This window comes from Centroberyx affinis, unplaced genomic scaffold (assembly GCF_046629955.1).
Source record: "Centroberyx affinis isolate AG114_WGS23_722 - 3 ecotype Tasmania unplaced genomic scaffold, CSIRO-AGI_Caff_v1 ptg001948l_1, whole genome shotgun sequence".
In the NCBI taxonomy this organism is placed as follows: domain Eukaryota; kingdom Metazoa; phylum Chordata; class Actinopteri; order Beryciformes; family Berycidae; genus Centroberyx; species Centroberyx affinis.
In genome coordinates, this window is record NW_027280305.1 from 187,189 (window position 1) to 299,443 (window position 112,255).

General features: G+C 41.9%; 7 protein-coding genes and 2 non-coding genes across 18 annotated transcripts; 3 read left to right on the top strand and 6 right to left on the bottom strand.

Annotated features, from left to right (window-relative positions):
- Positions 1-3,386: 3,386 nt before the first annotated feature.
- On the bottom strand, positions 3,387-7,023 carry rpl37 (ribosomal protein L37). The gene is made up of 4 exons (XM_071530604.1): positions 6,979-7,023; positions 6,037-6,172; positions 5,690-5,774; positions 3,387-3,496 (listed from the first exon to the last, which is right to left on the bottom strand). The coding sequence occupies exons 1-4, from the start codon at positions 6,979-6,981 to the stop codon at positions 3,427-3,429; spliced, it is 294 nt and encodes a 97-aa protein (XP_071386705.1). The 5' UTR covers positions 6,982-7,023; the 3' UTR covers positions 3,387-3,426.
- Positions 4,089-4,166, bottom strand: LOC139653695 (small nucleolar RNA SNORD72). Its single transcript, XR_011696005.1, has one exon. It is a non-coding gene; the product is annotated as a small nucleolar RNA SNORD72 (small nucleolar RNA).
- On the bottom strand, positions 6,248-6,327 carry LOC139653696 (small nucleolar RNA SNORD72). Its single transcript, XR_011696006.1, has one exon. It is a non-coding gene; the product is annotated as a small nucleolar RNA SNORD72 (small nucleolar RNA).
- Positions 7,024-12,151: 5,128 nt separating the features above from the next.
- Positions 12,152-25,533, top strand: st8sia5 (ST8 alpha-N-acetyl-neuraminide alpha-2,8-sialyltransferase 5). 4 transcript variants are annotated; one of them, XM_071530610.1, is made up of 9 exons: positions 12,152-12,297; positions 17,239-17,346; positions 17,707-17,802; positions 21,492-21,584; positions 23,480-23,566; positions 24,267-24,411; positions 24,587-24,699; positions 24,824-24,916; positions 25,071-25,533. In XM_071530610.1, exons 1-9 carry the CDS (start codon positions 12,152-12,154, stop codon positions 25,531-25,533), a joined length of 1,344 nt encoding a protein of 447 aa, XP_071386711.1. The 4 variants fall into 4 exon arrangements, with proteins under 4 accessions (XP_071386711.1, XP_071386713.1, XP_071386712.1 ...); XM_071530611.1 differs by lacking the exon at positions 17,707-17,802 and having other exon boundaries at positions 12,167-12,297; XM_071530612.1 differs by lacking the exons at positions 17,239-17,346; positions 17,707-17,802.
- Positions 25,534-30,797: 5,264 nt separating this feature from the next.
- loxhd1a (lipoxygenase homology PLAT domains 1a) lies at positions 30,798-60,794 on the top strand. Its single transcript, XM_071530614.1, has 41 exons — positions 30,798-31,527; positions 35,535-35,649; positions 37,586-37,666; positions 38,979-39,163; positions 39,934-40,032; positions 40,177-40,325; positions 40,421-40,544; positions 40,706-40,956; positions 41,039-41,174; positions 41,546-41,706; positions 41,841-41,927; positions 42,250-42,385; positions 42,739-42,893; positions 43,001-43,161; positions 43,997-44,073; positions 44,192-44,388; positions 44,502-44,694; positions 44,893-45,053; positions 45,182-45,515; positions 45,708-45,859; positions 45,965-46,098; positions 46,975-47,123; positions 47,371-47,475; positions 47,559-47,687; positions 47,824-47,988; positions 48,111-48,292; positions 48,615-48,731; positions 49,081-49,243; positions 49,575-49,729; positions 49,903-50,112; positions 50,403-50,535; positions 50,700-50,908; positions 51,048-51,233; positions 52,235-52,362; positions 52,546-52,663; positions 54,704-54,881; positions 57,642-57,827; positions 58,494-58,664; positions 59,239-59,377; positions 59,682-59,837; positions 60,001-60,794. The coding sequence occupies exons 1-41, from the start codon at positions 30,798-30,800 to the stop codon at positions 60,479-60,481; spliced, it is 7,278 nt and encodes a 2,425-aa protein (XP_071386715.1). The 3' UTR covers positions 60,482-60,794.
- Positions 60,795-65,061: 4,267 nt separating this feature from the next.
- ark2ca (arkadia (RNF111) C-terminal like ring finger ubiquitin ligase 2Ca) lies at positions 65,062-74,230 on the bottom strand. Of its 3 annotated transcripts, XM_071530624.1 has the most exons (9): positions 74,095-74,164; positions 67,590-67,691; positions 67,418-67,520; positions 67,130-67,255; positions 66,869-66,998; positions 66,629-66,733; positions 66,415-66,510; positions 66,133-66,233; positions 65,062-65,179 (listed from the first exon to the last, which is right to left on the bottom strand). In XM_071530624.1, the coding sequence occupies exons 1-9, from the start codon at positions 74,153-74,155 to the stop codon at positions 65,062-65,064; spliced, it is 942 nt and encodes a 313-aa protein (XP_071386725.1). In that variant the 5' UTR covers positions 74,156-74,164. The 3 variants fall into 3 exon arrangements, with proteins under 3 accessions (XP_071386725.1, XP_071386723.1, XP_071386724.1); XM_071530622.1 differs by having other exon boundaries at positions 67,391-67,691; positions 74,095-74,230; XM_071530623.1 differs by having other exon boundaries at positions 67,130-67,273; positions 67,391-67,691; positions 74,095-74,204.
- A 2,543-nt stretch (positions 74,231-76,773) lies between these two features.
- Positions 76,774-88,026, bottom strand: ark2n (arkadia (rnf111) N-terminal like PKA signaling regulator 2n). Of its 4 annotated transcripts, XM_071530615.1 has the most exons (5): positions 87,841-88,026; positions 85,648-86,553; positions 80,103-80,273; positions 79,525-79,636; positions 76,774-79,306 (listed from the first exon to the last, which is right to left on the bottom strand). In XM_071530615.1, the coding sequence occupies exons 2-5, from the start codon at positions 86,486-86,488 to the stop codon at positions 79,117-79,119; spliced, it is 1,314 nt and encodes a 437-aa protein (XP_071386716.1). In that variant the 5' UTR covers positions 86,489-86,553; positions 87,841-88,026; the 3' UTR covers positions 76,774-79,116. The 4 variants fall into 4 exon arrangements, with proteins under 4 accessions (XP_071386716.1, XP_071386718.1, XP_071386719.1 ...); XM_071530617.1 differs by lacking the exon at positions 80,103-80,273; XM_071530618.1 differs by lacking the exons at positions 79,525-79,636; positions 80,103-80,273 and having other exon boundaries at positions 79,147-79,306.
- A 1,239-nt stretch (positions 88,027-89,265) lies between these two features.
- Positions 89,266-96,146, top strand: atp5fa1 (ATP synthase F1 subunit alpha). 2 transcript variants are annotated; one of them, XM_071530597.1, is made up of 11 exons: positions 89,266-89,400; positions 91,029-91,104; positions 91,269-91,438; positions 91,956-92,129; positions 92,281-92,447; positions 93,478-93,778; positions 94,373-94,597; positions 94,682-94,789; positions 94,889-95,033; positions 95,255-95,405; positions 95,917-96,146. In XM_071530597.1, the coding sequence occupies exons 1-11, from the start codon at positions 89,341-89,343 to the stop codon at positions 95,993-95,995; spliced, it is 1,656 nt and encodes a 551-aa protein (XP_071386698.1). In that variant the 5' UTR covers positions 89,266-89,340; the 3' UTR covers positions 95,996-96,146. The 2 variants fall into 2 exon arrangements, with proteins under 2 accessions (XP_071386698.1, XP_071386700.1); XM_071530599.1 differs by having other exon boundaries at positions 91,956-92,063.
- A 5,432-nt stretch (positions 96,147-101,578) lies between these two features.
- Positions 101,579-104,152, bottom strand: LOC139653682 (betaine--homocysteine S-methyltransferase 1-like). Its single transcript, XM_071530607.1, has 8 exons — positions 104,129-104,152; positions 103,735-103,867; positions 103,485-103,597; positions 102,929-103,120; positions 102,697-102,844; positions 102,240-102,422; positions 101,861-102,089; positions 101,579-101,759 (listed from the first exon to the last, which is right to left on the bottom strand). Exons 1-8 carry the CDS (start codon positions 104,150-104,152, stop codon positions 101,579-101,581), a joined length of 1,203 nt encoding a protein of 400 aa, XP_071386708.1.
- Positions 104,153-112,255: the final 8,103 nt, after the last annotated feature.

Here is a 112,255-nt window from a genome sequence, read left to right on the forward strand (position 1 = left end):
TCTTGTTTTTTTTCTTTTGAAATAGCTTTCAGCCTATCTGCCTGCCTCATGATTAATCAAATGAAACCAACCGTAAAAGGGAAAACCATCCTCTGGTTGAACTGTTCGCCGTTGAGATACACGTACAGAGCGTGTCAAAGTGCCAAGAGGGGGTGGTAACATAGACAATCTATTACTCAGGAGCATGAATGAGCACTCAAGGCATGAATCAAGAGAATGAACTGAGACATTTCCTGTAATCATGGCACTCTAAAACAAATTGTTTATGGCCTGATATGGCCAAATTGTGAGGTACCGTTTAAGAAAAGTGGTTGAAGATACAGTTTTAAAACTGGTTCCAGATAAGGAAGGAGTTTCATTCTGTACTATAGACAATTATAAGATTCTGCAGTTGACTGTTTTTGCTGATAGTAGATTGTTTTTGTGATAATATTGTTTATTCTGATACCAACTAATACTAACTTTCAACCTCACACCTGTTTGTCTCCACTGGTAGTGACATCACACACCACAATGGATGTTGTGGATTGTTGTCAAAAGCTAATAAAGTAAAAGAAGATTGATACAGAGTTGTATTGTGCGGGCTTTACCTTCATTCACACCACTCTGCATATGCAGCCTGTGATGCAGGTTGCGAGGCATCATTTTGTTTTAAGGGCCTCACAAGCCAAAAAGGTTGAGAACCGGCAACACAGGCCCGTCTGGACATGTCAGGACTGTCAGGGCGGTTGCTTGGCCGATCTTCCAACTGTACATCCTGGTTCTAATGGTGACTGAAGAATATGAAACCCACTGAAGCTACTGAATATGACAGCAGCACTAGCTGTGGTCACAAGGCCGGAGTAGAGGAGGTCTGTCAGGACTGGATGGATGGATGGGGAAATGTCTGGCCATGGGGTTTAGGAAGGCCAGAAGTGCTTCTGAAATCTACAAGACCGAGAAGGCCAAGAGGTACGATGAGTTGCAATTGGTTGTTTTTCTGACTATAGAACCTTTTTCTTTTGTACACACTTGCAGGTTTTAAAACAGTTTAGTTTAGGGGTTTTCATAATTTTGCATTGACTAATGTTTCCTCTAGAGTCTTTTAGTTATGGTGGCCCGCAGATCATTAAGAGCACTACTAGAGCAAATAGGGGAAAATATCTGACTTGATATATTCTTTAGTTATTTCTCCGTAAAACATAAACAAGTGTTGGGTCAATATTGTCAATACAATTTGAGTTTTCATCCCAGTGATATATATCCAAATAAGGCAGATTTTCCATGCAAATATGCACTATGAACAAAACTGGAGCCAAAAAATGGATGGATGTCAAGTCAAAATCAATACATAACTGCTGATGCTACAAAAAATAGTAAAGCACTGGACAACTACACACTTACTTTATACTTCTGAAAACCGCAGAATGTTCACATGGAACTCACAATGTTCCCATGGAAATTGCTTCCATAGCAACATTATAAACAAGGTGGGAAACAAACACATTTGGTGGAAGTAGGGCTGCAAAAACACTTCAAAATGTTAAAAACTGCAGTGTGTGCAAGGAGAAAAATCATTCAAATCAAGTGCAGTTGTTATGCTACAGAGTTAGGCTATATTTTACTTCTATATGACTAAAGAAATAAAAGGTGGAATAAAGCTAATAAAGAAATGATTGAATTTTTCCATTAAGACACTTTTTCCCACCAAAGTGAGACCTGTTGTTCTGGTATTTTGGCGTTCCAGAGGAAACCCTGGCCCAACACCAAGGGACATGTTGAGAAACAGCTGTGAAACCCTTCAAGCAGGTTCATCTGTGACTCAAGCTCACTCTCCCTCTGGAAAGAAAAGATTCAGACTTTAGCCTACTTAAATATGCTGAATATGCTGCGCTTGAAATCAATATAGGCAAAGCCGAAGAACTTTAACTTGGTTTAAACCAATCCCGGATTTTACCAATCATTGGGCACCCTGTAGTCAGTTATTTTATATATCTGGGAACTTACATAGACAGCCACCTAAATTTTACAGATAACACAGATTATATTTGTAAAAGAGCTATGCAAAGATTATATCTACTCAGGAAGCTAAATGACTTTGGGGTGAGCAAAAATATCTTAGAAATGGTGCACAAGAACCTGGTGGAAAGCATCTTATCTTTTAATATGGTCATGTGGTATGGAAACCTGAATGTAAAAAATAAAGGGAAACTGTCAAGAGTAAACATGGCTAGTAAAATCATTGGGAAGACACAGGTGTAACTAAGCAACAAATATGTATTATAACACTAAGAACAAAGCTCTTGACATTAAAAGTGATCCTTTCCACCCTTTGAGCTCCTGCCCTCAGGGAGGCGCTATAGGCAACCATGATCTACCAAAAATGTGTATAGAAAATTGTTTGTGCCAAGTGCAATTAAAATATTAAATGCATAGTTAATAAGCTTTTTTCAGTTATGTTTTCTTATGTTTCTATGTTTTTGTGTTTTCTACAATTGTCTTGTTTGTAAATCCATGTTGATTGTGATGAAGCCAAAGACAAATTTCCACATTGTGGACAATAAAGTAAAGTTTCTAACTAACAGAAAAACTGATCACAGCATTTATTGACAGTGGGACAGGTGATGGAAGATCAAAGTTAAACCAGAAGGAGAACACATGGCTTTGAAAGACATTGTGGGCAAAATATACTCTTTCAAGTCTGTGAAAAAGCATGACTGCTGCATTCCCTACACCTTTTGGAACAAGAAGTTTTCTGAAACATTTGGGTTTTTCCTGAACCAGTGGCTGCATGTTTTAAAGACCCAGACATCCAGGCTAAAGCCTTCCACACTCATTGAAGTTTGAGTCATTCAGTAGCAAAAACTGATGACTGAAAACGTTGAGAAGGACAGGGCTCAATAAAATAGTATGTCCTACAAATTTTTGAGTAATGACTTTACCCTTGTCTCTACCACCCCCCCTTGGAAGATAGTAGAAATGAAGGGTGCACCCCAAATTCTTGCTGAGCTGTGACGTCAATATGCATCTGCACTGCAATTCTATGTAATTCTTCAAGAGTGTATAGGCACTTAAATGGAAACAAATGCATTGTTTTATGGTTCTATTTCAGTTTGTCTCTTTAGTTTTTTTTTTTATATTAAAACTTGTTTTGCATACCAGAGTTTACCAAGGACGGTGTATAGGTTTAATGGCATTAAGATTTCCTGCATGAAGCATTAATGATCAGCTTCGAGAATCCCTGCATAGGCGAAATGCCTTCAGTGGAAAGGTAAAATGCCCTGTGTACATAAAGTCAAGCAAGATTATCATTATCACTGTCCACGTGTGCCATCACTTCTGCTGGAAAAATAATCAGGCCAGTTTTGGCCAGACAACAATGCTTAAAAAACAGACAGGAGAGAAACTCAGTTTAACAGCACATTTATTTAACCAAAAGTGTGTGTCTTAAGATGAGCTGGAGGCGGCCACTGCAGCACGTCTGGGTTTGGGGGTAGTACCTTCCCGGAAACCATTCCTGGAGAATAAAAAAGAGACAGGAAACATGTGTTGAACAGGATGACAGTGGCAGCTCCAAGTTTTATTGTTACAATTTAAATGTTTGTGGCATTTCTTTAGATATCACGAAATTGACAGTGTCAGGCAAGTCAGATATGGTATAGGATGATGGGACAGGACACATGACAAAAGGTCATGTGCATATTCAACCCATACGGTAGAAATATATTGGGCATCTGAACTCAAGGATTCTCAAACATTTCCATGTCATGAATCCCAAACAGGCACATCAGCCCATCGACCCCCATTGGTGAGATTGTCCCAGGCACCGCCATAGGGGCAGATTTTTGTTGATTTAGTAATGAAATGTTTAACAGTCTACACTGTACAATGTTGTGAGTGAAACCTATGGTATGATTTCAATATTAACCTGTATATCTCCCAATTAAGATGATTTCTAGGGGTTTAAATTATAGCAAAATTTAAGTATTCTTCATTTTGCTGGGGACCCCTGGAAGGCTCTCAAGGATCCCTGGGGTTACCAAACCCCACTTCAACAACTCAAGGAAACACCAGAGTGTCCCATACCATTTTCATGTTACGGATAACGCAGCTTACCTCAGTGAAAAGACTGATATCACAGTGATCTCATTTGTTCAGACATTTTATTTCAACATCACTGGTAAGCAGCATTAACAGTTCTCATGGTGGGATCACTGACAGGTTCACATTAGGGATGTTACCGAATATCATTCCCCGCAAATCACAAATGTGTTTATATGATGATTTGTTCAATATTCTTCAGAATACTTTACAGTATGGCTCTTGACTTGCAAACAAGCACCAGGTGTCTGATGGAGCACACCTTGCACCTCCAGCGAAATGCGGGTGGTGCGATCAGATCCTTCTGGCAGAGCGCTGCAGTGTGCGTGAATCAAGGCAAGCGACTGTTCATACTTTCAAAACACAACGGACAGTGAGCTACATAAAAAGGCGACAATGGGGTAAACATCAGCTTGTTGGAATCAGTGCCATTTTTGGGCTACAAGACACTTGGAATTAGCTGCACAAACTGTTCAGAGAAATCTGATTGTCATCTTATGCTGTTTTTGAACTTTGAACCCAGTTAACTTCAACCGTTTGGGTGTTTGGTGGCCGTACAAACAGTTTCAACTGCCATGCTGGTGGATAGACTACAGAACAGTCATTATGGGGCAAACTGTTCCTTTAAGAATAGCCAACATTAGCTCAGATATTGAACTTACTTGGGTTTATTCAGTTCTACTAGCTTAAAATAGTTCAAAAAGAGGAATTATATTTTGGTGTATAACATTTTTCACCATTCTAAAATTTTTCATGGCTAAATTACATATCTACATTATTTGTTTTTGATAAATCATTGTAAAGGGAAAAACTGCTCATGTCTCCCAACGGTAATTACAAGTACAATGTAGAATGATTTTTTGCGGGCTCCGATATCTCTTGGCATCACAAATTGCAGAAGTGTGTCAACACAACACATTTCATCTAAACACAATTTTGTCAGTTGAACACGGACAAACTTGCCATGAAGTAACACTGAACTGAAGCAGATAGCAACAAGGCTGCACTGCAGAAAGAGCATGCAACTAACGCCAACTCAATCTCGGAACCCGTCGTCTATCCGTCTGACGACGGTTAGACTCTGGGGGCGACGGACAATATTTCGGGGTTTCGGGTGTAGCCAGCGGACATCTGGGCTAAGACTTCCTCTTCCATGCACTGGCCATTGTTTACAGTCCGATTAGCAACTTGAGACGCGAGAATGGAGTTGAGAGACGACGTCTCATATGCAGATATCTGTTTATAGAGATTAGCCGAAATGTCGTCTGGACCCAACAAAGAAACAATCCGGCCGTAGTCGTCGTCTCTCAACTCCATTCTCGCGTCTCAAGTTGCTAATCGGACTAAACAATGACCGGCGCACGGAAGAGGAAGTCTTGGCCCGCATATCCGCTGGCTACACTGGAAACCCCGAAATATTGGCCGTCGCCCCCAGAGTCTAATCGTCGTCAGACGGACAGACGATGGGTTCCGAGATTGACGCCAACTAGAACCACTTCTTGACTTCTGACTTGCAGTGCATACCCCATAACTCCACTTTTATATCCACATTCAGTCTCCAAATCAAACAGCCACTGATCATGTGAAGGAAATCTACTGAAAAGCCCACCTGAACCTGCGGTAGACGACCCTCAGGTGTCTCAGACGGCCGGTCCCAGTGGTGTTCCTCCTCTTGGCCTTAGCGCTCCAGTTGTCTACAAAACAAATAAACATCCGTGAATCAAAACAGGGCATTCAAATGGTTTTCGTCACATCCGCATCTCAAAGGACAAACTACAGACAGCACTATAACAGACTGTAGTACATCAATGAGGCTTTTAAGAGTTAAAACACACTTCACTTCTTCTGCATCTTGCCACATTGGCCCTTTCATCTCAGTGTCAACACATTTCCTGATAGGTTTGGAATACAAAAAGGAGGTCAGTCACAGCACCAGGACACTATTAGGTGACTTACACTTTCTCTTGCGCTTCTCAGGGTAGCCACACTTTCCACAGCTGGACTTCTGCAGGTGGTAGGCCTTGGATCCACAACGACGGCACAGGGTGTGCGTCTTGTTACGCCGCTTACCAAAGGATGATGTTCCCTTCGTCTGAAATGCAGAGACAAGAGGTCAGGGACAATTCATGCAGCTCACCATGAACTATGAATACAGTTAGGGTGCAAAGTCTTGTCTCAGTAACAAAGTAAGAATCACAGAAAATCATTTGTTCAGACATTTGTATTTGAGAACATCATTGACAAGACTCGAGAGGTAGCTATCACTACGTAGTGCATCATGCTCTGCTAAAGTGAAGGATGCAACTCCTGGTCATGACGGATTTGCTATGCAACTGAATCACAGTAAGACAAAACCTAAATCTGCGATACTGCAAAAGCAACAGAGGGTTGGGAGCTGGTTCTCATTTGCTCTCTGAAGTAACAAGAAATAGTGGCACCTTTCAGCTAACTACTTGACTTCCATGCTAACTACTTGCTCGCCATGTAGCCTTACCTAGGAAGCACATAACAGTGATGCTAACGAGAACTAGCTAACCGGTTGTGTTATCAATTTTTGCTGAACAACGTAGCGATTAACCCAGCCATTTTAACCGAAAATAGATGGCTGCTGCCGGTAAAAGAGTAGCTCGGTTTGTTTTCCTTCGGTAGCTTGTGAATGAAAACCTTTCTACTCATTGCTAACGCTACACAGACCCAGTACTGTATGGCTAGCAATATACGCGTTGGATGGATGCATTAGTGATGGTGTTTATAATCAAAATTATGTTTAATCTCAAAAATACTTAAACCAAACGATAACCACGTCTGACAAACAGCAAAATATGAACAATCCATGTCAAATACACGGCCCATTAAATAGATGTTTAGTGATTTGGTTCTGCCAGCGGTTCTCCTTACCATTTTCGCCCGGTGGCTGAGGGAAAAGAGGACGGAAGCGGGGTTTGTGTTGCGCTAAATGACGTCCGTACCTGTGTAACAAAGAAATGTGACCCCCGTCTTAAGGAAACGTTTATTAAGCGATATAAAGACAATAGGAATGTAAAATAATATAAAAACCAGGAGAATGGGGGGCATATGAATTTAATGATTTCTTGTTTATATTTTTATATTTCTTATTTAAAGATAAAGAAATTAGAATCTCGGTTCAACAGCACACACACAGTGGTGTTTAATAGATTCAGTTTAGAGTTAATTTTGACCTGAATATAGCCTAATTGTAATATCTTTTCCCCCCTTAATGACATTAAATGTATCCACAAATTTCCCATATTTATTTTAAATATGGGAAAACTGATCCATACATAGCCTACACATAAGGATGTGCCTACACACCGCATTCCACATGTTGCTTTTTGGTATGGGATAAACCTGTGATTTTGCTCAAAACTGGACTAAAGTAAACTAAAGGAAACTAAATGTGCATACAATTCTCACAGGATAGTCCTGTAGTGCATTTATTGGTGTAGCAAAGTTTTCCAAGCTACTCACTTCTGTCCCCTCAGTAACCATTTTTTGTAAACCTTAATTAAAGTTCAGTGCAAACACAACTCACTCACAAATGAAAATTTTTTTTTTCTTAAACCTTCTGTTTAAATGCAAAGGTTTCATTTTTATTCTATATACATCTGGCCAATAAAGTAACATGAGCTCGAGTGAAAAAGTACAGATTTTTTTTTGAGTTTCCCCATCATTAGGGCACAAGATCCATAAAAAAATAAATAAAAAACCCTCACGCCTATAAAGTACAGAGGCATCACATGGGACACAACAGCCGCAGACAAGTCTCCCACTGCCAAACAGTTTTCCACTCCAGGTAACGCATTGACTCGTCCAATGGCTCAGCACAGAGGCTCAGCAGCCACTTAGACATTCATGGGCCTTGAAAAAAGTCTCTCCCTGTCCTAGAGGGGGCGATATGGTCAAAAAACTCCTCCAGAGAAGAGAGGCTTACTGCATCTTTGCCCTGAACAGCAGAGAACCACATGGCTGAAAGAAGACATTGGACCTTAGCTGCTGCTTCCTCTGATATTTTTTATGCATTATTGATGATGATGCTGCAGTAGCTTTATGATGAACACTTTCAGGGGACCATTAGATGATGATAATAATAATAATAATACTTTATTTATAGAGCACTTTCCTACAAAAGGTTTACAAAGTGCTTTACAGACCAGCATAAAATCAAACAAGATGATACAGTGGCAATAAAACAACAGGAAATAAAAGTAATGAGAACTGTAAGAACAATAACGAGGAAAACAGTAAGAGATTAATTATCTATCCCTCCCCGTTACTGTGGAATGTCTAATGTATTGATATTTATTTAATCTCTAATATTAAACAAATGTAGTGTCTATATGCATTTTTATTTTGTATACAGTTTGCTGAGGTTGAATACTTGTGGGATTTTGTCATTGTAATTTAGTTAATTGAATTATGTATGCTAATTAGGCAATGATATGACATTTGCTACTCATACATCTGACTTGGGGCCGTATCCACAAACATTCTGAGAATCCTCTCAGAGAGTCTTATCTTAGCCTAAAACCTCCTAGCAAGGAGTTCTAGCTTAGGCGTGATTTAGGAAAGTTCTCAGAGCGACTCTGAGCAAGGAATGGACAAGAACTTTTGTCTTAGTGAGGAGGTGTGGTCGACCCCGTTGCTAGGTGTGATGCTCTCTTTCGGACGCTGTCATTGGTTGATCAAGAAAAATCAACATGCCTCTTTTTGTCATCCAGAATGAACACAAGGAATCACACAAGATAAAACACAATTAACTCGATATTAACGTGTGGTTTGCTTATACTATCAAAAATAAAATTAAAATAGAGCTCATTGGACAAAATCTTTGAAAACCATACGAACGGTACTTTTTAATGCTTGTACGGTCCTCACAGGTTGAAGCATTCTGCCTTTATTTGGGTGAATGCAGTAATGTAATTTGATGTTAAGATTTGGTGAAAATGGCTCAAGACTCAGTAGTATTAGTATAATTTATAGACTATATTGGCAAGCCTATATGAATAGGATTTTTGAACATGAGTATCAGATGATGCAGACGTGTGTCCCATCAGTGACCAGACACTACAGAGAAAACTTGTTCTATCCATAGCTGCTGTTTTGTTGGCGCACGGTACGACCGTCCAGTGGGAATTAAACAGGTTGCGTCACAGGCTGTGAAGGAGCTGTGATTGTTTGTGTGATTGTTCTACTATGTGGTTGCATAAACCTAAATTATCACTGCTGCACTGTTTACCTGTTGCTAAATATCTTAACATTGTGATGACTTTATAACAATAGCATTAATGCGTCTTTTCTGTGTCTTTCAGCCATTTCCTCCTCTCCTTAGGAACTCCTAAGCTCCTAAAAGTCCTCCTCTCTACTCTTAACAGTTTTCCACCTTAGGAGCTCTCTTAAGGGCTAAGATGCTTTGTGAATAGCTTTTATCTTTACTAGTCTTAAGTCTTACTCTCAGAGTTTTCTTAGAATTTCACCACTAGGGCCAACTCTTAGTACTAGGAAGCTTTGTGGATACGGCCCCTGACCTCTTGTGCCTTATATGAGCCTGATAGAGCTGTATGGGAAACGTGTGTAGCTCATGACGGTCTTCAGTAAAGATCCTTTTTTATATTTTCACTTTAGCTTTGATGACCTCCTTGCAGTCTCCAGCAGCTCTTGACCAATAATATACTCTGTGCACAAAGCCTTATCTATTTTTACCTCTGTAATACAGTCATGAGCTTCACCAAGCTGGTATTGATGGCAGGGCTGCTATTCTGAAACCACTTGTATCCAAGGCCAACGCACAAAGACACATAAACTGGTGTAAGGAGCAGAAAGCCTGGATCCTTCAGCAGTGGAAAAAGTAACACAGTCTGATAAGCTGTCTTTCACTCTTTTATTATACTCTATACATAGTCACAGGAAGGCCACACTAAAGTTTAAAAAAATCATTAATTCCCTCAGTAGTAAAAACTATGGACAATAAGACTCACTGATCTTTGCAACACTAATAACTGCACATGAGCTTGTTTTGACAGTATCTGGTGTTGTGACTGTGTCTGATTTTATTATCTGTCTCCTGTGTTGATTGAATGTTCTTTTTCACTGTTTTTATTGATTGATCAGCCTGTGTCAGCGATTATCATAAACAGGAGTTAGCAGTAGATCTCCTGCCAACAGCTCTAATTTTTTGTCTAAAGGCTTAATTTCAGCTTATTGTTTTTGTTTTTTTTACCTCGTCTCCTACCACTGCTTCTGTTATAGCCCTTTCTCTTGCCTCCAAGCATTTTAAAAACTTTATTTATACAGGGAAGGGTTCTGCTGAACATGCACGCTCTTTTTCAGCATCACCCGGCCTTGTGTTCACACATTTACTCACCGTTGGTGAAGGTGGGCAAAGCCATAGAGATAAAACAGAGATAATAAATCTTTTAATTTCCTTTTAATCTTATATATTTTTGTACTTTGTCTTGTTTCATGCGTACAAATGTGCTCTTTTTATGTTTATGATTTACAATTTCACAGTTTTTCATGTAGAATTCTGTACTGTTTTTAGTACACCTTACTGCAAGCATGAATTAATAAAGTCAAAGTCATCTCTATGGGCAAAGCATTATTCATCATTCAGTCACAGTGCAATATTCAAGACAAATGCAAATACTTACAGTGCAATACTTGAATTCTGTATTTGATTCTGATCTTATCTTTTTCTTCTACTCTTGTTTTTTCACTATTGTTCTTTCACTATGGGCTGTGGCACTTACCAATATCTGTAGCTGCTGGCAGAGAGACATACTGGCGGTCACAGAGGATCATGGGTAATAGTGCTCTGTGAGAAATGTGCCCTGCTGTGTAATGTTGAGCCAAGCTGCTTTGCGCCAGAAAATGCTTCTATTCATTCTTGGCTGTTTTAATGTATCTGCTCTGTAGAATAGAGCCTTGCTACTGAGCAATCCTCCACCCGCTTCCATGGTGTGGATCTGCCCGTTCTCACCTGAGCTCACTCCTAATGATTCCCTACTCTATATAATCCATCTGTCTCCTTTGTTCAGATGCACACCTATGGTTGTGTGTGACTTAAATGAGTGTATTCCTTTCTTATATATTGCTGCAGTTTAATGGTTATTTGTAGGTTCATGTAGCTTGAATGTGATTGGATGCTTAACCAGAGTATGTTTACTGTCACTTGAAATTATGCAACAGTGAAAATGTAATATTCGATAATCTGACAGAAGGCCAGAGGCCACTTCGCCCAATTTAGCGCCTGGCTCTCTACACAACCTTCCCCAACCGGAGGGGGAGAGTGGGACACTTAGACGGATGAATGTGTTTCATGACTTCATGACGCAGGTGTGTCCTTGGGCAGGACGCCGTGACCTTGGGTTTTGGCTGAGTGTTGAGCATCTTTACTGAAACGCGGCGCGCGCCCCTGGCTGCCAGGCTGAGACAAGCGCATCATCAGCACCACGGCGCCTCCTCCTTTTGCAGTTCAGTCACGCACCACCGTGCTCAGATTTGAGATGAAGCATGAAGGATAGCCTATATATTTTTTTCCCTACCGCACATAGCTCATATCAATTATTTAAAAATAGCCTATAGCGCTTCACATTGATGCCTTTGCAAGAACTAATTTAACATTTCGTCTTTTATTCTAGACATATGGAGCGCTTAAATCTGGATAATATCTGCAGTGCCTGCCTTCGACCGAGCGACTGCACCTCGTCCAGACGAGTAGCGCAGGATTTCCGATAGATATCAATAATTTCCTACGGGACATTTCACGATTTACAAGCCATCTGCTTGCAAAATATATGAAGGTAGACTATTTCTATTAGACAGTATTGAACATAGGCCTAATGATCTTTCTAGACTACAATTGAGATCACAATTGATGATAGGCTAAATAGCAATGCTTTTCAATCAAGACCAATGATGCTGTGGACACAGAGCTGTACAATAGCCTAGAAGTGATGGACAATGTCCTCTCCAGCGGTTACAAGAAACCTGCGGTCCTGGTCCTGAATGCAGCGGAGAGTGAGTCCTAACCTGGGGCTACCGGGACCCGTGGATGCTGCGCCGAAGGATGGGATACTCCGACCCATCGTCGGGTAAAGATTTACTCGGCAATAGGTCTCTTTGTTTCATATTTATTTGCGCATTTGGACTGGTCACACTATTGCAGCAGATTCTCTATGGAAAAAACTACATTAAGAGGTAAGTGTTGATTAATTTTGTGTTCCAGCAATAGACAATCAAAGTGCAGGCCTTATTGTTTATAGCAGATTACAGTGCCATACACTGTAAGGATAATATTCCGCCTTTAAAAGCATGCCTTAATAGCCGTTTTGTAGTAGGATTACTACTTAGATTTGATCACAATAATGTAAATATCACAGTTGTTCAGTATAAATGAGGGAGGAGTAGTCTGGATGTTTTACAGCCTTTTGGTTGGGGCGCACTGTATGGGGAAAACAAGCTTTAATGGCTGAAAAGAACAATAGCAATTAACCATCCATTTTTTTTCCCAGTGGCATATAAACAATTTTCATTAGATTTGTTTTCGATATTTTCTGAAAATGAAGCATCACATTCATGCCATACACAGTGCTCGAGCTGTGTATGGTAATGTTTTCCCTTTCTTTTTAAAGATCTTTATTTGATTTTCCGTTTCAGCCTTCTTGACTGGTCATAGCCTACATCTTACAAAGGGTATCAGATTATCATAACACAGCAGAAGTCTATTAGAGCTGATGATTATACCAAACATCTTATCAGCAACATATTAAAGATGATGTGTATTTCTTATTGGTCCCTGATAAATATAGCCTAACATTTTACCAGGCTGCACACAAAGCCACTGCAGAGCCATGTTTTGTAATACCTCTGCAACACTAGGTAGGCATCAGCAATTTTATCTCTCTGATAAGGGCTCTTGAGTTGAACCCTGTACAACACTACTGCATTCAACTAAACCTATTTATGAGACCTCTTTTTTTACCAAATGGCCTACGAACCTTTTTCATTATCACATTCTGAGACAAAATTCATTGTGAGACGAGCAGATGCTGAGAAGCTGGGATGTTTGATCTATAGGTGGTTTAAAAAGAAAAAAAGAAAAAAATCTCACTCCAAAAAGGAATAATCAGAAAACTTGATCCCCACCTCCAGATATGTTTTTTTTTTTTACAGATAGCGCATTATGGCTTTGCTTCACGGCAAACATACATGTGCTGCAAACTAACTGCTCCCCACAGCTCCCCCTCCCCTGCCACCCCGCTGGGCCGGTCTAACGATATACTGTGTGCATTCATGGCATCCTGGCCTCTCTGGGGAGATGCATGAATTCAGCCCCAAGACGCACCTCTGCCTGCGCCCTTACTCCTAGCACTCCACCTAGGAGAGAGGGGAACGAGCTACACAACAGAAACCAGTGGGCTCAGCGGCAGCCATTTTGCTACAATCTGTCTGCACACACACCTCAGTGCGAGTGAGAAGGAGCGAGAGAGAGAGAGAGGAATGAGAAAGCTTGAGAGTAAAAGTGATAGAGAAAGACGGTGTGTGCGTGTGCGTATGTCTGTGCGTGTGTGTGTGTGTGTGTATCCGTGTGTGTGTGTGACAGAGAGGGAGAGAGAATGACCAAGCCTTTTAAAATGATGTCACTTTATGATACCTCCCCATAAACAGAAGTCGTAGTCCATGGGTGCAGCCACACCCAGCCAACGTGTGCTTCCCCTGCCAAACACTGTTGAACACGCAGGCAGGGGGATTTAGCACATCCTCTTACGTTTCAGGGTATCACAGCCAAACCATCTCTGCTGATGACCAGAAGTCAAGTGGGCTAGAGAGGCAGTAGAGGAGACATTTTGGGGCGAGCAGTGCTCAGGACGATGGGTTTTGGGAACAGACGTTGGGCGTAACAATTCAGACGTTTCATGAATCTTACATGAACTTGAATTGCCCTGGGTGATTTGTGTGTTCAGTGTTTCCAAGACGACAGCGGAGGTTGACTTTCCCTCCTCTAGATCAGTGATTCTCAACCTTTTTCATATCAATGACCCCAATTTAGATGAAATTTTGTATCTCTGACCCAAATCTACGAATATTTTTATTGTCAGATGTGATTTTATCCAGAATTCCATCACTATCTGCATTGTAGGTAGAGCGATAACAGTGAAACTATGATCAAAACGGTCATTCTTCTACATTGTCCAATTGTGTTAACGTCTTGTAAATGAAATAATGGTGAAGTTTAACAATTCATCAATTTGCTGGGGACCCCCTGGAACCCTCTCAAGGACCCCTGGTGGTCCCTGGGCCACCACATTGAGAACCACTGCTCTAGATGGATGAGGATGCACGGGACAGTTTGACATGTAGGCCCACATGCACATTACAGTCGAACAATGTCATGAGTATTGTTGTGTTTGATTTAATGTGGTCCTGAATTTCCACGGGGTGTTTAGCGTTACATGCGTATGACAGTAACAGTGATCCCTCAGGGTAAAGATGTAGGCAGCAGAGATTATAGGGCCGTAAAATGGCGGGGAGATTATTAAATAATACACAGCGAGTGACCCACTTTTGTAGATGGAGGCACATTAACTTCCTTCAACTCCACTTGACATGAAAAGGGTGATTTCTAAAAATACCCTCCGCTGGCACAAGTGGCAGCGAGGGCTCCTGGGGGGGGAACGAGAAACCCAGCAGACATAGGCTGAACTAAATCATCCAAAATTAATGGATTTGGAATTTGGGAAACTGTGGGCCAGATGTGCATGTGACTCTGATGAAGGAATGAGCCCTTCTTGACGTCTTATCTGTGTGGGTTGTACCTCCCCAATTCTGTGTAGCTGTCTGTGCTTTTATCAGTTTTTTTTTTACAATCTGGTTAAATAATGTAAATCATACTGATGACAGATTGTACATAAACATGTTGATTTTCAAAGGTACATAGAGCCCATTGTCAATAATTTATGAGTCAAAGAATTTATACCAGATACTGTATATGAGTGATTCCCTGCAGATCTGTTAATCTAGAGTAAACAAGATCGAGATATGAGGAACTTGGTTAAATCAGTCTTTAGAAATAATGTGCCTGGCCACAATGTTTGGTTGAATTTTCTCTTTGGATAAGCACTTAAGGAACCCTTACTGGTTGCGATAATTACCCCGGGACATTAATGGACATCTCAGTCAATATCTGTTCTACCCTCAAAGCCCTGATAGCAGAATCCAATTGGAAACGTCCATGATGTTCTCTGTAGTTGAATTAATGTTGCTCCAGGGCAGCATTAGAGAACATTACGTACTGCAGAGCAGCTTTGTGCTTGTTGTTTGTCTGATCTAATGGGTAGATCATGGTTTGAATTATGGCCACAACTGAGCAATGAATGGGCTCCAAACATTGGGTTTCAAGACACTGCATTAATCTTTGAGTCCGAGCTAATCACACCCTTATTAGTGTATCAGTCAACTCTCCAGAGATGAAACAGAGGTTCTTTGATGGCCAAAATATGGGAAAATATCAGTAGTGTGTGACTTCTGTGTGGTAGAGATAATTTGGAAAAGTTAGAGGACTGGACTCACTGATCAACCCATTACATTTCAGATGGAAATCAAGCCTCAGTATACATAGTGTTTTGGTGATGATTAGGATCAGCGTATCAGTCACGTAATTATGCAGCTTTGGTTAGCTTTACATTTTATATAACAGACAGCTGTCCTCTTCTCGGGTACATGTCCTGATCCAAAGGCCTGAAGTCCGTGTCTGACTTTAGTCTATTCTGCTCTGCAGCGTGGCCAGGGGCAGAGTGTTATTGAGATGCTGAAGTGGCTCTCAGAGAAGCCAAATGGGCCTGCAGATCAGTATTGACATCCGTCCCTTAGAGATGTGGGCTCTATCACATAATGTGCTTAGAAAGGTACAATCTCTCCAGCAGCACCGCTCTCTGCTGCATTTAGCACACCCACAGTGCACTCATGTGGAAATGACTCACACAGGGATATTTGCATAAAATGTCAATAATAACGCTTATGCTATATTTACACATTTTGAGTGAAGGTGTTGCTACATGTTAACGCTCATGATCAAACTCAGCCTTGACTCCACACATATTACACAAATACAGATATTAGGAAAGCTGTTATTATTATTATTTAATTAAAATAGAAAAGGTGTTGGAGTCTGCTCAGCACCTCTGAACGGTGAGCTATATGCCACTGATGTCTCTAAAACATTAAGTATGCACACTATTTGTGTGGTTCAGAGTGCCGAACCAATTAGATGTCTATGTATGGAACGTGAATAGTGTTTCCACAAATTGTGATCTAATGACTCTAAATTCAAATTCAGGACTAAATTCAGGATTAAACAGTATGAGACCCTGATATTGGCAGTTTAACCTTAGTTCGGCCCTTCATCTCACTTGAGGAGGTCAACCCAAAGCGGGGCTTATTTATGTTACTGTGCACATGCTCAGAACGCACGTGTTCCCCACCACATCTCCTCGGAGTTGGCTGGTATATTATGCAGAAGGCATTTAATGGCCTCCTCTCGCTTTGAGGACTATGAGCCACCTGCACCAGATGGCCTCTTTTGATAAATTCACTTTGTTCTCCAACTGCATTTAATCTCCTTTAATCTTATTTACGAACACAAATATTTGGATGAAACATGTTCTAAATCAACAGTTTTTATGGTATTATCCACACCTACCAAATGTGTAGACATCACTTAGAAGTAATTTGACATTCACAGTAAATTTAAACATTGGCACCGATTATTGTCCCCCCTTAACTCATTGTGATTTTAATATAGTGCATTATAATTCTGACATTCCTGCAGGCCTATACTGCAGAGTGTTAATGTGTCTGTCAGACTCGGGGCAGTGGCAACAGCCCAGCAGAACATAAATAACCATTCTAACCATGGTGTCATTACCTAAAAGTCATTCTAACCATGTTTGGTGTCATATTTTGACTGTTTTTCTTGAGCCAAAAGCTGATCCCCCTTGATGTATATGTGTATGTGTGTGTGTGTGTGTGTGTGCGCACACGTGAGTTTTGTGAGTGGATGAATGGGTTTGGTTGTACGTGTTTGACGTTTGCACAATAAGGACAATAAATCCCAAATAAACTGACTCATTTTCTTACTAGTGCGCAACAGTTTAGCCGACTCAAAGGGGACGAGACAGGAAATTGGACCGGTCCCGTTAATTTCTCGGATGACGGATCTCTGAAGCCTGCCAGAAATGGGAAGAAAAGGTACCTGTCCAGCGTGACTGACTGCACAACACCTCTGAGAAAAGAGAGTGAGAGAGAGAGAGAGAGAGAGAGAGAGAGAGAGAGATAGAATGAAAGAGAACACAAGTTTCAAATCCATCATAGTGATGATGACCCAGCCTTGCATGTGTGTGGACTGGGCCGCTGATGCGCCCACCTCAGTCTCCTCAGATGTTGTAGAAGTAGAGAAAGAGAACAGAAAGCGCAGCACATTTAGTCTTTTTTTTCTACTTGTTTTGAAATCTGCAGGATGGTCATTTAAGCAAGTTAGCAGGGGTGATAATGTCACAGGACTATACGTCACACATTTAACTCTAACTTAACCTGTCTGCATGTTGACAGATGTTTCCGTCAGAATTTTCAGCCAGATTCACAGAGCTCCGTAATAGTCACACCCTGCCTAGCCGATATTAAGAAGAAAAAAAAACGCTCTCACAGGTAGGCCAGTTTGAAGGCATTTTAAGTACTTTCACAGAAACCCAAGAATGCCTCTTTCTTTTCCATTAGTCTGAAAGGGATAAACTCTCATGTATTTTTTCAGTGGTGGTTGCACTTCAGATTTGCTCTTGCATGTTGTCTGATCCCCTCCACCTTGCCCCCTCGACCGCTGACCCCATCCCCCTCTTGAGAAGCTGGTTGAACCACGTTCTCCTGTTGATGTACTGGCTTCTCCTCGTACCTCTGTGTCCCATCCAGCACCCATCTCCAAATGCCTTGTCCTCCTCAACCTGTGTCTCATGTGTTCTGCACAGCTCTGTGTGTATGCCATGTACATAGTGTGGACACTTCTCTCTGCTTCCCCTATCTCCCCTTCTCACATCTGCATTGTCTCTCTCCGCGACCTGGACTACCCTTTTTCCACTTTACTTTCCTTGTTACGAGGTTTCCCCAAAGCTCCAAGGTCCCAGTGCCTGAAGAGTAGATGTCAGTCGCTGTGGTAAAATGCTGGCTCCAAGTATATCAGCCTAATTTACATGGATTGGCCTTGAACCAGCATGGTATGGTTTACCACTGAGATGATATTCTCTAGAACTGAACAGAGAACACTTGCAAAAGTTTCATCATCTTAGCTAAAACAAGCGCCATAGACCTAAGTCAAAGTATAAAGTTTCTTTCAAATTAATGTAGGACACATGCCGCTCTAACCGTCCTCTCAGTAAAAACTCAGAAATACACTGCATCATCAGGTGGATGTAGACAACCAGTTTCATTGTTCCTTACTTGTATGATTTCATACCAGCATCTTGTTCCTTTAATGCATCTCTCTGTCATATTGTTCATGGTGTTCTTTTATTATTATTATTATTTCATCTCACCTCATTTTTACTGCCACAGCCACAGGCAATATGTTGCAATATTATCCATTTTCCAAAATACCCACCTTCATCCTATCTCTCTGATATGACAAACCAACATTCATTCACCCACATGAACACTGTGATGGCTGCCACTTTGGCATTAAACTCAAGTCAACAGCATAATAAACAGGTCAAATGAGAAAACATATACATTTTGATCTTTCCCAGGAGCACATCATCCTCAGATATACATTACAAATGGATATATAGTGAAGATATAATAATGATTAGATATTGATGATTTCCATACATTCAGATATTACATTCTATGCATGGTGGCCAAAGATAGTTCATAGTTTTTAATTATTTAGTAACCACCCAAAGGTGAGAGAGTAGACACTGGCTCCTTGAAGGCGCCACAGAGAGGGCAGCTTCCACCAAAGCTGCTGAATGGATCAATATCTTTATGTAATACAAGCTTATTTAAATGCAGCTAGAGGGAGATTAGACTCCCACTCCTGTGGCCCTCGGCCCAACCCTGAAAGGAAGACTATAGATTTGGGCTAAAGAGAGCAACGCTCTGGGGATGAGGGTTTTTCACAATAAGACAAAATAATTGGGAAGATATGAAAACATAGGGATGTAAAACATTACATTTCTAACAACTGAAGTGCCTATTTATTGCCTTATGTCTATGTAACAAAGATGTGTATTGAAACAATGTTGTATTTGCATGTTACTTGATAACATTTGAGCGGTGGTTTTGTAGTTACATATTTTAGACAATAGAGTTGTTTTGGTCATTATTCAAATGGAACTGCAAAAACCAAAAGCCAGCAAATTGTATTATAATGTGACTGCAGATGTAATTAAATGTAATAATGTGAAGTGTCTGCTTGGAGTGTTGGAGGCATGCAGAGGATGGGAGGATCTCCCGCTCGGTGCTTTTGATTTCTCTGCCTCTGATCCTAAAATTTCTTACTGTGTGGGGACACAGTTTACCCTCCATCTCGTCTTTTGAAAGTCTTTTGCTTTCACTTGACACGGCACCTTTCGGCGGCCATTTTGCAGTAGTGATTTTACCACAGTCATTTTATGTCACTCCAAGTAAGCATTTGGTTTAATTCAGCAGGGGAAACAAAATGGTGCAAATAAACACAACAATTTGATCTCTGTTCAGAATCTGCTCAGAATCCATTTACACTGCTCGAGGTCGACAGCATGCACTAACCAAAATACACTGAATTTTAATGTACTGATGGATCAGAGCACCTCATTATCTCACTGAACAAAAACAGGTAACATACACCATCTGCTCCTGGAAATGTTTTAGCAAAGTGCAGTGGTGAAAATTTGATTATTAGTCTCGCAGAAAGTGATTTTTTGCAAGTTGTTTTTTTTGTAAATTTGTTGTAGCATAATGAGAAATCCCTTGCTACTGCCCAAAATTACTATAGTATGGTGCAAATATAGAAACAGAGAATGTTAGGCTGACTGTTTCGGTCTTCTCCCCCTTCACCCTCCATTCTAACTACCCCCACCCAAAACACACACACACATACACACACACACACAGAGAGTTGAGGGTTTTTTTTTTAATCCAAATTGCAACCTGATTGCATGTAAATACAATGTTGTACTGTAATAAATGAAGCATCACTACACAGATAAATGGCAACTTATGGGCACCTTAATTTAAAGTTTCCACCAAATAAAACTCTTTCCTGTCATATTAAAATGTTGAATTTGTCTTCAAAGCTTTCTCCGCAGAAGCCATTGTGTCAGATCCACCACAACACAGTCACACCACCATACTAAACACATGATTTTTGTGTGCTTTTGGTTAATGTTGCCATTTCAGTATGACGATTTATTGGGTTGTTTTCTGTCTAATCTAATATATAGATTTCCAACCTCATATTCTTTAGCTCTATTTCAAGAATAGTTAAATGAAATTTGGTTAAATTGTTCAGTTCCAAAAGTGAGAATGATGATTGCCTCTACATTATGATTATATGTGTGCATGAGCATGTGTGTACGTGTGAGTGTGCATGTTATATAGATCCCAACAAAATGTCCAGAAATCAGCTGTCCAGTCAAATTGTCATGTCATCGTAGCCAGCACAACTGTCATGTAATTTCTATGTAGTATATATCTGTCAATATTCCCAAAACCTAATAATTTTACTGCCTTACACACAAAAACACATACTCTCTTACTCATAACCACCAGACTGCACACCACAATAGTCATCAAATTCACCTTATCCATAAGAGAGGAACCATTTTAACAAATTATGCACTATACCTCTTTTTCCCTTTCAGACTGTTTTTTTTGTTTCTGTTGTTGTAAATTAATATTTTTTCATCACAGAATGCCAGTGTTAATCGTGTGAGTTCTCATCCTAACTCAAAATAAGTTAAAGTGTGAGATGTTTTTTTATTTATTTATTTTGTATTTTTTTTTTTAGATTTACAGTCTTCAGTGTAAAGTGTGTCACATTGGTTTAGACTAAGATGCAATAGAAGCTGGTGCAAGTGTCCAGCATACAGTATGTTACTGTCTCACTACCTTCTCTTGACCTACGGCAAGTTGCATCACTTCCGTCATTGTCATCCCACAATGCCAGATTGATATTCCAAGTGTTTCATAAAGTTAAGCCATAGACGTTTTTTTTTGTAAAGCTAAAATATTGTCCCTTTTTGTGTCTTCCCAACTCACTGTTTTATATTGCATTTTATCTAGTTAGTGTATATAGTTAGACTTTTGTTCTGTTGCCCAGTGTGTGGGCAAGTCTAGCAAGAGGATGACTGTGTGTATCCCTCCAGGTATCTGGACACATATGATGGAGCCTATGACTACAACTCCACTGCATGCAAGGAGCTCAGGCAGGAGATTATGGATGTCAAAGTCCTGACAATGTGAGTGTTCACAAGCCAAGAGCGACAACGCTATGCTTCTGTTCTATAGGATATAGCCTTCGCCACTGGTGGACAACCTCATTTAGTATGAGATCTAGTTCTTCTTGGAGTGAAGTGATCTACAAGCACCTGTCAGGCAGGCCGAAAGAAAATTCACAACCTGATTAATGCAAGTATGGAATAAGTAAGAATTTTATACTCCTAATAAAGTAAAAATTTGGGATGTTTGAGGAGATAAACGTACAAATTGGCAATAGAATCTAAATAGTCATAAGAAGAATAATATATTAGCAGTTGGACCTTCAAAAGAATGATGACAGCATTCCCTTACCATTTTGTTGCTTTTGGGTGAAATCATCGTATCTCCAGCATGTAAAATATCCTCGGTTTTAGCTTGATGAAGATGTTTGATGACAGTTTTTGAGTTTATATAATGAGTTTTGAAAGGGTTTCATAAATTGTACAATTTCTCAACCCATAGAAGAGCATGTAAGTGAAAACGTAAAAATTGCCTAAACAGGTTATGAGGTTTTCACATGACAACAGCGATTTTCTGAGAGCGTTGATATATCAATATATATCAATATATCACTGACAGCTTACAAAATATGCTGAAAAGTGAACACTGGCTATTCAGTTTTGAAATTAATATTAAGCATGACAGTTTCTAATTTATGAAGTCTACATTTAGCTGACCTAAACAAAAGAGATGCATTTTTTCAGTTTGAAAATACTGATGATAGCAAACAATTTTCTGAACTAAGGTTCTGCTCACAACCATTTGTATCGTAATCACAAGTTATATCATATCTTGAGCCTGTTTGTCTGTCAAATCTTGCTTTACATCGTAAACTGTCGAGTTTGTGCACAAATTGTCCATCGCCCTGATAAGTAAGTAAATTAATGCAACCCTCAACGCTTTTTTGGCTTCATTCCCACGGTTCATGTGTGCCATAATCTGAGACCAGCCTGCAAAAAATGGAAGAGCTGCTGAACAAAATTTGGCAAGGATTCATCTGAATTGAGCTTGTAACCCTGCATGGATAAGTCCGATTGGATGACTGGTGAACTTGATGAATAAGTTTGATCCCCCAGTTTTCATTTGAAATCATCAAGTGGTGGAGCAGCAGACATACTGCGACTGGCTAATAGATAGCAAACAACAAGTTGCCCACACCAGACCTACATAATAAACAACTAGACTAGACACTCAGTAGAGCGCATACTGCCGCTACGCTATGCAATTGTCAATACATGCCAGTTCCAGAACTGAAAGTTGTTGCTCCCATCTCTTAGTCTCAGATGTAACACTGTGACCATTTGAGCAGCATCCTTCCTCTTGTACTTTAAGAATGTGAACATGGTTCATTTTATGAATGTGAACATTGTCTAGTGACCTTTTGTGCATGTTCCTCAGGCTGCCGGGCCTCATTATTGCACACATTGTAGGCTGTGGCCGAGAGGCCATGTGCCAGTCTGAGTGTGGCAGAGAACAACTGCTGTCGCTCTGCCAGCCAGTCAACGTAATCATGCAACCCTGCTGCTGCCTCCCAGAGCCAATCACGTCTTCCAATCATCTGAAGGAAATGTCAGTTCAAGGGCAGCTATTTAGAGATGTGCTAGAGAACACCATCTTCTTTGTATTTACGAGATCGCTACAGTCTGTACCCAGATACTCCTAGATCCAGCGGCACCCGAAGCTGTCAATTGGCATATTATGAGAAGTGGCATATTCAAATACAGTACCAGAGTCTTCAGAGTTTCCTTTTCGTCCCTCCGTCTGCCTTTTTAAGCCATTTATGATGTTCCTTTAATTTACTGCCCCTGCAGAGAGATGTTTAATCCTAAATACATCGTCCTTCCAGCCGCATTTCACAAATCTCTCTGTCTGCCAGGGTGAAAACCTCAGAGCTGTTTGAGAGATGGAGAAACCTGCAAGTGTGTAAGTGGGAGCAGAACAAAGTGGAGACCAACAACTTCAAGTAAGCACCACTCAGCAGCAAATAGTCTTCATATGTTAAATAGTATATCCGAAGGAATGAACCTGTCTAGATTAGTTGGATCTCACACATGACTACATGACACCCCATGATTTGCACAACAAATTGCACATAAACTGTCTCTGCTTCTGACGTACATTAGCCAATGGCTGCTCTAAAAACCCACCTACCAGAACTTCAGTTAGCGTCGCCTTCCAAACACCTGCTCCTTGGTGGCTCAAACTTTTATTTAGTGTCCTTGGCCTTAGTATGATGTCTACGGCACCATAAAAGTACCAATAAATTCTTCCGTTTTCACTAAACTCACTAATTTTTGGGGAGCTGGGAGCTACAGCTAATGCTACCACGCTGATGACGCCGACCCTTCAGAGTAAAGGTTCCTCGGCAATATACCAAAACCTGTGAGGTTAAACAGAATGTTTTAGACAAAGTATAAACTTTTCTGTCATCCAGAAGTCACTTCTTAACCCGCAAAGTTTTGTGCGCACCCCTTCTCTCTCACAGGTTTTTTTTTTTTTAGAGGAGCCTTTATTCTGAAGGTTCGGCATCATTAGCGTGTTAGCATTAGCTGTAGCTCCCAGCTCCCAAAAGCTGGGTTTTTACATATGGGTTTTTGTCTGGGTGCTGGAATGTGGATTTTGTTGTCGTCTAACTCTCCCCTCTCTTTGGTATCCTCCAATAGGATGTCTCTGTCTCGGTGCTGTAACGCTCCCTCCTTTCTGTTCACCACCAAGAGGAACACGCCTGCAGGAACCAAGCTGAGGTATGAGGTGGACACCAGTGGCATCCTTCCCATCACCACCGAGGTCTTCAAAATGTTCCCAGATGTGAGTTCATACCACCTGTTTGCGAATAAAGCATATTCATAAGTATGTGTTTGCTGTGTTCCAGTATAGTGAATCATCATGTTACTGAACCCTGTGATGGATCTAATTTGATTTCAAGACCCCTGTTCCCTGTTATGCTGTCTGTCTGACTTTAACCTGTGTCTGTTTCATCCAGGATATGCCGTATGCCAAATCACAGTACAAGAAATGTGCTGTTATTGGAAATGGCGGCATCATCAAGAACAGCAAATGTGGAAAGGAGATTGACTCAGCAGATTTTGTGTTTAGGTATATAGGATTAAATCCTTAATTTAATGCCTGGTTTGAAATTTGTCTAATATCAAATTGCAAAGAAGCTAAATCAAATATGTTTGAATCCCTTTAATAGTGGATATTTCTTTTTTTTCCACAGATGCAACATACCACCCATCAATGAGAAGTACTCAGCTGATGTTGGCACTAAAACAGATCTAGTGACGATAAATCCAAGCATTATTACTGAGAGGTACCATGAATCTGGTTCTGGAGTGTGAAATCAGACTGACTCTATCTGTCTCTCTCTTTCTCTCTCTATCTGTGTCTTTCTCTCTCTCCTTTGCTCCCTCTCTCTCTCTCCTTTGGTCTCTGTCGTCTCATGTTTCACTTCCACTGCACCCCAGGTTTCAGAAGCTGGAGAAGTGGCGGCGCCCGTTCTACGAGGTCCTCCAGAACTACGAGAACTCCTCCGTGGTTCTCCCCGCCTTCTACAACACCCGCAACACCGACGTCTCTTTCCGCGTCAAGTACATGCTGGACGACTTCGACTCCCAGAGAGGCGTGTTTTTCTTCCACCCGCAGTACCTGCTCAACGTGCAGCGCTTCTGGGCGGTGCAGGGCGTGCGGGCCAAGCGGCTCAGCAGCGGCCTGATGCTCGTGACGGCGGCCATGGAGATGTGCGAGGAGGTCCACCTCTATGGCTTCTGGGCGTTTCCCATGAACCCCTCCGGCATCTTCATCACCCACCATTACTATGACAATGTCAAGCCGCGGCCAGGCTTCCACGCCATGCCCCACGAAATCTTCAACTTCCTGCACATGCACACGCGCGGCATCATCAACGTTCACACCGGGCAGTGCAGCTGATCACCCACCGCCCGCCCGAGATCTTCTTCTTCTGCTATAATGTGTTGTGGAAGCTCAACATTTTACCCTTTAGTTTTCATCCGTTTTTTAAGGTGCGTTTTATCTGATGGACAGCGAATGAGATGGCTCAGTATTGAAATAGAGAGATGGCCTTTGGAGCGTACTCTACTGTGCTCTCTGTAGTTCCATTACACGTTTTAAGGTTGCTTGCTTTAATGCCAACAATATGATTTCTCTACTCGATGTGTACCTTAACTTGCTCACTTAGCAAATCCAACGACTGTGACTGTCTCTGACTCTCTGACCGTAGGATGCTTGTTTTTAATGTGAAAAGTGGTCTTCCTAGTGATGTCGTTTCCGTGACGTTTTCTAGTGGCTCAGTGGTACTGCTGTACAGAGGTGTTGTTTTCTACTCAACGTCGCACAAGTATTTACGCTGAAGCAGGGCCACTGTGGGTGTCCCTCGTACTCTCTCTCTCTCTCTGAGGTTTCTTTGTGCTCCCTCATTCTCCCGCTCTTTCTCTCAGACACTCTGTGGGCGTGGCAGCTTTTAATGTTTGTGTAACAAAAAAAAAACAAAAAAAAAAGCCTGAACCTTGATATTGAGCTAATCCAAAAAAATACAAAGATAAAAAAAAAAAAAAAATAGGATGAAACTTCTAATTGCGTAGCTTTATGAATCTATTTCCTATTCACCAAATTCACTGGGTGAATATTTTAAAATACTGCTACTCTCTTCAAATGGCCTTTTTTTTCCCAATGGCCTACTTTCTTCCCATTTGACTGAAGCACTGGAAAAATCCCTCTGATATTTCTGGTGCAAAATGGTGGGAGTGTTTTTTCGGCTTGTCACAGTTTTTGGACAAAAGCCAGATATGCTATTTTATAATGACGCCACCACAGCAAAACGTCCAAGGCCATCCGATTAGTCAAGAATCACAGAGCACTGTTGAGCAACCCAGCCTCTCGCTGTCATTCATGTCTTAAGCCATGCTGCCTTATGAGATATCAAACCCTCTTTCGGATATGCAATTCACCCATGTGTATTGCTTATCTAAAGTACATCAATGTCAAACTAATTCTTATACTGTCTCCTGAATCAAGGGACATTTGAGACTCTCCAAGATACAGGAATCCATGCGCAGTTCTCTTCTTATATTCTACTGGAATTATTAAAGTCCTGTTCCCTGTAAGATAGAACTCCATTCATAACCATGTAATGCTGTGCATGACTTTACTCTATACTTGGCTTTGTGTGTGCCTGCTTCAATGATCACTGAAATATGTTTACACGTAAGCCTCTACTGAAGCTCACAGTGCTTTTGGAGATATACACGAACCTTATCACGAGAAAACGAATGGGATTTGTTAGAAGTGAATTGTATAATATTGGATGCCGTTTTCATTGACGATGGATGAAAGGATGAAAGTGGTTGTTGCCCCTTTGTGAAATGATATGATACTTTTACTACTACTACTGCATTACATTATGTCATCTCCCCCTTTGAAATGTGAATATTCAGTTTGTATGCTTGATATCATTGTGCATTTGAGCATTGGAAACTTCTATGGTTGTTTTGTTTAATCTCAATTTTGTTCTATTCATGATCTGCCATTCACTTGTCCATTAAATCATTTATAGTTAAAGGGCATCACTGCTAAGGTTTTAAAGGATCCTTTCTTTTGTCATACAGACTCTGTGTGTGTGTATATATGCACAAGAGATATGAGTTCAATAACTACGAGCACACCAAAAAAAACTTTGGTTTGAATTTTAGAACCACTAAATTGTTTTATAGACAACACAACTGAATTAAGAATGGAACAGCAAGGGAATTGGTCTGTGTACTGAATAGCCGGTAATGTATAACACAGTGCTTCTTAACTGATTCTGGATCTTACTTTATACTGGTATTGTGTTTGTAAATAAACTTGTTTGAATTTTCTCACTTGTCTTGCATGGTCATATCGGGTTTTCTTTATAAACTCTGTGTGCGTGTGTGTGTGTGTGTGTGTGTGGGGGTGGGTGGGGTAATACTAACAATAGGACTGACCAAATCAACCTATTGGCCACAAATGAGAGCTGGTATCACTGTGCCACCTGGGTGACAATGAGCAGTATTGTGAATGTAGTCCTATAATCTGGTGTGTAGTAGCTGAACATCACTTGTTGCTTGCGTTGCGGGGAGCGACAGACACGTGGTGCTGAATTAACCATCTCCCTTCAGACCAGTTGACCTCTGGTTTGTCCGCTCCAATTAGCTCCTTAAGCAAAGGTGCTGTCAAGACCTCAATTATTAAACAGTGGCCGGTGTCAGTGTCCTCTCACTGACTGACTCACCGAGGGACGGCTGGGTCCGCTTTATATCAGATCATACTGAGTTATGTTACACCATAACTGACGCCGCTCGGGAGTTGGTGTTCATCTGATCTTCATCTATCTCAAGTACAAGTAAATAAAAAAATCTATTAGCAAATTAGAAGATAAAAGTAACATTAGTGAAGCAATGAAAGCTCTGTGATGAGAGCTGTGGGCTATATGGGCTATATGCTGTAGCATATGAAACGCTTAGGACTACATCAGAAACAAGACTAATTCACTCTGACCAGATGTAGCTTATAATGGTCAGATCACTTTGACCAAATCTGATTCAGAATGTTAATCACATTCCATCGCCATAGCCACTTCTCCCTATAGGCTGAATAGGCAAATGCCTAGGGCCTCACGCATCCTTTAATGTATTTTTTCTACTTTAGAAAACAAAATGTGTTACTGTTATTATTGGATACATTACATGCCAGTGATCACAAAACCAATCAAAAGCACTGATTCAGGGAAGCCCTCCCCCACCCCCAGCAAATGATGGATCTTATTAGTTACCCATGAAAGTCTTCCTTTTAAGCTCATGTCCACACAACTGGCCACATTCACCTTTGTATTTGTTACATTTTATTTTGATATTCATGTGCTGTATCTTATAACAGGTAAAAAACATACAATGCTTTAAACACTACATTTTACTCAGTCTTTATTGCTTGATGGTGGGTAGGATTTGTCTTAAAAGGGGGCTTCCACAGAAAATTTTGCCTAGGGCCTCCAGCAGTTCAGAGCTGGCCCTGTCTATCGCTATTCTTTCATTTCAACAGTCGCCCAAGCCAGCTGAAGCTGAGCTTTCATTGAATGATGTTCTTATGGTTTTTGAAAGAGTGGAGGTGTATGTAAAGATGGCAGAACGGGGCTGACTCACCGAATCTCTGAAGGTCACATCACTTGGACACAACTATCAACAAAGAGGTCAACTGGAAAGTATGATTGTCTCAAGACACAACAAGTTCATCGCAGATGATCTGGATATGAGTATCTTACACAAGACATATTTATAGAATAGATCTATGCAAATTAATTGTGCAGTTTTTCATTACTTTATTACAGAAATGTTATAAAAAACAACAACAACAATGTAGCATTTTGTCTGTTGTGATGGGGCACATGGTGATTCCCCAGTTCACTGGGTCAAATGAGGTTTGACTATCGGCTGTCATTCATGGATTGGGTAATCTGATGTTGATAGATATGTTACCATCAGTATGACCAAACTCTGCCCTTCTCCAATCCCCCTTCCCCTTGACTGCCTTACGCCTACATTATCAGGTATCAGGTGGCAGCAATAAGGCTAATGGGATGATTTGGCTCATACACAGGTGCAGATGTGTATGCCAGGGTTATGGAACTGCAACAACATTTTGCATAGCAGCATCTGTACTATTATAGAAAAACAGCATTGTTATAGACAAACAAGAATTATTCTGTTATATACAGTTGCTTTTACTATTTGTCATTTTGATATGATAGACTGTGAATCAGTCCAGTGTGATTGTGACGCAGACAAGACTATGCAGGGCCAAAGCATGCTGAACTCAATATGATTCTTATCCATTTACCTTTGTCTTCAGCTTTGTATTGTATTGCATTTCCCATCAAAGCAAAGCAATACACCAGAACAATTTTCTTATGTTAATCAATTTATCCATAAAATTAAAATATTTATTATTCTTTTTCTGATACAAAGATGAAAAGAAACCGTCCTGCATATTATTCACTGTTTGGCACTTAAACCATTCTTACATTTGAATTGTCTGCATGAAATGATGATGAAGATGAGAAGAAATTAAAGCTTTCACTTGAGACAAAAGCGGGGGTCACCAATAAAAGAGAGATGTGGTTAGAGGGCTACAAGTATTAATATGTGAAGAAAAAGAAGAAAACAGAGGAAAAATGGCCTGTGACTGTCATTTCCCTGAAAGTAAAGAATTACTATATTTCTATTTATATTTCCTCTTCATAGCTAGCTACTTTGAAAATCTAGCTACTTTCTTGATAAAATGAATCTGATTAAGATTTAATTCATTTTTGGCTGATAAAAGTTTCACTAAAAAGCTTCAGGCAAAGTAGGCTGTATGGACAACTGGGCTCTCACCAGTCTCCCATTTAAGGTCTTTCTGTTTTTCAGGACCAATAACGTCTACCAAGACTGAGCGCAGCTAAATATTGATGCAGTTACTCCTCCAGACAATAACGCAGTCTAAATAACCCTTTAAGTGGACTTTGAAGTGGACTGACAGCAGCTGAGAAGAAAATAAATCATAGCCGGATGGATGTTCAATACACAGTGTAAATCTTAAGATTTACACCCTGGTAGCCATGTTCCCTTCACTCTGAATTAGCAAATGTGGTTTATACACATTTACCATATACTTTGTTATGTTGTAAATCAGCATTAATAAGGAGGGAGTGCAAGGGAGAGTTTGCGTGTTGCGTCTGTCTGTCTGTCTGTCTGTCTGTCCGTCTGTCTGTGTGTGCGTGTGTGTGCAGGTAAAAGCGAGACGCCCCCGGCCCGTAAAGCGATCCTGACACCATGAATAATGGAGAGTGCCGTGGCAGAGAGGATAAGTTCTCTGTGCAAGGCTCCTTTTTCACAGGGCTTTCTCCCCGGGTCACGTGAGCGCCGAGGTGACAGTAATTTTTCATGAGTAGAGTGTGTCAGTTGTATGGCCATACTGCCCAGGTAGCAGAGATCCAGGTAGCCATAGCTCCCCGTGGCCCAAGCCTCTCTGCCCGCACCCGCACGCCCCACACCACCCTTGCTGAACCCCGGGGTCCCAGCACCTCCCTGCAGCCAAGGGTCAAATGAATTGTCTTACAGCTTTAGAAACTCAAGGCAGCACTTGCGAAACTAAAGGCCAGGGAAGTGGATGAATAAAAGATGCCCCCGAAACAGAAAAAATCCACAGCTTCTGAGGAAACCGAAGAGGTTGATGACGAAGTGGAGGAAACGGAGCCAAAGTCGAAGGAGAAGAGCAACGGTGTCGCCAACGGGGACACCGCAAACCGAGGGAAGAGTCGGAAGAAACACAAGACCGCGGAGACCTCTGACGAGCAGGAGTCACCAGAGAAAGAGAAGAAGAGAAAAGGGGGTGAAAAGGTAAAAGAGAAAAAAAAGAAAAAGAAGCCTGAGGATGATGCTGAAGGTAGTGTTGTGATTGAAAACGAGGATGAGGGGGATGAGCAGAACAATAATGACACCACAACCAGTTCCAAGAGGAAGAAATCAGAGAAACTCAAAGAAGGAGAAGTGACCGAGGGAGCAAAGGAGGACAAGAAGAAAAAGAAGAAGAAATCCTCCTCAGACGATCCAGAGGCGGACGAGGAGGAGATGGGGTCCAAGGATAAGAAGTCTAAAGATGGGGGGAAAAAGAAGAAGAAATCTCAGGATGACGATGAGGAGCCCATAATGGAGGAGGAGGAGGACTCAAAGAAAAAGAAGAAGAAGAAGCCGAAGAAGGGATCCGCAGACAGCGATGAAGATAAAAAGAAAAAGGGGAAGAAATCCAAAAATAAACAGGTGGACTACGCTGAGATCTACCACAATCAGCTGCTGAACTACCACACAGACTCGTCCGACGAATACGAGGATGAGTACCACAAAAAGAAAGGTAAGACCGTAGCTCCGTATAGCGCAGACCCAGCAGTCCAGCAGAGAAGCCTCACATGCTGCACTTCAGGTAAGTCCTGACTGTATGTCATGTGTGCAGCTGTCGGAGCACGACCGTACACACCGGTCAAATCTCGAAAACAGGTCCCCGCCCGTCCTCTTCGCCCCTGAGCAGCAGCACCCTGCGGGCCGCCTGCATGGGGAATCCCTCTGTGATTGTTCTTGGGTGAAAGCTCGGTTATGTTCCACATGGATGGAGCCGAACAGAGGCCGAGGGGCAGACGGGTGCTGGGTGCCGTCCCAGAGGCCGGGAGCAGCACCGGGGCCAGAGGCAGGGCGGGGAGCCAGAGGAGCTTTCTGTGAACAGATTAGACCAGTGGTTTCTCAACCTGGGTGTCGGGACCCCGCCAGGGGGTTGGAAGATCATTTTAGGGGGTCGCGAGATGATTTATGGTATAGGAAGGAAACATGTCATGTCAGTTTTTTCTTAAATGTATGCTTTATTTTTTATTGTGAAATACAGAATAATTTTCAACCTGAAAAGGGGAAATCATTCTTTGGTTTAACTGTTCACCACCCTGCATATGCAGCCAGTGATGGGAGTTGAGAGTAGGCATCAGTTTGTTTTAAGGGGTCAAGAGCCAAAAATATTGAGGACCAGAGTCGAATCGAATCGAATCGAATCGAATCGTATCGTATCGTATCGTATCGTATCGTATCGTAACGTATCGTATCGTATCGTATCGTATCGTATCGTATCGCATCGCATCGCATCGCATCGTATCGTATCGCATCGTATTGTATCGTATCGACTTAAATCGACTTGAATAGAATAGAATAGACCAGACAAGCCCAAAACTGAACTGAATTGAATCGACTCGAATCAAACTGAATTCAATCAAATCGAATAGACCAGACCAGACCAGACCTTAATCAAATCGCATCGAAATGAAATGAACCGAAACGAAACGAAACGAAACGAAACGAAACGAAACGAAACGAAACGAATCAAATCAAATCAAAACGATTCAAAGTTTTAGCTGGTAATAAAATTCTTTGTTCATGATTACAGGTGTTCTGCATTAGACATTAAATTTACTGTTGTATACTGTCGATTAAATAGTCTTTGGAAGGTGCAGGAGTCAGCTGAATTCACAGGTGTTTGAAACAAGTTGACACACCACACCACTTACACAGGTCTGGACTTAACATCTTCTATTCTTAATGTATTTATTCCCCCATCATGTTGAGAGAAAAAGTGCTGACGGTGTGACAAAGTTGAGCATCCTGTGAAAACATTTCAGTCTTATTTAGATCTTCCTCAGTGACACTTTTTCTGTCAACATTGAGGACTACTACACAAGACTATAGTAGCGATAACAATATCAATATAGTAGCAAAGCAGTAACTTAGTTGATGTAGTATTTTTAGTATTAGTATTTTTAGTATTTTTAGTTCCTGATCATTATGCTGATTGGGTAAGCGACAGTGAGTATCATCGTTTAGCAGTGGTGGATAGGTGTCGTGGTCTCAGTTTCCTCACTGGCTCTCCTGGACTAGCTGGCAGGCAGGCTGCACTGTGCTCCAGTCTGCTTGGCTCACTGAAACTGCTCTCCAGAAGTCTCTATCTGACCGAGGAGTTTATCAAGGCTTAGTTTTACCAGGCCGCTGTCTCTCTGATTTTATCAGGTGTCTCTCTTTCTCTTTAATCAGGTTTTAATAGCTGCGCTTACTGTTAATTAGGTCTCCATGTCTCTGTCGGATCTGGTTTTCTCAAATTGCTCTTTATCAGCTCTCTGCCTCTCCTTTCCTACTCTGCCCTCGATGTCTCATGGCCATCCGTCTGTGTCCTGTCTCTGTTTGTACTCTTATTGTGCTTGTGCATGTCCTCCTATCACTAACAATTGTGATACTTATCCTCTTCTCCCTTCCTCTCTGTAACCAAGGGTTTCTTTATGAAGTTATGGCTTATATAAACTCATCCCATCCACCCTGAAGTCTTCTCTCCTTAACATTAACCCAGAGCAACCACACAACCACACAGGTGAGGGGTTTACCATAACCCCTTTGAATGGGTTAGATTGCCTACAGTAACACAGCAGGACTATACAGTTACCTCTGGTACAAGGTACTGATTCACAGGCAATAGCCAATAGCTGGCTAAGCTGCTGCTGAAGATTTAATGTTGTAACTGTATCCCAAAGGTAGAAAGAGGGTTGAAACATTTTGCTTTTTAGGGTTTGAGATTTGCAAATAATGTGATGGGTCATTTCCAGCCCATTGGACTCATGACAACAAAAGTTTAGAATGACTGTTTGACAGTAAACAGATCACATTACACATGTCAAACCACCACCAGTAATCGACAGTTAAAAGGTTCTAAAAGCTGGACCAGTTGGGAGCCACATCAAACTAAAAACCAAACACAGGACCACAGACAGAAAGATAAAAGACAAGTTTATTGATCGCTTAAAATGATCAGTCTCGGTTCTACTGGTTGGACTGCGACTGGCAGCGGCACGACCTTCAGTCACCAGGGGCCTGTCCGGCTCTACGGAGATGACATAAGAGACAGATTAAAACAGGCCCAGGTAAGGTGACGCAAGCTAAAAAACAGCTAAGAACTTTTCCTCTGTCTCCTCTGTCTGGCTTGGGGCTTTGATGCTCCAGGGGGCTCTGCTCAGTCACGTCCCAATCCGTTTTGGGACAGGAGGTATCACAGTCCACGTTTTAGGCAGGTCCGTCTTCCACTAGGCTGCTGGTCACAATATACTCTAGAGGTAGTAGGTGGGGGGTACCATGCCATTGTTCTGATGGCCCGTTACTCCGAAACTCCAATAGTCCAAAAACTCCATGCCTGGCTCCATCCACAACCGTGGCTTCTGACAGCCTTGACCATAAACTTGCTCTAACCCTAACCTCAGTGACCCCATGCCTCAACCCAACCACCTCCGCGATGTCAGACAAATGGTCTTTCGGTCCAATATGGGACATTTTTTGGACTATTGGGGTTTTGGAATAATGGGCTGTCGGAACAATGGGCAGTCCCCACTTGGGGAGAGGTCACAAGCACAGCAGTTTACTTTCCTTCTTTGTACTCCAGTTGTCCATATACTTCCTCTGGAGTCCTTTCTTTGCAGCACAGCAGTACATTGTCTTCTGGTCCCATGGCTCTCTCCCCAGTCAGCTCTAAAACACAGCTTATATACGCCCTCACACTAATTACCGCTAACAGTTAACATAAGAATCCACTTCTGCCCAGACTCTGTCCATTTCATGACATACACACTACTCTTAAATATAACACTTAGGCGAGATGAAGTAATGAATACCCCAGTGAAAGTGAAAGTACAGAAAAAATCTTTGAAACACAGCATTACTATACATCTGCACATTTCATAGTATCAACAGTCAATTCAGGCCACATCCGCCCGTCGACGGTGAGCTGAAACATGTCCACCCCGCTCTCCCTATCCGCTACACAAACACACAACTTGATACAAGCAAAGACAGATGTTACAGACTGCTGAGTTTTCATCCCGTTCCTCTTCCTGTCAGTTTGGTGGCTGTCGGACAAAGAGACACAAATACAGTTCTGAAATGTGAGAGAGGCTTGGCTGGCAATGACAGCAGGCATGGATTCACTGCAGATTCGCCGCATTGAATTCCCTGGCAACCGTGTATGGAAGGAAACATAATGCTCCCTAATTGCACTGTTGCCAGCACAATGTTTTTAGATTATTGAACACTGTCTGTGAATGTTACCTTGTCTATGTCTTTTTGTTCTTTTTTTTTTTTTTGTTAAATTAGAACTAAGATCTAACTGCCTGTTAGATTTTGTAGACTCTTTTCCCTCTCTGTTCTCATGATGGGATCGTAAATTGCACAGTTGTGATAATTATTACATCATGGACAAAATGGCACACATTTCATCTCTCTTCCTCTTTGTCTATTTCATTCATTCATTGTCTGTCTCTCTCTCTGTCTGCCCGTCGTTATCTCTCTCAGTGTATGAGGTGGTAACTGTCACTGGTGATGTCAAGGGAGCGGGTACAGATGCCAATGTGTTTGTTACCCTATTTGGAGACTTTGGCGTCACTCCCAAGGTGCATCTGGCCAGCAAGTGAGTTTAAAAGCTTCTTTGTTCATAACACTAAATTATCAAATTATTTAATGTATATGTTGTCTTAAAGACTTACACTAATTGTGATTAGGCCCTGCCTGTAAAGGAATGAGGGTTCAATGACTGTTTTGACTGATTGTTTTTGTACTTGTACTTATGACACTAGGCTGCATGTATTGGATGAACCAGCACTGCAGTGCTGTAGCTGTAAGCCAATCAGATTTAATTCTGTATGAGTTAATATATTTTGGAAAGGTAGCAGGTTCTAGGAAATAACAACAGTCTCTCAATGTCAGCTATTAACTGCTAACCTTTTCTATTCCTCTCCAATCCTTCAGCACAGAAAAGAGGTATTTTCTAATCAATCTGCTAAAGGATGGTTATGATTCTGTCCTTGTGTTGGGTTGTATTGTGCGTATGACACTGTATGAGAGAGTATTCCTGCTAAACAGAGCCAGTTTAATGGCGTGATGTCCTCAGAAATGCAGCCTGTGAATCAACAAGAAATCAAACTGCCAGCTAATCATCTCTTCAATCTGTCACAACTGCTGCCTGGCCTGAAATATAAAAATAAATAAAACTTTTGTCAGAGAAGAAGAACATCTTCATGGCAGAGGCACGGTTGTGGTGCAGGAATCTCTTCTCTATACAGTTGTGTAAAGTATTGGACACAGAATATCTGGAGTAAGGAGGAACTATGTGACATGGCCGGTCTTCTTTTCCATTCAAGGCAAATGAAAGAAGACCACGATGTCATTTCTGTTCAAATGATCAAATGACCCTAAGGGGATCTTATCAGGGGAGTAAGCAGGCTCCCCTTATCTCTGCACACATTGATTGGCAGATAGGGTTACCTGTGCAGTGTATAGAGTATACCACCTTATTGTAACCCACACTAGATCATGTCACCCATACCTTGTGGTGGTCATCCCCTTCAGACAGCATCAACATGCCATGTATTCAGTATACATGCTGCGTGACAGTAACGTTATGCAATTTATGAAATACAGTATATGGATGTTGATGTGTCACATTAATACATTGTGTAGCAACAGTGTCAGTGAGGAGGAGTTTCACCTTACTCCGATATATATTAGGTCCTGCCTGTATTGTGAAATGATCAGTGAAAACATGATACAGGTAAGAGAGGGTTGCTATGGCTCCCAGCATATTTGCCAGACTGAGTAATCAGGGCAGATTAAAAATGCAACTCTTTGGAAATCCGATGTAATTAAGGCACATTCAAATTGCATGAATTCCAAAGTTTGCATGGGGTTTGGTTTTTCTCTTGACAGACGTCTGCTCATCATTTTCTTACAGGTTATTTTAGATGCAGACAGAGAATGAGGGGCATGTATTCGTGTGTTGGACAGTATTCAAATTTTTATCAATGCACCTTGCACCTTAATTATGTGTGCTTCCTTGGCGATGGCAGTGGCCATTATTGCGGGCAGGGGAGGATAGAGATGGAGATGTGGGTCAGAGACAAAGGCAGGTATTCTCTATTGATGGAAAAGAGGGTGTCTGATTCACTATGGTTGGCAGAGGAGGTCTGCCGTCCGTACAGACCCAGTCCATCTCTGTGAGGGGTAGAAGAACATGAGGAGGAGGAGGGAGTATTGAGGTGGCCTAGCCCCAGAAGGCGTCTGGTTTCAAATTATACCTCTGCCGTGAGACCACCAGGATACCCTAAGCCGGATCAGTCAGGAGATGTAATTTACTGTTCCAGACTTGAGTTCCTGTTCTGTTTGTTGTCTCTGTCTCTGCACTGGATCTCTTTACTGCTCGTTATCTTCTTCCTTCCTCTCTCTATCTCTCTCACTCTCTCTTTCTGTCTCTCTCTCTCTCTCTCTCCCTCTCTCACATACACACACAGACACACACAACTCATATTTCTTCCTAATTCTCACATTTTCCATGTCTCCTCAAATTACAGAAGCCGAACAGCATTTGAGAAGAATAAGACTGATGTTTTCCGTATCAAAACACACAACGTGGGACCCATAAGGAAGCTGAGGTAAGCTGATAAGAGAAAATTTTAAAGTGCTTTTGTGATCCCAAGTACCATAAATATTATCTTATAAATAAACATTAAAAACATTTGCGCTGTTCTGTACAGTTTATATCTCTTTAAATGCCCCATTAGTGTCTTAGTCTACTGTTCATGGCACTGCGGCAGCAAACTGAACTCTGGCTGCAGATGCAAAAGATGCTGAGGCTCAAAGGTCACTGACAACTTCCTTATGCTTCACAGTCTACTATACGCTACACTATAGCCTAACATTGGCTTACAGATGGGATCAGATACCAACTCTTCCACTTATTTTCCAGCTGTGCTGGCCAGTGAAGGATTTCATCAAGTGATAGGAAGTTAAGCCCCATCTATTGCTGGGAGTTATTGAAAGTGAAATGAGGCAGCAGGATAAGGCGATATTTTAATTAGAGAATTAGTTAGAGATGGCAAAAAGTAGAGCTAAGGGTTAGAAAAACAAGAACAAGTATGAAAATACAAGCATTTGTGTTGCATATTTTATGTTATTTTCCAGAATGTTCAACAATATTGTTGTAGACAAAATGTATTTTCAAGGGACTGTGGATCCATAATATTCCATAAGGCCCGGATCTACTAAACGTTTGCAGGGTTGCTAAGGCTTTTCTCTCTTCAAAATGAAGATTCAGATCTACTAATCAGGTGCACAAGTAATTTCCACCCCTAAAATATGGAGAGTTAATCCCTCAGTGCATTTCAGACTAACCCAGAAAGCGCTATTTGAGTGCAATATGTAGCTTTTAGAGAGAGCATATCTTAACTTTTCAACCCACAGTAAATTACCCTGTTGCTGCCTGCTGTGCAACGTTGCACTGCACAGCTAAGCTTTTTAAGATTCATATTAAATTTAACAATAAACAGGACAACATGTCCACACATGGATATTTAAATAGAAATGTTGCCCATTTTCCGTTACAGTAGACCAGTCGAACTTCCACCTCATGCCATGTTTCAAGTGCAATCCAACACCCAGACTGCACAGAAATTGGGCTGACTTCAATTGAAAGCATTGGTACATCAGCCGCATAATTGGAGAAAGTTGTCTTCATTACTCTTTGTGTTATTCTATGCCCTTGTTATTGCTCTTACTGACTGTATTGCTGATATGTCTGAACCGTAATGCTTGATCCTTGTTTCATCTATGTTATTTGTAGCGGTATTTACCACTGCAGAAATTAACTTAAACTCAAAAGTGTTATGGATACAGGTGATGTGACAAGCCCATTTACTATGGCCTGCAGTATGAATTCATATTACACCATGACCTTTGACTCCCCAGGATCGAGCACGACAACACGGGGATGAACGCCAGCTGGTTCTTGGACAGGGTGGTAGTGACCGACATGAACCGGCCCCACCTGCGCTTCTATTTTGCCTGCAACAACTGGCTGAGTCGGGAGGAGGCTGACAACCTGTTTGTCAGGGACCTGCTGGGCAGCCTGAACCCCATGGACGTCCCAAAACGTGGGTGACCCCAGGACATAAACACAACACAAACTGACATAATGGAAAAAGGATAAAGCAAAATACTTATTGTAACATTCCAGATGCCTGTTTACCCACAACAGTCTGTGTCAGAGCATATTTTCAGAAAAAATTATGACCATAATAGGTTTTGAATATTTGTCTTGCACGTGACACACAGAAAGAGCTCATCCACAATATAGAGTTGCATAATACAGATACTCCAACTGTTGATGTTTGAACTGAGTTGGATAGGAGTGTAATCTGGTAAGCCAGGGCCTTGTGGTGTCCTCGCTGCCATATGATCTGACTTCTCAGTATCTGCAGTCAATCAAGCATGACAGGGCGGATAAAGACATGTCGCTGTGCTCACTGACTCTTCTCATGTTGGTGCCTCTGCTCTGTCCGTTCACGACTGAAGGAGTGGTCAGAGCTGTCTGGTTACATCAACACAGACGCAACACACACACACACACACACACATAAACACACACACACACACACACACACACACACACACTGTTATGAATATTTAACCTGGAAAGCAGCTCAACGCGGATTAGAAGGAAACCTGTCTAAAGACAGTAGAAGGGTCTGTCTGCTAATGATCACATAGTAGCTACTAATAATTCCATAACTTGTTCAGGCAGCAAATTGGTGAAAAGATAACTGTTCACAGTACTGTTTACTGTTAACATTCCTGCCATGCTGCTTATGTAAATCACTGTGCCCTTGATTCTCATATCCTGTTTATCCTTTGTGTTTTGCAGTGAATAAATACATAGTGAGTGTGTTCACTTCTGACATGAAGGGCAGTGGGACCGATGCTGACGTCTTCCTTAATATCTTTGGAGAGAATGGTGACACAGGTGACAACTTAGCTGTAATGTTTAGCCAATATTAAGCCACGACTTTTAGTCTATTCATGGATAATGACTGTAGCTACTGTATGCCCTCACTGTGATTTCAACATGTTTGACTCCTATACCACAATGCTTTGGATATGATGAAAGGAGAGAGACGATTGGACAGTGACAAAGACAACTTTGAGCGTGGGACAGAGGACAAGTTTACGATAGAAGCTCCGAACCTGGGAAGGCTGAGGAAAATCACCATTGGCCACAACAACAGAGGTTCATCAGCTGGGTGGAATCTAGATAAGGTACACTACACACGTGCTCACACATGCTTTACACACACACACACATACACATACACACATACACTTACGGTGCTGCATGTTATGTCCCTGTCCAGGTGGTAATCGATGACATGGGGAATAAGGAGGTGTATGAGTTCCCAGTCCATCGCTGGTTTGCGATGGATGAGGATGATGGCAAAATACAGAGAGATGTGTTGGTGGGATCGGTGCAACCTATGGGTGAGCACATTCACCAATAAGACAAATCATTGACATATTGCCTCAACATACAGAATCATTTAATTTATATATACAGACCCACAGGCAAGGTTTATATTTCATTCCATCTTAATTTAGTAAAAGATGAGTGATTTATCATCGATGTTTCTGCATCTCCATAGGAATTGTGTACAACGTCCAAGTGATGACTGGAGATGTGAGGGGCGCCGGCACCAACTCTAAGATCCACATCGTGATGCACGGCACCAAGGGCTTGAAAAACAGCGGCAAAGTCTTCATGGAGGGTGGTGCGTTCGAGCGCGGCCTCATCGACATCTTCAACGTGGAGATCTGTGAGCTGATCAGCCCTCTCAGCCGGGTCACGATTGGGCACGACAACGGGGCCGTCGGCGCCGGATGGTACTGTGAAAAGGTACCACCCGTCTGTTCTAGGTTATATAGGTCTCCTTCTGAAAGTGACATTCTTTACGTTAAGCACACATTTTCCTTCCCAGGTGACAGTGTATTGCCCATTCACGGGCATCGAGCAGACGTTTCCGTGCGGGAAGTGGTTGGATGAGGATGAGGGGGACGGGCTGATCGAGCGGGAGCTGTACGAGATGGTCTCTCTCAGGCAGAGGAAACAGAAGAGTGGGTGGCCTCATTCTGCTCACACATCTTTACTCAACCAGCTACAGAAAATCACACACATGAACAGGAAAATAATTTAAGTTGCGTTATATTGAAATATATTGGTATCTATAGTATAGCAATGCAGGCTGGCTGCAAGTTAACAGAAGAGAATGAAAGAGAATGAATGAAAGTCAATGAAAGACAATGAAAATTTTAAAAAAAGAATAATCTAAAACCAATTTCACCACACAAATAAATCTGAAGAGTAATAAAGATTAGAACTATTAGAATGTAAAAACTGAGAACACACAACATTTATAAGACCTATGAAACAGAAACAAAGAGCCAAATGGCTAAATATCAAATCCGCCCCTTCTCCTTCACCCCAGAATACCCGTGGTCTCTGTGGATCTGGACGTCCGATGTGAAGGGGGCAGGAACAGATGCCCAGGTGTTCCTGCAGATCTATGGGGAGAATGGCAAGTCTGATGAGATGAGACTGGAGAACAACTCAGACAGTTTTGAACAGGGTCAGCTTGACAAATTTATGGTAAGCTCCTGTCTTCGGTCGTTTAGCTTTCACACTTATATAACTCACGGTAAATAATACTTTCTATTTGTACATGCTGAGAAATCTTTTTTCCAAGTGTCTGTTGTCATTTTGCATTTTGGGATTCACTGCAGATTGAAATGCCAGACATAGGGAAACTGCTGAAACTGCGTATCTGGCACGAGAAGAGACATCCATTCGCTGGCTGGCATTTAGCGAGGGTGAGACCCATTGCTCTGTTTGATCTGTCAATGTAAGCCTTTAATTCTGTTGTGGTATACAGTTCATCCCTCTGATCACTTCAGACGCTGAATTAGAATTTAATCTTACATCTGATCTAAAAAAAATATGGGTGTCAGGTTGCAATGGTAAGAAATGGTTTCAAAGACAAATGTCAAGCCTTTCCTTAGTGGTCAACTACCAAAGAAGCCTAAGCGTTTCCCCATACCTTGGGTGTGGCCTTTAATATGGTCCTGAGAATGGGCCTGAGTGGAGATTTTCAAGAAATGTTTGATGATGCTTGATGGCTGTGACGTTCTCCAGGTAACTTTGCTGAAGACCCTGACAATGGAGAAGTATTCCTTCGAATGCGGCCGTTGGCTGGACATCAACGAAGACGACAATGAGATCGCCAGAGAGCTGCCAGCTACTGGAGCGCTCATCGACGAGCCGCTGCCCTGTAAGACACATGCATGCCTGGACATAGACACACACACACACACATATTAACACATAAAACACACATACATGATTGCAAACAAACACATACAAAGTGTAAACACAGCTAAACACACCGAGACAGACACATGCAAAGGCAGTTTGCACTATGGGTCCTATATATAAATGAATTAGTATATAGGACCCACAGTCATTGACATGCAAACTACATGCTAAGAGTCAATGTTGTCAGCTGCCTTGACGATGATCAGGATCTTGACTCATGTCATGGTCCTGTTGATGAGTCATGAGTGAATCTAGGTGCTGTAATTTGTTATGTAATACAATGTGATTCTCTGCTCTCATTCATCTCAGTGATAAAGTACCGTGTCACCATCTGTACCGGCAACGTCAGCGGCAGCGGCACAGACGCCAGCGTCTTCCTCAATATCATCGGTGACCTCGGTGACACAGGAGAGCGACTCATGTTCATGAGCAAAAACAACGTCAACAAATTTGAAAAGGGCAATGTGAGTGCCTTATTGACAAAAAGAACATACGTATAGTAATGACATGAGGCAATAGAAATAAATGTTGTTTTGGGGAATGGGCTAACTCTTCCTTTCTGTTCCTTCAGCATGACGAGTTCCTCATTGAGTCCGTGACCCTGGGCCAGGTGCACAGGGTCCGTGTGGGTCATGACGGCCGAGGCGGAGGCTGTGGTTGGTTCCTAGACAAGGTGATGGTCAGGGAAGAGGGACAACCAGAGACTCTAGCCATTGAGTTCCCCTGCTACAGGCAAGGCAATATTACATTAATCATAAATGAAACAAAACAGTCACTATGCCACTTACAGTATAAATGACTTTTAAAGGACTAAATAATCATGTAACCAGATGTAGGAAATGCAATCTAGACTAGTTGGTTTTATTTATCTATACAATCTAGTCGTTATGTATACATGCCACAAATATCACAAATGTTATACATGTTTAATGCTGTGTAATGCAAAAAATGAAAAAATAATTAGTGACTTCTCTGTAGTCTGTAGCTCACCAAAACTCCAACCAATTGGACTAAATTTCACCAACAGCCGTAGAGGCTCCTGAGTAAGTTGACCACGCACAGTGTCACTAGTTCTCCAGTGGCCTGTGTTTAAGTAGTTAGGCAGCTGATGGACCAGCTTCCCATTACAAATAGGGACTAAATGCACAGCAGTCAGCCAGCTCTCTCTTCTCCAGTAACTGGGGCTAAACCACAAGGCTGAGGTGCCAGGTTACCTCTGGAAGGACGCTCTTCCTGCCTCTGCTGTGCTTCTGTTTAAAGGGAGGTTTGCTAACTTCCTATAAAAAAACAAAAAACAGTATTCAATGTCACATATAGACACCAGCATATGTTTATCCTTTTACTTTTGCTACCGCAACAACCTAATTTCCCCACAGGGATCAATAAAGTTTTGTCTTATCTTATTTTCATATATCTTTTATTGGCTAGTTGTAGGAGGAGTGTTCTTATCCTATGGTAATATTGGAAAACTTACTTCTACGTCTTTTGGAGGGATTCGTAAATTTTATATGCAGGTGATTGATTTAAAAGGTATTCATGTAACTATGTTGTATGTGTCTTTCTGTAGGTGGTTGGACCGTAATGAGGATGATGGACAGATTGTCCGTGAGTTAGTTCCAGCTGGAGATGGCCTGCGTCTCTTTAGTGAGTGTACAGAGAATGACGTAAAGGAAAAATAGATTAAGTACACAAAAGGAAGGCAACATATCTTTTTAATACTTTTATACGTTCATGTCGTTCATGTAATTTCACTCCTCTTCAGACGTCAACTACCACATTGCAGTCAAGACGGGCAGTATCAATGGGGCCAGCTCCGACTCCAAGGTGTTCGTCAAGCTGTATGGGGAGAAGGGCGACACTAACAAGGTGCTGCTGGTCGTCTCAGACAATGACCTCAGGAACTACTTTGAGACGGGACGCACCGACATCTTTACCATGGAAACCTTTGACATTGGACAGGCATGTTCTTTATAAACACGCACAGTTCAGATCATGATCTTTTTTCAATGGTTAAGACATTCATTCATGATTTCTGATTCTATTTTATCCATTTCTTGTATCCATGCTTGCAGATCAACCGTCTCCTGATTGGTCACACCAACGAGGGCCTGCGTGCTGGATGGTTCCTGGACAGCGTGCAGATCTCTGTGCCGGTTCACGGGAAGCAGTACATGTTCCCAAGCCACCGCTGGCTCTGTAAAGACGAGGCGGATGGGAAAGTGGAGGTGGAGATCTATCCCAGTGAGACCTTGGACATCGAACAATGTAAATAACAACAGCATTATAATTACATTCAGAGTTCGACACATTAAATACAGTAACCCTACACAACACAGTATCACCAAATGAACCCATCCTTTGTTGTCCAGTAAGTGACCATGGCATCCTGACGATGATTGTTCTTCTCCCCATAATCTTTTCTTCTTCTCCTCCCTCTTTCCTCTCCTCCTCCCTCTTTCACAGTGATCAACTATGAAGTAACAGTGGTCACTGGGGACTTGCGTGCAGGTGGCACCAATGCCAACGTCTTCTGTCAGATCTATGGAGAGGAGGGGAAAACCGAAGTTCTCGTTCTCAAGAGTCGCTCCAACAATTTTGAACGTGGAACCACTGAGATCTTCAAGGTCCGTCTTACATGTCAAAGTATTACGTCAATCTATGTGAATTAAGATTTATTGAATTTGATTGATTGATAGATAATTCCTGTGAAGAGATTGACAAGTGACCACTACTGTCTCATATACAAACCCAGATTGAAGCCCTGGATGTTGGCAAGATCTTCAAGATACGAATCTGCCATGACGGAAAGGGTATTGGAGACGGCTGGTTTCTGGAGACAGTGGAAATCAAGCGGCTGACCATGGCGATGGTGCAGGTTGAGGTGAAGAAGGAGGACACCAAGAAAGACAAGAAGAAGGATAAAAAAAAGAAGAAGAAGGAAGAAGAGGAGGAGGTGGAGTTCATTGAGGAGCTGCAGGAGGTGGTGGAGCCTACCGTGTTCCCTTGTAACCGCTGGCTGGCCCGGGACGAGGAGGACGGGGAGATTGTGGTCGAGCTGCTGCCTGACGACGCCGAAGACCTGGAGAGTGAGTATAGCACGGTCACCCCTGAATATAGTGACACACTGTTATTTGTTAGCAAAGGATTGATGTTAACATTAAGAACGAATTTTGAATTGGAGAAGTGGAGTAACTGCAAATGCCATGATGTGCAGGATGAAAAGCTCACTAATGTTACGCAGTGTGGATGAGAACTGTCTGACTGCGGTTGCCTTACAGTGAACTGGTACGAGGTTCATGTGTTCACTGGCAGCATGTGGGGGGCGGGGACTGATTCCAATGTTTACATCAACATCTACGGGGAGATCGGTGACACAGGGGAGCGGCGGCTCAGGAAGTCCAACAACCTGAACAAATTTGAGAAAGACCAGGTGAGCTCACTGCGGATAAGCTAATGAGGTTCTCATGGACCACTAACCTAAGACCTTTCACATTGCTTGACCTTTCTGTTCCTGGTTTGTTCCTGTGTGGCTCAGGAGGATGTTTTCAACATCACAGCCGTGGACCTGGGGACTCTGAAGAAGCTCAGGATCCGACATGACAACAGCCAGGGCAACGCTGCCTGGTTTTTGGACCGGGTGGAGATTGTAGACAACAAAGATGACACAACGTAAGTCAGATGGTGTTGTTAGAGAGGATACAGTGATCCATCAATGCTTCAATTTAGAATATATTACTATCTTCAAACAAACATATTCTATGAATAATAATAATCATCAATATCATTATTATCATCATCATCATGATCAATTGATGGATGAATGAATGAATGAATGAATCAATCAATCAATCAATCAGTCCATCAATCAATTCCTAGATAAGAAATTATTCATACACTGCTGTGTCATTTTAGACATACAATTAATGCCACAGATGGCAGGAAAAGGTGACGACATCCTCTTACATAACAGACAGAAGCTCTGCACATAAAATGTCAGTAGAGCTCCACGTTGTGGTGTGAAACGGTACACAGGAATATTTTGGTCAAGGCCAACAGCCTCTGGCTCTGTCCTCAGAGACTGCAGATTAGTCTAAAGATAGATGGCCGGTTTCTGATACTATTGTTGGACACGGGGACATTGGACAATACTATATGTAGACCATATATATATATATATATACCATAGACTATATGTAGACCATATATTTATCTATCTATCTATATCTTTATCTATATCTATCTATCTATCTATCTATCTATCTATCTATCTACCTATCTATCTATCTATCTATCTATCTCTCTCTCTCTCTCTCTATATATATATAATTATATATATATATAATATGTATATATAATATTATATTGTATTGTATTATATTGTATATATATTATATATGTATATATGTATATATCTATATCTATATCTATATTTATATATATATAGAGAGAGAGAGAGAGAGATAGATTTATATATATACATATACATATACATATACATATACATATATATATATATATGTTTCTAATATATTAATGTTATTTTAGGTACTACTTCCCTTGTAAACGCTGGCTGGCTATTGATGAGGATGATGGACAGATTGCCAGGGAGCTGGTTCCAGTAGACGAGGCCTTCATGAAGAAGGGGGATGATGATGAGGAAGACTCTGAAGCCACACTCGGTCTGGAGCAGAAAGGTGGGAAGAGCACCATGGCTGCCCTGTGTATTATTATTTACTTTGTCTCATTGTCTGACACATTTTGCGATTTTTCTACTCATTCCACGATATCAAGAAAAGTGGAAGATAAAGCTTGACCCATTGAACCTCTGAAAAGGATATGTGGCTATTTTTAAAATTAATTAATGAGTAACGGCAATGCTTAATCCCAAGTTTGCGCATTGATTAATTCAGTGAATTTCATTCTGATTTGTTCTCATGACAGCCATGTCAACAACATACACAATGAGGATAAAAACCGGTGACAAGAAATATGCTGGAACGGATGCCAATGTGTTTACCATCCTGTATGGCACCAAGGATGACACAGGTAATACTTGAAACACTCATATTACATTTGAGTCTATGTGTTTTCAAATGATTAATCATTCTGTCACGCATGCATCTATACAGGCATAATAAACATGAAGGCTTCAAAGAGTCATAAGAATAAGTTTGAGCGGGGGATGATCGATGAGTTCATTGTGGAAGCCGTGGATATCGGACCACTGAAGAAGTTGCGTATTGGACACGACAACTATGGTACAGTAAGACAGATTCACTGTCTACTATAGTGAACGATACATAAGGACTCATAATACATCTACACACACGAACACACACACACACACTCACACTCACGAATACACTAACACAGTTTGTGTCAATGTTTCAGGAGGAGGGTCGGCAGGCTGGTTCCTTGACTGGGTGGAGATTGATGCTCAATCTCTAGGCCAAAAATTGCGCTTCCCCTGCGGTCGCTGGCTGGATAAAGGGGAGGATGACGGGGCCATTGTCAGGGATCTGTTCCCCAATGCTCTTCAGACAGAGTTTTACACACCATGTAAAGCACTGCTGACAAATCCCTTCCAGTTGTGAAGCATATTATATAAAGCGTTCTATGTACACATATTTACAATTTGAAGCACATAAAGGCTTGTGTTTTTTTTTGTTTTTATGTTGTAGTTGTGCCTTACGAAATTAAAACCTTTACAAGCGATGTGTTTGGAGCGGGAACAGACGCAGATGTCTTCATTGTCCTGTACGGGCGAGATGCAGTCTGCACCCAGCAGAAGTCTCTGTGTGTCAACAAGAGGGAGAGGAGGATGTACTTCGAGAGAGGAGCCGAGGACATGTTTATTGTTGAGGTACAGTAAGAATAGTGTAGTGTGAAATGATGATTAGGTTAGGGGGGAACTATAATAACCTATATACACAAACACACAAACCTATAACCTGGTAAAATCATTATTAAATAAATCATTGTTGTTACCACATCACTTAACCTTGGCTTTGATTTCCTTTCATTTGTGATAGAAACCTCATCTGTTGACATTCCAACTGCAATATACCTGTTGTAATAGAGCGAGCTTTAATATTTTCATTTGAAGTTAATATTGTTTCATATTGTTTCATTATTATAATATTATTCAAATAATATGTCATAATGTTTTTTTGTTTTCTGTGCAGCTGGAGGATGTGGGGGATGTGGTGGAGAAGATCCGTATCGGCCATGACAACCGCGGGGTCAATCCAGGCTGGCACCTGGACAGAGTGGAGATCAGACGTCTGCTCAGGAAGGGAAAGGTACTGTGTGTGTGTGTGTGTGTGTGTGTGTGTGTGTGTGTGTGTGTGTGTGGGGGGGGGGGGGGGGGGGGGGGGGGGAGTTTGGTTGCACCATCACACACACCTCAGAAAACCCACAAAGACTGAAAAGAAGAAAAGCCTGTTGTTGCATGTTATTAGTGATGATATCAAATCAACACTATTTTTGGTCAGTAGGTGGAGATGTTCTCTTCATAGATAGATAAAGATACTCTAGGGCTGTGATGATTTCATTGTTTGAACACACACACACACACACACACACACATTCTGTCATTGGTTTCTTATTTCCCTGTGACTTGGTTTGTTATTTCCCTGTGACTCTCTCTAGGGGTCAGAGACCATTATCTTCCCATGTGAGCGCTGGCTCGCCAAGTCGGAGGATGACGGGGAAACGGTGAGAGAGCTGGTGCCCTCTGACATCATCACTGAGAAACTGGCGCGGGACGGCAGCCTGAAGGTCACGGAGATTGAGGTGGAGGACGCGCTGGAGAGTATGTCCACATGCACAGACATGGAAATACACACAGTATACATGCAGCTGCATTCATACACACATACACGCATGAGACACCCATACATATTAGCAGGAGTTGTCTCCCTGTCATTTGATGTGTTTTGTCCGCCTTTCTGAGCATCTGTTTGGAAACTAGAGATAATTTTCCCTTCAAGCCATCAGTATCCCTGAATGAGTGTCTGTCATGACAGTGGCATCACAGAGTGAAGCAAAATTGCTCTCTTTTCAGTTTATTTTGTACCAATTGCTGTGAATTGCCTCAAACTGATTCAGTGTTTACTTGTCTGTGACCATCTTCCCCACTACAGCTCACACATACAAAGTGTCAGTGATAACAGGTGATGTGTATGGGGCGGGCACCGATGCCAACGTGTTCCTCACCATCTATGGAGACCTGGGAGACACCGGAGAGAGGAAACTCAGCAAGTCAGAGACCAACAGCAACAAGTTTGAACGCGGATCTGTAAGAAAACACAAACATTTGCAGATATTGTCACCATTGAGTATCTGTAATTTTTCCCATGGAGTGTAGATTAAGATATCATCCAGACACATTGGGTTATTTATAAACTGTCCGAATTGTTATGAAACATAATATATATAATTATGCTGATGTTATTTGCTTTTTCTCCTCAGGTGGATAAGTTCACAATAGAGGCAGTCGACCTCGGACAGGTTTTCAAGATAAAAATTCGCCATGATAACAGCATGGTGAGTGCTGATTGGTACCTGGACCAGGTGGAGGTGGTTGATGAGGATACGGAAGAGGTCTTCCTCTTTCTATGTGAACGCTGGCTCTCCAGGAAGAGGGAGGACCGGCGCATTGTGAGAGTCTTCTATGTCAAGGTATGGAAAAAATCTCTGTTTGTGTGTGTGTGTGTATGCTATATGGTAAATATTAAAAGCAGAACAATGCCACAATCAAAGGACACATTGCGTTGGAGTTAAATGCAATTACAGAGCATAATGTTTCATTATATACATGGCAGCCAGAGAAATATAATGGAAGGAATATCATCCACAGTCCTCTATTCAAACACATAGACTTTGTTTGTCGTTGTATGAGTAATGCAAAATAATTTTTTGTTTAAGATCTCACCACGTGTGTTTGTGTTTGTGTCTGTGTCTTCATTCAGGGTTATGAGGGGGTGAGAGAGAGTCTAAACAGTAAGAAGAAGAACTCAGCCCTGACCGTGAAGAGTGTTGACAGTAACATGAACAAAAAGAGCAAGAAGAAGAAGGAGGAGGACATTGTTGAAGAGCTCCCCAGTAAGAAAACACAGAGAATAGTATCAGTATAGTGTGTCTGACATATATTCATCACTGGCCCTGTAATTGTGTGTTTCATTGCTATTCCTATTCTCCTATAACACAGACATCTTTACATAACCACATACCTATGAATAAGTGAGTGCTGTGCCCTCCCTGTGCAGTCATACCGTATCACATCACCATCTCTACTGGACTGGAGCGGGATGCTAGTACCACCAGCAGGGCTTATGTGATCATTATCGGGGCGACTCACACCCAGACAGAGAGGCTGTGGCTGGACCTTCCTGACGGGAGGAGGTGCTTTGAGGCTGGCTCTCTGGAGAGCTTGGAGTCCAACGGTTCAGATGTGGGGGAGATCAAAAAGGTGGAGGTGAGCGAGGGAAGCTTTCAGGGAATCGCGCACTCTCATGCAGCCGCACTAGTGCACACACACACAAATGTACACACACGCATGTACGCACGAATACACCCACCTAGCTGGCAGTGATTGTTTCTCTCCCTCCCTGCAGCTCGGCCACGATGGAGCCACTCCTGAAAGTTGCTGGCTGGTTGATGAGCTGTCTGTTGCTGTGCCAACCAAAGGGGTCAAATATATTTTCGCTTGCAAGTGCTGGCTGGCCAAAGATCGTGGAGATGGGCTGACTGCTAGAGTATTCAACGTGTTGGATGCAGAGGGCATTTCCATCTCCCAGAAGGTGTGTAAATGTGACCAAAAAGACAGTCATAGCCATACAGCACAGAACATAACTTACTGTGGGCTAGTACAGTGATTCTCAACCTTTTTCATATCAAGGACCCCTAATTTAGTGCGCATTGGGGCCACAGACTCCCATTTGATGAGATTTTGTCTCTTGGACCCAAATCTGAGAATATTTTTTATTGTCAGATATGATTTTGTCCAGAATTCCAGGACTATCTGTATTGTACTATGCTCAAAACAGTCATTCTTCTACATTCTCTAATTGTGTTAACTTCTTGTAAATGAAATACTGGTGAAGTTTAACACTTCATCAATTTGCTGGGGACCCCCTGGAACTCCTCAAGGACCCCTGGTGGTCCCCGGATCCCACATTGAGAATCACTGGTCTAGTACTACTAGTACCATACAGCAGGGATTATGGGTCATTTTCAGTCAAAATGAAATGAACAATGACTTTTTTAGCTAATTATCCACGTCATAATGTACAGCTATTTAGCAATACATGCCAAAAAATGTACTACATTTTGATTTTCTTGTATTTTTGTATCAAAACCGATTACTTTAAAACAATGCACTTCTAATGGTTACTTCATCCAAAATTCCATCCAATAATACCATCACAGATTTTTTAAGAATGCCTCCTCCGCCCCTCCCATCACATACATCATAAACTCTCCATAACGAGTACTACTCTCCCATCAATGGACCACTTTTGAATGATCCCGCTTCTCGCCCCTCCCCTGTTTCAAAATAGATTATTTCAAAATGTCATTTCAATATAACTTTAATTATGCTTACTGCATCACTGTCATCCTCAAAATCACAAAAAAAGATATTACTGCACTACTTACTGTCATTGTTTATTAGTTGCAAGATAAATATATACCCTTATCCTTTGATGTTTTGGAGATCATATTGATTCTGGAAGATGCAGATGGCCACGCAAAGCAAATATAGTGAGTAAACTGAGCAAGATGTCTCCTCCTTTGATGACAGATCATTTATGAGCTGACGGTGGTGACGGGTGACGTGCAGAACGCAGGGACAGACACACAGATCTCCATGTCTGTGTTCGGGGCCAACGGCAGCACAGAGGAGATTCTGCTGCAAAAGAACGAGGACAGGTAGCTGACTGTGGACACTCACACATTCACATTCACCTGATCTCTCTCTCTCTCTCTCTCTGTTTTTGCTGCTATGGCCTCACCCAGTCACATTATATACCGTTTTTGACAGTTAAAATATGAAATAAAGTGTCGATCAGCTTCAATAACCCTTTCATTATGCTACTGTGTGTCCGTCTGCAGGTTTGAGCGAGGTCAGGAAGACACTTTCAGCCTGGAGATCGATGACATCGCCCCACTGAGGAAGATGAGGCTCCGCATCGATGGCTCCGGCAGCCGACCTGACTGGTTTCTCGATAAGGTCAGCTCAGTCATCAAGGCACTGTCGAACTGGCTCAATATTACATACAACTATCGGGTCACCTTAACCAGCCATGTTCAACATGCATGGGGGAATTGGTACTGCCAATGAGATCTTTCACCAGTTTTAGTCATTCAGAACGGACTGGTTTTCCTTTATTCTTGTCAAGGGCTTATTGGGTATGAAGTGGAAACATCAGATCCCATCAATAAAACTTGAAACCAGGAACATAAAAAGTAGAACAGTAATTGTTAGCTACTTCTACAATCAATAGTACAAAGCAGCCACAGTCTTGTGTGTGTATCCTGGGCCTGTGTGCTGCAGGTCACAGGATCATTCAATCTATTATATCACACAGACAGACACACACACACTCACACACTCATCTATCCCTGCCTGCAGGAGCATGGTCAGTGCATGATTCACCCACACACCCACCCATCCACCCACACATAAACACACACACGCACAGACACACACACACATGCACACACACACACACACACACACACACACACACACACAAGGCTCCACAGTAGGGCCCAGAGTTCCTGGAGTGAGCATATTGACCCATTTTAGTCACCACAGTGTTGGTGCTGACATCACACACACACACACACACACACACACACACACAGGCACAGGCACTGGCTCAGTAATGAGCTGCAGCACTGTGAGTTCCCTGCACTCCTCAGCAGAGCACAGAGAAACATCACTATCCCTTTGCCATGCAACACCACACGCTGCTTAACATTGTATTTTCTTCTAAATAACATTATATATTTGGTATGTATTGGTGCGTCACCACTTAATAACATTCAGGCTTACCCAGCCTCATACATCATATCACACATCATATAATCAACTAAATGAATTCAAGTTGATCATTTCTCATTGTGTTACGGTAGTTTTTATCTTTTCTGTTGACCCTGGGAGGACAACATGACTACTAGCCTCCAAATTTAGCCTGATGTCTCGGGCCAAACGCTTTGATGAAATGCAACATGTTTCCTATGCAAATGTCTTCTCTGGTGAAGGCACCGAGCCTGCAGAGTAGCCGAGCAGTCAGGAGCGATACCGAGCGCTGTCTGTCTGCGCCTGGAACTCGGCGACTGCGAACATGTCCTTGACTTGACCCTGCACAGAGCCGTGTGTGTGCAGCATCACAAACAGATGTGCTCCCTTTATGGATTGCTGGGTCTGTGTATTCAAATGGACACAGCAGCGGACTGGGCGACCCGCCAGCATAGTAATCTGCCCAAATAAATATGCAGAGTGGGGAGCTAATACCGTTATGGCTGCCCGAGCCAAGTCTTTGTCTGTATAATAATGAAATGCCACCCATGACAAGCGATCAGACAGCTTGGGAGAGGCAGGGGCTTGTGTGCGTAATACATACGTGTGACACAGTATGCACAATACTCATTTACATACTCAGAGGTGATATTTGCTTGATTTTCCACATAACACCAGAATAAATACTTAAACATGCCTATTGAAAGACGTCTTTGTGTCATATGGATTGCAGTAATATGGCTTTCACAGGTTTCCTCTTGTCTGGAATGGATTCATGTCTATTCCATATAAGCTATCATGATTTTATTCTTTGGTTAGTGTCAAGGCTTTCAAGCAAACCATTTAAGCCATATAAAGATGCCTAAAGATGGACTTGTTTCCAATGTGCTTTATCCACAATATTTCATATACAGGTTGTCACTCACTGGTTACAATATATCATAATAATAGTAACTATAGGTATTGAGTGCAATTTTGAAAAAAGAGATATATTCCATCCTGAATCTATATCCCTTTACCAAAGGATGCATTTATAGACTTGTATTATTAAAAAAAAGTCAGAGGGTAAGGAAGCATGCATATTCTCATTACAGTTTGCCAGATATTTCTACACAGTTTTATTTAACAGTGAATCTTGGTGGATTGACTTAGACGGGTGATAATAAAAAATCAATATTAGAATTTTCAATGACATTTAGGGTGAAGTTTAATAGTGTGTTTGAAGCGCTAACTGTGTGCAACCAGGTGATCATGCGTAACCTGACCACAGAGGAGGTGTCAGTGTTCACCTATGAGGAGTGGCTGTCCAGGACACGCGGACCCAAGAGGACCATGATCTGTGAAATGGCTGCTGTGGTGGACGAGGAAGAGATGGTGGAGCTCACCACCTACATCATCCAGGTCAAGACCAGTGATGCTGCAGGTTGGTCAGACTGCATGCAGGCTGCTAACAGCAAGCTGTTAGCCCAAGATGCCCGACCCAAGATGACTTGCTGGTGGGGCATATCATGGCAAGGGAGACAGCTAGGAAACAGCTGGCTCATAGGCATCTAATACATATTCATTACTGTATTCACTTACTTACTAGGCATATTAACAACATCACGCTGTAGCAACTTCCTGCAATAATTGTGTTGTGTTGCAGAGTGGAATGGAGATTATTTTATCTCTACCCCTTTGCAGTATGTGGAACAAATATTGCCTCTTCCCAGTGCAATGTTTACAAAAAGTAATTAGTGTTGCTACACAGAGGATATATTTCTGTCATTCTAGGGTTTCTCTTCATTTGACCTTCCCTTGTGCTTAGGGTCTGTGTTCTCAGAGAAACACGAAGCTGTAAATGTGGAGTAACTTTCGTTTAACTACCTCATGGTAATGAAAGAAATCTATCAGAAACCGTCCACACAGCTTTGCTCCTTTCTTTCCCCATGCAGTTTTTTAGGGCTTAGTGGAGCTGGCTGATCAATATGATAGAGGAACGAGGCGTCTGAGCCGACTTCAAAGGACTCTTCTCTCTGCCCTTGGCAGTTACTGTAAGTTAAGACGTAGCCCTGCGCCACCACTGAGGCTCTGGGAGGAATAATGAGCTGAGCTGTCACACACACACACACACACACACACACACACACACACACACACACCATACCACCACAACACCACAGCTCTCTTTTGAGTTCTTTACTGGGCAATCTGCAGTTATACTGAGTACGACAGGGTGATGAATGTCAGGACACTCTCAGTGTTACAGCTTTGTCTTTGGAGAGTGTATAAAAACAAAATAAACCCCTGTTCCACACATATTATACATTGTAAGGTAAGTACATTCAACTCTGCCTTGTGAATGTCACAATACATAATCTATTTCAACAAATGTGTGTGTAATGAGACCAAGATTACATTTCCCATGATGCTGTGGGGCATTGAATGCAATCCTCTGTGGACCGTCAGTAGCTTCAATTCAATTTCAATTTAATTCTAATTCTTCAACTACCTTCAAAATTACAAATGTTGCAAACCCCCACATTGCATATTAAAACAACAATAAGTCGCTTAATAAAAATAGTAGTTTAGTTAGTTGATACCACCAACTGAGAGGAGGAAATACAGGTTGGAAGTGGAAGTCGTCATTTTATGTCATCTTCGTCCAAAATCTGTATGGCAAAAGAATGGGTTTTTCAGAAAAAGCCAAAAATAAGGGCTGTGTTGAATGGATATCCATAGTCTTCTACGTTTTGTCCCAGGGGTTAAAATAGGACAACATCCACTAGCATCACCTTTATAAATTTGTAACTTTTAGTTACTTTTTATATTGATTTTTGCTAACAAAACACTAATCATCGGGGAACACAGACTATAATAGCAGTGATGTATTGCTTTGACACATCATGAGTAACTTCTTTTACCTCTCTTCTCGTCCCAACTGTTTTGTAGGCTACATTCAAATTATTTAAAGATTGCATTGAATAGTTATAATAGTTTTTTTTATGTATAGTTACAGTTGCCTTGTTCTTGTTAGTTGTTAGTTCTGTTCCAATTGTTGTCTTTCCCAGTTGTTGCCAGATAAGCAAATATAGACTTCTGTAGACTGCTTTCCCAAACGATTAGCTTTTTGCTAGCAACAATCAATACAAAAAGTAACTGAAGGACAACATGATATTCATTGATGTATTTTATTTCATGGAACAAAAGTTGTATAGTAAGCCTCTGTGTAGCACAGACTTTATTTGTGCTGTTTCTTGCAAATTCCATTCATATTTGTGGTCATATAGTTTCCTATACTTACAATGACCTTATACACATGTGACCATTCACTTATTCCAGAGGGGTTTGAATTTGCTGGAATCCAGATAAACCACACTATTACAATAAACAGGGATTTTTACATCTGCTCTCTGAGTCAGAGAAAAGTGGTTCCTCTCTGCTCCTCATTTCACTCTTTCACTCACAGTGTGGTTGGTTGTTGGTTGATCAGTTCCTGCAAGATTTTGCAATCTCAATAATTAATGTAAATTCAACCAATCTGTGCAATAGTTGTGAGACCTTGCAACAAAATTGGCACAAATGGTTCAAAAATGGTTCAAGAAAACCACATGAACTACATGAACAAACTATACCGTGGTCTTCTTATACTACAACCAGTGACTCTGCAGTGGAGGTGTAGAGCAGGAGATGGAGGATGACTCAGGATGATTCAGAGAACGATGACTTGTAGTTTCATAGGAGAGTTTTGTTCACCCCCACAGGTGGAAGCTGAGTGCAATTTATAGCAAAGGCTATCAAAGTTTCCATTTGTCACAAGCCCCTGCTTTGCATACTGTTAGTCAGAAGAACACAAAGTCTACCTCAAACATAAATGGGCACTTTTGAAACTACTACTACTCTACAGTTGTATCTATCTATCTATCTGTCTGTCTGTCTGTCTGTCTGTCTGTCTATCTGTCTATCTATCTATCTAGCCATCTATCTATCTATCTATTATTCTGAAGGAAAGGATATTTAAATGATCCCTCTATTAGTTCTTGAAAGCAGTCGGTTGTGTTGAGTTAGGAGATTGTAAAAGCTTTATTGATGATTGATGATCTATTTATTTTTGGAAGTTCTTTCTTTGTAATGATGAGCTGAGTAGTCATCTAGGGAAACATAATTTATTATGTCTAGGTGTCTGACTCTCCTGTCTCCTCAGGGGCGGGCACTGATGCCAATGTGTGGCTCATCATTTTCGGAGAGAATGGAGACACCGGGACGCTGGCGCTGAAGGAGTCCAGCAAGTCCAACAAGTTTGAACGCAAGCAAATGGACGCGTTCCGCTTCCCAGACATTCTGAGCCTGGGAGAGCTCTCCAAAGTACGGGTCTGGCACGACAACACAGGTCAGCTGCTCAGTTGTCAGATATACTGTGACACTCTGGAAAGTATCTTATGTTCCTGGTATTTCAGAGACTACATATTAGTACCAGGATGTATATACAGTGCAATCATATAGCGTAATTATTAACAAAGGCAAAGATAAATTGGTGCTATAGATTTGCCCCCACGATAGATTGGGCTGTGTCCGTCCAATCTTTGGTCCGTTGTTGGTGATATCTTAGACACCACAGCTAAAATTTTGACAAAACCTGGAGGGATGATGCATTTTGTCACTGTGTTCTGGTGTTTAACAATTACACAAACTGGCTTGGGGATGCTATAATTAAAAGTCAAAATTTCAAAAAAGTACCAGTACAAAAACATAACACTATAATACAGAACATTTTAGAAGCATATCAGTATCCAATGATACCACAAAATGATAGACCTATGTGTACTAGAACATACAACAATGTGTATCGGTCTATGAGTTTTTAGTGTGTGGCAAACAAACTTTGCGAGGCCATCACTGCTACACCACTGGTCCGATTTCGAGGAAACTTGTAAGGCTGCTGTCTTGTAAGGCTGCTGTATCTCGTTACTGATTGCTCCAAGGGGGGCCTGCATCATTCATGGGGGGTGACGTGTTTACTTGTCTCACCCTTGTTTCACAATCCTGTCCTGCCCAGGTCCTGCTCCAGGATGGCACCTAGAGTACGTCGACGTGAAGGATGAGATCTTGGACAAAACATTTCGCTTCCCCTGTGACCGCTGGCTCGCCAAGAATGATGATGATGGACAGATCATGAGAGAACTGGCCTGTGCTAACAACGACATCTTAGACCTTAACGAGAAGACCAGTAAGGCCATGGAAATGCATTCTCCTTATCTCACAACAAGCAACATTTATACAGTTATAGTAGGTTCATTTACACACAGTTTATCCCATATAATTATGTGCTACCACATCACTGCAGTGAAGTCTTTGCAACACAGATAATTGATTTTAGCCCCGGCATGAGCTCATTTTGAGGGCAATGCCATTTAGTTTACATGGTATGATGCCAAGATGGGTCACACTTTTTTTTGGTAGTTTGGTAGTAATTTCCTATCAAGTGACTATAATGTATGACTAAAACTTGCAGTGATACTCATAATTGTGTGAAAAGTATTACATATTCAGTGTCTGGGCTAGGGTTAATCTCAGGGTTGAGGTTAATGTTAGAAACAGGGTTGGGTTAGGGTTAAAAATGGGGTCATGGTTAGGAGATGCACCAAATAGGCAAAGTGACACTTTTTGTCAGCGGATAGTTGAGTATCAACGTTGGACTATCCAAATAAAGTGTTGGATGCTGTGTAGATATCCATCTGCTATACGTCTCTGCTGAGACACCCCAAGGGAATTTAACTGTGTCCGTGTCTTCTTTCCAAAAGAATATGAAATTTGTATCGTAACGGCAGACACGGCTCAGGCTGAAACCAAAGAGAATGCCTGGATTGCACTTGAGGGGAAGAAGGGCCGATCAAAAGAATTTGTGATGGAGAACTCATCAAAGAAGAAGAGGTTCTTGCGGTAAGTTCCTACTACTCAAGACTGTTGTTGCGAAAAAGCACAAAGAAATGGGAGTAATTCTGTCTTTACATTGATCATAATAACCCCACCAACTCCTAAGAGTACTTGAGCCCAGACCAATAGTACAATCAATAATGTCGCGATCATGACATTACATCATAGCGCATCTTGTTATAAATTTATCAAACATGGAACAAGTTGCCAATAAAATTAATTTACACTATGTGGGCGAATTTAATAGAATAGCTCGCTAAGTCCTTAGCTACATCACACGATAATATGCTCCTTTTTCCTCTCTTTTTAGGGGAAATGTTGACAAGTTTGAGTTTTCCTCCAAGAACCTGGGTGACATCGCTGGTATCTGCCTGGGCCACACCCCCAAGGATGGTAAAAAAGTAAAGGGAGAGGTGCACTGGCATGTGGAGGAGGTCATCGTCATGGAAAAGGAGCTGGGCAACAGGTGAGAAATCTTTCAGCGACTCATATCTAGAGCCACGCAAATATAACCGCTAAACCAAAGTATTCATTCATTCATTCATTTGTAGTACTATACTCATGACACCTGTTAGCATTTTCACTAAACCTATGACTACATTCTTCCTTCTCTGTCCCATCAACCCCAGGTACATCTTTAGTTGCAACGCCCTTATCCCACTCTCTCCAAAGAGGGATGAGTTCATGACCTTTGAGTGCACAAAGGCCATTGAGAGCTTTGCCAGTAAGGCTCGCAGCCTGGTGCCCGTCAAGTATGAGATCATCGTCATCACCGGCGACGAGAAGGGCGCAGGAACCGATGCCAACGTTTTCATCACGATCTACGGCTCCAATGGAGATTCAGGCCGCCGGCAACTGCGGCAGAAGTTCCGCAACCTGTTTGAGCGCGAGCAGACGGACCGTTTCCTCGTGGAAATGCTGGACATGGGAGAGCTGCTGAAAGTACGGGTGGAGCATGACAACTCCGGCCTCAACCCCGGCTGGCTGCTGGACCGCGTGGAGGTCACCAACACGGCCAACGGCGTCTCCACCATCTTCCTCTGTGGAAAGTGGCTGGACACCAACAGGGCTGACGGGCAGATCTTCAGGATCCTCCACCCCAAGTACTGAAAGAGACTGCAAAGTATTAATGGGTTTATTTCTGAACATTCCCATGGTAGAGAGATAGTCTTTTCTCTCATCTGGCTTGTTTAAAGGTAATGACCAAAGAGATTCTGTATTGCCCCAACAAGGTTGATATCTCAGGAACTGACTGATTTTTACATTCATAGTTTTTTTTAAGTATATTATGAGTAGGTATTTCATGCAACCTGAGAATATGGCCTGCCTTGAAATACTGTGACAACGTGTCCTTTGGTAAGGTAACTTTGGTCATGAATGTGCCATCCTTTATAAATGTCATATATCAGGAATGGTTTGCTCACAGCTGTTTTGTAATAATGGATGTTTTATAAAAGATTGATCTGTTTTGTAATACTCACAATGACAACTTCATGCTTTTCAGCCCATTTGCTTTTAAGACAACGTTTTTTGTCAGATGTCTTCAGATAATGATTTTTCTCGTTACCCCGAAGCAACACACAGACTCTGAAAACAAATCACGCCACGATTGTCACACTGCACACTGACCTGGAAAGTTGATCTATGTTCTCCATTAACCTTATAGATCTCCAAGCAGCCAGCCAGCCTCTGCTGGTCTGTGCCAAGGGTCAAACTCTGTTCACTCTTTGGGGGGAAAGATGAAACCATATAAGAATCCAGAAAAGTTTTCATCCATTTTATCCAATTTATTACAAAAAGAGCACATACAAAAGGATAATATACAAGCCATGAAATAAAATTAAAATAAAAAAACAAAACAGAACAGTTTGGGTTTAGCAATGCAACTTTTAAAATCATTATTATTAGTAGTAATAAATAAAGTACAAAATTCCACCAAATGTGAATCTAACATTTACCCATAATATGCTCATCCATTTCTTCATCAACACACTCATCATCATTAATGAGCTATTGCTTTAATATTAATGATAAATAGTTCTATTTTCAGATAAAATATCCTATATTGAAAAACATTGCGCAGTCACAGCTAAACAGCAGATTTTCATACAAGGATGGCGGCAGCCCTTTCACTGGCACTTTTTGGGATATTTTCTCTTCCTTCAGTTTGTTTTTTCAGATTCAAGCAGCAGCAAAATGAATATTCTTCTGTTATATTCTTTGTATATATTTTCACCATATACTTTTATACCATTGAGACTATATTGAAACCTGAGAAAACATGCATTTTTAGAAAGGTTGTGCTTTAAAATCCTCTGTCTGTCCTTGCCTTCCTTAGTGGATTGTGAGAGGGAACAGTGGATGGATTCTGAGAGGAGGGATGGACGGCTAAGTCAAAACTCAGGGAAGAAACGGAAAGGGCAGGGAACAGGGACATGGATAGATAGTAGACAAAGAAAATAGAGCAGTACACAAAAGAAAGATAATTGTAGCATTTGTAAAGTCCACAGTGAAATATGCCTCTTAGTAGTCTGAATTATTTCCACAATATGTAATACTTATGAAGAAAAAATCAAACAAAACTAACGGCTGTTTTTCGACAGTTCGGTCCGATTTGAATTTCTGAAGATAATGGCTTTTGTACACATCTGTCAAATGTTGTCTTAACATTCTTGTCTTAACCTTCGTGACCCATTCATTGAATTAATTATGTAACCAATAAGGCATGATGGCTTCATGGGTGATTGTTTTTAATGATTTAAATAATATGGAAATATCTCCTAACACTTAAAGCGAGGCACTTGTTATGCTCAAGTCTACAAACTATTCTGGGAAAAAGGACCGAGGAGAAACATCACAGGAGAGAGGGAGAAAGATGAAAAGAGAGACAGATAAAGGGATTTGAGAGAGAGAGAGAGAGAGAGAAGGAACATGCTTCACAGATAATGGAATTAATAAGAGTCACAACACATTATGAAAAGCAGAGCATAAAAATAAAAGCCAGCGTTTCATAGTGATGATGGTAATAATATCAAACTATGACTGTAACTACGTTATGCCAGTGAGAGGGTTCCCATATTAAAACTATGAGTGCAAAACAAGACAGGAAAAAAATCACAAACTAAAACCAATTCACTCCATTGCAGTTTGTCCACTAGATCACAGCATAGGGGATCAGAGAAATTGCATTGAATGGAATGTAACCAAGATCCACAGCACCACATGAGAGAGGGAGAGAGACATGGAGAGAGAGAGAGAGAGAGAGAGAGAGAGAGAGAGACAGAGAGAGAGACAGAGAGAGGGAGAGAGAGAGAGAGAGAGAGCAGGCTCAGTAGCTCAGCCTTGGACAGTAAACATCGCACAGCCGGCTCGGGGAGATCAAACAGCAGGGCTTTTTTTTTTTTTTTTTTTTTTTCAACTTTAGTCTTCGGAAAAATACAACTGCATGCAAAGCATTCCCATTTAAAACAATGCAAAAATGAGGTAATAGTTTTTTTCATATCATTTTTGTGTTATTTCTAAATAAATAAATTATGATTCAATCGCAAAAAAACTATATAAAATTAAATACATACCCACAATATCTACAGTTAGTAATAAATTATGATTGTTAAATACTTAAGGCATCTCAACTGACAACACCCTGTGTAAACTATCAAAACTTCCTCACAGACAACTCCACTACAGGAGGAGGCAGTGTCAACACTGGCAGTGCACAAGACAGGGAGAAGGTCTATCTTAATCCTAGCTAATTGATCCCTTGGTCCACAAGGCTATTAGGGTCTTTGGGGCTAGTCCCAATCCTTTACTATTTCAGTGCATAGGACAGTTAGGGTCCTAAAGGCATCCATTAACACGAGGCTCTGTGGTACTGAAATGACTGAACCATGCTGACAAAAAGGGTAGAAAACAATGAAAACTTGTAAGACAGAGCAAAGATCAAGGAACACTGAAGGAGATAACTTGTTTTAGCAGCCAAAATGTTTTGCTGTCGTAACCGTTGCTGTGTTCCCTCGTGTCTCCGTGCACTGAGAGGGATACTGCCTCCATCACACAACATTCTACATGTTCTAGCAATACAGCATAGCAACCAGCATAGCAACCACGAGGGGAGATCTGTCACACGAAAACACAAGATTAATACACAAGCTCCTCACTCCGTTTAAACACTGCGTGTTTCTATACCTAAATATAACCCAACGCAAATGCAATACTAAAGAAAAACGTTGTTGCTATATCTATCATCACATGTGCTTGTTCTTTAGGCAATAAGGTAAACATCACAAGAGGATCCCATCGTTGCCACCAAGGGGACAGGATGAACACACGCTACACGTCAGGGAAACAGCCGCTGACACCGTGCTCATTTTTTTGTTTGTTAGTGTTGAGAAGATAGTCACAGCTCAGACTAACTACGTCATGCACAGACAACGCTGTACCTTCCTTTTTTTAGTTTAAGAAACGCTACCAAAGCTAACAGCCCAAGTCAACAATGAAACATGCATTTTAGTACGCTGCTCAGCCAGAGCGCCTGTGCCAGCAGAAGACGGCACAGGGGCAGCTAAATCTTCCATCACTCACCTCCCACCTCACTCCATCATTGCAGTGCATGATGGGAGATGGGCCCTACATGTAGTTTTTTTTTTCAGTCCTTATTTGGCTTTGTATTGTATAAGCACTCCAGTGACCATAATATTATTCACCTAACTACAGTAACTACTAGGTGTTGCCTTGAACCCTTGAAAAACACTCAAGTTTGCACTTTTGGATTTCTTACACACATCCACACATTTGTTAGACACACTCTGTGAGTCCACACACTAGAGCAGAGCACACACACATGAACCTGTGGATCAGGTCAAGCTACACCATGACAAAATGCGTTTTGGTAAAACACTTTCTACCTGCGTATTTCAATTTTTAACACACAACAACTCGATCACTGGGCTTGGTTTCACAGCAGTGAAAGAGGCCTACTCACATGACACCATCTGTCCCAAGGAAAATGTACAACTGTATTGCAAAAAGTAGAAGCAGGGTGAGACCCGGTTAGTGCTCGCCCCTAACAAGGTGAGAGACCACCAAATATCACTCGTCGGATACTGCTACTCTACTACTACCACCACAAATGATCTGTAGGTAAACATGGCGTCAGAGCATTTAGTTTCAGTTAAGCTTGTCTTGTGTGGCAGAATATTCATTTTGATTGAATGTGTGTGACAAAGAGAGAAATATATATAGAGGGAGAGAGAAAGAGAGAAAGTAGCCAGCTCAAGGTGGGGTAATGTGTTTTCCACTCTCAGGACATTAAGTCATGGCTTTAAGAACATGCTACACAGCCCAGGCTACCTACAGTACAACACCACAACAGTAACGACACCCCACTTACAACCAGCAAGCTACAAGTAAACCCTGTGTACATGAGAGTATGTTTGTGTGTTTGTTTGCGTGTCTTTTGCTTCCAGAGGGATGTGCTTCTATATATAGAGAGAGTCTCCAGCAGCCTCTCGTGCAGTTAGTAATCCTGGCTTGGCTCAGTAAAGCGTGAGTCAGAAGGGTGATGATGTCACATGAAGTCTGGAGACATTTGGCAAAGCACCCAATAGGGGGAGGGCCGGCGGGCCGGGGTGGAAGAAAGCAGGAACCACTCTAGGGTGACTGACAGGGGTTCAGATCTCTGCCTTGGCTCATCAGCTGTCCGGGTTCAGCTGTGTTTCGATGTCAACTCGACAGATAGGACACTTTCTGCTGGTGGCCAGCCATTGGTCCACACAGCCCTGGTGGAAGAGGTGCATGCAGGGCAATCTCCTAGTGGAAAGAGGCAGAGAGAGAGAGAGAGAGGGTGGGGGTCAATGCATTGGTTCACCTTGGCAAACATGAGTCTCCCAGTCAGGGGCGGAGCTAGCCTTTCTTGCATATGGGTGCAAACTATAGTTGTGAAGTCTGTCTACTCAAACATGTTATAGGTCTAAAAGGGCAAAAATAATAACTTGTCAGCAAATTACAGTTACAATTCATAAATGTTATGCTACAGAAAATGCAGCACTAATTCCCACCTGTCAAAACAACATCATGAGCATTTAGCTCAAATTTGGTGTATTTATTTACCAATTCACATTAAGTCATGTAAGTGCCTCAATATCACAGCAACAACATTTTATAAATCTGCCATATTGTACCAGCCCTACAAATTAATTGCAAATTTGTCAATGACTATGTTGACAAAGGTTATGAGAGTGAGTGAGTGACAGAAAATAGTCAATGATTATCAATACTTTTCTTATTTAACTTGAGTAATTTTTTTTTACCAATATGACTACATTCCAAGGGATTCTCTACATTGTTGGATATCGGTGCAAGGCACCCACGGCACCCATTCAAATTCTGCTTATGCTGCCAGTCCATACAGTTATGTGCTTGACAGGGTCTTTTGACAACACCGGGAGTTAATTTTGTCCACTTTGGCATGTAGAGACTACTTCTCTTGAGTCAACAATCACACACCCTTCTCAGACAGCTGAGACTCCATATGCTGTAAACCGACCCTCCTCCCTCCTCCCTCCTCCCTCCTCCCTCATCCCAAAGCTTCTTTCTCCCTTGAAATGTGCACTTATCCATTCCCCAGCTTGGGTGTTAAATGCACATGTAAGAGCATACGCTTACGCCAGTGCTATGCTTTTGTATAGCATAGCAGAGAACAGCAGTGAAAATGGGGGATTTTGGGGACATAGGGCTTGTCAGTATCTAAGAGTATTTCTTACCTGACGTCCTCTCCATCCTCCAGCATGGACAAACAGATGGTGCACTTCTCATCCACATCTGTCTCCTCCTCCTCCCCAATCTTCAGTTCCAGGGGCTTTCTCTGTTATGCAATCAGATTGTAGAAAGAGAAAGGATGGGGTCAAATGGGCCATCAGAGCCCTGGTACTTTGAGTGTGTCTCTTATACTGTGCATACCAGCACAGTACCTGCAGGCCAATGTAAATTTACTCACTGGATTATGTGTCTGTGTGTTATTAACATCCAATAACTATCTCCGTTACCTTTTTGTATTTGTGTGGAAAGGTGAATCTCTCTATGGTTGTCTGGACAGCTCCTCTGCTGACACTACCCAGCCGATCCTCTAGCTGCAACAGCTCCTGGCCAAACGGAGGATACAGTTAGAATAGAATAGAGTAGGATAGAGTAGAACAGAATAGAATAGAACAGAATAGAATGGAAAGATGGTAAACTTCAAGTTGTCTGGATGTAATTTACCTCATAGCTTTCTCGCACAGCAGTGGCATGCCGTGAAGGATTTAGGCTTTGCAGTGCCAACAGGTGGAGCTGGGGGTACGGGTAGTTTCTGATTTCATGCACAACCTGGCAATGGCAAAAGAGAACTCTTTATTGCAATACAGCAATGTTAATTCAGTAATTCAACAATTAACAGATCAACCTGTCTACAAAATACAAACAAGCAGAGACATCAACCGAAACAGTCTGTGACCAACGTACCACTTGTGCAGAGGATGTGTTCCTGGGGAAGTGGTGCATTCTAGGGGAGGCCAGGTAATGTTGGTAGTGCTGCGGAAGCTGCTGAAGCTGGTACTGGTGGTGAGGGAGGCCAGCTTCTACACTGAGATCCCTGCAGGCAGACAGACAGGCACCTACATCAGCACCACCACCAATGCTAGACAGATGGCGAGACGGAAAGAGGGAGAAAGAGATCATTTCTCATCTCTTCAGGACCCTCGTTAATCTCCGACAGTGACTCACCAGTCTGTGCCCTCGGCAAGGTACCGCTGCTGCTGCGTGATAGGCTGGGGGACGTGGAGGGGAGGGGAGTACTCATAGCCGGAACGCAGCCGGTGAGGGTTCAGGGGAACACGCTCCTGGGTTCTTCTGTGCAGAGCACAGCAATAAGATATATGAGCACATGGTAAAAAGGTTTTGTCTGGTTCCCTGTCTTTTAGTGAGAGTGAAATGTGTGTATGTGTATGTGCACCTATCCCTTTCTGGGTGCAGTCATCGTTCTACCTGGAGTGTGGGAGAATCCTGCGGTGCTGCGCCTCAAGAAGCTGTTGTTGGATGAGGTATTGCTGGTGTAAGGCCTGAGGTAGGAATGGAGGCCCTGGCACATCCTGGAATTGAGGAGGTGCAGGCAGGGCAGTGAGGGGCGGATGGTGTGCCGGGGGCAGGTGGGTGGCCAGACCCGTCTGGGGGGGCTGGCTGGCATGTCCTAGAGGAAACTCGGCTGGGATGGGCGCCTGGGGAGCACCCAGGTGAAAGTGTCGGCAGGAGGTAGCATGGCTGTGTTGATGCCTGGTGAAGTGTGCTCCTATAGGAAATAAATGCAAGTGGTGAGAATTGAGACTCCGCAAACCCCAGCCTGATAAGCCTGTGGTCACTTTCATTCATGCAGACAACAGAGAGACCCAGACTGACCATGGAGAAGTTCACACAGAAACAGATAATTGCAAAAACAAGACATGAATACAAGATGAGACAATTTTGTCCTTTCTCTCTCTCTCTCATACACACAAAATGATAACAGGCACATAAAAAAAACCATCAAACAGCAAACATTCACTCACACACAGAGAGAGAAACAGTAAAAGAGGAGTGAAGGGACAACACAAGACAGACGAAACAGCAGATGGAGGACACAGACATGGACACCCCTATGGAGTACCCCCTAAGCCCACAGACAGATTGGACCCGACTGGCCAGCCTCTTGACTTGCCATAGTGCAGGGTCAGCAGGGAGGATGGGTCTCCACTAATGGCCTGGGACGGCTCCAAGAAGATCTACAGCACCAGGGGTTGTCTTTTGCCCATTGCTAGTCAATGGAATGGATCTTGGTCCTATATCATTTTTGTAGTTTGAAGGAAGAAATATTCTACTGTGGAGTTCTCATCAAAGCTTCTATAACTTTAGTGTGAATATCTTCCTATCAGGCAGCCTGGTGTTCTGGGAGTAGCCAGGCCCAGCAGCCACTGAGGCAGGCTCATATAGATAATCCTCCTCCATCTCTGGCTCCCCCCCACCCCCCTCTGCTATCAGAGGTAGCAAAGACATGAGTCTCTGGCTGTCCCGCTGAATCAGCACGCTATTGGGTCACACAAAAACAATCAATATTCATTACTCCAAGCTCAGAGGAGGGAGGGTTAGAAGGAGGGCTGGGTGGGGGACAGACAGTTGCTCCTTCTGCCCCCATTATAGCCGTCCAGCTGTCTGGGCCAGGGAACAGAAACCAAGGCCTGGGGGAAGGGCCTTTCAAACAAGTGTGTATCCTGTGTTAAAGGCAGGACAAGGACCAGAGTATTGCGCTTTTCAGTGGCCAAGGTATATGTGCTGTTCATTTAGGTTATGTATATTAGAAGAGGGCATGCGTCATCTACTGTACATATACGTCTGGGCCAGAGTGTCACGCTGTTTCAGGCTGAGCTGGGCTTGATATAATATATGGAGAGATATTAGACAGAATGTCTAATATGATACAGGGGGTCTTGGTTATGAGTTAATGGTCTGTGATATATTTAGCATTTGCAGACAAATTAAATTAACAGTTGATGGTTCACTGAGCCGTGATCTAATTTTCGAATTATCAAATCACAGTCTGTAACATATTCCAATAACAAAACAAATAAATCTTGTGTGAGCGTGGAGTATTTAAGTAGAATCCAAAGGCCATTTTTTTTTATGTAAACACAAAATCTTATAACCTCCCTTAAATAGGCTACATCTTTTTGTTTCAGTATTCTTCTTGGTAATTTGACATATTCGCTGGGTTGTTCTTTTGCTTCAGTGGATATAGCCTTAGGACACAGGAAGCCAGTGAACTTTAGAGCCATGAGCAAACTGAGAACAATGTTGGGCTGAGGAAGTAGAGCAGAAATGGCTGGCTTCTGGGTTGGATGGTAGACGGCTATACATCACTTTTGTATAAAGCCTGTGACCCAATAGGACTGGGGTGAGTGTGAAGCTCGGAATAAATATCAAAGTATCTGGCTAGGCCATTCCACAATGTGCACTCCAAACATTAATATTTTACATACTGCAGTGCTGACTGCAGCAACACCCATGATGTTGTTATTGTGTTATTATACCTCTGCTTTGATTTGACTTACAGCCATACATTTCTTGACTAGTGTTAATCACCCTCCCCACACACGCACACACAATCCTCCTCATTACCATCCCCACCCCCACACACTCCCCTCTACCTCCCCCACCCCTGAGCTGCTACACCAACAGCCCTTCCCCCACTGTGTGGCTGCGGCATGGTGTCCCCATCTGAGTGACAGCCCCATAAGCCCTGCCCACCCGTGACTGCAGCAGTCTGACATCGAACCTGCCTCTCTCTCTCTCTCTCATCCCCCTCTCCTGCTCCCACCACTGCAGCCCTATAATCACACCTCCTACTCTCCTCCATAATCCTGTCTTTTGCCTAGGTCAGTGGTCTCCAGCCATGTGCCACGGAGAGCTGTGTGTGCAGGTTGTCGTTCCAATCAATCACTGCAGCAGCTGATTTCACTGATTAGCCCACCTTCAACTAACAGTGAGGGGAACTAATCAGTGAAGTCAGCTGCTGTAGTGTATGGCTAGACTAAAAACCTGCAAACACGCGGCTCTTGATGGCACATGGTTGCACACCGCTGCCCTACATGCTCGGCATTTCTCAAATAAAGATGGGTGGGAGACAAGTTAGTGTTAATGTGGGCTGTAGCAGTGCAGCAACCATGCAACCTTATATGCATTAAATGTGGGTCAATCGTCAAGTTATCTGAAACGGTTTGTTGCTCTCCAGTGTGGCGATTAGTGGAGAAAGTTGTGGGCAGGGATAGCTGAGTCTCAGACACACCTTGTTTCCACATATAAATAACTGACTATTTTAGACATTATGGACAGATGTAAGGATCAAGTGGCTGGGAGAAGAGGGCAAGAAGTCCCACAGACTTCCAAATCCCTCGAATCCCCCTTGCTCAGCTTATATCTACAGCTAGACTTCAAATCATGTTAAGGTTGCTGTAGTCTATGTTACATAGTATTGTGTAAAATTAACCCCTTTCCGGACTTTTCTAGAGAGCAAATGTTCCTTTTTAATGCATTGCTAAATGCGAGCAACCTTTAAACCCAAAGACAGCACATTCCAACCCAATGTCGTAAATCATTGTAGCAAATGATAGAAAAAAAAAAAAAGGTCGAGAACTGGTAAGCCAAAACATTATCTGTAATTTAAATGTAATTGTGTATTGAAAGGCTTTTTATAGACCACATAAAGTACAACTTAGAGCTCTACATGACATCCTTATTACTAACAACAAAAAGGATGGCAACTCTAAAACCTTTAATGTAATAACATTAATGACAGAATACCCCCTGTAATAAATAATTGAAGGCCTTATCTGCAATTGCAATGTGCGCCTAACTGTGTTTAATTATGCTACTCTGACAAGGTACAAAAGCATGTCTTTTTTAGGATAGGCTGATGACTAAAATTCATCCATACAGTAGGTACTATTTGAGAGACTATGAGCATCAATGTACTACTTTAAAAGTTTACCACGTGTGACTTACAATTGAGTTTAATCGTCTACCTGAGTGCCAAGATCTGTTATGCAAATGTACAAGCAAGAGAGCAATAAATGAAAGAGGCGAAGAGGCTGTAACACTATTGTAGTCCTGTGTTAGCTGGTATATAACCTACATAATATCCTTGATAATCACAAAGAGGACCATAGAAATAACACTTCACTAATGAAATAGTTGCCATTTGAAGATTAAACCAAATCAGTTTCTCATTATTCACCCCTATAATGAGTAGCTTCTGCTACATGGGTGAAGATTCATAAGAACACCATAGCACAGAACCGCATAACCTACAAAACAATTTAGCCCAGTGTTTCATGTATATGTAATGAAGAGGGACTTCAAAGTGCTTCTTCAGTCTCACTCAGTCTGCCTAATGCTGCAGACCACAGCAGTTTCTGAGAGACCTACATATTTCATCATTTAGTGGTGAATTCAAAGCCAATTCATTTGGGAAAATGGAGCTGGATACTAAGCAGTCAATACATCAAAGTGTTTGCAAAGTTAACCGAAACTAAACAGTGCAGACCAGTGAGTGGATGTGTTAGAGGCTATGTTCTGCTTTACAAAGTACACATCCAGTGAGCAACAGGACTGACAACTGTGTATTGACTGGGAGGGAATGATGGCATGTAACCTTAAATGTCACTGCCCATGTGTTCCAGTAAAAAAAAGGATTTTTTGAAGTATGGGTGAAAAATTTGGTTGCCCTTACTCCCAAGTGAGTGGAGCAGTACCTTGAAGTGCCTCTGTCAAAGACAGCTGAGAAATGAGAGCACATATAGAGTGAGGGGACTGCCTTAGTGACAGCACAGTGTGGAGGGAGGGGGGGCACACATGGAAATCAGCAAAAAGCACACTGAAGGTTAGGAAAAATACTACAGTCTTTATTGGAAAATATTAGTATGTGTGGCACTGTGTGATAATAGTAATAATAATAATATATCCTATATAATCATAATAATTCCATGCAAATAAAGACCAAAGGCAAGGCCCAACCATGCTTTCTGTAGGGTTAACAGAACAGAAGCAGCATCCAATGAGTAGATGTGTATGCTTACAGCACATTTCAGTACAGCAGGGACATCTCTACACAAAGATTACATTGGAATCTGCTGTTCAATGTGGAAAAAATAAAAGTATAAAATGACCATGCATTAGGATCTAATACAAGAACATAAGGTAGAAAACCACAACCAAAGAATAAAGACATTTTGATTCTAAAAGGAGTTCTACAGCAGTGCAGGATATACACATCCCTGTAAAATGGATAGCATTCTGGAGGTGTCTGAAGAAAGACTTAAGAGGGGCTGTGCATGACTGTGGATCAGAAGGGGGATTTTTTAAATGGCAAGATGGGTTAGGCCTAAATCTCGCCAATTTATTGCGACCAACTAAATGGATTCAATTCAACTAGCAGGAACAAAGGCTTTCACACATGGATAGGATTATGACCAGCCATTTAGACACCACTCAAACAGGTGCAGTGGACCATCAAAGGTGAAGATAACAACACACAAATTACTGTGGTTTCAGAGTTGCAGGTATTGGCCAATTTGTTGCTATGAGGACAATAGTATTTATGGTCATAATGATTTAGTCCAAGTTTCCAATAAGGTGATCATACAACTGCTCATTGATGATGAAAACTGGTACAATGCACCTTTGCAAAGGGGATGGAGACACTATCCAAAGAGTTCGATCAAGCCTGGCTGTAATCGAATCGGGGGTCAAAATGTATCCACTTTACAGAAATTTACAGCAGAATGTAGTCTATCCACACTGAATGGGAGAATCACAATGACATTCTGTAGTAAAATCTAATGCTACAATGGGTTATTTACTAAAGAGCAACATGACAGTTTAAATAAAGACAAACTGTTTTCTACAGAAGGTGTTATTCTTTAGTCTGTTACACAGAAGGATACGGTATGAGTGGGAACTCTGTTTTAATGCCAATGTCGTCTTCAGATGGAAAGAGGAAATGAGGAAGAAGGGGTTCACAATACAGCTAGATGCAGAGAACAGGCAGAGGCTACGGCAGACAGCAGCAGATGATCGTTAGCTACACAATGGAGGGGGACAAAGGTCTGAGAAATGCGGAATGTAGAGCCAGCCTCGATACTATGGAACAGGAAAAAAGAACACAAATAAAAGCACAATGAAATCATTGGTGCTACTGCATGTATTTTAACAATGCACGTCAAATTATTATTACATAATCAGCACAGATAGCCTGCTGCAATGGAGGGTGCTATTTTGCCCAATTTAGCTAGTGGGTTTGCCATCAAGCAAAACAAAATGGGGGGTCGGATCTGTTCATGTTTTCACTGATGGAGCATCTGCAGAGTAATTTACAGGTTTGATTTGACGTTTCCCATCTAACAAATAGCCACATTAACAGCTTTAGGGCAAAACGCCACCATTTTACAGCCCGTTTAGAATAGACCTAACCCGTATACACCCCCTAATCTGAGGTACGGCCATTACACTGTCTGACTTTAAGAAAATGCTGGTGATTGTGACTAGCTACCGTGAAAAGTGAACGTATGAAATCAGCAGACTCAATGCCAATTGCACAGGCAGAAACACAAACAATCAAGTTGTCAACCTCGCCTGGGCTACAGCTGCTTGCTTGGCCAAATTACGAACACATCCACATTGAGCCATGAACGTTAGCCAAGGGCGAGCTGGTAAATTTGGCTTTAATAAGCTGTTGGTCAGTAGCAGCGAGTGCACAAATTGTTACAGGTAACCGCCGCGTTATGAAAATAAACCAAACAAGATCGCGCTAGCCACTGAGCATAGCTGAGGGTAAGCAGAGCTGCCATTTGACTTTGACAGCTGCCATCATTTGGTGCGGTTAACAGGCCCCATAGACAATAAACGTGTATTTACTAGACATGTGTCTTCAATCAAATAAATACAGCCTGCCCCGCAAGCCCGATTTTAGTCGTCTTTATTCGGCTATATTAACGCGTCGTTACCGTTAGCAAGATGGCTATCTAGGCTAGATTCTTGCTATCGTTGTCTTGTTTTTTCTTTTTTTGCTAGCAGGTGTCAGCTCTTTAGGTTGTGTTTACATTATTTGCGGACGTTTAAAGGAACGCTGAGAAATTGTTAGGATTCAAAAATATATAAAATCATACCTCTGTTTCTAACTGAGCCGAAGACGGGGAGAACCAAATATCCAACATGTACTAACACCATCCTGGGTCCTTTGTTGTGTCGGTGGCCAGTGAGACAGATGGTCCATGGAAATGGTCCCTTCCAATCCCAGCACATTCAAACGGACAGGCTGTGCTGCCTCGCACACAAAGACGGGAGCAGCCAATCACTGACTTCCTCCGCCGAGAGCTCTCTGGCTTTGGCACCCAGCTCAGCCAATGAGATCACCTATGGGTGCTGAGGGGGTTACAAAGAGGTGGAGATGTCTGTGTTTTGGACGGCCCCTTGACTCGATCAGGGTTCTCAAATGTTTTCATGTCACGGACCCCCAAATAGACACACATTAGCCCCCCCCCCCTTTGATAAGATTTCGCTCCAGGCACCCCCATATGGGAAAGTTTTTGTTGTTCATTTACTATTGATATGCACATCTGTCTGCACTATACCTGAGGAGATAATAGCTGTGAAACCTACAGTTGTCATATGCTGATACAGTCTCTATTTGGGATAATTTCTAGTAAATTTAATTCTAGTATAATTAAAGTTTCTAATTCTTCTAATCTTCATTATTTTGAAAAAATAAACCTGCACCCCTCCTAAGCAAATATTGTATAATTGTCCTGCACGCATGCTAAAAACTCTCACAGTGCCCTGAAAAACCTTTCTGCCTTGGTATTAAGCCAGAAGGTTGTAGGAACAGATGGGCATGGGGAGGTTGAGGGGGTCACTAAACTCTCAGTCCCATATGTCCTCCTCCTGCAGTTCCCACCATCTAATGCTTTAAGCCTGCGGTCCCACACAAAGACATGAGCACTGCACAATGATCTACTCTACGTGCAGGTCAAGCTACTGTAACAAAGTCCCCTTTACTCTAAAATAACACAGACGTTTGACTGCTACTCCATAAGCATCAACATAAAATGCTAATGCAACGAAACAATGATGGTTCCCCCTACTTCATGTTTATCTATGTTAAGGATCTGCGATTTGATTAAGATGGAAACAGATCAATATAAGAATCTGCATAGCCACTGCAATATTTGATATTACTGGAGAATTCCCTTACTATGTGCTATATGAACTTTTCCTGACTGGATTTAAGCAGTGGATTAATTATGTTCATGAATCATAAAAACTTATTGGTATACTAATTCAATGAAAACTGTCAGAGGGAAAACATGAATGAGAACAGATTCATAGATTCAAACATTCTGCATTCCTTCATTAGAGTCAGTTTGCCTGTTCACAGCCGCAGCCATCGAGCAGACTGACATGTCCATTCCAGGAGGAGCTTGGTTAGAAAACAACTGTGGAGCTGTGCATTATCTTGAGCAGAAACTTGCAAATTACCAATCAAGCACTACATGCTCACTGGTAATTACAGGTAATTACATGCACCATTTTTACTGGAACAGGGCCCTCTGGTGGTGGTGTCTGCAGTAGCCATCAACTGAACTGAGCTACCATGATGAATATACCTGAGTATAACCTGGAATAACCCACTTGAAACCTACTCTGTGTAGGACACTGAATCTTAAGCTGCATCATTCAGAATAAGAAGCTATGTGTCAAAGAGGCAAAAGCCTTGGATTTGGGAGTGAACCAGCATACCCACCTGTCCACGACTTCACCAGCTCCCCAGAGAATTAGCATACAGCTGATGATCTGCCCTGAGGGTGAGCAGAGATGGCAAAAGGGCTTTGGGTTTTGGGATAAGAGCCAGGCAGACTGCATTGCTCCAGTCCCTCATTGTCCCCTTCATGTGAACTCCAGATGTCCCCCTAGCGGCAGGTGCCACAGTATGACCTCTGACCCTGCCCCTTTTGTGGGTGACGATGAGGTTGCATTGTTCATACTGAGGCCGTTGTCTAGACTGTCTGGCCAAAGGAGAAAAGGAAACAATGGGACGTCCCTTAACTCTTACACCTATAATGGCATTAATTTAAATTTAGACAGACAATAACATACTCATACACAATACACTATCACCCATTGATAGACAAGAATTAGTGCCTAACTCTGATCAGATACACATATCAGTGCACCAATATTACTATTATATTATTATATTTACCAATATAGCCATCCACAGATACATTATATTGCCATTCTACTGATAATGTGCTGAAATACATTTTCACAAAAGTTTTAAGATAGTCACATTTACTCTGGACCTTTGAGAAAAATAACTCTGTTCATTCTGTTTGATAGAATTGTAAAGACACCTAAAAGGACAATATACATAATGTAACAAATTTCATTGGTCAAATTATCTTCTGTGTATAGCCCTTTGTTCCAGTTAGACTACTCTGAGTGCCAAATTTGAGGGATAAATTTCAAGTAGACATTCAAAAAATCAGCAGTTGTAGTGAATTCAATCAATTTTCCTTCCCTGTGCTTGATGTTGGACCAACATAGTAATCTTAGTTACGTCATATGTTATACAGTATGGCCTATGCTTTCATTAAGTTTTTTGTGATTATAGTTTATATTTTTTTATCTTATTGAAGCATTAAGTAGACCTTCCATCTTTCTCCAATAGTTTACAACACTTGGGCAAAGACTCTATAGACAATGTGCTACCAACCATGGAATTTTCTAGGGTCAAGAAAATCAATTACAAGACAGCCATTAAATAATACTCTATTTATTTAGTTTTAAAATAGTTTCCTTTTGTTCTACAGACATAATTTCAAGGAAGTCAAGGACTTGCAGAAGCAACAAAATATTAAACACTCTTTTTTTTGTTAATTTAAAATACTGACAGTAAAATAAATGAAAATAATAGAACATGGTTAAATTACTGGTAATGAGGGTAATATCTGAGTTGAGGTTAAAGATGTGACAAAACATGCTATGTGCAACCATAGTTGAGCATCTCTGCTCTATTTTCTACCAAACCACTATCCCTAAAGGCATGAGCAATGTCTTACTTAACTGACATTTCATAATAACCATAAGGAACAATAGCAAAATGGATTGAGCTTTTTTGCATGCAAGAGTGGTCTGGAAAAAAGAATTGTTGTTACAGTGATAGCTGCATATAGTGGAAAGAACTGGCCAATTAAAAAACAAAATATCAAGGTAAGTTTGAAATAGTAATCTTGTCACATAGTTTCACAACATATGCTCTGAGAACTGAAGGTTAAACTTTCAAATCGTAGTCATATCTCGACTTATCAAGCAAATTCAGTTTTAAAAGAAATAAAGCTGAAAACAAAATTCAAATATGGAAAGAAGACAAACTGAAATGCATTAAATATCTCAAGTCTCACAGATGTGTTTTTTTGTCAACACAGTTTCCATTTAGACTTTGGTTTAGTTCCTGGTGTCTAGGACTTTCCCTTTCTGTGACCAGCAGAAGCGAAATGGTACAATTCAATAATCCTCAAGTGGGACTCAGGAAAGGGGATGTTATGTAATATGCCATAAACGGAGCTTAAGTGGTAAAACAGTGTGTGAAATTGAATCATTGATAAAAATTTACCAGCTTGGCTGCAGTCGCACCGGGGCTGCAGTACTGCATGAGGACAAAAATAAGACCACAGGGAAGGAGAGCAAGCAAGCCCTGAGGATCAGGGTAAAAACAGTTCATACATTAAATGTCTCTACTATAAGCCCCACATGTGGGCACAAGCTCAACAGCACTTTTACTCTTTTTATCTATGTACTAAATTCACATCTATTATTAAAATATTTGTTGTTGAGATAGCAAAATCCACTACTTTTTAAGGTAAAAGAATAAGCTATATATGATTTTGAAAGAAAATAGTGCACATTTCAAGGCATTCAGGCCATCTTGCGTTGCAATATTCACTGGAAGATACATTTCCTCAGTTGTTATAAAGGGGTCCCCAGAGGTTCAGAGGAGAAGAGAGTTCTCATTCACTCAAGATAAGCACACAAACCATAAGTGCACCCAGTCAGCAATGCAGGGTCATACATTCACTGATAACTACGTCACCTGGGACACTTTCAGACTCTGTAGCAAATATGTGGCTTCAACATAAAATGTGTCTCAAAACGGAGGTACATCATTTGCATTGCCAATACACCGCAGATAGTACTGCTTCGGTGGAAACAATTGAGTAGTATTTTGTAGTGTGCGGGTGGCGTATGTGTCTGTGTGTGTGTATTTCCCTCTGAGTCCGATTTTAACCAGTGGTTTTTCTTTTTTTCTTGAAGAGGAAAAAGTTATGGTAATGCCGTAACGGAAACAAAAGCTGTGAATTAAACCAAAAACATATACTCCCACGACAGCACCAGAGCACAAACCTATGCTAGGCACTGACTGTATAATAAAGCAAAGCTATCAATGCAGGACGAACTGAATATGGAACCAGTGGTGAGACTTTAGAAAACAAAACAAAATTGACCCTAGACAAGTCCAAAGCAAAGTCAGCCATCTATCTATGGTCTATTGTACAACAGGAGGTGTACCAGCTGCCATTTTGTCTTGACTGCAGGTGACTGCAGATAAAAAAACCCAATCCAGTCTGAGAATATGCCGTAAGAGTCTGTAGTGTAGCAGATCAACAACAGCCATGTCATGATACTGACCTGCTCTGCCTCAAGCAGCAGCTTTAAGATTTACTATACAGCTTGCAAGCATACAACACAAAATGACTACCTACAGCTGTTATCAAGGGGTAAATGAGGTATTAAATGAAGGGAGGATATTGCTATCATTAACAGTTAAATTCCTGTTAGATTTCCACCTGCACTTTAAGTGCCTTGCCATCGTATTACAACTAGATTCATTCTTTAATTCTCATTGCTGATAAGCCATGATCAGGGAATCACTTCAGTAGAATGGCTTTAATACACATGATTGTTCAACAGTAGGTTAAAAACAAACAGTACTCTGGAACAGGAAAAGTCCATGAGTAGTTACAGGTGCGGTTGTAACTCTAGGAAGGATTTCAGCCATAACATGGAGGCGCGGTCAGAGGGAGCAGGAGGAGTGAGAGGAAGAAGTAAGGAGTCTTCAGTGTACAAGTTATTTAGAGTAGGTATTTGTGTCCGGTGTCCTCGTCCAGTGTGAGATCCACCACTTCAGGAGGGGAAACCCAGTTGGGCTGAGGGGAAACGGTAGTCCAGAGCTGTGGTTGCCTTGTGCTGTTTAACTGCTCCACTGAGTTTGCCTTCCAGGAGGACAAACTCTTGATCACCCCTCCACATGGATGGGCACATCTGGATTTTTTTTGAAAAAATGAAGAGGATACAGTGAGACAACAACTGTGTAAGGATACAAATGTTTTTGTAAACAAAGTTGCTACAGCTGCTAAACACAACCTAAAACCATGTGAAGTGTTAAAGAATTTCAACACTGTCAGTACAAATGAAGTTTGTCTTAGAACTCTAAAATGTATTTTTGTGTTGCAAGTTGCCCACTGAAGGACTGTCTTTACCGTGTGTTTTCCTGCACTCCTACTATTTCCACCTCACTATCTGAGGAGGCGATGTTAATCTGGCCCTTGTGTTGAGAACTCTCCCTGTGGGACAGCTCTGCCTCCACGTGGCCTGAAACAAACAACGGAAACAAAGTCACAAACTTTAAGGAGGACTGGAGCGGTGGAGAGCCTTAGGCCTTGCTGACACACAAAGACAGCAACTGCTTTGACACAGACAAGGACAAAACAATGATGGACTTCTGACACTTTTTGAATGGCTGACTGGATAGCATGAGTAATATTTCAGACACAACAAATAGTGGACTTTTTGTTCATGTCAGCTAGTCTCTCTTGAAAGGTCAATTTTTTGTCTTGAAGCAAGGCAGCAAGGCTTTTTATGGCACTAAATGCAATACAGTGGTGCGTGGGATGAAGACAGTAGTACTTCAAAGGCGTCGTGCTGAGATTAATAAGACTCTTACACCCGTTTCCCCACATAGCACGTTGCATATTGGTGACACCCATGCCTCTAAATTTCTTGTCTTCACTCAGAGGAGTGGAAATTGTCAGTTGGATATACCGGGTTTGTAACTGACCTGAAAGAGAGCTCAGAGCTCTTATACACCCAGAGTGAGCTGCCATATCCTGGCCTCTGTGTGTTTTTAGCTCATGCTTTATCACCGTGGCCCGGACTGTCTCCACACTCATACTCTCCTGGTTAGAATCAGTGTCTGAAATATCATAGTGACCCACTACTGGAGGCCCGTCTGCAGAAAACAAAGAAAACACTTCATTATTCAAATCATGCCTAGCAGCGTTAGGATTCTGTTTGGAACAGAAGACGGGACACTGCATCCACAGTCCTCCTAGCTTCAGTTGTACAATATGCAAGGCAACATACCCCATCGTCCCAACTGCAATAGTTTACACTAATGATGCTATATGAATGTGCATCAAGAGGCTAACACTAAAATAAACATTTGACCTATTCATTTTGATGATGCTGGTTGTGCTGTACAACAGAATTACACAATGCGTCCACTGTAAAAGGACTAGCTAAAGTTAGAATCCAACGAATTAATGTATCTTGGCTAGGCCTAGATACTGCCATTTCAGGCAAACAGATTTTGGTAGGTGCACTAATAAGCGCTGTATGTTTAAAGAGTGGTTGTGCTTGCAATGCACTAATAAACATGTTACGGCAGTACTTTTAGGTCTCTGTTTAATGCTTTTAAAATAACAGCCATTCACATAAAAACTACACCAGAATACAATCATTACAAAACACTTCAAAAGTAATCTTATTCAGTGAATGAAATGTAGTGGAATAATAAAAAGCCGAACAGACAATACAACAAAAACTCCCTGCGTTAGGATAGTGGGAACATATATCTTTATTCTACCCTGTAAAAGGAGTCCCTGGGAGTGACACACACTGCTATCCAGACACATGCCTGTTTGAGGATCATCTGGACATGTACTCTGGGAGAGCACTGCCGTATGGGTAGCCAATAGAGAAATGGGAGGGTACCAGGGTTACCAGAGAAACCAAGCACTTGCCAATGTAAAGCCCAGGTAATAAAGATAGAAAAAGGACTAATGTAAACTAGGATAGTCTCTTTGGTAAACACTGGACTGTCCTCAGTGGTGTTTTTAATGCACGCAGTTTGTGATTGTGTAACAAAGCTCCCTTTACCATGTAGACAATGCAGTAGCAATACCAGATAATTTAAAGGTAATTTCAGTTTAAAACAAACAGAGGACCACTATTGGATCCATTTGAACCCAAATGGCAAAGCAATAGTACGCGATAAAACAAAACGACAATAACATTCACACAGATTTGAAACAAAACCATGAGGCCAAGAGAAACTAAATATGAGAAAATGTTCTGTCACCATTTATCAACATGAGCAAAGCTTTACCTTGCACACATGCTGCTGATGAAAACTAATTTGGCCTTGCACATTCTAGATACTAATTTACATAATCACAGAGGGGAAGTCACATGCAAACAGGAGGGAAAACCATTTGACGCTTTCAGCTGAAATTATTGTAGAACTGACAATCAAAGGGCTATACATACACATACGGAAAATGCAACACTTTGAACATCCTAACTATGAATAAGTTTAGACCAAGGATTCCTTCATCAATGTCTGTGATGGTTATATAGTGTTTTGAGTGTAACGTCTATGACACTATAGTCAACCGTTTCTGTAAAAGTAGCCGGAGAAGAGGGTTGAGGAGGACCGTGTCCGCCTCAAAGACCACAGGATCTGAACCAGAGAAGGCCACTTGATCACCTGGATCAGTCAGTCTTACGGATTTGGGAATCAGTAAACTTTAATCTTTGCCATGCACCATAACGCAGCTGTATTACTGCTGTATATCTCTTAGTTTGACACCTGGGTTTTCAGTTTAAAGTCGAGCTGCTGAACAGGCAGCGTTTTCTTGAAACATAGGCCAAGCTGGCAGACTGCAGACCAGTGCAAATAAACATAACTAGGAGAATATTATATGGAGTTTTGAGGCTCTTGATATTGCAGCTAATACCCACAACAAAAGACTACATGCCTTATTTGATGTCCATGATCTATACATAGGCTTCTAAAAATAAACATTGGGAGTCATTTCTCCCTCACTAGTTTCATTCATTACTGCACAAAGGCAGTACGGCAGCAATGGCAGCAAGGATAACAAAAAGGCGAACAGTGTAAAAAAAATTAAAACGCATCTAATTTAATTACGTTCCTACATAATATGTTCTCAAAAACAAAGCTAAAAATTGTGTGGGTTAGTATATTGCATTTATATTATAGGCAAATCATTTTTTTGTAATGTTTTGATGTTAGTAAAGCTATGCCACCAAAATAAAGGTTGTCACAAGAGTTAAAAAGACCTGAACCAATTACAAGCAAAGTGCAGGCATAGTTCAGGGGAAAGTAGGCTAATGTATTGTCTTGAACCTGATTCCTAAAGAAATAGCATTATGATGCTCTGTGTATCATTCCCAGCATGAAGTCAGTATGACAAGGCACATGCTATGAAGCAGCAGCACCCTACCTAGCATTGTAATAATGGCTGCCCAGGTTCTGTAATGCACATTTTATATGAATGACATAGACAGCCGCTGTGTGTGTGTGTGTGTGTGTGTGTATGTGTGTGTGTGAGAGAGAGTGAGTGTGTGTGTGTATGTGAAGCTGGTAAACAAGAAAACACTTGGAATAGGCCATACAGCAAGCAATACAATAAGAGCCCTGACTCGATAGTCTTTTGAAATATGCCCCATGTCCTCGTCACATATGCTGAACAGGCTTCTATATTAACTGTACTTTCCTGTACAAACAAGTCATTTGGCTGCAGAAATCAAACAGGTGAGTTGAATTATTCAGAATGTCAGATCTCACAGTGATTCAGTGCTAGCAGAGGCACTGGGCCTTAGGTCCTACACAGAGTCAAGAAGTCTTTCAAATGAACAGCTCAGGCCCAGCTGCAGTTGGTGGTGTGACAGTTTAGTGGAATTGTCCTCACATTGTTAAATACCCATAGCCATGCTTTCTGCATCAACTAGGTCTATACTTGGTAAGATGACAGTATGAAACTGCGAGGAGTGAAACAGAAGTGAAATCTAAACATTCAAGAGACCAGGGTCTGGAACGCCTAGGTTTCCGTTTTGAGTGACCACTTCAGGTAGGATGTTGTTGTTGTTTATGGGGGTGGGGGTGAGACTGGTGTTCTCTCGGGCCAACATGTATGCCGCCATGGTCTCTGCAGACTCTGACGATGGTAAGAAGGAACTGGGAGGGGACGGGCGTGCCCCTCGGGTGGGATGCTGTCGCCCCTCTAGGGCGTCGCTTGAGCGTTTGGAGGAGTCGTCGTCGTCCGAGTCGAGGCGTGCAAGCTTTTCCATCCAGATGCGGAAGCGCTCCTCAGTCTGGCGCTGCATCACAGCAAAGCGCGTCATGGCCTCCTCCAGAACACTGCCGATGCTGTTCCTGTCCCACGAGCCGCTGTCCAGCAGCCCATGAATCTGGGCACCCACTCTGGATCTCTCCGTTGCACGTCTGAAGCCAGCTTTAAAGACATTGAGGCCAAGCCATAAGAAAATACAGTAGCACTTTTCATGCTTCGAAGGTGGACTTTTGTTTTAAAAGAGAAAATGACAGTTTGTTTTTGGTTACGTGCAGATCGACTCTTTCATGCTGATGGACTACATCATGCAGTTGTAGCACTCAAATCTGTGTGCGGAATGCAAAAATGGTTGATAACATTTCATGTTCTACAGATTCCTACAAGAAGATAACTGGGTGTCTCGGGCGACTGATTCAGTGGCTGAGGTTGGGAAGATGTGTTAAGTGGTGAGACTTTGAAGTAAACACAACCGAATAACGCAGATGAATTATAAACCTACACACCAATGGCGAGAGAATTAGCTTTGTCTACGTGTTTTCACTGCTAATATTTTAATAATCTATATAAAATATGAAGTAGGTCAATATAAGTTGACATAGGCTAACAATACTTCTATAATGTTAATGAACACAACGGACCAGGATAAGATAAGCTAATTTCACTCTGTGGAAACATGCTAGGCAGCCTAAATATTACTTACTATTAAACAAAAACCTTAAACACACCATGAGCTAGATGGAAAATGAAAAAGGTTACCGGACCAACCAAATAGGCTATATTGAGAAACAAGTAATCACAGTCAAAAGATCAACCTACTGTAAAGAAAGGGCCTCTTTCAATAGCAGCAATAGGCAGCAGGCCAGTAACTACCATCCTGTTGGTAGATACTAATGAACAACTCAACTCACCCAAGAGATTTCCACAATTACCAGGAAATATCAGGTAACTCAGGGGACAAGCACAGGGGTGATAAACAAGCAGACACAAAGACAAGACAGATTTTGTCTGCCAGTGTTTTTCCTTATGAGACACGTATGTGCCTGAGCTTAGTTTAGAGAAGACCATTCCAAGTAACACCACTTTAGCAGAGACGTTTGCAGCCATCCTTAACCAAAGCTGTGTATGCATAAAGACTTTCTATGCAGGTGAAACAGGAGCTATCCGAGCACCCTGAGGTGCCCATTATATTGAACCATCTGCTTAGCTGTGATTCAAAACAAGCTGCACCTCTGAACACTTCCTACTTTGGAACAGGAAAAAAACTATAGTTAATGATAGTTCAGGGCTTGAGGAATATTCAAAAGCCACAGGTAGATTTGACAAGGTTAAAAAAGCAGCATGTTATAGAGCTAGTTAGAGTCTTCAGGTAAAAGACAACTATTTAAATTCAACTTTTCTCAACTGGAAATGAAGAATAGAAATCTTTAAAATGAACATTGAGTATTCTCATTAAATGGCATATTAACTAAATACAGTTACAAGTCTAAATTCTCAGGTATAAGTCTGCGTTTCTACTAACACACTAACACTGAAAGGTGGTCACATAGTCTTGCAGATTATACTAACACCACACAGTGAGATCATATACCACAGTCTATTTACAGTAAATGCTGAGGATAAAAATGGCTCACTCATGGAAGCGCACAACTCACAATATAGGTTAGCTTACAGCAGAACACAACCCCATTTATATCATTCCGTATGGGCTGAATAATGTCCACTAGATTTCCACAGCATGCAAATGAGATGAGGTTCCAACAAAACACTCACTACTACAAGTGACTGGGCTCATGCCCTTCTACATGTAAATGGGTGAATATCTAAAGGCATGGTGAATGAAGACAAATGATGAGTGAAAAAATAACTCAGAAACAAGTGAGCGAGTAAACAAACACAAACAAAGCAGTGTCTGTATTGATCTGATGCTACTAGGGCTTTGTAAATAGCCCATGTCATTTTCTTACACTATATGGTATGTGAACAAATTGATTTGGGTTACCTGAAAATTTGAGGTCATGCAGGCCTTGGAAATGTGTTTTGAATTTGATGCCGAATTAATTGTCTTTGGTAAATATAAATAAAATACTGTAGGCCTACATATCTTGCCATTACTATGTGGCAAAATCCCATTGTTTTACACTGGGATATCTGGGTGAGAATAGTGACTGCTACCATTACCCAGGACATGTAGTACTGTAAGCATATGTTGTGGAGGTCGGATGTTACCTGGGATATCTGTGTTGATTGTCTTGCTTCCTCCTGAGGTGTCATCGTCCTCATCCTCAGATGAGCTGGTGCTGGAGTCACATGTGAGCTCGCTGTCACTCGTACTGCTGTCCTGCAGCAGGTTATACTTCTTCCGTGCTGCTGCCTCCCGTTTCTGTCTCAGCAAACGCATACGCTCCTTGTGTTTCTGGCTCCGGTGACCTTTCACTTTCGCCAGTTTGCCATTGGTTTGCTTTTCTTGCCCACCTACTGCTGCCACAGTGTGCTGGCAGCGATTTTTCTTTGCCGCCATCGCATTAACTGGCATCTCACTCTCCGAACGTGACCTCCGGGACTTCCTCCCCCCTGTCACTGCAGCAGATGTTTGCCCTCCTGCTGCCTGCCCAGGATCAGCGGCGGCCTCCATGTTGCCCTCTTCCTCTTCTCCTACGCGAGGAACAGCACCTTCTTCCCCTGAGGAGAGAGTGTCTGAGTCAGCCAGGTGGCCGCTGGAGGAGGGGGAGAGCATGCAGGGGTTTGAGGAGTCGCTCTCATAGACGTTACGAGAGACAGGCTTGTCACTCCCTGTGGAGGCGTGCTGGGACTCTGGGGAGTCGCGGCGGAGCTCCTTCATCAGGCACGGCATGGAGAGGAGGCCCGGCTCGCCCTCTGTATGCAGGGGGCTGTCTGCCTCCTTGTCCCTTGTCGGCGAGCTGGTAGTGGTGGTGGTGGTCTCGGTTTTTAGATGCTCGTCCTGCTCTCCTTTGACAGAAGCAGTAGCTGACTCTGCATCAGCAAGGCACTCTGGGAGGCTCTCAGCATCCACAAATTCCTCTGCCTTCTCCGAGTCAGCCATCTTCATGCTAGTTGAGCCCCGAGCCCAAAGGTCCAACTAACATGGACCGATGTGCCTGGACAGGAACTCACCTGGAGGAACACAAACATGACATCATTCATCCTGATACACGACAGCTCACACTTAACGTTATTAAGGCGTGGAAGATGGTTTATTTCTACAGTGTGTGCAATGCAAACTTCCAGTGCAGTAGGGTTCATTCTTAACTGTGCCTTCACTCTGGCTTTCTACAGCTACTGAAACAGCCTATAGGATATATCATATATTAAATGAACATGTGCCGAATGGCAACTCAGGGTTTCCACTTGTGCTTGGTACCAGCCAGTATGTGCTGCTGTCCAACACTTGTGCAATAAATATTCCAATAGAGACTGCACCTGAACCCATATGTGGGCACTAGTTTGCATATTTACATTTTTTAACTAATCTCAAAGTAATGTAGTGTCACATGATATGCAAATCTTGTATTCTAAATTAAAAGCCAGCATTACAAGATCTCTCTCTTGGTATCAGCCATTATGCTGCAGCAGATTATGTGTGTATTATTATTGTATAGTGGGGTATGAATCCATGCTAAATGACACTCAGCTCAAGAGTTTAGATTGGACTGGAGGCATATTCAGACTTCATATTCTTTACAAACCTAGTATCACTGACTGAGATTAATTCACTGTGTACCTACCTTATGTTATGTAAAACATTTCCTTAAAATTGGCATAAACACTTGCTACATCTTAAATTTAGCTTGTTCATTTTGTACTGTGTTATAACGTTACACATAACCATTGGCTGAGAGCAGCACAAAAAACAAATTTGCAGATATCGGCTTTTCATTTTGTATACGTCATTTCAGGCGGAATTTCCCATTATTTGGTGGTGAGAGGTTAGCATCTAAGACGAAAGAGGTGTATAACGTTATTGTTATCGCCCCACTTTCAGGTCTCATACTGCCTGACACTCAAGTCGTGAATATCTGTGCAACACCTTCAGCTACACTGAACTTAAGAAGCGTGTAACAGAGACAGAGCTTCATCTGTAGCGCCTGAATGAATGGATCCGGTTGTGCGGCTAGCCAAGGCTAGTTAGGCTCGGGTCCAGACACTAGTTTAGCTGCGTAGTGAGGCTAAGCTCGGTCATAACCTTACGCTTTCAAACTTGGCAAGAAGAAGAGCACAAGTCATGGAAAAATATGCAAGTTGCGGGACAGCTGCCTCGCAAGACCCCAAAAATGGTAGCAGTATTTCGCCGTCGAGGGGAGTAACAGGCAGGCTAATCAGCTAACGTTACGTTAACTCAGCTAGGAGCGGTAACGTTAGCCAACTTAGCATTTAAAATCGGCTAAGCTAGTTAGAACTTACCGGGGTGTTAGTTATATACTTCTTTTCCCAGTGTCCGACTTTTTGACATCTTCAGTAATTTTTAGCCTTTTAATTTAAGGCGCATAAATGATGCACTGCGAAATAGCTCTTTACTTATCTACAACTTGGAAAAATTGAAGCTCTTGGCGCAGTGCACTCGCACCTTTACAAGCCCGGTTAGCTTTCCCAGCTAGCTGTGTTTATTTTAAAATGTCTCCATCAGCCGTCGTTCACAAAGTACGCTGCATGCGCCACTTCCGGGCTGCTATCAGAGCCGAGCGCCCCTGCGGGTGGGACAGATACTGCAGGGAGCAACTGTGGCAAAACGCCGCAGGGCAGAGATTACGCACCTGGTGCCCAAGCTAGGGCCCGGGGACCGCCAAGGGGTCCATGGGGTCACCAGCTAAATTTCAACATTATTTAACTCACTAGAAGTTACAACAATAAAGTTGACTGTTCTGTGTCACTGAAGGTGTCACTGAAGTCACTGTTAGGTGTCACTGAAGTCATTGAGATCTGTCATATGTAACAGGACAAGGACAAAGCCTTATCAAATGGGGATCTGTGGTATCTGTATCTACATGGAGGTCAATGACATGAAAAAGCGTGGAAACCACTCAAAATATATTTCGATAAATGCCACTTACATGCATAGCCTAATATATTTTTGGCCAATATCTATATATATATCATGTTGTGAAATATTTAAATGCATTTCCCCATATGCGGAGTATGCACAATTTTGAGTAGCTTTAAGTTACCATTTTATTTACAGAAATTAACAACAAAATCAGTGGAGACAGATCAAAGTTTTAAGACCCTCTACATGTCACACCTCTTTTATATTTAGTATTTACTGCAGCCTATGTGCTGCAAAAATGTGGAAGTGTGCATGTCCACACATGGTCATAGTATATCTTCACGGGATGGGTGTGATCTTGCTCACTGACTAAAAGGATATACAAAAATATAGTTGTTATAAATGTGTTGATTCGATGTGTGTTTTCTTTGTTAAGTTAAGCCAAGTCTGTATTTGTTCATATTTCTCAATATCAAATATTTCTGACATATCACCGTGCACGCAATTTCGGCTTCCACAACCAAAACGTTATCCAGATAAAGTCACTGGCGCATTATTCCTGATAAGGACTACATGTACACCGAGGAGACTAGCAGCAAATATCCAAGAGTGGACATGCGCAATCAGCAGCCCTGCACGGTTTATTTTTAACTGTTAAATAATCAAATAAATAATCTATTTTCTGTTAGTGGGATATGTAATTCTACCTATAGAATGTCATTTATATGATACAACGTTGAAAAAAAAGCCAATAAAAGAGAAAGAAAAGAAAAAGCATACTCATACAGTTTGGCGTAAAGAAGTACTTCCGGATCACTGTGACCTTTCTACAAGTCTCCGCTGTGTCCGCCATCTTTCTCTCCCCTCTCCGCTCTGTTCAGCCGCTTCGTGCAGCAGGACGGACCCCGCCGGACACCGACATGCTGTCAGTTCGTGTAGCAGCGGCCCTCGCCCGCAGCCTGCCCCGACGGGCTGGATTTGTAAGCAACCCGACACTGTGCTTATTTTTCAGATCTGTGTTGACTTCCTTTAGAAAGAGCAGGGATCAGTTCAAATCCCATGGCATGACGAGGCTGTGCACGTACACGGCCATCTTTGCACTGGAGGACACTCTGCCCCGTCTCATTGCTAGTTCCCCAGTGTTGACATTTGGTTACAGTTTTTGATAAGCTGCCCTCAAATAGATAAAACAGTACATTGTTTTGGGTGGCAAGGCGATAACAATGCTGTTGTTGATTAGCTCAATTGTCTGGCTATATATTGTGGTGTTAATGTGAAGTTAATGAGTGTTATTAGGCAAAAGCGCAGTGATGCTGAATGTAATTTGGCCTTGAACGTAAGGTTTTGTCTTACTGCCTTTGACAGTCTGTGTAGGCAGGCTTTATTCAGCCAGCATGTATGTTTGTTTCTTTGATGCCTACCTGTACGGGACATAACTAGCTTCCCGTTCTGTCTTTAATATGGTGAGAACATCATACAAAACCATGCAGACTACATGATTCATTACTTTTTTTTTTCCAAACCATTGGGGTCCTCTCATCATTTCTGTTTACACCCAAATCACCAAACTGCTCTCATTTCAATTTAATAAAGTTCACCTTTTAAAACAGTTTGGTAGATGATGATGGGATAACCAGGGAACCCATTTTAAAGTGCTGCTTGTTAAATTGGATGCATGCCGAATGGAGGAGAGGACCCTACAGTTTAGGGAAAAGGTCTTCAGTCATGTTCTACAAATGGGCACACACTAATCTGGATTTTTGGGTCTGATACCGCTTTCTAATCTCATGTAAGCAAAATTAGTCTATTGATCTATAATGTTGGGCTTAGCTATGTGGGTCGTGCGACAATTGAGTCACTTATAAAGTCAATCAGTACCCAGTACTATCACAGGGCTTGGGGCAGGATGATTTTGGAGGTCAAATTGCACCCCTACTGCGAAGAGGTCTAGGCCTTTTGGGTAGCTGCTGCCATGACATGCAAATAAATACATGTCATGTATTTTCCTTAGGAAAATGGCAATTTATTATGCTATTATCATTTCAGTCAATTGTAATTAATTAAACAAAATATAAAGTAGTATCTAATCATTAAACTGTTAAGAGGGACTACTGTGAGTAAAGGAAGCTTTGGAGAACAAAATTGGTACCTCTCCAAAACTTTATATCAGAATGTCCCTATTATTATAAACATTTAAGCAAGCGTTTCCCTTGATTTAGCCACTACATTAGAGAATCATAGAGCTACTTCCTGGTATGTGGATGTACAGTGCACCGACCTAGAGCTGGCTCGTGTGTCTTGTACCGTACTGTCTGGTGTACAGGCGCACACTCCCTTCTGCAGGGCTCTTGGGGCTCTACGCAGCCTTACGTACTGTAATTCCCCTAAATAGTGCACATTACAAAAGGTGTTACACATGAACGAACAAACCAATGAACATACACAGCCGGGCTCCTAAAGAGGTTTTCCGGAGCATGTGTTAAAGAATTGCTTGTATTGCAAAAATCCGTCATCAAGTTTTCATCACATAGCCTAATTTTCACTTAGTTGCACTGCTACTTGAATAACACTTTCTCATTTTCCCCATCCTTATTGTTTTTTCTTTAAGGTATCCAAGAATGTTGCTGCAGCATGTGTAGGAGTCAAGAATCTGCACACTGCCACACCATGGCTGCAGAAAACAGGTCAGTCTTTCAGGAAACTCATGACATTACAAGCACCCAACAAGGATAACAATTATCGAGCATATGTTGTAAGACTACATCCATATCTTATTTCAATTCAAGATTTTTTGAATTTGTTAACTGGTGGGTCCTGATCAGTAAAAAAACATTTGCATGCATTAAAGGCACAGCCGAGGTGTCATCCATTCTGGAGGAGAAGATCATGGGAGCCGACACCAGTGCCGACTTGGAGGAGACTGGTCGTGTGCTATCCATCGGTGACGGTATCGCCAGGGTGTACGGTCTCAGGAACGTGCAAGCCGAGGAGATGGTGGAGTTCTCCTCTGGCCTCAAGGTGAGGCCGACGCAACCTCGAGGCCCACTGACTTTATTTGAACTGAGTCGATTAACGTGGCAGCGACAGCCTTGAGGCTAGAGTGAAATATCTGTGGGGAAAGGGGATGAGTAACGCTCTCCACTCCCCCAGCAGCTACTGTCGAGCTCCCCTTGAGCGAGGCACATAGCAGCCAGTGCTCCAGTGGAGCAGCTCAGTGGCAGCAGTAGAAGACGCTGGCTGCACTGGGCCGCTCCCAGGTGTGAATGTGTGGAACTGTATGAATGAGCGTTGCTGGAAACGTTGCCAGTCGACTTTCCCTGGATAAAGGTTAAAAAAAAATATGGTACTTTTTAAACCAGTATCCAGGATTATTATTTATTAAAGAGTATTTACTCCCTCATATTTCACCAGTGTACTTGCTGCTTGTTTGGGAAACAAAAGGCACTTGGTGATGCAGTTGCCATGGTTTTTTGAATTTGTGCAGTGCAAACTATAGAGAAGAGTGTTGGTGACTTCTGTGCCTGCTCTCCTACAGGGTATGTCTCTGAACTTGGAGCCTGACAATGTTGGAGTTGTGGTGTTTGGTAACGACAAGTTGATCAAGGAGGGTGACATTGTCAAGAGAACCGGTGCTATTGTGGATGTGCCTGTTGGTGAGGAGCTCCTGGGCCGCGTGGTAGACGCTCTGGGAAACGCCATCGACGGAAAGGTAAGGACACGGTGTATCTTATTGTATCTGTGTATCTTAATATTTTAATTCAAAACTATAAATTTCCCTTTAGGGCTATTTCAAAGAATTGTGCACAGTAACACAGTTTACAGTCCCATGCCTTGATTTTTCTCCCCCTGCCTCTGCACAGGGCCCCCTTGGCTCAGCGACCCGTAGGCGTGTGGGTCTGAAGGCCCCTGGTATCATCCCCCGCATCTCTGTGAGAGAGCCCATGCAGACTGGCATCAAAGCCGTGGACAGTTTGGTGCCCATTGGTCGTGGACAGCGTGAGCTCATCATTGGTGACAGGCAGACTGGGTGAGAGGATTCTGCCAAAGTGAATAATTTAGTGCATGCCGCTGTTGGCGTCTGGGTTCCTGTCGGCCCAGTGCCTTTGAAATGATGATAGAGGCAACTCTGTTATCAATCTTTGTTATCATGTCACAATATCAGTTAATAACAGGTTGGGTTTACCCTTGACATTTTTGGGTTTTTAAACAAAAAATCTGACCAGTCACGATAGTAATGTAGTTGCTGCAGCAGGGCAGGTCTAACAGAATAAACAACAGTATAGGAATAAACAACAGTCTAGCAGAATGTACAACAGTGGTTCTCAACCATGTGCCAAGAGTATGCAAGTTTTCATTCCCATCAGTCACCATGGCAACTGGTTTCACTGCGTACTTCCCTGTCTCTGCTTGAAGGTTGCCGATCTTTGAAATCAGGTGGTGCAGTGACTGGTTGGAATGAAAACCTACATAATATTGGGCCTCTGGCACATGATTGACAACCACTGATCTACAATGTGAAACCTATTCATCAATTTGAAATATCAATGTATAGTAACATAGTGCCTGGGTTAGGAAAATTTCAATGACTTTTTGATGATCATTTTCACCTATGTGAGTGTCACAGATAAATTTGACATTTTTGGTGCAAAATATATACATGCTAGACTTTCATTGTTTTTTTGTTTTGTTTTTTGCTTTGAGAAGGGGGGTTTACCTTGCAAAATACTTAGGCAAGGCAAGTTCATTTATATAGCACATTTCATACACAACGGCAATTCAAAGTGCTTTATATAAATAAAATAAAAATAAAGACCTAGATAGAAAGACTTAGACATAGACAAGACTTAATAACAAGTCTTGTGGAAAAGTCAGAATGGAGACTCGCTACAGCTCATTTGAACAAAGATAAATACATTTGAAAACACAAAATGGGTAAAAACGATATGTTGACTATTCTAATGTTAAAGATACTAATCAAGACCTAACTTGTTTTGGCAGGCATGCCAGTCTCTTGCCATGAATATCCAGAGTATTAAATTTATAATGTTACCTTGCAGCAAAACTGCTATTGCCATCGACACCATCATCAACCAAAAGCGCTTCAACGAGGGAACTGATGAGAAGAAGAAGCTGTATTGCATCTACGTTGCCATTGGCCAGAAGAGATCCACAGTGGCTCAGCTGGTGAAGAGGCTGACTGACGCTGATGCCATGAAATACACCATTGTGGTTTCTGCTACCGCCTCGGACGCTGCTCCCCTGCAGTACCTGGCACCCTACTCTGGCTGCTCCATGGGGGAGTACTTCAGAGACAACGGCAAGCACGCCCTGATCATCTATGACGATCTGTCCAAGCAGGTCAGTTTTATCGAATCTTGATCTGTTAGTTTTGATTTTGTGTGTGTGTGTGTGTGTGTGTGTGTGTGTGTGTGTGTGTCTGTGGTGGAACACAGACAAAACCCATTGCCTTGAAACATTTAAGACAGTGATCGAATCCCTAAATGGATTACACCCGAAGTTAGGACTGCAACTAACGATTAATTTCTTTGTCGATTTAATTTATTGATTTCCTTTTTTTGATTAATCATTGGTCTATAAAATGTCAAAAACAATGACAAATTACAAATTACCAGAGCCCAAAGTGATGTCTTAAAATTGCTTACTTAGTCGGACCAGCAGCCAAAAAAAAAACCCATATTCATTTTGTAATGATATGAAAGAAGAGACAAGAACAAGCAAATCTTAGCAATCAGCAAATGTTTGGTTTTTTTACTTTATAAATGACAAACAATTAATCGATTAGCAAAATCAATAAATTTTTTGTCCATCGATTAATCGACTAATCATTTCAGCACTACCCTAAAGTGTGATTCGATGACAGCAAAACATTAGCATAGGGATTGTACCTAGAGTTTGGAGACCAACCTGACCTTGCTCTTCACCGTTCTTCAGGCGGTCGCCTACCGTCAGATGTCCCTGCTGCTGCGTCGCCCCCCCGGTCGCGAGGCCTACCCCGGAGATGTGTTCTACCTGCATTCCCGTCTGCTGGAGAGAGCCGCTAAGATGAACGACAACTTTGGTGGTGGCTCCCTAACAGCCCTTCCTGTTATTGAGACACAGGCTGGTGACGTGTCTGCCTACATTCCAACCAATGTCATCTCCATCACAGATGGACAGGTATGTGTGTGACTGGCTGTCTCGCAGTCACTGGCAGTAAAATCCTGGACCAACAACTAAATGCTGTTTTCTCTTCTCACTCAGATCTTCTTGGAGACTGAACTGTTCTACAAGGGTATTCGTCCAGCCATCAACGTCGGTCTGTCTGTGTCCCGTGTCGGATCTGCTGCCCAGACCAGGGCCATGAAGCAGGTTAGTGCTGCTCGTCAGGCCTCTTTGGGCCATCCTGTCCCGGGTCTAACCATGGCGAATATCTTGAATTCTGACTAATTGATTCTCGTCCATCATCAGGTGGCTGGTACCATGAAGCTGGAGCTGGCCCAGTACCGTGAAGTAGCTGCCTTTGCCCAGTTTGGTTCTGACTTGGACGCTGCCACTCAGCAGCTGTTGAACCGTGGTGTTCGTCTGACTGAGCTGCTAAAGCAGGGACAGTATTGTGAGTATTTGCTTGAACTCGACTCGCTTATTGACTGAGATTTCAGATTGCTTTATCCATCTGTACAGAAGAAATTAAAATGTATCAACAAACTGTTATTAAGACACATGGTTAAGCGTTTAATACAAAATTTCCCTGAGTGGAAGGCATGTCATTCAGAAAGTGTATTCATTTGGCATTTGTCTTCTTACACATTGTAATTATTTCCTTTCATCTTCCAGCCCCAATGGCCATCGAGGAACAGGTAACAGTCATTTATGCTGGTGTGAGGGGACACTTGGACAAAATGGAGCCTAGCAAGATCACCAGGTTTGAGAAGGCTTTCCTGCAGCACATCCTCAGCCAGCAGCAAGAACTGCTGTCAACAATTAAGTAAGCTAATGAGTTTCTAGGCTATTGCATGTCTGTTATTGCATTGTAATTCATGGCTATTAGGGCTGTGCAAAAAATCGATACAGCTGAGTATTGCAATATTTTTTTCCATGATACTGTATCGATTTTCCAGCCCCTCGTATCGATACATTAAAAAAAATTATTCATGTTTTAAACGGATATAAAATGTCCTTAAATTTCCCTAAAATCCCTTTGAATTAAATAGTTTTGACTCAATTTGTCCGCTGAGTTATCAATATAATGTTATGTACATATTAGACTACCCAGGTGGTACACAGCAAGTTGTATTTTCAGCTCTATTTTTAAATTTTCAGTAAATTTTGTAGTTGTTTTTTTTGAGTATTGCAATATGTATTGTATCGCAATGTATCGTGATACAATCGTATCGTGACCCATGTATCGTGATTCGTATCGTATCGTGAGGTCCTTGCCAATAGCCAGCCTTAATAGGTATGAATGTTTGGTAACCAATCTCTTCTATTTATTGCAGGGCTGATGGCAAAATCTCTGAGGCATCTGATGCTAAGCTCAAGCAGATTGTGTTGACCTTCCTCGCCAGCTTTGAGTGATGTGTTGATTTTTGGTCAAGTTGTTTTGTCAATGTTTGCATAGTGCACCGTCAGTTATTCTTTCTATGAACTTTGAAAAATTCAAGTGGCACTTGATCTTTAATGTACAGATAATCTCTTAACAGAGAATAAAGTATTTCAACTCCATGACACGGGACTTTATTGCCTCTTTGTTGTGTTTTTTTTTAAGCACTATTGTCTAGTATTTGGACTCACCATAATGGCTCCCTCCTGTGACTAAAATAACTAGGCTTACCCTTAAAACTACAATATGCATCTTTTCACATGGAGCTAAGACTTCATTCTGACATTTATAAAACCTGTGTTTTGAATGGGTCTGCTGCACATTTAGCCTTTTTTTTTTTTTTCATTTCTGATGCTTCCTGCCATTGTTGTTGCTATGACTTCCCATGTTCTCGGCTCACTGCTGTCCATGCCCATATGACACTGACCCACAACAAGAGATATACGCCCCAACATATCCTGAGCATCATTGAAAAGCTAATTTCAGGCAAATGAGGGGGATTTGGGGATGTAGCCTAAACACAGGATCACAGACTGATAATGTACAACATATCCTATTTATTATTTTAATGTCAAAAAAGTCCCAGCACAGTCAGTGTCTTGGGTTGTTCTTGGCCTTGAAATCTTTGGTACCTTGTATCGCACATTTTGCAGCACTGCAACTTGAGAGGACAAATGCAGAACTCTTGTCCACTAATCTCAAGGTCAAGGTTTCTTCATTAGTACCCAAGGGTAAATTTGTTGTGCACACGGTAGATTCAGCAATCCAAAGTTAAAAAGAAGACATCACAGCAATACAGATTCATAAGATATCAAAACAAATACTTTAAAACAAGTATCATTATAATTTCAAAATAGTATTAAAATATAAAAACTCCTAAGAAGGTCATGACAAAGTGCTTCTACACACACACACACACACACACACTCACTCACTCACTCACTCACTCACTCACCCACCCACTCCCTCAAAAGCTTAAAGTGCCATGCGTGGGCGAAGTGCATCATCTTCGTGCTAGCTTTGTTTAGTAGTGCAATGGCTGCAGGTACAAAAGTATTTCTGTATCGTTTTGTTCTCCACCTAGAGGCCACAAACCAACGGCCGGAGCAAAGGAGCTGGAATTCGCTATGTAAAGGACTCGCCTTACGCTGCAGCTGTGTGGCCCACTTGACAATTTGGTTTAGAGACTTTTTGTTTTGCAGAGACAGGTTACCAAACCATGACACAGGGGAAAAAGACAAGATTGATTCAATAAAAGCCCGATAAAACAGGGTCATCATGGTTTTATCAATGTGAAAACGGGACAGTTTTCTGGGACAAAACAAACACTGATGTCCCTTTTTACACACCGCCTCACAATTCTTCTCGAAGGTCAATTTAGAGTCTATGACTGTCCCAAGATACTTGTAGCTTTCTACACAGTCCACAGCCTGGTCTTTAATCATCGTAGTATCATAAATTGAAGCATGAATTCTGAAATCTATGATCATATCCTTTGTTTTGGATATGGTTAGCTCCAAGAAAGATTTGTCACACCAAGTGACAAACTCATCAATGACTGGGCCATGGCTGGACTCATTATCGTGTAGCAGACTCACAATGACTATCATCTGCAAATTTCAATATGGTCCTGTTCTCATGCTTTGGCACATGTTTGTGTACAGAATATAAAGTAAGGGTGAGCGAACACAGCCCTGGGGTGAGCCAGTAGAAGAACATCAGGAATCTGATAAAATGCCGTTTACCTTCACTCTTTGTGTTCTGTTTATAAAAAAATCCAATATCCAACCCACCAGATTTTGACTCAACTCAAAATGCTCTGTCACCCTCATGGCTAAAATGTGGGGTTGGATGGTGTTAAAGGCTGAGGAAAAGTCAATAAATAACAATGTAGCATGGGTTTTATTCCCCTCTAGGTGTTTAAACAAAAGGTTGAGTTGAGTGATTGTAGCATCCTCAACTCCTCTGTGTGCCCTATATGCTCTGTCTTCTCAAGCTTTTTAAAGGTTTTCATTACAAGAGAAGTGAGGGCGACCAGCTTGAAGTCGTTAAAAGCTTTGGGGCTGCTGTCTTTAGGAACAGAGGTAATCACAGCCAGGTTAGGTAGACTGTAGGTTCAGAGACATATTGAAAATATCATAGAATATAGAACTTAATTGCCTTGCACAAGACTTCAGTAAATTGCCACTGATATTGTCAGGACCAGGGCTCTTGTTTATCTTTAGAGAAAGGAAGGACTTTTCAATTTTTCTCTGCTCCAGGATGAAGTGCTGATTATCTTTAAGTTTACATCTAAGTCCCTCGACTTAATCACTAAAGTCAAACTGATCAAATCTCAGGTAGAATTTATTAAGAGTGTTGGCAAATTCGCTATTTGACCTAAAGCCATCCATTGTAATGTTGGTTCTGTTCTTGCTTTGCTGTATGCCTGCGATTGTTTTCATGCCAGACCAAGCTGAGGCAAGGTTTCTCTCAGCCAGTTTGCTCTCTACTTTAGTTTTATACTTTTGTTTAGCCCTTAGGATTTCCACTTTCACCTCCCTTTTGGCTGCATAGGGTTTAGGGTTAGGGTTAAGGTTAGAGTTGGCTCTGGCTGCATCTATTTCAGAAGCTCCTCCTTGACTGAAGGACAGCTTATTCTTCTGTAGACTAAATGACTTAACCGCTTTAGACATCCAAAGTAAACCCAGCTACAAGCAAACTGTTCCACTATGGGGCTACGTCGCCCCCTGCTGGTGGGCAGCACAACATCATTGACGATACTAAACCAGAGTCCATTTTAACATACCATTCAGATATTTTGAAGAGACTGGACAATAACATGACAGCATGGCAATTTTGAAAATGAAAATGTTGCCTAAACACCACAAGTGACTTCCTATTGTCCGATTTAACTCAGTCTATCAGTATATAGCACAGACTGTCATCCATAACTGAACCATAGGCCCATTCCACACTGTGGCTTCACCGTAAAATCCAATTGAGCTGTACTGAGTAGACTGGACATTAGCTCGTTAGGATATAAACCAGATTTATAACAACTTCAAGAGAATGTAATCAAAAATCCCAATCTACACCAGACGCAACTCTAAAAGACGCGATTCTAAAAAAAAAAGGTTTGAATTCTGAATCAAACAATTTTCATAAGCAAGATGAAATATGTAGAACTACCTGTCCAACCATGTGAACCAAGGACTGCACTATATGGGATTAGGTAGGCTACAGCTGCGACATCTGTGGTCGCTTGTAGATGTTGCAGGGGCCACTTGCCACTTTCAGTGTTGGACCCTTCGGTGCTCTTCAGTTTACAGTCAAATCAGCCCGACGAATACTTACAACTCAGATTACTGTCGCGTGCACTCGCTAATAGCTCATTCTGTAAAACGGGACAAAACAGTATGGTTTGTAATAGGAGTAGATTAGATAGGCTGCATTGGACTTCAAATTCATAGGAGTTTAGCAGGACTAGTAAGAGTGATTCAAATTTACATGACCAAAAGTTTCATTTGTTACGGTCAGATTTCTCTGAAAAACGCCTGTTGTAGATTACGTGTGTTGGAGTCCTGTCAAATACTGAAAACCAACCATCAAATAACAGTCAAATAAAAACCCCTCCAGGTGTGGGTCTGCTGTTCACCACTAGATGTCGAGATTTCATTATTTGACATGGACCGACATGGACATTAGTATTTGATGTAGTGGTGTAATTGTGCCTAAAACATTGAGGGGGACCAACTGAAGGTCGGGGCCTGGGGGCCCTCCCCCAGAAAATTGTACTAATTTTAAATGCATTTCCTGCAATTCTACAGACTTTGGCATCACTGTTGATCTTTCTTGGATACAGTAAAAGACTAAATCACCTTCACCAAATAAGGAAAATGCTAAGTGACAAACTATTGATATATGTAGGCCCAAGTCCAGTTGTAGGCCCACACAATTAAAACAGTTTTTTAATACCATCCTTACTAATCTCTATTAGTTATATATTTTGTCTTTTTACAGTGTAATGTGTCTATTTGAAAAAAAAGGTAACTGCATAAATGTTAACAATGGAGTAAAGATCCACACAACCAACTATCCTACATGAAACGTGCATGACTGCACACACATTACATTCTCTTGTTTAAAGACCACTAGCCTTGTATTGTGGATCTGTAATGCTCCATTAACTTACATGTTCACATCTACCAAGTCACATGAGAGCAAGCTAATGTAAAAGCACATTACAATATAATCCAAAAGATAATTAAGACTGATACAATTCAAATTATTCAACAGTTTATTCCCACCTCACCCCACAGATACCATAACATTGTGTGTGTGTGTGTGTGTGTGTGTGTGTGTGTGTGTGTGTGTGTGTGTGTGTGTGTGTGTGTGTGTGTGTGTGCTAAATGTTATTGAAGTGATGCATCTATTCAAACAGCAGTCACCATTAGTGTGTGGCTACAGGTGTTAATGGCCCAGCTATTAGACAGCAGAGCTGTTTTTAAGTCTTTTGGTGCAAGTCCATGTCAAGTCTCAAGCAATCTCGGAACCCATCGTCTATCGGTCTGACGACGTCAGACGTCAGATTGAATCTCAAGTCAGTCAAGGCAGGTCCAAGTCAAGTCCCAAATCTTTCAGGGCTTACTGTAAGTCTCCATAATTGCAAGTCAAGATGCAAGTCTTTCAGGTCTGTGAATGCTGACCATGCCCATTACAATGACATGGGACCAGATCTTGTGTTAATAAAGTTTTCCTTTCAAAGCTTTTTTTATTATATTCTTTTTCTTTGCTGCGTACCTGGCTAGAACATGGCATTAGACAGGACAACACCATGATAGCAGTGATCCCATGTACAGATGGCGTAAGCAGATTATTTTTGCAGCTGGGTTCTAATGATACCGTATCTACTGTATTATACGGCTATGATTTGATGTCTGGATTCATCACTTATTTGATGCTGTGCACCTGTCAATCAAAGACCCCGCCCCACCTAGACAGCGCAAGTCCGACAGCTTGTCGGGTAAAGTGAACAGACACACAGACAGCCTGTTTCCCCATAGCCTGCACCACACAGTGAAATGAATGTGAGTGATAATTTATACATTTGGGACAGTTATAATGCCTTGGTGATCAGCTCAAATATCAAATGTTCAGCACTTAGGCTATCTTTGTTACCGAGCTAGCTAGTTAAATGAATTTCCAGCTGTCTAAGGGAGAAAAAATAAACCCCACACACATATTTGGACAATTGAAAGTTTATTGATACAGTCATCAGTCAGTTATTTCTTTGTAAGACAACATTTGGCACTTTGGAGTGTTTAAATAAGGCTTTTGCAGTCTTTTATGCTAACCATCAAATCTTGAAATCCCCTTTGCTTGGTGTTTAAAAGCCAAAGCTTTTAATCTGGCCCCCCACTGGTGGTTCTCATTTTGGGCTGAAGCCCTTCAATTAGTTTACGTTTTGCAAAAATGACACTTTCACTTTCATTGCGTATAGAGCTACCAGATTGTCCATTCTGGCCTTCACTCTCCTACTAAGAGGCGTCCTCCCTGCCCATACCCAGGAGGAGTGCTCAGTGGCTGGACTTGGCCTTCGCAAAGAGTGCCTTCAGCTGATGCTGGGAGGTGGCCTCCTTTTGCTGCATCAGGTCAGCATGGCCTTTGGTAATGCCCCATCCATCAGGGGTGGACATGGAGGGGCAGAAGGGACGGCCAGATGCAGGCTTCAGCTTCTCCCAGTAGTCACGACGGGCCCTGAAGGGAGGTATAACATTGCGGAGCCAATTTAGTGATTCAAAAGCTTGAGATATTGCAAGGGAAACTAAAGGATGGGAAAAAACAAATCGTTTCTATACCTAGCTCTGACCCATGGCTTGGTGTGCATCTCCAGGCCATTACCCCAGTTGCCATGCTTCTCTGAGGCAGCAGGCAAGAAACCCCTCTCAGATGCCAGCTCCTCAGACAGGGCGCGGATGTGATAGGGTTCAAATCCACAGCAGCCTCCAATGTAACGAATGCCAGCATTGTAGGCTTCCCGGGCGTATCTCTGCATGTCCCATCTTGTCAGGGTCCTTGGCTCCAGACCTGTGGGAGTAGACACACATAGTCAGTCTTACAAAAAACTCACAAAATTAGTTGTGCATGTGTTTATATTTAAATGTATTGCTTGTAAGCCACGTCAACTTTGGGGATAAGGAAGCAAATGTCACAGGAGTAGTGAGTGTGAATACATACTGAAAGGGAACTCTGGCAGATCAATAAAGCCCTGGCAGTTGCAGTCGGGAGTGTGGTAGGCCAGTGGCTGGATCATGAAGTGAGCCTTCAGCCCAGCCTTCTCCACTCCCTCCTTCATCATCTTCATGGTCTTCACACAGGTCATAGGGTCAAAGTGGCAGTTAACCCCCACAATCTGAGCTCCTATGAAGAGTCAATAATAGGCAGTCTTGACCAGGACTAAGATTTGTTGACTCTCAAGCAAAGTTAGGTGTTAGTTTTTCCCATATTCAAAAGAGCATGAAAAAACAAAAAAAAAGTTGAAATATATTGTTAAACACTGAAATAATGAGCAATCCCTTCTATAAACATGTCAAATGAAATACAAAAATACAAACTACAAACCATGAATATTAACTGAAAATATTAACAATGGAAAGAATATCATAATTCAATAAGAGCTCCAGAAGTGTCATACCAGCTTTGACAAGTCTGACGGCACAGTCCCCGGGGCTGACTCCATTCAGGTCTCCTTCAGGTCCAATACACAGAGTTGCAGCCACAGGCTTGTTGGTTGTCTTCAAAACCTGGACTGCCCACTCAGCTTCCTCCACATGCTCAAAGTACTGCAAACAAACACACAAGTCTGGTAAACATTAAGTGGATCATTTAGAAATCATATCAAGTCCTTGTGTGTTCGTGCTTCATACCTCTGCAATCAAGAAGTCCACATTCTTCTGGGCAAAGACATCAGTCTGTTTCTTAAAGATGGCCTTCACCTCATTCTCACTCTTGCAGCTGAGGTAAGCGGGGGTCTGGGAGACTCCTCCGGCCACCATAGCATCACCCTCATTGGCCACCTCCCTGGCCAGGTCGCAAGCTGCTTGATTAATTTGCTGCCCCTATAATTCAGAGAAATCCTTTATTAGCCAAGAAGAATTACAAGCAAAAACACTAAATGTAGCCTAAGTCTTATAACTGAGTTTCAACTTTCAAATCAACAGTTAGTATGAAAGACAATTAAAGTTCCCCTTTTCATTTTTCATAAATAGAAGCATTCTCTTGTTCCAGGTGTCCCACATGTCCTGGTCTAACCCTCCTGTGTGCAGATTTTAGGCTGGAAGTATACAGTGCTTCCTTTTGTGCTGAGAGGAAGCAGAGCTCTTTCTACTTATTTGCAAGCATCTTTGCCCCTCTTCATTACTCAAGATGAGACTTCTCATCAGCTGCGGTCACTCAGATCATAACACAGGTCACTCTACTCACAGTGAAGCGCTGAGCGTTGCCTCTGTTCTCCAGTTTATCGTCGCTTGCATAGAAAGTAAAAGTCTGCATGACATTGGATCCTGCCCTGAGGAATTCCCGGTGCAGCTGGCGCACTGAAACAAGAAGATGGCCCATTCAGCAGCTGAACGTATAACCGCCAACAACAGGATTTACAGGTTAGTTAGGAATCCAGTGAATAGCCGCTGCCTGTTATGCAACATCTGGAAAAAGGATGAGAGAAAAGTGGTACCTGCTTCACGATGCTCGGCCGCTGCCTCGGGGGTCCATGGTCCAGCTTTCACGTAGCCCCTCTTCTCAAGAGTGAAGACAAAGCCTCCGTCCCCGATGACAATCTCACCTGCATCCAGACGCTGCAGGATATTCTGAGGGAGATTCAACCATGCAACAAGCAAGTCATGAGACAGACTCACAAAGTATAGGCTAGTAGTATTTGGCAGTATGCGTGTGACCATTTCAATGTGCACAAAACCGCACACAGGTGTGACCATGAAATCTGCATGCTGTAGTCATTGGCTTCATAACTTCAACGAACCATGCAACAAGTGTTAAATTGGATAGCCCTCATTCTGTGTGGTGCGTCTAAATGTGCATATAAAAAGTTATATTTCAGTATGCAGGCTTACCTTCTTTGTCCCAGCTGGTGCCATGATTCTTGCAGAAGTAATTGGCTCACTTTTCTTCTCAGACACAGTTTTCCTCTGAGTTTGGAGAGGGTTTGATGCAGGCGCCCAAGCACTTAAATAATCCAACAAAGGGGTGTGGTGTCACTAAATAAAATGCCTGCCGTCTTGCATAATATTTTTCCCCCTCATCCATCAAGGCAAGTTTGACACAGGACAACATATTGTGCATGGATACAGAAACGCAATGTCCACTTCACAGTGTTTTTGGAGATGCTGGACTCGTGATAATAGCTTGTAACATTTTGTTGAGTGGTGATTGAACTGAATGAATAGATACACTGTGAGGCAATAGAGAGAGCTTTACTGATAAACATTTTATTTTTGAGAAATATAATAAAGTAATGGGAAGTTATGAATTAGTTATGCATTTAATACAGATAATTCAGTATAGGAGACGGTCCAACTTGAATTGTCAACTTGATTTTATTTGCCATCATTATTCTTAAGAAAATTCTTTCAGAATTAGATTATTTAGGGACACTTGTAAACGCAGATGTCAAGCATAGTCACGGATAGACAAGTTAAAATAATTCTCTGAAAATGTAACCATGATGAACTGTTAACATCTCTTAAGATTTGCTGATGTGATAAAATTGTAGTCATGGTGGAAATTAGCATAGCAGCCATAGCAGTGATGTAAGTTAGGCAATTATGGCATGATAACATTACCTTTATCAGTGAACAGTCATGGCTGCATGACTGCAAGACCAAACAAGACTGACGTCTGTCTGTCTGATAGGATGGACATGATGTTTATCCCATTCCAAACTTAAGAGACCAGTGCATAAAATGACTGTCTCTTCCTTTAATCGCATTACATGTCCAACAGTGCAAACTGTGCAAAAATGTATCTTCATACGGACATCTGCTCCTGCCAATTTGGAAAATAAAGAATGCTGCATTGGGTCCTTAGTGTGGAAAGGAGAGATGCTCTTTGGATGTAGGTAACAGCTGAGTCAGAATTAGCCAATACATGGGAAGTCTTTGTTAATATATTTAATTACTGTATTAAATAGATTCTTAATCTGTTTAAATAGCCTACATGTGATATCTTGTAATGGATGGGATCATGTTAAAAAACAATTAGACTCTTCAATGATAGAACACTGAGGCATCACTAGTTGCTCACTGAATGAGCTTCTGAGTCCGTTAAAAACACTGTGTAATGGATGGCCTTCAAAATACAGAACCGTTTTTAGTTTGGCCCTTGTTCTCTTTTCTACAGTGACCTGAAATGAGTCTGGGGTAAGGCCAATCACGGAGCCAGCCTTTCTGATCACCTTATTGATCCTGTTTTTATCATCCGCAGTGATGCTGCCCCCCCAGTAGAGCACAGCATAAAAGAGGACACTAGCTAAGATTCCCTCATAAAAAACATGAAGAAACTTCTTGCTAATATCAAAGGATCTAAGCTTCCTCAAGAAGAATAGTCTTGACTGAGCCTTCTTGAATACAACCTCAGTATTCTTTTTCCAGTTTAATTTACCCTTACCCTTAATTATCACTGGGAAGACCTCCTCCTTCTTCCTTCTGAAATCAATAATTAACTCTTTGGTCGTCCCAACATTCAGTTTTTAAAAAATTGCATCACACCAGCTGACAAATGAGTCGACCTCTCTTTTGTAGGCCAGGTCATTGCCTTGGTTAAGTAGACCCACAAGGGCAGTGTCATCCGAAAACATTTGGATTTGACAAGACACCTGACTATGCCTATAGTCAGCGGTAAAGAGTGTGAATAAAAAAGGGGATAAAACCGTGCCCTGTGGGGCTCCTGTTTTAGTTAAGATACTGTCAGACAGTTTGTTATCAAGCCTGACAAACTGAGGTTGGGACAAGAGATAATCTAAGACCCAAGTGATAGAAGCGTGTTGTGCAGTTTAAAATTCATTCATTTGTTAGCTAAAAGGTGTGGTTGAATTGTATTGAAAGCACTAGAAAAATCAAAAAACATAATCCTAACAGAGCTGGCAGTTGTTTGAAGGGGGCTGTAAATGCTGTGAAGCATAAAAAGTAGTGCATCAGCTACTCCCACACCCTTCCTGCACGCAAATTGCAAGGGATCTTGAAAGACTGAGACCTGTCTACTCAGGTGACCCAGGACAACCCTTTCAAAACATCTCATTATGTGTGACGTCAGGGCTATAGGTCTCAGATTAATAAGACTACACACATTGTTTTTTTTGGAAATTGGAACAAGACAAGATGTTTTCCACATTACTGGAATTTTTGATTAAGACAGAGACAAAGAAAAAATTGAATGAAGGACTGAACACAACTGGTCAGCACAGACTTTCAGGGTGCATGGATGGACACCATCAGGGCCTGCTGCCTTGTTGGCCTTAAGGCGCCTTAACTGCTGTCGAACCTCATCAACATTAATAACAGTAGCTGGGCTACAGTCCTCAGGACTACTCTGAGCAACTGGAAACTGGGATTACTGGTCCCATAGCCAGTAATAGATTTCATGCCATTCCAAAGGCTGCTTGTGTTATTATTGCACATCTGTCCTTCAACCCTTTCCTTATATTTACGCTTACCCTGTTTGATTATTGCTTTCAGCTCCTTTTGAATTTTAATCTTATCTTTGTCCCCACTATAGAATGCAGTTTTCTTCCTATTAATAGCAGCTTTAACCTCCCTTGTCACCCAAGGTTTATTATTAGGGAAACTTTTTATAGGGAATGACAGACTCGACACAATAATTAATATAACAGGTGACTTTGTCAGAGATGCTGTCCAGATCATAGCCGTCATCTAAAAACACAGTCCAGTCAGTGCAATCAAAGCACCCTCTTAACATTTCACAAGCATCCTCTGACCACACACGCACAGTTTCGGACGTAATCGGCTGCTTCCGAACCACAGGAGAATATCTGGATGTCAGAGATATCAAATTATGGTCTGATCGTCCAAGAGGGGGAAGCAACTTTGCAACAAAACTCTCCTTAATGTTCGTATAAAACAAATCGATAGTTTTATCACCCCTCGTAGGACATGACACCATTTGTTTAAAAGAGGGTAGGGTGGCAGAGAGAGAGCAGTATCCTCAAAGCTGACTGCCTGCACTTTAACCTCACAAAGTGGAGTGTGCAGCTGAACACTGAAATATCAGTCTATTTCACCGCTTTCATAACTTCATTTGGATGCTCATTGCCTGGTTTTGCCAGGCAAGCTCTGATCTGGGACATAGGAGATAGCAGTCGGTCAGTAAGGGTTTTGAATCTTTGTTTCTGGGTAAGATTTGGACTTAGGCTGTTGTCAGGCTTTGTTGTGCCTGAGCACTTCCTGGTTTCACTCTCTGAGTTGATAGGTGGGTCAGCTGACGCGGGTCACGCCCTCTATCTGTTGCTTTGTTGTGGAAATCTGAAAGGGGCGGGATTTTCACTAAACTCTTAAAAAGAGAGATTGAACTGAGCTCCAAAGCAGAACAAGCTCTGATCTGGGACATAGGAGTCAGTCAGTCAGTAAGGGTTTTGAATCTTTGGTGGTTGCCGCTCCTGTTAAGCTATTTGTGGTTGTCATATATCGCCCATACATACTGGAGAAATTTGTAGTTGAACTGGACATGCTACTCTCACACTGTCATGGGGGAGATCCATCTTGACAAACCCCAAGCGGCTGACTTCCTTTCACTTCTGTCCTCATTTGGTCTCAAACAGGTCTCCTCCCCTCCCACACACAAAGCAGGCAATACACTTGATCTGATTGTGATGCGAAACTGCTCCATGGCAAATCTGACTGTCACCCCCTTGCATCTGTCAGGCCACTTCTTTATTCAATTCACGGTGTCCTTACCGGAACGTCACGTTCCACCGCAAATGGTCTCCTTCCGGTGAAACCTCCAGTCCCTCACACCGGCTCAGCTCTCCAATGAGATCTCGGCTACCATGCCTCCTCATAATGAATTCTCCTCACTCCGGGTCAATGAGGCTACAGACACACTCTGCTCCTCGCTAGCCGCCTCTCTAAACAATCTCTGCCCAATCTCATCCAAACCTGCTCTTAGCTTTTAACTCACTCCTCAACCCTCCACCACCTCCACCCTCAACTTTGCTCACTGCTGACCTCTTTGCATCCTTCTTTACTGATAAGGTTTCTACCATCAGTAATCAGTTCTCTGAGCCTGACCAGCTCAGTATGCTGCCGCCAGCTAACGGGACCTCACTCCTGTCATTTTCCCATCTTACCGAGGAGCAAGTGTCCAAACATCTGCTTGACTCTCGTCCCACTACCTGTCCGTTGGACCCCATACCCTCCTACCTCCTGCAGACCATTTCGCCCACACTTATCCCTGCAGTCACGCACATCATCAACTCCTCACTTACAACGGGTGTGTTCCCCACTGCTTTTAAGCAAGCTGGGGTTACCCCGCTGCTAAAGAAGCCTACACTCAACCCATCCCAGGTTGAAAATTACAGGCCGGTTTCACTCCTCACCTTCCTTTCCAAGACTCTTGAGCGCACAGTCTTTAATCAAGTCTCTGAATTCCTTTCTGAGAACAACCTGTATGATCCTAATCAGTCTGGCTTCAAACGCGGACACTCTACCGAGACTGTGCTCTTGTCTCTAGTGGAAACACTGCGATCAGCTAGAGCTGCTGGTCAGTCCTCTGTTCTAATGTTGCTAGACTTATCGGCTGCCTTTGACACGGTTAACCACCAAATCCTCCTCTCCACACTCACTGAGCTTGGCTTCTCAGGATCTGCTCTCCGCTGGTTTGAGTCCTACCTCTCGGGGAGATCCTTTAGAGTGTCTTGGAGAGGGAAAGTGTCTAATTCCCACTGCTTGTCCACAAGGGTACCTCAAGGGTCAGTGCTTGGACCCCTTCTCTTTTCAATATACACCTCAACACTTGGTGCAGTCATACGCTCATATGGCTTCTCATACCATTTATATGCTGACGACACCCAGCTCTTCTTATCTTATTTCTTATTTCAGGGACTCGTGGAGTGGACCACCTGTGATGGGTTTCGCTCCATGACCGTGGAGATTGCTTCTTTAAGTAAATGGCATCCTGCACTTTGCAGTTAGGAGGGAGATGTTGTAAGAGGCGACCAACCCACTGTCAGTTTGGCTCGTCTTCCGAGCGAAGAGGCTGGTAATTGTGCTCCTCCTGGCATGTTTTTCCTTCAGGGCCAGGAAAAACGGGCGCTCTTTGTTGGTCTTGTCCGGGTAGATTTTAACCAGGTGATCCTTAAGGCAGGAGGGTTTCATCAACCATTGACATTTCTTATTGCTTTGCGCCATTTAGCTTTTTTATGATGTTTAGCTGCAAACTTGTTTACGTTCTGTTATTTTGTTTTGATTGGACACGGGGGGTCAAGCCTGTGAAGCTATGAACAATAGCGGGCCAGCCCACGAAAATGTTGTCTAAAAGATCATCACTACAAAATCTTGAAGTTCTTCCATCTGCTAATAAGTCTTTCTATGTGGATTCTCACACAAGACAATTGTCTTGATATATCTACATCCTGAACAGGCAGCTGGCTCTTTCCTTTAGTAAAATGTGGAATACGCAAGCTTGCACCATATGCAGCGAGTTCATCTTTGATAAAAAAAACAAAAAAAATGCCTAACATCTGATCATTTGTGGTGTTGCCGTATGTCCTGGTCATAGCAAAAGACAGCTGTCATGTCATAAAACCACAGGTGGGTTGGTGGCAATATGAAATGGCTTTTCAGTATTTTGTGCTCTTTTTAAGAAAAAATATATGTAGTAATCTATATGTCCTTTTGCCAGCCAATTGCAGTTTAATGGGTAATTTTATGTCATTATGTTGTCCTCTAGCCAATTAAGGTAGAATACATGCACACCATGCAATTCTTCTGCACTAGTTTTGTTGTTGTGATGTTATTCTTTTATTTCCCATTTACCTTATTTATTCCGTCACCACATTTGGATGATAATGTGTTTTTTCTATTATCACCAGGCACTCTAAATAGCCTACTATATTTATGTGAATGTGTTGTCAGTTTTGTTGGAGAAACGTTTCCTATACAGTAAACTGTATAGTGTGAAAGGTAACCAACCAACAAAAAAACAAAAACATAGTCCTACAGTCTCCAGCACCTCCAGTCTAGGAGATTGACCATGTTGATTCACTGCTGTTTTCACTGCTTTGTATATACTTATTAGATTTTGACAGATTTCTCCCCCTCTCTAGTGGTAAATTCCATAGTCCAGCCCAGAAAAGCTGTTGTGGTGGAGATGCTATATGGAGCATAGGCCTAATGCAGAAAGTGTCACAATATCATATGCAAAAATCAATTAAAGTTTGGAATAAAACAATCCTTTACTTGCATGATGAAGCATCTCAGTCAACTTCTCATATCATGTGAAAAACCCCATAGGTGAAGGACTACAGTGGGATTTTGTTAAAGGAGTTGTGCCATCTTGTGGTTGCCTGTGGATCCTGTAGGAGCAACTGCAGCAACAGTCCCTGTTGTGAGTTGTAAAGGAAGGAGATATTTGAGCTACTCCACTGACAATGATAGTAGACATTGAAAGCACTCTGTATGGGCACAATATCTAGTTCAGCACTGTTAGCTGTACTATGAATAGAGGTGATCAAACTTCAAAATTATTCAGTCAGTCAGGTTCCCACTTTTGACTCTGGAGTGTTTTAAGAAAATGTCTCTAGGTGGGAATAAGAAAAATACACCACCAAACAACAAAATGGAACCAGGAATGCAAGGCACATCACCAATAGCTGTTTAAGTGTTTTAAAGTGGGTTTTTACTTTATTTTAGTTGTAATTGGTTTCTTTTATTTTATGCCCATGTTTTAACTGTCTAGTTTTGTCAGCTATGTTTATGTGGACCCCAGGAAGACTAGCCTTTTGCCTGTGCATTAGCTAATAAACAAATCGTTTTCTAATGGTATTCTATATCATTATGATTATTGTTATTGTTGTTATTGTTATTAATATAATTCTTTTTGTTGAATATTTAATGCTTGTGCCATTATTCAAGAACTGTTTGAATGAGCAATGTGTTGTCACATGATGCAGTGTGAGTGCACGGAGGAGGGCAGCATCCCTCTGTCCTTTGAGTACGTTCAGCAGCTGAGGATCAAAGCAGCTATGAAGTCTAGAAAGGGTGTGGTGATGGAGCGGGAACTATAACACATTATAATTGTGCTGTGATGTGAAGGGACATGCAGATAAAAACACAATACGTTTTTTGGCCAAGAAGATATGTAACCATTCTAATTTTGAAAAACATTATATTGATTGATTTAAACAATCTCCATGCTGGTTTCCAATCCACATACACTGTACCTCTGAACTGCAGTGATGCAGTGTCTTATGCCTGTATAACACTTGTATTTTTCACCAATAAGTGAGTCTTTAATTAACTTTTTCTTATATTCATTTTAATTGAATTTGTCAACATTACTATTAACTGTCTTCCTGGCACTTCCTGGCCAGGATGACAATGGTTACTATGGAGCTAATCGGACAGAAATGTACCAGACCTCCATGTTAGCAATCAGAGTCCATCCTGGGTGAGATCAGGAGGGAGAGGGAAAGGGAGACCAACCCCTTAAACTAGATGTCATCTGTATTACTCAATATCTTGTTTGACTTGTTGAAGTGCTAATTCATCAGTGCTAGGTGCTAAATCATAAATCAAACCAATGAGTAAAGATTTAAACACCAACACCAGCTGCCCCAGTGATGCGTAGCTGCCGCTGAAATTCAGGATTTTCTTCTAACTCTAAGTTTTGAGAACCTTGGCTGCAAATCATACTTGATAGCGAAACATTTTATCCTCCTGTATTCCTAACATCGCCACATTTAGTTTCCATAAAAGGGGCCAAATGGTGTCATTGTCTGTTAAATGATAAACACAGACTGGTGTGTTTTAGGACACATGATTCAAGGCTATTCTTGTTTGAGGTGTGTTTAAGTGTCATGGGTTTTGGTCTTTGAATTTTTGAGAACGATACTGTAGCCTAATAATATTTGGTTTTGTCACTGACCTCCATTTGTTTTTGAATACATCGATTCCCACAGGAAATGACTGCTTTCTGCACTGTGTACACATGGTGTCTTTTAAAAACAT

Excerpts from the sequence above, each read along its gene's own strand:
- rpl37 (XM_071530604.1), bottom strand. Across the intron at positions 5,775-6,036 it reads TGAGAAGCGCAAGAGAAAGT|ACAACTGGAGCGCTAAGGCC; the intron begins GTAAGTCACCTA and ends TTTGTTTTGTAG. Across the intron at positions 3,497-5,689 it reads GTCGTCTACCGCAGGTTCAG|GAATGGTTTCCGGGAAGGTA; the intron begins GTGGGCTTTTCA and ends TTTATTCTCCAG.
- st8sia5 (XM_071530610.1), top strand. The coding sequence starts at position 12,152 with ATGCTGCGCCGAAGGATGGGATACTCCGACCCATCGTCGGGTAAAGAT. Across the intron at positions 23,567-24,266 it reads GTGGAGACCAACAACTTCAA|GATGTCTCTGTCTCGGTGCT; the intron begins GTAAGCACCACT and ends ATCCTCCAATAG. Across the intron at positions 24,412-24,586 it reads TCTTCAAAATGTTCCCAGAT|GATATGCCGTATGCCAAATC; the intron begins GTGAGTTCATAC and ends TGTTTCATCCAG.
- loxhd1a (XM_071530614.1), top strand. The coding sequence starts at position 30,798 with ATGCCCCCGAAACAGAAAAAATCCACAGCTTCTGAGGAAACCGAAGAG. Across the intron at positions 40,545-40,705 it reads GGGATCGGTGCAACCTATGG|GAATTGTGTACAACGTCCAA; the intron begins GTGAGCACATTC and ends GCATCTCCATAG. Across the intron at positions 45,054-45,181 it reads GAACCACTGAGATCTTCAAG|ATTGAAGCCCTGGATGTTGG; the intron begins GTCCGTCTTACA and ends ATACAAACCCAG.
- ark2ca (XM_071530622.1), bottom strand. The coding sequence starts at position 74,230 with ATGTGCTGGGATTGGAAGGGACCATTTCCATGGACCATCTGTCTCACT. Across the intron at positions 66,734-66,868 it reads ACACATCCTCTGCACAAGTG|GTTGTGCATGAAATCAGAAA; the intron begins GTACGTTGGTCA and ends TGCCATTGCCAG. Across the intron at positions 66,234-66,414 it reads TTCCACACAAATACAAAAAG|AGAAAGCCCCTGGAACTGAA; the intron begins GTAACGGAGATA and ends ATTGCATAACAG.
- ark2n (XM_071530615.1), bottom strand. The coding sequence starts at position 86,488 with ATGAAGATGGCTGACTCGGAGAAGGCAGAGGAATTTGTGGATGCTGAG. Across the intron at positions 80,274-85,647 it reads AATCAACACAGATATCCCAG|ACGGGCCTCCAGTAGTGGGT; the intron begins GTAACATCCGAC and ends TGTTTTCTGCAG. Across the intron at positions 79,637-80,102 it reads AGCTCTGAGCTCTCTTTCAG|GCCACGTGGAGGCAGAGCTG; the intron begins GTCAGTTACAAA and ends TGTTTGTTTCAG.
- atp5fa1 (XM_071530597.1), top strand. The coding sequence starts at position 89,341 with ATGCTGTCAGTTCGTGTAGCAGCGGCCCTCGCCCGCAGCCTGCCCCGA. Across the intron at positions 91,105-91,268 it reads ACCATGGCTGCAGAAAACAG|GCACAGCCGAGGTGTCATCC; the intron begins GTCAGTCTTTCA and ends CATGCATTAAAG. Across the intron at positions 95,034-95,254 it reads GCTAAAGCAGGGACAGTATT|CCCCAATGGCCATCGAGGAA; the intron begins GTGAGTATTTGC and ends TTCATCTTCCAG.
- LOC139653682 (XM_071530607.1), bottom strand. The coding sequence starts at position 104,152 with ATGGCACCAGCTGGGACAAAGAAG. Across the intron at positions 102,090-102,239 it reads TCTGCCAGAGTTCCCTTTCA|GTCTGGAGCCAAGGACCCTG; the intron begins GTATGTATTCAC and ends CTACTCCCACAG. Across the intron at positions 101,760-101,860 it reads AAGCCATGGGTCAGAGCTAG|GGCCCGTCGTGACTACTGGG; the intron begins GTATAGAAACGA and ends ACCTCCCTTCAG.